Source organism: Rattus norvegicus, chromosome 10, assembly GCF_036323735.1.
Source record: "Rattus norvegicus strain BN/NHsdMcwi chromosome 10, GRCr8, whole genome shotgun sequence".
Taxonomy (NCBI): domain Eukaryota; kingdom Metazoa; phylum Chordata; class Mammalia; order Rodentia; family Muridae; genus Rattus; species Rattus norvegicus.
Window position 1 is genome coordinate 91,472,227 of NC_086028.1, and position 122,073 is coordinate 91,594,299.

At 44.3% G+C, this 122,073-nt stretch overlaps 4 protein-coding genes across 8 annotated transcripts; 3 read left to right on the forward strand and 1 right to left on the reverse strand.

The window, feature by feature from the left end:
- The first annotated feature begins 1,673 nt into the window (after window positions 1–1,673).
- On the forward strand, window positions 1,674–23,854 carry Dcaf7 (DDB1 and CUL4 associated factor 7). The gene is made up of 7 exons (NM_001107057.3): window positions 1,674–2,039; window positions 11,762–11,920; window positions 12,613–12,724; window positions 13,170–13,288; window positions 16,559–16,768; window positions 18,428–18,545; window positions 19,376–23,854. The coding sequence occupies exons 1-7, from the start codon at window positions 1,902–1,904 to the stop codon at window positions 19,546–19,548; spliced, it is 1,029 nt and encodes a 342-aa protein (NP_001100527.1). The 5' UTR covers window positions 1,674–1,901; the 3' UTR covers window positions 19,549–23,854.
- Window positions 23,855–30,168: 6,314 nt separating this feature from the next.
- On the forward strand, window positions 30,169–38,073 carry Taco1 (translational activator of cytochrome c oxidase I). Its single transcript, NM_001108302.1, has 5 exons — window positions 30,169–30,643; window positions 33,269–33,375; window positions 35,551–35,678; window positions 37,037–37,217; window positions 37,579–38,073. Exons 1-5 carry the CDS (start codon window positions 30,373–30,375, stop codon window positions 37,777–37,779), a joined length of 888 nt encoding a protein of 295 aa, NP_001101772.1. The 5' UTR covers window positions 30,169–30,372; the 3' UTR covers window positions 37,780–38,073.
- Window positions 38,074–47,749: 9,676 nt separating this feature from the next.
- Map3k3 (mitogen activated protein kinase kinase kinase 3) lies at window positions 47,750–116,425 on the forward strand. Of its 2 annotated transcripts, XM_063269201.1 has the most exons (17): window positions 48,108–49,417; window positions 49,961–50,015; window positions 59,746–59,867; window positions 74,869–74,909; window positions 78,626–78,725; window positions 81,524–81,637; window positions 87,796–87,916; window positions 103,095–103,228; window positions 105,547–105,620; window positions 107,869–107,936; window positions 108,144–108,236; window positions 108,869–109,060; window positions 110,290–110,438; window positions 110,974–111,105; window positions 111,591–111,720; window positions 112,164–112,341; window positions 113,753–116,425. In XM_063269201.1, exons 3-17 carry the CDS (start codon window positions 59,772–59,774, stop codon window positions 113,979–113,981), a joined length of 1,851 nt encoding a protein of 616 aa, XP_063125271.1. In that variant the 5' UTR covers window positions 48,108–49,417; window positions 49,961–50,015; window positions 59,746–59,771; the 3' UTR covers window positions 113,982–116,425. The 2 variants fall into 2 exon arrangements, with proteins under 2 accessions (NP_001100528.1, XP_063125271.1); NM_001107058.3 differs by lacking the exons at window positions 48,108–49,417; window positions 49,961–50,015 and adding an exon at window positions 47,750–48,042.
- Window positions 116,426–117,852: 1,427 nt separating this feature from the next.
- On the reverse strand, window positions 117,853–120,521 carry Limd2 (LIM domain containing 2). 4 transcript variants are annotated; one of them, XM_006247622.5, is made up of 5 exons: window positions 120,175–120,521; window positions 119,151–119,245; window positions 118,967–119,011; window positions 118,743–118,882; window positions 117,853–118,654 (listed from the first exon to the last, which is right to left on the reverse strand). In XM_006247622.5, exons 2-5 carry the CDS (start codon window positions 119,190–119,192, stop codon window positions 118,495–118,497), a joined length of 387 nt encoding a protein of 128 aa, XP_006247684.1. In that variant the 5' UTR covers window positions 119,193–119,245; window positions 120,175–120,521; the 3' UTR covers window positions 117,853–118,494. The 4 variants fall into 4 exon arrangements, with proteins under 4 accessions (XP_006247684.1, NP_001020886.1, XP_006247683.1 ...); NM_001025715.1 differs by lacking the exon at window positions 120,175–120,521 and adding an exon at window positions 119,854–119,933; XM_006247621.5 differs by lacking the exon at window positions 120,175–120,521 and adding an exon at window positions 119,616–119,859.
- Window positions 120,522–122,073: the final 1,552 nt, after the last annotated feature.

Sequence of the window (122,073 nt, forward strand, 5' to 3'; positions counted from 1 at the left end):
AGTCTAGAAAAAAGCGGGTGAATTCCTATACATATATAACCTACAAAATTAAATCAAGAGCATGCTAGCAGTTTAATCAGATCCATAGCAAGCAACAAGTGAAGCAGCACTGAGCCAGGAAATGCCCAGGACTGGATGGATTCATTGCCAAAGTCTACCCACCTCTAAAAAAGACCTGTTGCATAAAATACAAAGACCTCTACTAAGACCGTTCTGCAAAGTCATTATTAGCCCACTGAGAAATCAGAAATGGTGTAACCAATAGAAAATCATGGACCAACTTTCCTGATAAGCACAGAAACAAACTTTTCAATAAAATACATACCTAGACATCCAGTTACTTTTTAATTTTTTTCTTTTTACTATTTTGAAACATTCTCAACTTGCTCAGACTGCCTCTAACTGGCTCTGTAGCCCAGAATGACAGTGACTTTCTGATCCTCCTAACTCTACTTCCCAAGAGCTGGGTTAGAGGTCTGCAACACCAGGGGTAGGCTCTTTGTATTAAAAAAAAAAAAAGAAAGAAAGAAAAAAAAAGTGCAGAGTAGACTTGCTCCTACGGGTGGCCGTTACTAAAAGATGATTGATAAGTGTATACCCTGTCCCTCGAGGCTCCCAGTGTTTGTTTCTGTTAAAATCACATGCATTACAAGTTGTATTTTATGGGCTGGAGAGATATAGTATAGACCTCAAGAGCACTGGATGCTCGTGCAGAGCACGTGGCTTGGAGCCCTGGCTCTCAGATGGTATCTCACAGCCATCTGTAACTCCAGTTCCAAGGGATCAGATGCCTCTTCCGACCTCCGTGGACACTTGTCCACATGTGGTACACTTCCACTCAGGCACATACAAATACCCATAAAATTAAATAACGTATCTTAAAAATTGTGTTTTATAATGCTGCCTAAGCATTCAATATCGTTAAAAGCATTTACATTTATAATGGTGTACCTAGATCCAGGCTTTTCTGCATTTCAAACTCATGGCATATAGATATTTAAGGTTGGATTAGCATTTGGGTTCTGAACACCCCAGGAGAGGAAGGTAAGTTACTAAAAGCCAGGTCCATTGCAAATCAATCCTAGAAGTCAGGAGTCTTTTTAGTATGTATTTGAAAGCCTTAATCAAACTAGCCTGTCCCTGAAGGTCTCTATCAGGCCTGTAAGGGAACAGTTAAAAAGGGGGCATTGGAGCTAGAAAGAGTTCTCGGCTGGCAAAGGCTGAGGGACCGCTGGACTTAGGGCGATGAAATAAAGGCAGGAGGTCATCTATGAAAGTGGATTTGACCGTTACTCTCAGTGGATAGAGGCGATCAGAACAGCAGCAGCAATGGAGAAGTGGCAGGCTTTACTCTTGGCCTAGAATGTGGATCAGTAGCGGGGCACACTTGCCCCTATGTCACCCACGCCCCCATTCACCCGCACTGCGCCGTTATCCGTCTGACTGACATCTTGGGTAGCCAATGATCTTTGGGACTTCAAAAGAGCCCGCCTCCAGGAGCTGGGCGGGGCGAATAAGTAGAATGACAAACATTTTGACCAATTGTGTGGAGGGTGCGGGCGCTACCACTGTGTCGACCAATGAAAAGAAGGAACAGTTTAGAAAGGACGTGCCCGGTAGCCAACGCTCGTCGCCGCTGTGGGGTCGCGTGGCTTCCGTTCCGAGAGGGCGGGCCGACATCCCAAACGGAAGGTGGTAGTCGCTGCCCGAGCTGGTTTGAAACTGGTGGTCCGGCCCGGCCGAGTGTGTGTGTGTAGCTGAGGACCTGCTGGAGGGCTAGGCCGTTCTTGACCGCCCGGGCCCCGCCTCCCCTCGGACCCGCGGACCCAAGCCCCGCTCCCCGCCCGTCTTGTGCCTCAGCCCGCTGCCTCTCCGGCCGTCTCTGCGGCCCAGCCGCCACCATGTCCCTGCACGGCAAACGGAAGGAGATCTACAAATATGAAGCGCCCTGGACTGTGTACGCCATGAACTGGAGCGTGCGGCCGGACAAGCGCTTTCGCCTGGCGCTGGGCAGCTTCGTGGAGGAGTACAACAACAAGGTAAGTTGTGAGGGGGCTCAGCTTGTAGCTGGCGAGGAACGCTCGAGGTGGGCGGCAGCCCCAGATCTCACAAGTCTCCTGCGAACTCGCCTTTACAAGGGGGTGGGTCCTCTGAGGTCCTGTTGCTGAGGGTGTCACACTCGTTGCCTCTTATTTAGTTTTGACAGCCGGGGAAACCGAGGCACGGTGTTGTGACATGCCTGAGGCAGATAAGATTTTTGATGGTAGTAGCAGGTTTCAGACCGGAGTTACACCCCCCAAAGCCATGTCTTCCTCCGTCCCTCTCATTTCCCCCACTTCTGTCGCAGTGCTTCTGTTGCTAGGTGGGGGGCGGGAGAGAGGCAGTGGAGGAAGATGCGGGCGCTTGGATTGGTGGTCGTGCATTCCTGGCCACGCGAGATTTCTGTTGGGGCTATTTATTGCAAGATCTTCCCCATCTCAGGTGTTTCTCATGGATACAGAGCCCTAGTGCTAGGTTGTCATTGGTCACTGGTTTTGCTCCTCGATGTTCACCCTCCCCCAAACAGTCTATCCTTGGAAACCTTAGTCTGTGGCATTATCCCGCCATTATTTCTGAATAGAGAAAGATGACGTTTGACCTATTCTTCTCGTTGTTCCTTACACGTTGATTTGCAACATTGCTGGACATCATCACTCCAACAAAATGCTGGTAGAAGGAGAGTTTTTATATGCAGGATATAGGTTTGAAAGTATTAGGAAGAATTTTCTTTCCCTAATCTCTTACCTTCATTCTTTTGTTGTAATTTGGGTGAAAACAAATACGAACGACAGTAATCAGAGCTACAGAAAGCTGTGGCCAGTGGTGTTTAGAGCCAGTACTCTGGCTTACTCCTATGAACATCAGACTGGAGACAAATGACAAGATGGGGGGGAGGAGTGGAAGAAGTAGATGGTCTAGGATTTAACTATAAGGCATTGCACAGACCGAATTTTTATTTTTTCTGAGAGGGCTTACATGTTTTACATGTGAAGGTCCAGGTGAAAACATTTGAATATTTAGGTTCATTTATAGTATTTCAGGAGCACACATGTTTCTCTGGGTAAAGGTCCCCGTTTCTTTGGAGTCTTCTTTGAGAAATGGATGAAAAGAATGGACTTTGATTGCCCAGACACCACACATATACAGTCCCAGGGAGTGTGTACTGAGCTGCCCTTTCCTAAGGAAGAGCCTTATTTCTTTTCTCCTCTCTAGTGGCTTTTGTCCCCCTCCCCCCCGCCCTCCACCCACAGTGGCAATAACCCTGTAGCTGTGTTTCAGGGTTCTGGTGTCTGTAGTGTTTGTAAGGTTAAGACCACTAGAAATATTATTTAAGGATTCTTGTTAGAAGTAAAAGTAAAATATTCTCAAAGGACTGTGGGGTTTTTTTCACACAAATTAATTTTTTCCCCTTTTAAGTTCTTCCAGAGTTTTTTATCTAAAAAAGGAGAAGTTGAGTGCCTGCAGAGGCCAGAAGAGGGTGTCCCTGAGCTGGAGTTGCAGGCTGTTGTAAGCTACCCAGTGTGAGTGCTAGGAACCGAATGACCACAGGTCTTCTGCAATAGCAGCAAGTGCTCTTGTCAGCTGAGCCATCTCTCCAGTGCCTCATTTAAAACTATGAACATATCCAGTGCCTCCTGAGGAGCAAGTATGTAATATAAAATAACCCTCGAGCTGGGCCTGGTGGCTGTCACCTGTAATCCCAGCCTTTGAAAGGGTGAGGCAGGAGGATTATTATAAGTTTGAGGCTAGCCTGGGCTACATAGTGAGCTCCCAACCAATCAGAGTTACAAAGTAAGACCTTGTTTCAAACAAAAACCCTAGAAGCATGCATCTTTCCTTTGATTTCTGTGGATAATAAACATATACCATTCCTATCTTAAGAGGTTATTATGTTTTGGGACAGTCTCATGTAGCCCAGGTGGGATTTGAACTCCTTATCCACCTGCCTCCACCTCCCAAGGGCAGGGATTACCAACATATGTCGCCCTGTTCCACTACCTTGTGGGTTTTGTCTTTCTAAAATAAAAGTGCCATATCTCCTTCTTTGTTTGTTGTCATAAGCTCTGTGAAGAGAGAGAATTTATTCCACTTTAGGATACACAGTGCTGATGTGGAACTCCATAGTGGTCATTTAAGTGTGGGATAAATGTCTGTGTTATTCAAATCAACCAACACTTGGAGTCATTAATCACTTTCCCAAGCTGTTGGTGTAACCAAACCATGCACGAGGTCCTTGGTTAAATCCGCAGAACAAGAACAAAAACCTTTCTAACTAAGTTATCTGACTCTACCTCATCTTAACACAGAAAGAAACTGAGACGAAGCAGACAACTCATCCAAAGCCACACGAACTGGGGAAGGCATGGCTGTGACTATCATGTGCTAGAGGGAGGACTTTTACAGAGAACCAGGGCTAACTCCTACCACCCACATGGTGGCTCATAACCCAGTTCCAGGGGAACCAACAGGCATTGGTGAAATACACATACACACGTAACAAAATCTAATAAAAATTTAAAGGATTTCCACATGACTGTCAAACATTCTGTACATAAACAAAATTTTAAAAAGCAATCTTTCAAAAAATAAAAACGAGGAAAAAAATAGGCCAAGGGTGGTAATGTGCCTTAAATCTCAGTAGGTCCCAGCTTCAAGGCCAGTCTGGGAGAGACAGCAAGACTGTTTTTTTTAAAGCACCAACATATTTTTTTTTCAATGAGTAAACATGATTCTGCTTCATAGCTCTCCTCTCTAGGGCTTTGTCTCACATGTTGGAGAAAGTTGTGAAGAGTGGCCGCACAAGGCACTGAAGGTAGGAGTCAGACGAGACCCAGCAGAGCAGGGGGAGACTGGAGGGAAAGACTGACCGTCGCAGGATGACAGCTGTCAGGGCTAATTTCCAGCCCTCCCTCAATGTGTAAGGAAGAGTGGTAGGATGCTGGACCTAAGAAGGCTATAGTGCAGAACTGCACTTCTCCACAACAGGAGTTTGTTGGACAAAGGGAAAAGTCTTTTGGGACAAGAAGGAGGAGGACAGGTTGCCAATTACTTGGGAGCCTAAAGAAGGGGAGCATGAAGTCAAGGCTAGCCTGGGCTATAGAGCGAAGTTAAGGCTAGCCAGGTTGACTTTGTGAGAACCTGTCTTAAAAAGTGAAAACAAAGCTGAGGAGAGAGCTGAGTGGGTAGGATTCTTGACTAGTGTGTGCGATGTCCTGGATTCAATCCCTGTGCTGGGAGTGGGGAAAACAGAAATTACACTGAGAAAGAAAGAGTAGGTGTGGGAAGGGAGGCCTGAGTGTAGGCATTGTTGGAGAGGAGCTCCCACCAGAGCAATGAGACAAGAAAACCCTCAGCTATGAGGCTAACAGATGGAGGGAAGAGCTGACATGATGAGTTCTTATGCTCAACCTCAGTAATAAACGGGTGTAAAACATGCCATCTTTTCCTGTTAGATTAGCAGAAAGCTTATTTTTAATTTTTATGTTTTCAGAGATATGGGAGGATTGGCACTTATTTACTGTCAATAAAGGTATAAATGGAAGCAATTTGTACATTCCCCTTTTTTAAAATTAATTTTCTGTTATTTTAAAGAAGAATGTCTTGTGGTATTTTCATACATCCCATTCATTATATTTTGTTCTGATCCTTCCTCCTTCCCAACCCTGTTTCCCTGTCTTTCTCTCTTCCTGTCCCCTCTTCTCCTAAGCAGCTCTCCCACTTGCCTTCCTGCCAAATATGTTCCGTTCCCATCTCTGTCCTCCTTTCTCCCTTTAGACCTCCTCCTCTCCACTCACAGTCCCCTTTCTCCTTTTGTGTATATATGCACAGGGGTGTGTGTGTGTGTGTGTGTGTGTGTGTGTGTGTGTGTGTGTGTGTGTATGAGAGAAAACACTATTTGTCATTCTGAGTCTGTTTCTCCTAACATCATGATGACTCCCAGTTCCACCTATTTTCTTGCAAACCTCCTTTTCTCTTACAGCGGAATAGGATTCCCTTGTGTTTGTGCTCCCTTCGCTTTGTCCACTCACCTGCTGATGGACCTGTGGGTGGAGAGTTTGTCTTTGCTGTCGTGAACAGTGCAGTAGCAGTTTTGGATGTGTAAGTGTCTGGTGTGCTGACCGAGGACGCTGGTACACAGCAGGAGTGGATAATATGGCTCTGTTCTTAGGGCTTTATTCCTCCCTGTCGTCACTGTAGTCCAGGGTGGCCTTGGATTAGCAGTGATTCTCCTGCCTCAGTTTCCCAAGTGCAAGAGTTATGGGTATGAGCCACCACGCCCAGGTTACTCTTTAGCTTTTTAAATCCATGCTGATTTTCACAGTGGCGGCACCAGCTCTCGTTCTCAGCAGCAGCGTGTAATGGCTCCTCTCTCCACTCTCTAGCCAGTAGTTGTCGCCATTTATTTTTTAATGATAACCATTCCGACTGGGGCGAGATGGAATCTGTAAGTAGTTTTCATTTGTATGTCCAAGTATTTATGGGCCTTTTGTTATTTTTTCTTTGAAAATTGCCACTTGAATTAATTTTCCCATTTGTTAATACGATTTATGGGTTTGGGTTTTTAATTTTCCCAATTCTTTATAAATCTACATCTTAATCTCCTGTCGATGTGGTTGGCAGAGATTTCACCCGTTCTGTGGGCCGCCTCTTGGTGCTGCTGTCCTTCGCTGTGCATAAGCTTTGTAATGCCATGCAGTCTCACTTCTCAAGCCTAGGATTATTGTCTGTGTTATTGACTTTTCAGAAAGTTCCTATTTATCTATGCCTGCATCTTAAAGTACTTTGCCTTGTTTTCCTCTCAGTATTCCATAACTTTTTCACTTTTATGTACAAGGTTTCATGAAGCTTAGACTGGCTTTGAATTTCTGATTCTCCTGCCTCCAACTCTCAGTACTGGGGTCACCACCATGCTCAGCATCCCCTTTTCTTGGCAAGGTCTTAGCTGTACGGAGGCTTGTCTTAAACTCTTCTTCCTCCTGCCTTAGCCTCATCCTCCCTCCCATCCCCAGTGCTGGAGTTATGGGCACGTCCTGCTTCTCCAGCCTGAAGCAACCCTTTAGAAGAGGGTAGAATTGAAAATAGGAGCCTGGGGAGATGGCTTAGCTGGTAAGGTGTTTGCTGCACCAACATGAAGATTTGAGTTCAAATCTCTAATGTCCATGTAAAAAGTCCCAAAGCCCAACAAAAATAGGATCCTTGGAACTTGCCGACCAGACGGTTGAGTCAAATTGATGATCTCCAGGTTTAATGAGAGATACTGTCTCAGAAAGCAAGATGGAGAGAGATTGAGGAAGGTACTTGATGTTGACATCTGGCCTGTGCATGTATGCACACATATACATGAACATGTACACACATATACAAAAAATAAATTAAAATGTGTTAGAGCAATTGCACCTCTAGGAATCTATCCAATAAAAGCCTTTAACACATAAATACAAAAAATTAAATAAGGGTATTCATTGTAGCACTGTTGGTAGCAGTAAGACAATGGACTAACCAAAATAAATGAACAGTTGAATAAATTGAGGTGTGCTTACCATAGTCTGCTGTAGAAGAACAAAGTGGAACCATTCATACTGACTTGAGAAGACATTCTTATTCAAAGTAAGTTGTGGAATAAATTATATGGAACAAGTCTGTTTTGGTTTGTTTGTTTGTTTGTTTGTTTGTTTGTTTATAAAGAACCCACCATACATATATACCTCTGCCCAGAGAGAAATACAGGAAAAACTAATTTGGAAAGATACCCAGTCATTGTAGAACTTAGTAAGAATTAGTAAGCACGGTCAGGAGTGGCGCTAATGTGTACTGTGAACTGTGAACATTCACTGACTACTTAACAGTCTCTTTCTATCATAAAATGTACATGTCTGGCTATCCAAACGTAAGCTTTGAGCATGTCAGAGTCAGTGACAAGTTCCACAGAGACATTTGGAAGGTGAAAGTAGGTTTCTTGAGTCACCTGAGTGGCAGAATTGTGAACTGTTGAAGATACAACCTGCTGGAAGGTGGAGCTCAGGGCACAGCTACTCCTGTTCTAAGGAACGCTGGTGTTCTGTTTAAGTCACGATTCGTCTGGCGCTCTCTCTGATGCAGTGTCTGCTCTGGAGCATCCCCTCCTCATCCTTTGTCAGGACTGGAGTACAGACAGACCACAGGATGGGAGCCCAGCTTAAGGTGCTCCAGAAAAACTGTTTCCTTTAAAGTATGGCAGTAGACAGTTCTTACAGTACTTTGATTATTAGTTCTCTACTCCAAAGTGCTTTAATTTGTTTTTTAAAGAAACATTCCGTGTGTGCATGTATGTCCATGCATTCATTGCATTGGGGCCAAAGGTTAGTAACAGGTGTCTTTCTCAGTTGCTCTTCATCTGATTTTTTGGGCCTAGAGCTTGGATTCAGTGAGACTGACTGGCTGGCACACCCTAGGGATCCTCCTGTTCCCACCTCCCCAGAGCTGAGATTACAATGTACCCACACTGGGCTTTTTAACTTGGTTTCCGGTGGAATTATACTCAGATTCTCATGCTGGTGAGACAAGTATTTTACTGAATGAGCCATTTCTCCTACCCATAAATTTTTATCTTAAAACACATGAAAGCTAGTTGGGTTTGACTATGTCCTCACAGAGACTGTCACTATTAGAAACAGGAACCTACTCAAGATAGTTTTAAGGGGTGGGAGCTGGAGAGATGGCTCAGTGCCTAAAAGCACTGGCTGTTTTTGTGGAGGACCCAGGTTTAGTTCCAAGCACCCTCATGGCAGCAGGGGACTATCTAACTCCAGGGCTCTGATGTCCTCTTCTGGCCTCCTCAGGCAGCAGACACACAAATGGTGCACAGACACACAAGCAGGTAAAACAGCCATACACATGAGATGAAGAGAACATGATTTCTGATAAGAGAAGGATTCATGCTGACAGGGTAGACAAATGAGCAAGATGAAACTCAGGCCTCAGGGATAAACCAGGCAGTGGAGAGCTGTCCTCACACCCTGCAAGTCTCAAGGCTTGCTTATACCCTCTTCCTGTTGCAGCTTTTCCTGAATCTCCATGCAGCAGTGGGTCTGGCCTTTCCCGTTTTTCCCTTCTGAACAAAGACCTGAGACTAAGTAGGATTAAGGTCTTAAATTCCCAGAAGTGGATTTGGTTGGCTCAGTCATCCAGCCTGATGTGGCAAAGCTAGCACAGTGCTCTCAACTCTGGCTGTGCTTGGACCACTGGGTGCTCTCACAGATAGGACGCCTGTTTCTTACCACAGATGCTCACTTCACTGCTCTAGATAGTGCTTGGGCGTTAGGATGTCCTTAAAGTTCTCAGGAGATTGTAATATGGAGCCACCATTGCAAACAGCTGATCTAAGGAGAGCTTGGGGTCAAGCTATAGGCTTGGGGTGCTTGCTAATTGGAGTCCTGGGTGGGCAGATTACTCTCCCAGTGGGGTCTCTATTTGGAGCCTCCATCATTCCAGTTGTCTAGATATGCACTTTGCTAGAATTAAAGTTTAAGGCTGAGGATCTAGCTCAAAGGCAGGACACTCATGTGACTTTGCATTCAAACACCATTACCACACATCTTTCTAATACAGAAATCCTGCTCTTGGGGCTTGGGTATCGGAAATAATGACAGCAGTATCCAAACCCAGGGAATGTGAGAAATAGGCACAAGAAAGCTGAATTTGGAAAAGTAGCCAACTGTATAAAAAGAAAAACAATAACCCCGTCATTAAGACACTTACTAAGTAAAACTACACAAAACAGTAATATCAGCGTCTCATGAGGCACTATGAGATTAACTGTCAAATGCATGATACTGAGAATTACTGAAGACACAGGAAAACTGCCAGTGCTTTGTGGGAGAACTAAGATAGAATGTTGAGGCAAATACATTGGGAAAGACAGTTTGCACACAACTATTAAGAGTAGGTGTCATGAACATCTCAACTCTGCAGGTTGGGAAGCAGGGTTAACAACAGTGATATGGCTAAGTCCCTGCAGCCAGTGACGGGAGAGTCCTGGAAGCCTGATGTCCCTGACATATTGATACTAATCAGGGCTGGGGTTGATGGAAAGGGTGTAGGCGTAATTTACAAGTCTGGAAAGACGTGTAAGGAAAGGGAAGGTGGGAAATGGTGATTAGAAGTGGGAATGGAGGATAAGGTAGGTTAGCATGCATTGGGTGGCAGTCAGCCTTGACTGTTGGGTCCAGAGGACCTTAAGTAGGAGATGTTCACAGGATCTGATATTGGGGGTTTGGAAGAAATGTCTTAAGATGACAGGCGACTTTTTAGAAGTGAGTGTAAACCCCTTTTTTCCAGTTTTACTTTGAAGTTATCTGCCTACCTGTGTCCTTCCACTTACACCTGGATGGAAGACTGTCAAGATCCTAAGGTCACTTCCTCACCCGTTCAGATCGCATTTGAGGACTAGAGAATTGCTCTGAAGTGTTATCAGTGATGGTGTTAAGAATAAGCATCTTACAGGGCAGTGGTGATGGACACATTTAATCCCAGCCCTCAGGAGACAGAGGCAGGTGGATCTCTACGAGTTTGAGGCCAACCTTGTCTACAGAGCAAGTTCCAGGACAGCCAAAACTACCCAGTGAGACCCTGTCTCAAAAAACCAAAAGGAGGAGGAAGAGGAAAGAAGGAGGAAGAAAAGGAGGAGAAGCAGCAGCAGCAGCAGCAGCATAGCATTATGTTACACCCTTTGCTCTGCTTTTATTGCTCTGAAGTGTTTCAGAGCACAGGGCTCTGTCTCCTTCACACCCATAATCCTTATCTCTCCTACACATTTATAGACCTTACACATCTATGCCTGATAACGAAGTGTATAGATTCATACAGAAAATTCCTTATAAATGTCTAATGAGTATTGTACCAAAGTTAAAGATCTAGAATTAATATATAAAATAATAGCCATAAACAGTAGAAAATGGAATTTAAAAATCATGCTAGGTAGTGTAGGGAAAAATACAACTAAAGCCCTAAAAAACATATATTTGTAGTAGCATACAATTACATAGAAACAAAGTTAGTGAAAGAGTTGATCTGTACACGCAAAACTTTAAATCATTGCTGGAACAAGCGAAAGGTGACCTAAATAACTGAATTCAGTGTAACTAAGTTAGCAGTTCTTCCCAAACTGACCCATAGATTCAGGACAGTTGGAGTCATACGTCAACAGCTTTCTGTATGTTTTAAAGAGATGCTCTTAAAATTCACACATGAAGCCAGTAGTATAGGCGAGCAAAGGTTTACAGAGAACTGAAGCTCAACAGGAAAACCACTGGACCCAGTAAACCGAGCAAACCCTTGGAAGGCGGAGACAAGCCCTATATGCTGTGCGCTGCGGGGTGGCATAGACTCCATGAGGTTCAGTTCCTAGCATTTCATTAAATAGGCTGTGTTTGCACATTCCTGTCCTCCCAGAACTTCAGAGGAGAGGAGGGGCAGAATGACCAGATGGTCTCAGAGAGTGGGACAGGGAGGAGGAGGTTCATGAGTCAGGAAACCTGAATTCAGATCTCTTTCATCTTTTAGATAGAGTTGACTGGACCCTGTGAGTGTTGAGTTATGTAGTGCTGGGATCAGAAGTCTAGGGATCCTAATAGCTTGCCTGTGCACTCAGTGTAGTGAAATGTTAAGGCTGACCAGAGGTCTGGTGTGTCTGGTACTTCTCAAGAGAAACAGACTCATGTGGTCCAATTGTGCTGTTCTGCAGGTTCAACTTGTTGGTTTAGATGAGGAGAGTTCAGAGTTTATTTGCCGAAACACCTTTGACCACCCATACCCTACCACAAAGCTCATGTGGATTCCTGACACAAAAGGCGTCTATCCGGACCTTCTGGCAACAAGTGGCGACTATCTCCGTGTGTGGAGGGTAAGCAGATGCTTTCTTGGCAGGTAGCCAGACATGCTTTCTTGGGGTCAGGTGTCAACAGTGTGCAGTCCTGAAGAGCAGACAGCTAGTGTCATTGCTGCAGGAGGAAGGACAGGAAGGGCCTGTGGACTGACCTTGTTTCAGCCCTGTGGGTTTTCTAGGAAATGCAGCCCAGGTGCCATAGAGTCTTGCTGCTGATGGGGACACGCCTTCTGCGAGGCAGAGAACACTTGGGACCTCCTACTCCAGTAATAGTCAAGATAGTTTTGAGTAAATAAATCCAAGGATGTTGATTCTGATGCATCATCTGTGTGGATCTTCCCTTTTCAGCCAAGCTCAGCTCAGGAGCGTCCCTTCCTTGTGCTTGGGCGTCTGTGACCCTCTCAGAAGACAGGCTCGGGTGAAAGCCTTGAGAGCAAAGCTGGGAAAGGGGGGAGTTGTAAAGGAAGTCCACATGCCCGAGTGGGTTTTATTACCCTTTATCATCAAAATACTTCCTCCTCTCTCCTTTTTTTTTTTTTTTTTTCCGGAGCTGGGGACCGAACCCAGGGCCTTGCACCTGCTAGGCAAGTGCTCTACCACTGAGCTAAATCCCCAACCCCTCCTCCTCTCTTCTTAATTTACTAACTAGGACATTAAGTAGGGGGTGGTACATGTAGGCTGGCTAATGTTTTAAATCGTTGTTTCCTCAGGTTGGCGAAACAGAGACCAGGCTGGAGTGCTTGCTAAACAATAACAAGAATTCAGACTTCTGTGCTCCCCTGACCTCCTTTGACTGGAATGAGGTGGATCCTTACCTTCTAGGTGAGGGCTTTGAATTCCAGCTTGAGGAAAATGAAGATACATTTCCTCAGATTCGGCCGTGTGGGTTTTTATCCAGGCGTTTAAGGCATGCGTCGCATCCTAAAAACAGGCCATGGTGAAATGGACTAAATATGAAAGTAGTTATTACTTCTCACAGGGAACTTAGCTTCCCTTGTGTGTCTATCATGTCTCTTCGGCTAAAAGTTAAGGTTTTGCAGGTGTGGTGGTACACACTCACACCAGCACGTGGGAGTGCAGGCTGGAGGATCTTGAGCTTAAGGTCAGCCTGAACTACACCAGGGTCCCAAGGAATTCTCCTCCCCACCACACAAAAGACAGAAGTGAGTGTTCAGGAAGTAGTTGTGGCCTGTTGTCCTTGGGCCCAGCAGAGCAGAGGGTGTCTGTATGGAGCCCCATCGGCACTGACTTTCCCTGGTGTCCGCAGGAACCTCAAGCATTGACACGACCTGCACCATCTGGGGCCTGGAGACCGGGCAGGTGCTAGGACGAGTGAACCTTGTGTCTGGCCATGTGAAGACCCAGCTCATTGCCCATGACAAAGAGGTAATGATGTTTTTCCTTTTCTCCTTGCTCTCTGTACCTGCAGGTGAGAGGACATGCTATTCTCACACTGTGTTGTAGGCCATGTAGATCATAATGTTTGCATGTAAATTATAATGTGTTAAAACAGAAAACACACTTATCATTGAATGCACTTCTCTCTAAATGTAATGGTGTCTCCATGGTGGGAGGAAACAGGAAGGAGGAAAAATTCATGACAATCCTAATTAACCACTTTCCTCTGAAACCAGTCTGTGAACTCTGGTATGTTTACTTAATCTTTCTACTTTCAGTCCTGTTAGGAGGCAAATGTGTCTTATTGGTGCCGTTTCTTCTGTTTAGCAGAAGAGCTGAGGGGAGCATTCCTCTGGTGATGGGGAAGCTGGTATATCTCTGCTTCCACAGTGTCCCTGTCTTAGTTCCTTTGCTGCCCCTTTACCTGCACATCGAGGAGCATCAGTGTTTGTATAAAAAAAAAAAAAAAAAGGTGCCTTAAGGTCATCAACAGAGTATTATGGTGCCAGGTAGCCAGTCTGAGGGCTTGATCGAGAGCAAGCTCTTGTGCAAGACTATGGGACCTGACTCCTCCTCAACCAAGGGTCAAATGAAGAGTGTGTGTGCAGAGATGACCACTAAAGGACCTTGTGCAGATGTCAAGTAGAGACAGCCTCTGTTCTCTGCTAGAACCAACTCAAAGCTGGGAACAACTCGGTGTCTGGAATACAGCTCTATGACTGAGTGCTTGCCTAGCATCCATGAGGTCCCAGGTTCAGCCCCCATTATGGGGGAGGGGGGCCTTGCAAGAATAAGCCTAAGGGATTTAAACCAAGAGAATGCTTACAGGGTGAAGGACTGGAGAGGAAAGCAGTGGGGGTGGGGGGGTGGGGGGTGGAGAGGTCCACTACCCCCAGGCTGAAGGCTACTGGAGCCCAGAGTCTGGCTTTACCTGGCAGACATGCTTCTGAACAGAGGCAGAATAATATTGAGCTCTTGCTTCCCAGAATCCAATTTCCCTCCTCAGATTCCTTTGTCTGAACCATCCAGAGGCAGACAGCAAATCTGGGGCCCAGCCAAACTTTGGCTTGTAGCATCAGGTCTCTGTGACACAGAGAAGAGCAGGAGGAGCAGGAATGGATCAAACTAATGGCAGACTGGAAAGAAGGAACCTGTGATGGCAGATCTGTCTGAGGAAATGCCGTGTGTGTGTGTGTGTGTGTGTGTGTGTGTGTGTGTGTGTGTGTGTGTGTGTGTCTGTCTGTCTGTCTGTCTGTGTGTCTGTGTGTGTGTGTCTGTGTATGAGTATGTGTGTGTGTATGAGTGTGTGTGTGTTAGGGCAGGGAAGGTTTGCTGCCTGGCAGATGTAGTAGAGGAGCGTTTAGTACATTGGGAGCTGCTACCTGCCCTCTTTCGTGCTGAACCCCATAGGTAGAGCGCGGGTAACAGCAGTTACCTAAGCTGGGAGAGCTCTGTGCTCTGAACCACACTGCGGGAATCCCCAGTGTTTCCGCAGGAGGATTACCTACAGCCAACAGGAAAGCAGGTGCTGAACACAGAGCACACTTGAGAATCTTGGTAATGATGACAGCAGATGTCAGGGTGGAGGATGAGAAGAATATCTCACTAAAAATATATGATCTGAAGCCAGGTGGGGTGGCACATGCCTTTGATCCCAGCACTCAGGAGGCAGAGACAAATGGTTCTCTGAGTTTGAGACCAGCCTGATCTAAAAATCAAGTTCCAGGACAGCCAGTGCCACACAGAAATGCTGTCTCAAAAAACAAAAAACAAACAAATATAAAGTAAGGTCTGTGTTGAAAGGATGGTTCAGTGGTTAAGAGCCTCGGCTGTTCTTCCTGAGAACCCAGATTCACTTCCAGCACCTACATGGCAGCTCACAGCCATCTATAACTCTAGTTCCAGGGAATCCTATGCCCTTTTCTGACCTCAGCTATTCATGAAGTACACATTCATACAAGGAGCCAAAACGTTCATACAGATAAAATACAAATCTTAGGGAAAAAAAGGTCCTCTGGCTGCCCTGGATACTAAGGGACAAATACTGCTAGTAGATACCCATCTATCTGTGATCAGTGTGCTCACCCCTTTCCTCTAGTAGATACCCTTCTATCTGTGTTCAGTGTGCTCACCCTTTCCTCTAGTAGATACCCACCTATTGTGATCAGTGTGCTCACCCTTTCCTCTAGCCATAAAGAAGCTCTCTGTGTAAGATTGACTGATTCAAAAGGGCCATGTATAGTCACACATGTCTGTGCTCCTATCACTTGAGTGGCAGATGCTAGAGGATCAAGAGTTCTGGCTTATCTCCCGCTATATCATAGCAAGTTTAAGGCTAACCTGGGCTGTATGAGACCCTGTCTTAAAACAACAGGAAAAGGAAAGAGTGATTAAAAGGGGATCCTGGATGCCTATAATTCTAGTGCATAGGTGGTAAAGATAGAACAGTCTAAAGTTTGCTAGCCTGGGCTACATGACAAGACCCTGTCTTCTTAGGCCTGACACACCAGGTAGACAAAGGCTTTGTCTAGTGCTGTTCTGCTACATAAGGACACACACACACACACACACATTCATTCTCTCTCTCTCACTCTCACTCACTCTCTTTCCCCACAGCCCTTACCACATAGCAAGTTTGAGGTCAACCTGGGCCACATGAGAATTTATTTTTTTCAGATTTACTTATTTTTATTTTATGTGTATGGGTGTTTTGCCTGCATTATGTCCTTGTACCACATGTGTACATAGTATGAGAAGGCAGAAGTGGGTGTCAGATCCTCCGGTCCAGAGTTACAGATCATTTGTAGCTGAACCTGGGTATTCTGTAACAGCAACAAGTACTTTTTGCCACCAAGCCATACCTCCAGCTTCTAGTTGTCCTCTTAAAAAACACAAAACCAAAAGCATGTTACCTTTTTCATACAAATGGATCTCACGTCTAGGTTTTATAGCTGAACAGCTTGGTAGAGCCAATGTGGTTTTATCATGACTCTGCATCTGACTGCACGTAAGTGAAACCACTGGCAGCCAGAAAATGTCGTTTCTGTTTTATCTCAGGGTTGAAAGAGGAAAAGTAGAAGGCAGGAATGGGAAGAAGTCAGCCAGTGTCTATGGTAGAATGATCTTTATTCTCTGAGAAGCCACAAACTTAACCTGCCTTTGTGTCATGAGCTGGGGATCAGATGATCTGGAAGTGACTGATGTCCATGCTGTGGGAAAGGAGAAGACTGGGCTGAGTCTGAAGCTTCTTACCAACAGGTCTATGACATTGCGTTCAGCCGAGCTGGAGGTGGCAGGGACATGTTTGCCTCTGTGGGTGCTGACGGCTCTGTGAGAATGTTCGACCTCCGCCATCTGGAACACAGCACCATCATTTATGAAGACCCACAGCACCACCCCCTGCTTCGCCTCTGCTGGAACAAGCAGGACCCCAACTACCTGGCCACCATGGCCATGGATGGAATGGAGGTAAGGCCTGAAGCCTTGTCCCTTGACTCCAGTGTACTTACAAGAGTAGCTCTCAGATGTTAGCAGCCAGTACCCAGGATAGCTCATGGAGATGTTTTTGATTGTCACAAGTTAGAGCATGGAGTCTTCCTGGCATCCCATGAGTAATGACTAAGGAGGCTGCTACTCATCCTGCAGTACACAAAACAGCCCCAACAGTGCCAGTGGGCACTAGACTGAGGGTCCCATCCACAAAAGGACTGTGTTCAGAACCTGCTCCCTGCTTGTTCGGTGAGACAGTCTCTGTAGCCAGATGAGCTTGGAACTTACTGAGCATCGTAGGTGAGCCGTAAGCTCAGTGCAGTCACACGGCCTTCTGTGCAAGGGTCTGATGTGGTGGGATGTGGCTTAGTGGCAGAGTGCTTGTCTAGCATGCTCAAGGCCCTGAGTTCCATCCCTAGTCCAAAAAAAAAAAGCAACACCGAACAAAAACAAAATGCATACACACCCATGCTAACACACACCCATGCTAACACACACCCATGCTAACACACACCTTTAATCCCAGCACTTGGGAGACAGAGGCAGGCAGATCTCTGTGACTTTGAGTCCAGTCTACAGAGTGAGTTCCGGGACAACAAGGCCACATAGAGCTATCCTGTCTCAAAAATAATAAGTAAGCAAGTAAATAAATTTCTGGTAAAGTGATGCTAAGACCGGTAGAAGAGTGGTGATGGGTCTGCAGCTTGGGACTCGGTACAAATACCACAGAGTCACCATGATTCTGGAGGCTCTTCAAGCTTGGTCTTGTCCTTGGTTCAGCAGTCTCTGTTTGGGAAAGTGGTGTTTATTAAGGAAGCTGGTCCTAGACAGAAACTTCATGGATGAGATAAGAGTACAAGTCAGAGTAGCAGGCGTACGGGAGGACTTGCTGTTCCTGGCCCAGAGTGTGCAAGAGCCTTTTACACCTAAACACATGCATGCCTATGCTTCCTAGCTTCAAGTGTAAAAACTCTGGTCCTGAAGAAATAATATAAAATCCATCTGGTAATTTGTCATGAATTAGTTGTATTAACTAATTTTTAAAAATGCAAATAAACAATTCACAGTAAAGAAAAAAGGGTTAGACAAGTAATAGCTAGATGATATTTAAACCAAGTCACGGTTACTGGGACTGATAGAAAGGAGGCCTTCCCACTCGGTGTTCTAGGCAGACTCTGCAGCTGTTGCAGGCAGATGTATAGGCAGAGGCTCTGTGGTCTGCCAGTTCTCAGGAGAGGGGTGGGTTGTTGGTTGAGAGGGTAGGTAGTTAGCCTCGGTTTGGGTGCGGCTGATGTCTCAGACTTCTTACATCCTGGGTTCTGCATTGGTAAGACACATTCCACCTAACTGAGATGCACAAATTTTTTTGTAGGCTCTTAGCAAAGATGCTTGTGGATCATCAAACTCATATTGCCTGTTCCTTCTTCCCCTTCCCCTTCAGTCTCTTTAGTGTCCAGTCTCTCAGCATGGAGAGTACAGGGTCTATGTTTGCTCATTTGTATTGTTCGTTTCTGCCTCAGGAAATGCTACCTCTAGCGTTCTTAGATCCGTAAATGAAGAGACCATTCTTACAATTGGGTGTGTGGGTGTTCCCTGCTGCACTCTGCAGTTATGGGCCTTTCTCTTGTATTTCTGCAGGTGGTGATTCTGGATGTCCGAGTTCCCTGCACACCGGTTGCCAGGCTAAACAACCACCGAGCATGCGTCAATGGCATTGCCTGGGCCCCACACTCGTCCTGCCACATCTGCACTGCAGGTAACCATGGTGGGAGGCAGCATCAGGGTCAGGTGACCGTGGTGGGGGAGGCATCGGGTCTTAAGTTTGTTTTATTTTGTTATTTATTTTGTTGAGTCAGGGTCTTGCTGTATAATTAATGCTGGCAGGCGGTGACTTGCTGTATTTATCAGGCTGAGCTCCAAATGGCAGCAGTCCGCCTCCTCTGCCTCCAAAATGCTCTCATCACAGTCATGTGTCACCACACCTAGCGAAACACATCAGTTGGCAACAATTCAGGTTTTTTGTTTATTTTCTGATGGTACCGGGGATTGGACCTAGGACTTTGAACACGATAAGAGGCACTCTGTCACTCAGCTGTGTTTCCTGCTCCTGTTACTGGGATTACAGGCATGGATGGAATTTTTTAATGTTTATGTCTGTATAGCACTTTATGTCAGTCATCTGTACAATTCATTGAAATATAAATGTACATAAATGGGAAACAGTCGTCAGAGAAGCATCTTTATCCACTCAAGTATTTTTAGTGGCTGAAGTGACATCGTATTTTGGGATCATTGTATCTTGTGTCCTTTCTTGATTCCTCAGCCCAGTGTCCTGATCTAATTCTCTAGCCTGGTGCAGGAAATGGAGCTTAAGGACACCAGGGATGTGGAGTCAGGACCTAGATTTGGTCCTCACTGGCTACATGGCATTAGGGAGCAAGTCCGAGGACATCAGTAAATCTTGGGCTCCTCTTTTCTGAAATAAAGCTCCTTTTACAAAGTTTTGCAAATTGTGACTGCCTCTCCAAATACAAGACTGTCACCTCATCACCTGAGCTCTGGCCTTCTTACTTGCTTTTTCCCCAGCGGATGATCATCAGGCCCTCATCTGGGACATCCAGCAGATGCCTCGGGCCATCGAGGACCCTATCTTGGCCTACACAGCTGAAGGGGAGATCAACAATGTGCAGTGGGCCTCGACCCAGCCTGACTGGATCGCCATCTGCTACAACAACTGCCTGGAGATCCTCCGCGTGTAGTGTTGGCACCTCACCGACTAGGCAGGGGCTGTGTGCTTCAGCCTCTGCCCCCTTCCTTCCCACGTAAGAAGAGTTCCCAGTGGCCAGTATGTCTACTGTTGCTTTAACCCACTGTGTCCAGAAGCTGCTGTAGAAGTCCAGGCCAGTTACCCCGCTGTCTGTGTTGGACTGTGCTGTGTGGCACCACCGCGGCCCAGGGCTGGGTTTTAAGTTTTCACTCCTTTCCTCCTCTTTGCTTCTTCAATTAAACGTCTCTGTGTATTTGTTTGTCAGCTGTTGGTTCATGAACAGTACAAGCACTGGCTCTGTCTGTCTGTCTGCTGCTGAGGCAGTCGTCTGTCCCCTGTCCCTATGTGTTGTGCTAGCACTTAAGTGGGAACAAAGACCAACTTCAGACTGTCTTTCCTCCTGGCACCAGTTCTTTAACAAACCTCAACTTTGTATGTTTTTATCTGTCAGGCTAGGTTTTTATGAAAAGAATTTAACCTTCCTGGTTTCTTGATTTCACAGGTTTCCCTCTTTGTACCGTCCTCTCTTCCCTCAGTGCCTGCAGTGGGTACTGGACCCTAGACCCCACGAGCAGTTTGCTCTCCTGCCTACAGGGCACACCCCTGACCAGGAGTTGGCAGCTGCGCTGGTGCTCTGAAGTCTGTTGACTCACCAACCTTTCCTCAGCCTGTTCCACCCTCAGGTTCCTTTCTCTGGCTTCACTAATTGAGTACCCAGTGGGGTTGACATAAGGGCCATGCTGAGGGAGAATCGTTTTCAGGAAAGCTGAACTTACATTGTGTTTCCAGTATGGTTTCAGAATCTATTTTTCCAGTTTAGAACTTGAATGATAGGCAAAAGAGATCTCTAAGCTAAGCTGTGTTTCTGTTTGTTGAGTTTCCTCTCCCTGGTTGGATACTGTCCCATCTTTGGATTAAGTGCTCTAAATAAGAGACTTCCTGAGAGGTATTGTCTGTGCTTGACCCTAAACAAGATTTTTAGACTGAGATAGACAGGCAGTTCTCGTAAGTGAGGAGCTCATCAGTTGTGGTGATCCCAGGGTAGCCGTCTAATTGTCCACACCTGTGCACTTGCCCTCTCCTCAGTTAAGGTTCTGAGCAGTATTCAACTTTGTAGGCTGCAGTTGGCCAAGCTGACTTACAGGCCTTGTGTGTCTTGTTTCCGTTACACGAATGGGTTCCACAGAGGGGACTTGTATGTAGTTCTGACTTTAGATGAGTCCCTGGCAGAGTCTGCAGCATGGCCTGGGAGAATGTGCCGGGCTTGTATTCTGCTAAGCTGCTTGCAGATTTCTTAGATGTGCTGGTATGAGGAGAGTAGCAGGCCTGAAAGCTGATAGATGGTTTTGGCTATTCACACTGCCATTGTTGGAGAAGTAAATGCTGATCCAGTCTTCTGAGAACATGGGCTCTCTGGCTGGTCAAATGCTTGAGGTTAATGTTCCTGCACTAACCTGTGACTCGCCCGTATCGGTGTGGTTACCTCGTCTCTTAGTGACCTTTCCTAGCGAGGCGCAGACACCTCAAGGGTAGCAGGCTTGCTGCTGTAGGAGCCCTCGGTTTCTTCTTGGGCTGAGTCTCAGTAGAAGTCAGGGTGGTTGCAGGGCTTGTGGAGAAGACCTATGCTGGGCAACACCTCTGTTCTGGATGGACTTTAACTTGGCCTGAGTGAACAAAGCTTTAAAAGGCTAGCAGCAGTTACTAGAATACATTTATATGAGGTAGCTATGTGCTTTGGAAACCAACCACTTGTGATGGTGTGTCCCTTGATCTGTGGACACTTAGCAACTTTGTTCAGTCTTCCTCTCGCCTGCCATCTGGTTTAGGTAAGACTCTTGCTATCTCTGTCTCCAAGTACACATGTACCCACGGTTGCAGGGTCGCTGGCATTTTAAGTGCCAGCTTTCTCACTCTCTCTCTATAGAATGCACAGGTGGCCCCTGTGGCTGAGGAAGAGATTTTTGTAGCCATGAGAGGCAGAAAGTTCTTAAGTCTGTTCCCTTCCCTGAAACACAGCTATGTTAAAGTTTCAAAGCCAGACTCTGTTAATATTTGCCAGGTCTTAGACTGACAGTGAGGTGGGTCAGGATCTCCAGATCTGTTCTCTGGACTCCAGGCCCTGGTGTGGCTGCAGTGCTGTTTTGACATTTGGCAGGCTAAGCTAGAGGCTCTGGCCCGTGCTTTCTTTGTCTGCTGTATGGGAGGCTGCATGATCAATCAGACTAGCAGAGAGCTGAACTGGTAAATGGGTCTGAGGCTTTTGTGGGCTTGAGCTTTTCTTACTGGAGATTGATATCTTTCCTGGACCTGCAAGGCTAGGGCTTGAGGAGGCGACACATGACAAGTAGGTGGTGACTTTCTCTCCAAATCAGAATTAGGTCGCAGATAACTGGCAACAGCTCAGGAAGAATATGAGAAAAGACAGAGTCCTATAGTGTTTTGATGATTGTTACAACTAAAATTTGGTATTTTAAGGTAAAGGAGAAGGAAATACTAGAGAACACAGAGAGTCTGAGGGGAGAAACATTGAGATTGTCTCTCATAGCTGTGGAGTGAACTTGTGTCTCAGCCTGGGTTGGCCTTTCTGCACCATTAAGGGAGCTTATGTGTCACTGGGTACCAGGAGGGTGACAGCTGGGGGCAGAGAGCCCTTCTTGCTATAGGTGATATCTGGAGGTTAAATTCTAGGTATTGGGTATCCTGTGACAGTACATGATGACATTGTTTTAATTTGTTTAAGACCAGGCTGTCTTTGAACTGAGGACCTTCTTTCTCTAGTCTCCCTAAGTGCTGGGGTCACAGACATGTGCCACTGCCCCAGCATCCATGAATCTTCTTGAAGATCCATTTCTCCCTTTATCTTCCCTAACCTTTTCATTTTTCTACTTTGTGTGTGTGTGGTGATGGGGATCAGACGTCGGCCCTCACATGCTGGGCGAGTGTTCTACCACTGAACCACACCCTCCAGCCCCTTCCTTGTCTTTCCTCTTCCCCTTTCTTATTGCATTTCTACTATAGAATGATCTCCCTGATACATCCTGGGCCATAAGGAAATGTAGGACTCTGGGGTTTACTAAACATGGTGGGCAGTCCAAAGCTGTGCCCTATTTCCCCATTGTGAAAATATGGCAGTTCCTTTGATTACCTGGCTTAGGCCAGAGTACCATTGCAGGAGAGGCCTCAGGGCCTGCACTCGGGATGAGGAAGGTGGGGTATATTCAGCATTGGGTTTCTGAGAGGAGAGCTGATCTGAGCAGTTACCATGAACCCTGAGGCAGGGTTCCCAGAGTTGTCCTCTCTGCTCCGGTGAGGCAGCAACTGAGGGTCTCATGTCTCCAGTCTTGTTCACCTCAAGCCATCTACATTCTCTCTTTCTGCCATACTGTCATTGCTGCTAATGGTCAGAGTCAAGCATGTGGCATTACAGAATGAGCAGGTGGTCTTGGGCTGCTATCCGGACATCACTTTTTAAATGTGGAAACATGCAGATGACTTCTCCAAGAGGCTTAGGCTAATGTGTCAGCCAGAAACAGTAGGCTAAGAGAAGCTTGAACTCCAGAAGAAAGCTGTTGACATTCTGTGTGACAGCTGGAAAATGTATAAGCACCCGCCCTTGAGACAACTCAGTGAAGCCGAACTGTGCTATCCGCCATTTGATAGAAATGTTCTCACCTTGGGCTGACTGTGATGTACAATGTGTTATGAAAATTGTCGAGCTGAAGCTTTAGTCAAATACGAGTCACTTGCTTTGATCCCGTGTATTTTATGATTCCTCTGTCAGTGACTTTCCCTCGCCTTACCCTGAGTGTGAATTGTAGCATGATTGTATAAACCTCTATGTAGAAAATGGAGATTTCATGTTCTACAAAATGTTAAGCTCTAACTGATCCATTTCTGTGTTCTCTATAGCCTCATGTGTATGACCTCACTTTCTTATCTATTTAAACTTTCCTTCTGTTCTAAAGCTTTCGTAGCACCCCTGTTCAGGTGGAGAGGAAGCTGTCTCTTTGCAGAACCGTACTGTAACCATTTCTCCTTTATAAATATTATTTTCACAGGGCTGATTGTATACAGGGCTTGTAATAAAATTTTAACACTGTGTTGTGAATGAGCTGCGGTTTCTCCGCTGGAGGTGACTTCAAAAGCACCTGAGGGTGGAGCGTTCTTTCTGTGACCTTACTTCCTAGTACGTGAAGTCTAATCTCACAGTCTTGTTCTGTTTCAGTCTCCTGTATAAGAAGTACCATATTTTCTGCCCATCATACTTTGTAATAAAACTTGAACATGTATAGATTGAATTTCTTCTAGTGGTGAATTCAGTTCTTCCGTTAGACCCCACTCCTGTTCAGCACAGGATCTGCTAGTTCAACTTGTTACCTTGTATCTCCTGTTTGCTCACTCTCTTAGTTCAGAGAACATGGACACCTACTCCATGCCAAAGGCCATACATAACCCTCAGGCTGCTTATGCTTTGTCGGAGGGACATCTACAGACTTGTAGTGTTCTGGGGGCATGGGGCTGTGTCCAGGAACCCTGAGGCCATTTCTGTCTGAGTGAGAACCAGAGTGGGTCAGGAAAATGTCACAAGATGAAAGATGTCTGCTTTGGGTTTTGAAGACTTGGAGTTCTCTGGGATTGGGAATGCCACCTAAGGCAAGGAGAACGGTCCTACACAGATTTATGGAAACAAGAAAATGTGGGCATTCAGAGAATTGTAAGTCAGCTTGTACGTGTGAAGAATGGCAGGAAGTGTGACGAGAGGAAAACAGCAACCAGGTCAGGGAGTCTTATTCTTCAAAAACTTTTAGATGTTAGCTTGAGTGAAACTTTAGAAAACACAGAGGTTCACCAGGATCTAACTCGCTCTTTATGTTCTCGAGACAGGGTCTCTGTAACTGGGTCTAGCCTTGAACTTACTGTGTAGCTAAGGATGACCTAGCATTTTTTATATCCTCTTGCCTCTCTACTGACAAGATGCTGGGATAACGGATGTGCACCACCACATCCAGTTTATGGCATGCTGGAGATGAACCCCGGGGACTTGTATGTGGTAGGTACATTAGGGCTGAAAGAACTGAAAGAATGAATATGTGTTACCCTGCTCACACGATAGGGGCCGGGTAGTCCAATAATAGCCATCTGCACACTAGAGACGTCAAAAACCCAGGACCACCTTAGTTCACAGGCTGCTAGCTTGAGCAGTCTTGCATTCTGGCCTTGAAAGCCTGAGGATTCCTGGACAGCTCCTGGTCTTTAGTTGGGGCAGGATAGCAGCAGCAACAGTAGGGTAGATTTATTTGCCAGCCAGGAGGGAAGGACAGCAGGCAAAGCAACACTGCTACCCACAGCCCCCAGGCCTCTGTATCAGGGCTGCTTGAGAGAAGGTCTTTCCTTCTGCAGTTATCCTTTCTTAGAAATGCCCTCACAGGAACATGTCTGTTAGATGATTCTAGACTAAATCAAATGTATAACCATCACAGTAGGCAAGCACTCTACTAACTGAACTATTTCCCCAGTGTCCCCTCTTTTTTTTTTTTTTTTTTTGAGACAGGGTCTTGCTATGTACACCTGTCTGGGTCTGGTACTCAGTATGTAGCCCAGGCTGACCTTGATCTGTCTCAGCCTCTGTGGTTATGTTTTGTACCACTATGCTTGACTTGCATATTAGAAAGATAAGCATGCATGTATGGATACACACACACACACTCACACACATCTAAAGTGGGAAGAAGGTTGACTCAGCACAAGATGTTCAACTTCAGTAGTCATGAAGTACAATTAAAACCTCTATGGGATGCTGGATATCATGGTGACACGTACCTTTAATCCCAGCACTTTGAAGGTAAACACAGGCAGATTTCTGTGAGTTTGAAGTCAGCTTGGTCTACATTGTAAGTCCTGGACTAGCCAGAACTACATAGGTAGAGCCTGTTTCAAAATAACAAGGGATGGAGAAATGGTTCAGCTGTTAAAGGTTAGGCTTACAACCAAAAACACTGAAGTAACAACCAAAACTAACAAAATGAAACTCCACCATGAGACAACACTTGACATTCCTAGAATAGGAATAGAGAAAAAGACATTCAGTGATTATGTAGAGAAATGGAACCCTTTTAATAATGAGAATCAGAATGTAAATTGATACAACTCTTCATCTGCCTCCCCCTTAAAAGGTTAAGCATGGTTATGGTATGACAGAAATTCTACCCCACAGCATAGAAGCAAGAGAAATTAAAAAACAGGGTTCTTAGGTATCACGAGTCTTTAATACCAGCACTCAGGAGGCAGAGGCAGACTGATCTACAGCGTAAGTTCCAGGAGAGCCAAGGCTATTACAGAAAACCTTGTCAGGGGAGAGGGGGTGGCAAGCAGGGTTTATGGCATTATTATTCATGGTGTAAAACACATGCTTCTCACCTGAGGAATGCTTAAGTAAAATGAGTGGAGTATTGTTTGGCAGTAGAAGGTAATACTGATACACGATGCAGTTGACTGAACCCTGAAAACATGCTGTTCTAGTCTCCTTTCTGTTGCTATCACAAACACCATGAGAGACATGGTTTATACTTCTGGGTCATGGTTCATCATTAAGGGAAAGAACCAAATAGGAGCTTGAAACAATCCATAGATGGATGGTATACCATGCATGTGCTCTCTGTCTCTGTCTCCTTTACCCCCTTTGTGTGTGTGTGTGTGTGTGTGTGTGTGTGTGTGTGTGTGTGTGAGAGAGAGAGAGAGAGAGAGAGAGAGACAGACAGACAGACAGACAGACAGACAGACAAACACTTAGGTGTGTCAGACTTGTGCTTAGCTATCTTTGTTTTTTTTCTTTCATTTAAAAAAAAATGTGAGTATTTTTGCCTGCATGTGTGTCTGCACCACTCACATGCTCTGTGAAGGCCAGAAGAGGGTTATCAGATCTCCTGAGATTGGAGTCACAAAGTTAGTGAGCCATCTAGTTGGGTGCTGAAAATCAAACCTAGGTACCAGATAGTGCTTTTAAGCCTCGGGTTCCGCGTAGGTCCTTGGTGCGTCTCCCAGCATGAAAACTCCAGCTGGGCAATGAGCTATCTCACCAGCACCTTAGCTACTAACTTTCCTACGTAGTGCAGGGCCACCTGCCTAGGGACAGTGCTGCTCACAGTGGTCTGAACTGTCCTGTAAGATCATCCGCGCATGGAGACATGCCCATATACCACTCTCAGTTGTTGAGACTGTCCTCTCATAGGACTCTAGGCTGTGTCAGGTTAAGAAAGGGAAGTAGGTGTTTTAGTTACTTTTCCTGTGAAGACTGTGACCAAGGTAACTTAAATGTTTACTGATACTTGTGGACCCAGAGGGTAATGGTCCATGCTCATCATGGAGGGGATCATGGCAGCACGCAGGTAGGCACTGGAACGTTAGTGAAGAGCTTACATCCTGATCTGCAAGTCGGAGGCCAAGACCCAACCGGAATGGTATGGGCTTTTGGAGCTCCAAAGTCCACCCTTAGTGATACAGCTCTCCCAACAAGGCCACACCAACTAATCCTTTCCAAATAGTCGCACTAACAGAGGACCAGCATTCAAACATAGGGACTTAAGGGGGCCATTCCCATTCAAGCCACCACACTAGGATGTTTGCTAAATGAAAGAAATAACTCACAAAAACACACATTACATGCTTCCATTAATATGAAATGTTCAACAGAAGCACACCCATGGAGGCAGAAGTCAGCTGTCCAGAGACTGTGCAGATTGAGAAGAGAGACTGCTACTGAATGCAGTTTCCTTTAGAGTGACAAAGAGGCTAAGTCATGGTGATAACTACATACCAAAAATCATTGTACACTTTACATGGATGCCCTGTATTATTTGTAGAGTATCAATAAAGCTTAAGATCAAAACAATTACCGAGTATGGGAATAGCAGTATTGTGGTAACAAATATTTTGAGATGAAGAAGGTAAGTGCTAGGCCAGCAAGATGTCCTAGCATATAAAGGCTCCTACCACCAAGCCTGACAGCCTGAGTTTGAACCCACTAAACAGGATCCACATTGATAGAAGGAGAGAACTGACTGCCACAAGTTGCACACATATGATCAACTTAAGAAAACCTAGCTGGGCAGTGGTTCTGCATGTCTTTAAACATGCCTCCAATACTAGGGAAACAAAGGCAGATGAATCTCTGTGAGTTTGGGTCAGCCTGGTCTATAGAACGAGTCCCAGGATAGTCAGGACAACACAGAGAAACACTGTCTTAAAAACAAAACAAGGGGTTGGGGATTTAGCTCAGTGGTAGAGCGCTTGCCTAGCAAGTGCAAGGCCCTGGGTTCGGTCCCCAGCTCCAAAAAAAAAAAAAAAAAAAAAAGCAAAAATAGAATTGGAAGGAGTGGAAGGATGGAGAAATGGCTCGGCGGTTAAGAGCACTCATGAGACACCCACACACATAAAAAATAATCATTGAAGTTTTTTTATGAGTGTTTGTCTGCAGCATGTGTGTGCAGTGCCTACAGAAGTGAGAGGAGGATATTGGATCCTCTAGGACTGGAGTTAGAGGCTGTGAGCCATGGTATTGGTGCTGGGAATCATACCTGGTGCTTCTGCAAGAACAGCAAGTGCCCTTAAATACTGAGCCATCTCTCCAGCTCCATTGAGCTGAGTTTTGAAAAATGATTCCGTCAGAAGAACTGAAGCATGTCCTTCCCAATGAAGGACACTCAAGAGAAACAAAAGTGGTAAAGAATTTGTACCCAGACAGGGTGGCGCTAGTGCAGGCCTTTAGTCCTAGCACTTGGCAGACAGAGGTGTGGGAATCTCTGAATCAGAATCCAGTATGGTCTACACAGTGAGTTCCAGGCAGTCAAGGCTCCAAAAGAGATTCTGTCTTGAAAAAACAAAACAAAAAAGAATATGTACTCAGGTTGTGCTTGGTGGCTTTCAGCTATTCTGGAACTAGGAAGAAGACAAAAGAAGGATGAACTAACAGCCAACATAATGCCCTCCCATAGAAACATAGAGGCAGAACTCGAGAATGATTAATTTTGAACATACTTTGGTAAGAATATAAAATCTGTGCCTGTGCCCTTCTCCTCATCCTGCTTGTTCAAGGCCATTGTATGTAGAAGGAAACAGAAAGTGAAGCCCTTGGCCAAGGTTCTAAATGGCAAAAACACACTTTAAATCCATCCAGTTTAATTTTAGAGAACAAGACTTCAAACTGCCCTCACGTTGTCCTGCCTTTTTAATGTGTTAAGCTCTTGAGACTTACTTCGCCCTGGAGACCTCTTAGAGAGACTTTCAGCTGCGACCTTCTTCTTCTTTTCTTCTTTCTTTCTCCTCCTCCTCCCCCTCCTCCTCCTCCTCCTCCTCCCCCTCCTCCTCCCCCTTCTCCTCCTCCTTCCTTCCCCTCCCCCTCCTCCCTCCTCCTCCCTCTCCCTCTCTCCCCCTCCTCCCTTCCCTTCCCTCCTCTTCCTCCTCCTCCTCCCTCTCCCTCACTCCCCCTCCTCTATTCCCCTCCCTCCTCCTCCTCCTCCTCTTCCTCCTCCTCCTCCTCCTCCTTCTCCTCCTCCTCTTCCTCCTCTTCTTCTTTATTTTCCCATGTGTCCTTTTCCTCTCATTTTCTCTGTGAAGAGAACAGATGGAAGAGGCTGGAAGAATAGCTCAGCAGTTAAGGGTATTGGTCCCCCTTCCAGAGGACCCAGGTTCAATTCCCATTTCCAACATGACCATCTAGAACTTCAGTTCCAGGCTATCTTGATGTCCTCTTCTTGTCTCTGCAGACGCCAGGCACACAAGTAGTGCACAGACATACATGCAGTCAAAACAATCATACGCATACACTAAAAATACCTAAACTAATTTTTAAACAGCAGGTGGAAAACTAAAACAGCAGTTTGACTCAAAGACTGGCCTCATCTTTCGTCCTCTCCCCCAAATCCTGTGATCCATCAGACTGTCCCCAAGCTATCTTCTTGGGTTTAGAAGACAATTCTGATTACAGCTGCTACTTACATTCTGATTTTACTCAAATTCTAGGGGTTTATGCTGTATTTTCAACTCTCCCGTATGGGTTGGCAAAACAGACAAAGCCATCCTTGTTTACAGAAAATAAACCTAAATCCGAAAATCTTAAATGGCTGGACAAATCACTTATCTGGCTGGTGGCATAGTGGTTTATTTCATTTGCTTGCTTGCTTTTTGTCGTTGTTTGTTTTAATTAAAGTTTTTGCTTTTTTGTTTTGAGACAAGGTCTTGATGTCAAGACCCATTCCCTCCCAAGTGCTGGAGTTATGAACATGGCCTGCCACGCCCGACATTTAGGACTTTTTTGTTTGTTGTTTTCTTTTTTTTTTTTTTTTTTTTTTTAAACAGGCAACCTTGGTGGCGGTTTCTTTACCTGTAAAATGAACCGATTGAACTACATATTTCTTTTTCAACAAAACAATTATTATTCTGAACTTGCTCAGTTAGGAAGGAAAATCTGTCACATGAATCTCTACTGGAACAAAATCTGTCGTTTCCAAGCAACCGGGAGCAATTAAGGTTTGCGTCACCCTGGCAGGGGAGGGGTTGGAGCTAGTACGGCGAGGCCCCGGAACCGACTTTGCAGGATCCGGGGACGTGTTTTTGCGACGGACCAGAGAAAGGAAGTGTACTGCACCATTTAGGGTCTCCGCTTCCGGCTACTGCCGGGTCACTCAAGGCTGTGTAGCTTCAGGTTTCTGGAGAGTTGTAGAAGCTGTCTGAACATCCAGACCGGTTTATTGCGGTGCCAGACTAGACAGGCTGATTTTGGCTGCTCCTGTTTGCACCTTGCAGCCCCTTGTCGAAGCAGATGATGTCTTGGGCTGCCGCCCGCCTGACAGAGACTGCTGCCCGATGCTTTCGTGCGCGATGCCTCGGTTTCCGCGTGGGTCCTTGGTGCGTCTCCCAGCATGAAAACTCCAGCTATGGTGCAGCTCCACACAGGACGCTGCGTGTCAGCGCTGTGGCCTTCGCGGGACACAATAAATGGTCTAAAGTCCGGCACATCAAAGGCCCCAAGGACATGGAAAGGAGTCGAATCTTCTCTAAACTCACTCTCAGTATCCGCCTGGCGGTTAAAGGTGAGAGCCTGAAAGTCCTCACTGCTGGTCACTGAAGCCTTTTCGGTGCCGAAGGCTTCACTTAGGGCCGTTTTTTCTCCCCAGTTGTCATCGTTGTCTTACCCATAAAACCCTCAAAGCACTTACTTATACTGGATATTCCTATTTTCCTTCCAAAGACCATTCAGAGACCTGCCCTTAGAAAGATAGAAATGACTCCATCTAAGTCTATGGTTAAAAAGTACTTCACAGAAATAAACCTTAAGAAAGTGTGGCAGAAGCCAGAGACCTCGAACCAGACCAAATGACTCATTGCAATGTCCATTTGCAAGTGAAGCTGTTTGGACAAGAGGACATCCAGTGTGACAACACAACACACCACAACTTCTGCTTCTACATCAGAAATGGGTTTTGTTTCGTTTAGGGGAGGGAGATTGCAAGGGTGGTTTTTGGAGGGATGGCAAGATCAGTGGGACTGGGGTGCATGATGTGAAATTCACAGAGAATCTATTTAAAAAGGTAAATATATTTACCAAATAAAATGACTGAAAGGAAAAAAAGAAAGAATAAACTGTAAGAATCAAGTCAGGGCTTGGAGAGAGAGAGAGCTCAGCGGTTAAAAGCACCTGCTGCTCTTGCAGAGGGCCTGTGTTTGGTTCCCAACACCCATGTGACAACCAACAATCACCTTAAACTTCAGTTCCAAGGTACTCAACGTCCCCTTCTGGCCTCCACAGGCACTGCATGCATCACGTATGCAGGCAAACACAAACACATCTTGTAAGAAAGAGAAAGAAAGTGCCTTTTCTTGGAACAAACCATGCCCTCTGCAGCTGCTTCTAACCGTTGAAGGTGGTGACGAGCATGCTGGGTCAAGTCATTTCTTGCTTCCTTTACCCTCTTCAGAGTTCCCAAGACATTTCCTTGGAAGGTCAGTTTGGAACCTCGTGTCTCTTCGGTGATTCTCATTTTAGTGTCAGGCTAGTAGAAATAGAGAAAAAAAAATCCTATGAAAAGTGTTGATCTGGATTAGGAAGATGTCATTGGCTAGGTTGGTTCAATGACCTTCAGCAAGTCACTTAACTACTGAATTTTAATTTTCTGTAAAACAAGGACAATACCTGCCTTTAGGGGGCTTGCAGCAAGCAAAAGGCATTAAGCTAATGTAACTCATCCCTAATCTTGTGCCTGAGCCTGATGTTTCTCTCTGCTTCCTTTTCTAACGAAGTTTTGATTTAACCAACATATTATTTTGACCCAGGAAGGGGATACTACAAAGAATATCCAGTATAGCCCCCACACCCCCAGAGGCTGAGCATGAGGCCAATGCTGTGTGAGCCTTTTCAGTGATTATGCATTAACTAAGACAGTAAGAGCAAAGATGTTAAGATTCAACCATTTGGTCTAAGTGCAGTTTGCTGAGACCTAACAACATAACTATCCCTAAAGACAGGGTGAATTAGGAACTTCTTACCTAGACTGGGTTTACTGTACCCCCCAATAAAGAAACTTCTTTCCCAAAATAATTCTCCTTGTTCCCATAGCATCACTAAATTATTTTTTGTTTGTTTGTGACAGAGTCTCTCTCTCTCTCTCTCTCTCTCTCTCTCTCTCTCTCTCTCTCTCTCTCTCTCTTTTGGAGCTGGGGACCAAACCCAGGACCACTGAGTTAAATCCCCAACCCCCACTCTTTTTTTTTTGAATCATGGTTTCCCAGTGTAGCCCTGGCTGACCTGGAACCTGCCCCTGCCTCCTAAGTGCTGGGATTGAAGGTGTTCCCCACTATGTCCCTCCAGAATCTCACTCTTCACTGACACTGACCCAGAATTCATTATGTAGTTCTGGCTCCTGCTTAAGCTTCTGGGGTGGTGGGATTGCAGGTGTGCACCAATATGCTTATCTAGATGAAATACTGTGTGTGTGTATGTGGGCGTGTGCGTGTGTGCGTGTGTGTGCGCGCGCACACACACACAGGGAAGTCAGAGGACAACTTTTTTTAAAAATAAAATCCTAGGCTTATTTATTAATTCTGTATATATGATGAGTACACTGTAGCTGTCTTCAGGCACACCATAAGAGGACCTTGAGTCCCATTACAGATGGTTGTGAGCCACCATGTGGTTGCTGGGATTTGAACTCAGGACCTCTGGAAGAGCAGTCAGTGCTCTTAACTGCTGAGTCATCTCTCCAGCCCAGAGGGCAACTTTCTGGAACTGATTCTCTCCTTTCTCCTATGAGTAAATTGCAGGGATAGACCTTAGGTCTCTAGGCTTGTATATTAGGCATTTTTACCACCATCTCTCTGGCTTTATTTATTTATTGATTTATTTTTTATTCAGATCTTCTACTAGCCTAGAGTTTACCAAATAGACCGCCTCGCTGGCCAGTGGTCTCAGGATCTCTTTCGCCTGCCTGGTTCTGAATATAACCTGGTGCTGGTATTTTATATGTGGGGTCCAGGGATCAAATTCAGATACTTTTGCTTGCAAGGCAAGCCCTTCACACACCGAGCTGTCTTCATTAAATAATGTTAACATTCTGACAAAGAATAATTTCACATTGTTTCGGTGTCAGAGAAGCTGGAAACCACTTATTTCTCCCATGCTGTGTTGAGATGTCTTTGATCTTTCTTTTCTCCTTATCCAGAGGGAGGTCCTAACCCTGAGAACAACAGCAGCCTGGCCAACATCTTAGAGGTGTGTCGCAGCAAGAATATGCCCAAGTCAACCATTGAGTCAGCACTGAAGTCAGAGGTGTGTTACTCTTCAACACAGCCCCGCAGGGTGTATGTTTGGAAAGCCACCACAAACTCCTTAAATCGTCAGGCGGGAAGGGTTGGAACATGTCTGGGTTGACAAATTCAACCCGGAGACCATTGGGGATGCTCTATTCTTGGCCTTTGGTTAGCGTAGTGGTTCTCAACCTTGCTAATTCTGTGACCCTATCATACAGTTCCTCATATTGTGGGGAACCCCCCCACCCCAACCATAAACTTATCTCATTACTACTTTATAAACTGTAATTTTGCTACATTATGAATTGTAATGTAAATATCTGTATTTTCTGATGTTCTTAGGCAACCCCAGTGAAAGGGTCATTTGCAACCCCCTCCCCCCCAACACACACAAGGGAGTTGAGACCCACAGGTTGAGAACTGGTGGGCTAGGGGAACATGACTGGGAATAGGCTAGGGAGACAGTATGGAGACCTGTAAAGTGAAGAGCTGATTTGTCGAGCTTGGAGAAGATAGAGTAGAAAGAACAGGAAGACGGGGAAAGCCCTTACATCAGGTTGGAGAAGGGATTGTTTTTCTTTTTAAATATTTATGTCTAAAGAAGAAAAGCCAGTGAGAAGAGAGGTTAAGGGCAATGATAACAGTGGGAGTGGAGAGGTGTTGGCCTCCAACACTTCTCCGGAATAGGTAAGAATTTGAAGAGTTAATAAGTATCTTTTTGTTGTTTTAATTTGAAACAGGGTGTGTATGTGTGTGTGTGTGTGTAGCGCCCAGGCTAGCAAGGAACTCATGATCCTCCTACCTCAACCTTCACAAAGTGCTGAGCCTATAGAGATAGTCATCATTCTCCAGAGTAATTGTCGTGAGAGCTGCCAGTTACTGGGTTCTTGTTTCAGACCAAGTCCTTTAATAAAAACTCTGCATGCCAGATCTCAGTGACTCCTGCAAGTGACCTAAAGTGGAAACTAAGGCACAGAAAGGTTTGGTGACTTTCTTTAGGCCATGTAGAAAATGACAGACCCAAATCCAAGCATCCAGACCCCAGAGCTCAGCAGAGAACTTGAATTTCATTTGTGAAAGTGGAAGGGAAGGTCATCAGTTGAAAGGCCCTTGGGAGATTCAGGCCAAGGCACTTAGAAAGAGTAGTGGCGTGGACAGGGAAGGGAGGTCTAGGGAGTCCAGAGGAATTGGTAACTAGTTGGGGAGTGTTTGAACTTAAGTACAGAGCTGAATTCAGTGGCTCCCATGACAAGTTCTACATATGTGATGTTTCTATAGCAGCATTTAGAAGCCCAGGGCTAGGGCCATTGAGATTTCCTAAGTAGGTTACACATGGAATGGACTATAGAAAGATGAACAGAGATAGGAGTGACCAGGGACTACAGAGATGGCTCAGTGGTTAAGAGTGCTTGTTGTTCTTCCAGAGGACCAAAGTTCAATTCCCAGAGCCCACATCAGGTGACTCACAAACACCTGTAACTTTAGCTTCAAGGGCTGACTCTTCTGGTCTCCATAGGCACTACCATTCAAATGTACATACACATACAAACATAGTTAAAAATAAACAATTTTTAAAAAGTCTTTAATTCCAGCATTTGGGAGGCAGAGGCAGGTGGATCTTTGAGTTCAAGGCCAACCTAGTCTATAGAGCGAGTTCCAGGACAGCCAGGGCTACTCAGAGATACCCTGTCTCAAAAAAAAGAAAGAAAGAAAGGAAGGAAGGAAGGAAGGAAGGAAGGAAGGAAGGAAGGAAGGAAGGAAGGACAGACAGAGTGACTACTGTGGGGTGGATGGATTGGATGTGAGATCTGCTTAGAGAGTCATGGAAGCAGAGCTGGGAAGGGCTATTCAGGACCCAGGGAAACAGACTCCCTTTCAGAAGGGATGGTATTTCCAGTGACCTCAGAAGTTGATACCATTGGGCTCCCCTCAGAAGAGACAGAGAAAAAAAATAGAAAAGGGCCCAAGCTTAAGTCTTGAGAAGTCATACACGAAGCCACCTTTTTTTTTTTTTTTTCTTTTTTCGGAGCTGGGGACCGAACCCAGGGCCTTGCGCTTCCTAGGCAAGTGCTCTCCCACTGAGCTAAATCCCCAACCCATGAAGCCACCTTTTAGTACCTGTGATTTGGAGCTGGCAGGAAGGGTACTGGGACATTAGGAAACAGGATGACCACTTATTTATTTATTTTTGCAGAAAAACAAGGGCATTTATTTGCTGTATGAGGGTCGTGGCCCTGGTGGCTCTTCTCTGCTCATTGAGGCATTATCGAACAGTGGTCCCAAGTGCCATCTGGAAATTAAATATATCCTGAACAAGAATGGGTAAGCGTGTGTATATGGAGAAAGGGGAAGAAGGAAGGGGACAGCACCGTTAGGCTCCAATTCGATATATTGCAAATGCCATTGGTTCTCAGCAGTATTTGAGGTCCTAAGCACACTTCTTCCTTAGTGGAATCCAGTATAATAACTGATTTTTCCTTCATGTCTTTTGAATGAGATAGGATCCCAAAGATATAGTCATTGGGTATAAGGGAGATCTTTCCCCATTATCCCACCTGTCACTTTATAATGGCCTGGTCTTAAACCGTTCCACCAGGACAGGAATCTTAATGGGACAGGAAACAATGAGAAAGTTGTATCCTACAGACACCAATGAGGCAGGAAATAGGAGGTCACCTTACCCAGCACCGGCTGCATCGTCTTCATGAAGAGGGCCGCTGGGTGTCTCCGTGTATCCAGGGCCCTGAGGGTGTCTCCGGGTACTGCAGGGGCCGCTGGGTGTCTCTGGGTACTGCAGCGGCCTAAGGGTGTCTCCGGGTACTCCAGGGGTCTGAGGGTATCTCCGTGTACTCCAGGGGCCTGAGGGTGTCTCCGGGTACTCCAGGGGCCTGAGGGTGTCTCCGGGTACTGCAGCGGCCTGAGGGTGTCTCCGGGTTCTCCAGGGGCCGCTGGGTGTCTCCGGGTACTCCAGGGGCCTGAGGGTGTCTCCATGTACTCCAGGGACCTGAGGGTGTCTCCGGGTACTCCAGGGGCCTGAGGGTGTCTCCGGGTACTGCAGGGGCCGCTGGGTATCTCCGTGTACTCCAGGGGCCTGAGGGTGTCTCCGGGTTCTCCAGGGGCCTGAGGGTGTCTCTGGGTACTGCAGGGGCCGCTGGGTATCTCCGTGTACTCCAGGGGCCTGAGGGTGTCTCCGGGTTCTCCAGGGGCCTGAGGGTGTCTCCGGGTTCTCCAGGGGCCTGAGGGTGTCTCCAGGTACTCCAGGGGCCGCTGGGTGTCTCCGAGTACTGCAGCGGCCTAAGGGTGTCTCCGGGTTCTCCAGGGGCCGCTGGGTGTCTCCGGGTACTCCAGGGGTCTGAGGGTGTCTCCGGGTACTCCAGGGGCCGCTGGGTGTCTCCGGGTACTGCAGGGGCCGCTGGATATCTCCGTGTACTCCAGGGGCCTGAGGGTGTCTCCGGGTACTCCAGGGGCCTGAGGGTGTCTCCGGGTACTGCAGCGGCCTAAGGGTGTCTCCGGGTTCTCCAGGGGCCGCTGGGTGTCTCCGGGTACTGCAGGGGCCGCTGGGTGTCTCCGGGTACTGCAGGGGCCTGAGGGGTTAGGGGATAGTGTTAGGATGCAGCACAGTGTAAAGACCGGGCTTCTAGAATCACCAGCGCATCCTTGCCTGTTCCCTCTCCTGTCAGGGGAATGATGACTGAAGGAGCACGTCACTTCTTTGACAAAAAAGGAGTGGTTGTGGTTGGAGTAGAGGATAGAGAGAAGAAAGCTGTGAACCTAGAGCGCGCCCTAGAACTGGCCATCGAAGCAGGAGCTGAGGATGTGAGGGAAGCTGAAGATGAAGAGGAAGAAAAGAACCTTTTCAAAGTGAGTATGGGGCTGGTGAGATGGCTTAGCGAGGAAAGGGACTTGCTTCCAAGATGGCAACCCGAAGCATTTGTGTTTGATGGAATCCAAGGGGTCCCTAATAGAAACCTAAAGTTATGCTTCTCTGTGAGTCAGGATACAGGTAAAGCAAAGAATTGACAGATTCCACAGTGCCGTTGAGGGAGTCCTGGAGGATAGGGCCTATTCCTGAGTTGGTAAGAAGAGTCTGAGCACGGGGGACTGCGAGCTTAAAGCCAATGATAACACAGTACAGGGTGCTCCACTCCGGATTTTGCGAAGTTCTGTCTGGGTTTGTGGCATTACTCCTGGCTTCTCACCTGCTCGCTTCTTTTATCTCTAGTTTATTTGTGATGCTTCTTCACTACATCAAGTGAGGAAAAAACTGGACTCCCTGGGCCTGTGTTCTGTATCCTGTTCACTGGAGTTTATCCCCCACTCAAAGGTGCAGCTGTCTGAACCTGAGCTGGAGCAGGCTGTCCACCTCATCCAGGCTCTTAGCAACCATGAGGACGTGATTCACGTTTATGACAATATCGAATAACCAGACCTGACTACATGTGTCTCCAGGCTCTTTTCCTAGGCCAGCACGAGCGTCTACAGCCATCTCAGAGACTGGACAGGTGGGATCCTGTCAGAGACCTGTGCAATGGCTTATGGCCTTGGGAAAAAGGGACTCTTAGCTCTTGGTATCACAGGGTCATCTGGAATACAAGGTGAGAGTGGCAGGCTAGTCTGACTGCGATCCCAGGTGACTGGCTCTTGTGAAGAATCTTAAGCGTCCTGTGGTACCGTGGAGTGGAAAATGACTTCAGTAATAATTGTAGTGGTTTTTGGATGCTGTATGACTCTTGAGTTGTCCTGATTTGTGTCTAGTTTTTGAACCTCTGGACTACTATTCAAGCCCACATGCTTACTTCTCTACTTTCATACTAAGATTGTCTTTCCTTTTTTTTTTTTTTTTTTTTCTATTTTGGAATAGAGACATGGCTGTTCTTGTGGTTGGATGTTGGTCTAGCCTTTCATTCATTCATGCAGCTAATATTTCTTGAACACCTAACTTTACAGGAATTGTGCTTTTCTAGAGAGCAGGCAGCTCAGCTGATGCTTATGTCCTGCTCTAAGGCATAAGACCTCAAAGGGAAGACACAGGGTACCCATGGCGCTGTCCCAGGGTATCGTGGATTGTGTTCATTTTCTTTATTCTCTTCATATGGTTTCTGTTCCCTTTTCTGAGAGCTTAGCTTTACTGACACTCAGGTGTCAAGGAAAAAGGCCTTCTCAGGACCTACTTTGATTAACCCCTGTGTTCTGATACTGATAACAGCAGATGTGGTTGCTTTCCTCAAAGGCTTATACTAACCTCAGTTTGAAAGCTTGAGGGCCTCAGAAGGCCAGGTTTAGCAGGAACAACGGTAACTAGAGCAGAAGCAGGCAAAAGGAAGACTGACAGGCTGGGCCTGAGCCTGGCTTTTTTTACCACAGCTCCTAACCAAAGAAAGTCTAGCAGTGTTGGCTGCCTGTGCTGTAGTATGTCAGACACAGTGGGGTGGAATGGCGCTTGCATTCAGGTCATTGATCATTGCATGAGTTATTCAAGCCAGTTGCCCTTATGCCTCATATCAAAGCTATATACTAGCCAGGGCTTTTTAGATTTCTTGGGCTAAGTCATGTAAATATGGACTAGCACATCATCTGAATGGGGCAACTTCATTTTGATTAGCTGCTTTATAATAGATAATTTATATATAAAATAACTCTTGTGTTATTTGATTTTACCAACAAACCTGTAAAACTGAACAAGGGGTTGGGAAATGGCTTGGCAAGTAGCATGCCTCACACAAATGTGAGGACCTGAGTTCAAATCCACAGAAGTCACATAAAGGCTAGATACGGTAGTTTGTATCTGTAACCCCAGTGTTCCTGTGGGAAGGTGAGAAACTAGGACAGGAGAGTCCCCTGAAGCTTGGAAGGCAGCTTGACCTTCTTAGCAGCAAAACAAAAGAGACCCTGTCTCTAACAAGGTGGAAGGTGGATACTCACACCCGAGTCCTCTGCCCTCCACACATACGCCACGGCACATATGTGTCCACACTTACACATTCAAACATACTGTCATATCATCAACACCTGTGTACACACATACATGCACAAAAAGATTAAAATAAAATAGTTATTTTACATATAAATTATCTTATACCTAGGACTGCAGAGATGGATCTCCCTTGTTTTTCTTCAGATCTCCTAGAGCACTCACATATACACACAAATACTTGCACACACATAAATAATAAGAAAATCTACTACTCAGTGGTAGAGCGCTTACCTAGGAAGCACAAGGCCCTGGGTTCGTTCCCCAGCCCAGAAAAAAAGAACCAAAAAAAAAAAAAAAAAGAAAATGAAAATAAACAAACAAACCTCAAATTATCTCCTTCCAAACAAAGGAGAATGGGTCTAATAGGCATCTTATGCTGGGGACCTTGTTTATAATATAGCCCCACTTTAGAAATGTTGAGCATAAACTAGTGGAAGGAATATGATCGTTTTTAACCTGAGAACCTTAAAGGACCTTGGCTGCTCATGTGGACAGGCCCCTTCCAGTCCAGAAGAGTTCCTTACTGTGAGTTGTGTGGAGTCAGTTTCCGTACCCCACCTGCCTGCTAAGGCGCCGTGAGGATGACTCTGCACTGACCCCTGGTGGCGCCCAGCATGCTCCTGCTGACACACACTTGTAACCCTGGCCTTGGCGGCAGGGGTAGCAGGCCTATTGAGAGTTTGAGGCTAGTCTGGTCTACAGAGTTCCAGGTCAGCCAAGGCTACACAGTAAGACCTTGCCTCAACAAAACAAAATCAGACAGAAATATTTTATGTCATAAAATGTTTACAATATAGTATTATGTAAAGATTCAAAATTACATATATGTTGGGCTAGGGTGTAGCTCTGTGGAAGCTCAGGAGCAGAGCTTGTGGTTAGCATGTGTGAGGTCCCCTGAGTGCAGGCTGAGCATGTGTGAGGTCCCCTGAGTGCAGGCTCTGGTATACATTCTAGATATACTACAGCTCAAGTTTTTGAAATATTTATCCAACAATACTATCTTCATTCGCTCTTTTCTTTTTTTTTTTGCCCCCTTTGAAACAAGGTCTCATGTAATCTAGGTTAGCTTCAAATATGTTATGTGGCCAACCTGGCTTTGAACTTCTGGTCCTCTTCCCTTTACCTTCCAAGAGCTTACATTGCATTTGGTTTTGCTTGTTTGTTTGTTTGTTTGTTTTTATGGCTAGGAGGGAATTTGTCAGAATTTCAGAAATAGCAATTGTAGAGTGGTGATTTCACTGATTTTCTGTTTTGTTTTGGAGTTTTATTTTATTTTATTTAGTGAGATCATCTTATTCCATAGCCCAGGCTGGTCTTAAGCTTGCCGTAGGCCTTGAACTCATAGCCATTCTCCTGCTTTACCCTCTCCAGTACTGAGACTGCTGTAGCCGTGGCTCACCATACCTGCTAGTATTACTGAGTTTTTCTTTCTAGACCATGCTATTTCTATCAGGGGAAGTTTTTGTTCACTTTTTTTTTTCAGTGGTAGAGATCCGACTCACGCACTAGGTTCTGCTAATAAACTACAACCTTGGCCCTAGCAGAAATATAAGAAACAAAGTAACAAATACATGCTGGGTGTGGCCCTGTAGGCCAGTTACTCCAACACTAGGGAGGCTAAGACACTCCTGTTTTGATTTTGAGGTTAAAAAACAAATCCATAAACCAAAGCTAAAGTAAAAAACTAAAAAATTTTACTCATTGCCCAACAGAAGACCAACAACATTTGGAAGTCTGGGTATAGTGTGTGTGTGTGTGTGTGTGTGTGTGTGTGTGTGTGTGTGTGTGTGTGTGTGTGTGTGAGTGTGAGTGTGTGTGTGTTCAAACAAATAAACAAACAAACCAGGGTCTCATTGTATAGCCCTAGTTATGTAGAATATGCTGGGCTTAAATCTCCTCCTGCCTCTGTGTCTGGAGTGCTGCTTGCAGGTGTGAGCCACCACGACTGGCTCTGATGAACCTTTAAGTCAGAAAAACGGGGCTTGGATGACTTAACCATCTTATCTTTGATCACTGTCTTAGTAATACAGTTAGTCACTGCCTCGAAGCCATACTAGGGTTATGTTCAAGTATCCTTCTGGTAAGATGGAAATGTTTGTGACAGGCTCTGTCACAACTTTGACTAACATGGGTGTACATGTTAGGATCAAGCCTCACCTAAGGTCTTGCCAAGCAAAGGCCATAAATGCACTGAGTAATATCTCCAGCTTCATTACCTTTTGAGCCAGGGCATCACTAAGTGCTACAGGGCATCACTAAATGCTACAGGGCATCACTAAATGCCAGCCTTGAATTTGTGCTCCTGCTATCCCAGCCTCCGGAGTGGATAGGATTTTTGCCTGTACTAGCAAACCTGATTTGCACTGACTCTTACAGAAGTGCTGCTGCGGGGCTGTGGGTGTGGTTCAGACAATGCCCAAAGCCTCGTGATCCCCAGCATGGTGTAAACTGGACATGGTAAAGCATACCTATGATCTTAGCACTTGGGAGGGGGAAAGTGCAAAGCAGCATTCTTACGTGCCCCGGTGCACTCAGAAGAACAGTGAAGTCTCTGCTCCCAGTCAACTACAGAAATACTACAATGCTGTTGGGTTACTTAAAAAAAAAAGTGTGTGTGTGTATGTGTGTGTGTGTGTGTGTGTGTGTGTGTGTGTGTGTGTGTGTGTGTGTGTGTGTGTGGTGTGTCACCAATCAGCCAGTGGACAGTTTTTTTAAGGAACACCATCCACCTTTGAAACAGAATCTCTCATTTTTCTGGAGTTGAACAGTTAGTTTAGACCGACTGATAAGTGAACTCCAGGGTCCTCTTGTTTCAGCCTCCCCAGGGCTCAGGCTACAAGAGCACGCTACCCTGCCTGGCATTTCTGCATGGGTTCTAGCGATTAAACTCAGGGTCCTGTGCTTGCAAGGCAAGCCCTGACTGACTGACCTTCCTCCCCAGCCCAAGTTATTCTTCTTTGAATTTTATAGCAAAGCATAAAATAAAGCTTCAAACTCCAAGAGGCTCTGACTCCTAGGTATTCTTTTGAATTTTTATGGGCTCCTCTGTAAATGTTCTAGGAGAAGAAAGAGTCCGTGGGTCTGGCAGAGGTGAGTGCTGTGATAGATACCTGACTAGTTTTGACTTCATTCTGTGCAGCCACCGAATGATTAGCTATCACTTTTAACTGTATTCTTTTTTGTATTTTCTGCTTGTGACAAAAACATTACCTTTATTTTAAAATCTTATTTTACTTTATGTGGGGGGAGGGGGCAGAAGAACGTACGAGACTCCCTTGGAGAAAGAGGTACAGGTAGTTGTGAACCATGCCCAGTGTGGATTCAGGGAACCAAACTCTGGTCCTCTACAAAGACTGCAAATACTCTCACTGGAAACATCTCTCTTTCCACCTACTTATTTTTTAAAGTTAGTAACTGGGAACTGTGGTCTATGCCCACAGTCTGATCACTGGGAAGACTGGGGCAGGAGCATCTATGTCTGGGTTAGGGAACAAATTCTGGCTCTGCCAGTCTTGAACAGGAATTTAACCTCTTTTTTTTTTTTTTTTTTTTTTTTGGTTCTTTTAATTTCGGAGCTGGGGACCGAACCCAGGGCCTTGCGCTTCCTAGGCAAGTGCTCTACCACTGAGCTAAATCCCCAGCCCCGGAATTTAACCTCTTTAATACTCAACTCTTGCTCTGTAAAGTGGAGGTGTTAATAGTATCCAACTTGTAGGGCACTTAAACTGCTGTTCGGCAATAGGAAGTGTTCAGGGCAGGAGAGGTGGGTGCAGTGCCAATGCAAGGACCTGAGTTTGAATCTCCAGAGCCAGATGAAACCCTAAGTGGCAGCACCCACTCTGTAATCCCAGTGCTCCTATGGAGAGATGGAGAGAGAGAGGAGAATCCCTAGAAGCTGTGGCCAGCTAGTCTGGAGTATACATACAGTATACATACAGCAATACACAACGGAAAGATCCTGTCTTAGCCAAGGTGGAACCCAAGGTAATCTTATATCTCTACACAAATGCATTTGTACACACAAACTGCCCCCCTATACATGCAGGTAAAACACCCCTGACTTCCTCAGACTCCTGAATTCATACATATATTCCCCTCACCCCTACGTACATACAAATAATTAAAAATAATAAAAATAAATCAAATTATAAGTCATCCTTTATCATCTGGCTTCACTACAAACAAGCGTGCATGTGCGTGAGTGCGTGCGTGCATGCGTGTGTGTACGTGTGTGTGTGTGTGTGTGTGTGTGTGTGTACACATCACAGGATATCTTGGATCCTTTTGGTATTCGTAGATGAAGGGTCTTTATTCTTGTTTGTGGGTACATAATATTCTATTACATTTCTATATCATAATTTATCTAACTGTTCTGTCAGTGACTGTTTGGATGTCTACTTAGAAAAGAGGCTACAATGAATTTCTTAACCTTTGCTTACTTAGAAAGTACTCTTTGGGATAATTTATACCATTGTGACTTTAAAATGATACTTTTTTTTTAGAAGAAAATACCAATAATTTTTAAGAAATCAAGTTTGAAAGACTCTTCTGTGAGATATGCATATTATTCCTTGATAACACAGTAAATTAATTAGTTAAGTAGGTAATCTAAAATGTGCCCTGCTTTATCTGTGAATTAAAAGAATTTTCATGAAAAGGTGATAGGTTTACTGGTATTTTCTTTTGTAAACCAAACCTATTGATCTCTTCCCTAAGAGAATTTGTCCATTGTTTTTATTGTTCCTTCTGTGTCCCATTGGCACTATGTTATTGAGAGATAAGAATGAAAGTGTGCAGCTAGTATGTAATGGGGCTGCCAGATGGGGCCAGAACTTTCTTAGGCCCTGGCACCGGGAGGGTGGCTCAGATACCCATAGGCTTGCTGCAGTGTAAAACTGAGACAGCCGTTAGAAGGCATGGCCCAGCAAGGAAGCTTCAGTGTTAGGAGAGGAGAGAAAGCAACCCACAAGTATATACTTATGGATTTTACATCACACACATACACACACACACACACACACACACACACACACACACACACACACACACACGAGCTTTGTTATTTTGAGTCGGAGTATCATGCTATGCAACACACTCCTAAGGAGTGGGCTTTGTAAGACAGTCTAGGGGCTGGCCTTTGCTTCCTGAGGACTAGGATTACAGGCGTGTGTGGACCACCACACCCAGCAGGTATTTCAGATGTGCTGTTAAAGATGGTTGGCATGCCGATTTGAAGGGCAGCTTCTCTCTTTCTCACTTGTTACCCCCAGACCCCGTGCTAAGGGAGCAAAACCAGGTTCTCGCACGTTCTGGGTGAGTTCTTTACCACTGAGCTACATCCCCTACCCGACAGCTTCTGTTTCTCTGCTTACTTTGCAAAATGCTCTTATATTAGAGCAGAATAAGTGTTTGGATGAAGAAGGCCTCAGGTGCTCTTGGAGCATAGCGAAGAGCTTTCCTTAACCCAGCTTGAGAGGGAGGGAAGACTTCTCAGGGAGTGATGGGGAACTAAGAGGACTTAATTCTCCCCAGAAGACAACTGGGGCCAGAAATGGAGAACATTCACCACAGAGAGCATGGTCCACATAGGACTGTGTGGGGAGGGAGACAGGGAAAAATTGGAAAACTTGAGATCAGTTTGAGGAATTTCCAGTGTGACTGCAGCATGGACTTGGGGTGGGAATAGTGGGAGTGGGAAGTGGAAGACAGATTGAGCGAAAGAGATGCTAGGGTCCTGGAGGGACTGCCTTACTACATTCACGTTTGATTCTTTTTTTTTTTTAAATATTTTTTTTTTTTTTGTTCTTTTTTCGGAGCTGGGGACCGAACCCAGGGCCTTGCGCTTCCTAGGTAAGCGCTCTACCACTGAGCTAAATCCCCAGCCCCTTTTTTTAAATATTTTATTGGTACATGTGTGTGCCTGGCTTATCGATGTGTATGACAGTGTGCGTGCATGGTGCCTGTGCAGGTGAGATGAGGCCCCATCCCCCGGAGCTGGATTTATAGGCAGTTGTGAGCTGACCAATGTGGGTGCTGGGAACTGAACCTGGGCTCTCTTCAAGAGCAGCAAGCACTGTTTACTGCTGAGCTCTCTCCAGCCCCTATCTGATTCACCTTAAAACTGATGGGTTATAATATTCGTAAATAGGGTTTTCTCAGATCCTGTGTCCGATAGAAAGTCTATGCTGTGCATACACTTTAAGTAAACGAACTAAGAGATTCTGATGGTTTGAATTGAGCTAGTGGAGCTAGGGTGAAAGAGAGGCGGAAGGATTGGGTAAGATTGGTGGTTAGAGGTGAACAGAGAGGAAGAGTTCACCGATAGCTTGGTGTCTTCCTCGGGGAACTGACGACAATGAACAGAGGAAACGTGAACAGTGGAGGGAGGTGATGGGTTCAGGTTGGACCCGTAGAATTTGAGGTGCCCCGTGGAGTGCTCAGGAGTGGTGCCTCTGAAGCTTAGAACAAAGATCTGCCTGAGCTGGGATCCTCAGCACACAGGGCAACGGCAGCATGGAAATGCTTGACTAGTGGCGGAGGGACAATCAGTGGAAATGGAATTCACAAAGAAGGCATCTGAAGGAAAGGTAGAAGGAAGCAGCTTGCTTAGCCATTCACTGGAGAGGTTAAGTGAGATTACATGCCTGGCATCTAGTAAATGGCTGGTGTTCTTCTCCATTTTCCCTCACCAGACAAAAGGATTATTCTATTTCAGTAAATTAGGGATGCAATCAAGTGAGAATGTGAGACTTGAGAATTTGAAGAAAAAGGAGTTTGGTACAGTGACACAGGTCTTTTATTCCCAGCACTCAGGGGGCAGAGGCAGACAGATCTGTGAATTTCAGACCAGCCAGATTACAAAGAAGTTCCAGGACAGCCTAGGTTAGAGACTCTGTCTCAAACAACAAAAAAACAACTCCATAAACACCACCACCACCACCACACCACCACCCGCCCCCCCCCCACACACAAATAAAAGAAAAAAATACAGGACAAGAGAGAGATAATTAAATAGTATGGGGTTGAGAGAGAGGATGAAGAAAATGGATTGTGTAAGATACTCTTTAAGAGATCTGACACCCCAAAGTCACCCCCTAAGGTGTTTCTAAATGACAACTGAAAATGGCATCCGAAGATTTTTCTGGAATCTGAAATATGTCACTGGAACAGTTCCAGAGAAAGAGAACCCACACTAATTCTGGTAGAGTTGGAATCTAAAGACTGGGTGTATAAATTGTTGAAACAATGGAGGTTGAAGAAGTTAATCACAATGCCCTTTTGAAAGATCGCACAGCCAGTACAATTGTTTTGAGACAATATTTCGTGGCACAGGAAACACAAATGTGTAAGCACACTACAAAACAATACGAAGTGGTTTTTTTTGTTTTTTTTTTTTTGTTTTTTTGTCAAACGTTGCATATCTAGGTAAGAAATAGATAAAACTATCTCTAGGGTTGGGATTTTCCTGCACTTTTAACTTTTCTTTTAAAAACGTGTCTCGATTTTATAACTCTGAGCAAAATTTGTCCAAGAACAACTTTAGCAGAACCCCGAATGTGGGGACCCACATTCCAGCACTACCCTAGCCTTTGGAGACGGAGGAATTAGATGTGCCCTCGGAGGTCTGAGACCCAGGGGAATGAGAAGTAACGAGATCGAGACCGTCCTCCTTCTAGTAAAATCCGCACGTAGAGCCGTGGGCTGCTTAGGGGATCGCGCGGCACAAGTGGCCTGGAAGCTCCGAGCCAAATCTTCTCCGCCCATTCCAGGCCAGACACTTCGCACCAGCAGGGGCCGAACACCTCAGCACCTCGAGGTCGCCGACAACCATAGGGCCGAAGGTTGTCGTATTCTGAGGGCCTCTACGCTTTTTCAAGGAGCCAGCCAGTGTAGCCGCTGAGGGGAACAGCGCCAGCCCGCGCGCCAGCCGAGGGTTCCGCAACTGAGTAGAGGGTTGTGGGCGGGGCTTCAAGCCGGAGCTGTGATTGGAGCAGATTGGCCAGAGAAGCCGAGAGCGCCAGCTAGTGATGCTCCGCGGCGGGTGCTCAGCGCTCTCTCTGTGATTGGCTAGGCGCGAGAGGACGGGCGCTGTCTGGGTGATTGGCAGGCTCTAGACAGCCCTCGGAAATCGCCTTGACTTCGCCCATTGGCATCCTGTAAGAGTAGGCGGGATTGGTCCGTCGTGATTAGCTGGCGGATGAGAGTGAGGGCGTTGGGAGAGAACGGGAGGAGGGGCGGGAGTATCTGACTTCCTCCTGGTTATTGGCTGGCAATGGGCATGGGGGTAGCGCCAAGGCCCAGCGGCTGTCTGCGATTGGCAGATGCTGGCATGAGTGACAGATTGCAAGGCTTGCTGCGCGCCCAGCGGTTTGTTTTTCGGAGCGTTCCTGAGGTGGAGAACAGTGGCCGGTCGGAGCTACTTCTGGACTTCAAGACTGGCAGGCGGGCCAGCCGAGTGGCGCCGCCGAGGCCGGGTTGGGCCGAGCCTGGGAGCGCCGGGGATGTAGCGGGCCACCCTGCTCATGCCACAGCGCCCGGCCCGGGCCGGAGCCGGAGCCTGGGGAGGCGGCGGGGGCCCCGAGCGCAGCCCACGGCCCCCGCGCGGAGCCAGGCCTGCCGCCGTCCCCGCCGCCTGCTCCCCCGGCATGCAGCCCCGGCTGCGGAGGTGACACTTCTGGGCTGATACCGCTGCCGCCGCCATCGCCACCATGGGTGAGTACCGCCACCGCCCCGGCCTGTGCCCGCGCTGCTTCGCGACGCTCCGCCCTGGGCTGAGGGGAGGAGGACCCTGGGCCGCTGCCTGACAGGCATGGACAGTTCGCCGGGCCCGGGACTGAGGACCGCGAACCGCTCGCCTCTTCGCGGCGCCGCGACCAGGGCTGTGATTCTGGCTACCAGGACCTTCCGGGGGTGCCCTACCGGCCAAACCCACTCGGCAGCTCTCTTTTCGGGCATGCGGCGGGCGCATCCCGGGGAGGGGTCTGCGGGACGGAGGCCCGTGCTCGGTCGGGCCGCCCACTCCGGTCCCCAGCGAGCTGGCGCGCGAGCTTGAGGGTGGGGGAGCCGGAGCTCAGTGTGGGGCCGGGGCTGGAGCCTGGTGCAGGCCCAGCTGCTGTTGTGTCTTTTCCTTGATTTGCTTTTTTTTTTTTTTTTTTTTTTTCCTGCCTGTGTCATTTCCTTCCCTTTGCTCACACTGTGAGTTCCCGGGGCTTTGCTCTGGAGCTCGGTGCGCTCCCCTGCGCAGGGGGGAGGGTATGCGGGGGATCCACTGCGACGCTATTCGACGCGGATCCCTGTTAGCAATAGCAGGCTTGAGAAATGCGAGCTGCGCTCCTCACAGATTACTGAAGTTAAGAATCGTTAAACGCTGTGGGTTATAACTCAGACCCTACTTTTGGAAAAAAATCCGGCTCTTATCCAGTGCTATCCCTGAAACTATGTAACTTTTGAAGGAGGCATTCGCTACATAAAAGAATCACTATGAAATCATTTCCTTTTTGTCAGTATTTGTAATTCTGCTGTGAAGATATAATCTAAGAAAAGTTTTTTAATGTCTTCTACACAGTATTTGAGCTGAATAAAATATATATTTCGCATAATTTTGGTATTTTACCAAAAGACTTGGACTTAGCTAAGGAATGTGTGACACTTTAAATATATTTTGCTTCTCCACTTGGGGAAGGTATTGTGATGCTCTTGTTCCTGGTCTCAATCAAGTTTTGCAAAAATATTTAGTATTATCTTAAATCAGAAAGGGATAAAATTCTCCTTCGCAGAAGCACTCATTGCTTGTTTGAGTGCGCCATATGAAGATGGAATGTTAATGCTTGTTTTGCCCTATAGTAAGCTCAAGTCATTTTTATAAGGGTTTAGTGGATGCAGTCGCACATTAGCCAGATACTCGATTGGAGCTCCTTACTCTGGCTTTAAATTAATTGCTTTATTCTTGCTTTGTTCTTTTTCACTCTGCCCCTCATACAGTATGGAGAGAATTTGTTCATTTGGTGGGTTTTCTGTTCCCTTTCCATGCTGTATTTCAGAGTTTTTTTCTACAGAGCTCTCATCTGAGACACACAAACGGAACCTAGTAAGGACTCACATTTCAATATTTATTTATTTATATTTATAATACAATAAATGTTTATGGAATGCTTATTATATGGGGCACATATTTCTTTATATATTAATGGGGAACAGAATTCTTTTTATCCTCCCCCAGTTTTCCCACATTTATCTACTGCTACAGAATTTAAGTTAAATCTTTGAATTATGGACCTATGTTATAAAAGTTTAGTAAGCTTTCCTTCTTCCCCGGTGTGTGAGCCTTAAGTTCCAAAGGGGAGTATGAGATCCTTCAGAATGTACAGAATTCACATGTAACACTTTGATTGTAAAACCAGTGTGTGAGTATCCAGTGATGAAGGCAACATCTCATTATCTAATATGAAAAGAGATGAGAGCCTGTTTTCAAATTTGAAGAGGTTTTCAGCCAATGTATGAATATGTGGAAAGGCCATGTTGGGAGGAAAGAAACTATGTTGGTAAAGTTCCAAAGTGGGAGGAAAAACAGGGAACATGGTATCTTCTTATTTGACCCCATGTCACTTTTTAAATGTATTTTTGTTTCCAGTGCTGGACATCAAACCTAAGCCTTATGAATGCTAGGCAAGCACTTTGCCATTGAGGTACATCCCTGGCATTCTCTTGAATACCTTTTCTTTTCTCTCTCTGTCTTTCTTTTTGGTTCTTTTTTTTTTTTTTTTTTTTTATTTTTTCGGAGCTGGGGACCGAACCCAGGGCCTTGCGCTTTCTAGGCAGGCACTTTACCACTGAGCTAAATCCCCAACTCCCTCTGTCTTTCATATTTAAAGGTGTTTTTCCTGCATGTATGTCTGTGTGAGGATGTGAACTACAGACAGTTTTGAGCTGCCATGTATGTGCTGGGAATTGAACCCAGGTCTTCTGGAAGAGCACCCTGTATGTACTCTTAACTGCTGAGCCATCTCTCTAGCTCTTTCTTTCCTTTTGTTATTGTTGTTATTATTGTTCTGAGATAGAGTCTCCCTGTGTAGTCCTAGCTACCCTGGAACTTGCTATGTAGACCAGGCAGTCCTTAAATTTATAGTAATTTCTGCTTCCCCAGAACCTAATAAACAAACATTTAGTAAAAAAGAATCTGATTTTTTATATTTTCATTGCATTTAAACTCCAGCTCAGTGACTAAAGGACTAAAACTAATTTGTATCTCTGCTCTGCAGGTTCTTTGGTTCATAGTCATATTTTTCTGAGCAGTTCTATGCTCTAGACTCAAGCCTGTTTGACAACTTGACTTGTTAGTAAAAACAGGTCAGATTTTATATTGTCTGTTAGCCTCAGCAAAAGTCTAGTGGAAACTGTAACTTACCCTTGTAAAGAGTGGGAAATCTTTGTTTAGTTTTTTGGCTTCCAAACTGTGTGACTATTGAAATTTTTTTCTTGGACATAGTAGAATTTCTTCCAATAATTATTATAATGCTGTTAATAATTCCTGGGACTTATTTGCTAGTGTTTATTTGTTCTTTTTCTAAATATAACTTGAAGCTTAGGGGAATATATTAAAAATGGGTAAGGATGCACAAGGCCCTGGGTTCGGTCCCCAGCTCCGGAAAAAAAAGAACCAAAAAAAAAAAAAAAAATGGGTAAGGACTTGGAAATATTACAGGAACCTAGGGAACTGAATACAGAATTAAAGATGGTTCTGGGTTGACAACTTGGTTTGAGTTGTAATTATTAGAACTTAACAGAACTAGGTCTGTGATTCCAAGGCTTTTGGAAGCACCTAGGAACACTCTCAATTTGTCTAGACCACTCCTGTAGTAAGCTCAGCATGATTAACAACTGTTTTGAGGGACTCTTGAATCACAGTTTAATAAATTAACATTCTTATATCATGAGTAGATTTTGATTTTCTTTTTTTTTAATATTTATTTTTATTTGTGTGTATGTGTTTGTGTGAATGTCTAGAGAGAGATCTCCTGAAGCTGGAGTTTCAGGAAGTTGTGAGCAGCCTGATGAGCATGAGGGTGCTAGGAGCTGAGCTCAGGTCCTTTAGAAAAGCAGGACAAGCTCTTTCTTACCACTGAATGACCTCACCTGCTCCTGATACTTGTTTTTTGAGACAGAGTCTCAAGGCATCCATACAAGTCTCATGTATAGAATTTTGATGTAGTTTTAAATTATGTCTTTTAATGTGCAATGTGTTTATCTGCAAGTAACTGTGTGTGTGTGTGTGTGTGTGTGTGTGTGTGTGTGTGTGTGTGTGTGTATACAAACCACATATGTGTCTGGTGCCCACAGTCTGGAAGGGGATGTCAGATCCCATGGAACTGGAGTAACACGGTTGTGAGTGCCATGTAGGTGCTGGAAATTGAGCCTCTGTCCTCTGGAAGAACAGCCAAAGCTCTTAACTACTGAGCCATCTCTCTAACCCTGAGTTTTGATATTTTTTTAAAATGACAGTTGGGGGTGGGAAAGATAGTTTAGTGAGTAAGAGTGCTTGCCCTGCAAGCATGAGGACCTGAGTTTGAATCTCTAGCATCTACATTAAAAGCTAGGAATGGCTTTAACCTGTAATAATCCCAGCATTGGGGGAGAAGGCAGGTAGATCTTGAGAGCTCTCTACTTGGCTAACCAGCTTAGCTGAAATGGTGTACTTTGAGTTCAGTGAGAGACCCCCATTTTAAGGCAGAAAGGTAAAGAGCACAAGAGACATCTGAAGTCTTGCTCTGTTCTCCACATTGTATATATGAACAGGTGTGCTCCTCCACAGACACACTCATGTTCACACCCACAGATATACACACAAAATTAAAGATAAATAAATGAAGAAAAGTAAAAAATGATAGTGTGCAGTTGTTCACAAGAAGAGACCATTCTGTATTTTAAGAGTTGGGACACACAAACACAAAACACATGTAATGTAAGTCTCTAGTCTTTTAAGTTAATTTCACGAAGTATTAAAATATAATGATGAGGGGCTGGCAGTTAGCTTAGTAAGGTGCTTGCTATGCAAGTGTGAAAACTGGAGTTTAAATCCCTATTCCCTATGTGAAAAGCCAGGTGTGGTGACTTGTGCCTGGGCAGGTCTAGAAGAGGATTCCTGGTGCCTGCTGGCTAGTCAACCTAGATGAGTTTCAGGTTCAGTGGAAGATCATGTTCCCCAAAATTTGGAGAGATGTTCAGGAAGATATCTGATATCAACCTTTGACTTCCACAGGCGCATGCACAAGATTTGCAAATGCATACACACACGGTGTAAAATGGTGATTCTGTTGATTTTTTTTTACTAGGAAGCAGTACTTTACTTTGTAATATGCATTTAAAATTTTTGAGCCATTAGTTAATTTTGGTAGATTGATACATCTAGTAATATAGCAATATATAGTATTTAGCTTTCAAATAAAAGAATCAAACATTGTTCTTTAAAATTTTTATTATCTTTAAATTTTTGAGAAGTTGAGACAGGGTCTCAACCTATAGCTCTGGCTGACCTACAACTCACTGTGTAGACCAGCCTAGCCTGGAATTCTCAAGATCTGCCTGCTTCTGCTTCCTAATTGGTAGGATTACATACGTGAGTCACCACTCTTGGCTTCAATCATTGTCTATGTTTTTGGTTTTGTTTTGTTTTTTTTGTTTGTTTGTTTTTTTTGGAAACTGGGTCTCACTGGGCTCAAACTAAACTTGCCCATGAATTCTTGATTCTGCCTCCATTTCCTCAGTGCTGAGATCAATAGGTGTGTGCGTGGAGGTCAAAGGACAGCTTTTGTGAGTCAATTCTTTTCTTTCACTGGATCTAAGCATCAGGCTTGCCTGGCAAGAGCTTTTACAGGCTGAGCCATTGCCCTAGCCCTTCACCCTTGTTCTTGAAGGAGCAAATATTTCTTGGATTGAAGATGGGTTTTGGTTGTGTGTACTTACTGTAAATTATTTTTGCCATGAGGAGGCCAGACATGGAAGGACTGGGAAGTAAATGTGATGGGTCACATGATGTGAAATTCCCAAACAATCAATAAAAATGGAATTTTTTTTTCTGGTCAGCAGAAATACATGAAATGGGGTTGGGGGTTTGGCTCAGTGGTAGAGCGCTTAGGCAAACGCAAGGCCCTGGGTTCGGCCCCCAGCTCCGGAAAAAAAAAAAGAATAGAAAAAAAGAAAAAAGAAATACATGAAATGTCATGAAGATAAAGTAAAGTCTGACTCAGGAACTCTGAAGCACAGACTCGAGTTGAGCAGTATGATCAGATGACCTGGCAGAGCTAAGAGAGCCTTGGCAAGATGAAGAAATAACATCATTAGTTAAGTGAAGACAAAGAGTAGAACATTACTTTAGACTGGGTGTGGCAGAGCACTCCTTTAATTCCAGCACTTGGGAGAAAGGCAGGTGGAATACAGAGTTTAAGGTAAACCTGGTCTAAATAGCAAGTTCTAGGACAGCCAGGGCTACATAGAGCAACCTTGTCTTTTTTTTTTTTTTTTTAAGATGTATTTATTTTATGTGAGTGCACTGTAGCTGTCCTCAGACACACCAGAAGAGGGCATCAGATCCCATTACAGATGGTTGTGAGCCACCATGTGGTTGCTGGGAATTGAACTCAGGACCTCTGGAAGAGCAGTCGGTGCTCTTAACCACTGAGCCATCTCTCCAGCCCAATACACCTTGTCTTAAAAATCTGTGACCAACAAAATATTACTTTGGTGGATTTGAAATGTGGAAAAGAAATCATGTGGCATAGTAAGTAGATATCTTGTAGGATGACAGTGTTTACTCCAAGACATGGTGCTTCCTGTAACTTCTGGGTTAACCAAGAAAACTCGTAAAAGGGAAGTACCTTAAAAACCCTTCAGATAAAGTTCAGTGTGGACGAGTAACTTCCTACTGGAGCTAGAAAGGAGGGCATATTGCCCCACACCGTAAGTCAGAAATAAGAGAAGAAAAAAGTACAAGTGTAAGGTACCTGCTTGTTTATGGTTTCCTAGGAGCCTGTTTCCCTCCTCTCCCCTCACCCTCTCATTTTGTGTGTGCACCATGTATATGCTCAGGAGTGCCACAGTGTATCTGTGGAAGTCAGAGGATTATTTGTATGGGGGTCACTTCTTGCCTACTACCATGTGGGTGTCAGGAATCAAACTCAGTTTATCAGGTTTGATGGCAAAACACCTTTTCCTGTCGTGCCAACCTGTGCTTCCATTTTAAAGCCTGACCTCTGATCCATGTTTCATGGGTTTCTTGTTTACTGTGAATATGCATCATACCCTTCCTAGACTACCAAATTTCTTTATAAATAAATAACATGTATTTATTTTGTGTGTGTGTTTTTGTGGGGGGCAGGACACATATGACAATGGTGGCATGTATGTAGAGGTTTAGAGCTCTGGCACTTGGCTCACCTTCCTCTGTGTGGTTCTTAGAGCTCCAACTCAAGTGGTCAGTCTTGGCAGCAAATTAGCATCTCCAATCCCATGTTTGTGTGTTTGTCTGAAACACATTCTCAGTTACTCATTGCTGGCCTGGATCTCTCCATACAGCTAAGAACATCCTCACACTCCTGTCTCTACCTCTCAAACTAGGGTACCACAGCAAATGACCCTCACTTTTAAATTTTCAGGATTTTCTTCCTCTTTATGTTTTTTTTTTCTGGTAGCATATTGATCAAACTCTGATTCTCTTTAATCTTTTATCCCTTATTTGATAATTCCTTCTTTACTTTTTTTCTTCTGCTCACTTTGTGAGCTTTCCAGCATAACTGAAATAGCTTGCTGTTCTGAAAGAATCTTTATTATGTTAATTACTATTTATTCTGTTAATGATTATTTAAAACCATCTATATACAGATCTTAAAAATATTTTCATACATTTGTATTCATGTATGATGGTTTGTATATTGTCCAAATCAGCTTACCTTGGTTTTTTTTGTGAGACCAGGCCTTGAACTTGATGTGATCCTCCTGCTTCACACTCCCTACAGCTGAATTTGGAGGCATGTGCCATCATATCTGGTTTAGCTTTGTGTGTGTGTGTGTGTGTGTGTGTGTGTGTGTGTGTGTGTGTGTGTGTGAGAGAGAGAGAGAGAGAGAGAGAGAATGTATGTATGTATGTATGTATGTATGTATGTATGTATGTATTGACAGAGTCTCACCATATAGCCCAGGCTGGCCTCATTCTTGTGATAAGAATTCTTATAAACCCTTTAAAAAAGCTTTTTAATGTATAATGCATGATAAATATTGAGCAAATGGTTACTGTTAATCATTAATAAAAATTCAGAAATAAATTAAACCCTAGGGTAGATTAAATAGCCCTTCCTGTCTTTTTCCACTGACCTTTTCATATTGATGACAATAACAGCCAGCATTTTTTTTTCCATCTTTATTAAATTGGGTATTTCTTATTTACATTCCAAATGTTATTCCCTTTCCCGGTTTCCATGCCAACATCCCTCTAACCCCTCCCCCTCCCATTCTATATGGGTGTTCCCCTCCCAATCCTCCCCCATTACTGCCCTCCCCACAAGAACCCCGTTCACTGGGGGTCCAGCCTTGGCAGGACCAAGGGCTTCCCCTTCCACTGGTGCCCTTACTATGCTATTCATTGCTACCTATGCAGTTGGAGCTCAGGGTCAGTCCATGTATGGTCTTTGGGTAGTGTCTTAGTCCCTGGAAGCTCTGGTAACAGCCAGCATTTTTAAAGCATTACTAAGTACCATGAAAAGTAATTTGTAGGGGATGGGGATTTAGCTCAGTGGTAGAGCGCTTGCCTAGCAAGCTCGAGGCCCTCGGTTCGGTCCCCAGCTCCGAAAAAAAGAAAAAGAGAAAAAGAAAAAAGAAAAAAAGGAAAAGTAATTTGTAAGTTTTCTTCTATCGTCATGTCTCTCTATCTCAGTAATTCTCTAAAATGATGCTTTATTACCTCCATTTTGCAAATGAGGAAATTGAAATTTAAGGAAAATATGTGATTTAGGGATTCCTTAAACTCAGATGTTTCTGACTAAAAGTTCATATTTTTGACTGCTGTTTTCTAAGAAAGTTATTGTTTTTAAGAGTTGATTTTATGGGATTCCATGCTAAGGGAATGCTATTGAGTTAAAAATCTCAGTCCAGGGGCTGGGGATTTAGCTCAGTGGTAGAGCGCTTACCTAGGAAGCGCAAGGCCCCGGGTTCGGTCCCCAGCTCCGAAAAAAAGAACCAAAAAAAAAAAAAAAAAAAAAAATCTCAGTCCAGGAAGCAGTGCCAAAAAGAGCCACTCAGTTCAATTCTTGTCTTCATCTATGTCTGTAGTTGGAAGCATCATTGAAAAACATCACTGCTTCTAGTTTTATGCTTGTCCTCATAAAATTCAACTCATAACCCTACTGCACTTATATCAGCTGTCCTAGATTTCAGGCAAGAATGTCAAACTAGTCTCCTAGTATTTTGTTAGTACTAGGAACACCAAATAACACTGAGAGTTAGTTATCTTCCTGGAAGAAAACATTGTCAACTTGATAAACCAGCCCTAGTTTACTAAATGAGAATTAGTAAATTCTAATAATCCATTCCTCTCTCTCCTAGAGATTGAAAGTAGGGCCTTATACATGCTGGATAAGTACTGAAATACTTCCTACCACTGAATACTTAATACTGATATTCCTAATACTTCCAATGGTAATGTGATACTAAAAACTTCATGCATGTTGGACATGATATATGGAGACAAATGGACCAGTGTGAAGCCAGCCTGGTCTACATAGCAAGTTCTAGTCCACTCAGGGCTACACGGTCTCCAAAGTGAAACAAAATCATCCCCCCTAGCCCCCCAAAAACCCATATAAGTGTTAAGCTTTTAATATTTTTACTGGATGCCTCTCAGACATCATTATCTTATTATCTTATATTGATCCTGAATAATTGTTATAGTTAATACAATTATATATCATATTTTATAGGGCAATTTATGTCTCACATTTAAACCAATTTAGTTACTATGCTTTAGAGGGAGGGGTGTGTGTGTGTGTGTGTGTGTGTGTGTGTGTGTGTGTGTTGTTTTTGTTGTTGTTGTTGTTGCTAGGGATTGAATCTAAAGCCCCGCGCATGTATGCACCAGCCTCTTTGTTTTTGTTTTGTTTTTAATTTTATTTTATGTGTATTGGTGTTTATAGGCATAAATTTTTTTCAACCTACTTTATTAAGGGTTCGACCTCTCCTCTAGTCCACCACACATCCTTTCACCTGTGTGCTCCAGCAAAACATTATTTAATATAACTAACTGACTTTCCAAAGAGACTAGAAGTTTTCATTTCAGTGGTTTGCTTTCATGTATGCCTGTGCATCTCTTGCTTGACTTGCTCCTGAAGGAGGCCAGTAGAGGTTACTGACTTTCCTGGAGGGTTGTAGGCTATATGTAGGTGCTGGGAATCAAACCCAAGCCCTTATGAGAACAGCCATTGTTCTTAACACTGAGCCATCTCTCCAGCCCTTAAAAACATTTTTTTTTTTTGAGACAGGGTCTTACTATGTTGTGGTGGATAGCCTACAACTATGTAGACCAGGCTGGTCTTGAAGTCATAAAGATCCACCTGTCTCTCCTGCTGAGTGATGGGATTAAAGGTGTATGCCACCGTGCCTGGCTTTTTTTCTTTTTCTTTTTCTTTTCTTTTTTTTTTTTGGTTATTGGATTAAAATCAATAAAACAAGCAAATTGTCTATAGGCCCCAACTGAGCTAATTTTCCAATAACATATTCTCTTTCTTTAAAGAGCCAGTAGAGGAAATTGCTAGAAAAAAAATATAAAATAGTCGATGAAGAGCCTACTACTTTCTCACTTGTTATTTTATTGAAGGTTTCTAATCTTTTGAGTTTTAGAATTATGTGAGATACATCTTCCCCTCCACACTCCCCCCCTTTTTAAAGATGGAGTCTTGCTGTGTTGTCCAGGATGGTCTCCAAGTTAAGAACCTCCTGCTTGAAGCCGTTTTAGTACTTGGGTTAAAGAGCATGAGCCAGTGGAATTATGTGGGAAACTACTCCTTTTTTCCTTGCAGGTTTTAAATTTAATTTTACTTTTCTGAACAGTCAAAAATATGTTTATAGGTATCTTTCTCTGTGACTTTTCTATGTCTTTCCTATGTCTCTTCAGAGATGTTCTAGGAAGAGGTAAGAGGCAAGTGGAGTCAGAGAAGAGACCAGATTCATGCTGTTTTCCTTCCTGTGGAGTATTAATATTATAAGGACAAGAATAAAGGGCAGAAGATGGGCACTCTCTTTGGGTGGAAGTTTTTGTGGGTTTTTTGACTTGCTTTTTTACAAGGTGTGCCCTAAATTCCTAAGTGAGTCATTTGGGGAGTGTGACAATTTACCCTCATGATCTCTTCCAGATCAACCGATACACTTATTTTCAACCTTTAAATGTTAATTTGAATGGGCAAAGATCTCTGGGAGAATTTTAAAGCTTGAGGTTGGACTGGTTTGTGTTCTGGGTTTTGAACAGTTTATCTTCAGAGGGTGAGACCTCTAGTATTCCACAGTGTTTCAAGGAAAAGGAATTAAAATAAAGCCAGTGAGTTGAAGGTGACGAATTGTTCTGGTCAAGAGAGAGCTACTCTTTGACTTCCCTATCAGAAGTCAATCTGCCCGTAAAATTTGTAATTAAAGGCAGTGTTTAAAGGTTAGGCATGTAAAGACAACAGTGTTCCAAACAGCTCTCTGAGGTCCTTTAAGATTTCCTCTTTCACACATAGTGTTTTAAGAGTAAGTCTGGCTGAGTATATGATTGCCAATCCAGTAAAAATCCCACTTATGTTGCTAAGACAGGAGGATGTTGTGTTCTGGGCTAGCCTGAGCTACATTCATAGTGAGCTCCTGCCTCAACAAAAGGAAAGAAGGAAGGAAGGCAGGCAGGCAGGCAGGCTAGGTCTGGGACCAATCCTGCCCGATTAGCTTGCTGAATTTATATTTTCATTCAGTAGCCAACTATATTGTGCCATGGTGCTGTTCTTTACTCCAGCTTTTCAGGTTTCTCATGGTTGAATTCTTCTGGTATTGAATAAACTATTTCCTCAGACCTAATCAGTGCATTTCCAGAAGTCTAGAGTACTATTATGAAAATATTAAAATTCAGATTGCTACAGCTTGACCTTAATTATCTTTTTAACACAATGCGACTGTGGTTACAGTGTCTGTCTTGACATTTGACATGATCTTGCTGTACTCCCTGGCTGCACTGCTTGCATTGCTCCTCTGCCTCTGCCTCCGCCTCTTAAGTTTGGGCATTTAGCCACACCTGCCTCAGGGACTGTCATTCTACTCCCTAGAATATTTATTACTCGTATTATTTATGGAAATAGTGTTTTATTGGTCTGTTTTGAAGTATCTTAGCCCACATGCTCTCTCTAAATGCAGATGAACAAGAGGCATTAGACTCAATCATGAAGGACCTGGTGGCCCTCCAGATGAGCCGACGTCCCCGGGTGTCTGGATATGAGACCATGAAGAACAAGGACACAGGTCACCCAAACAGGCAGGTATGTGTGGCTCTGGTAGAGCTTGACTTAATTTATTGGGGAGGGTTTTTAAATGAGGAGTATATGAGAAGCTAAGGCTACTCTAATGCTAGGCTGGAATGCTGTTGGTCCCTTTCACACTTCCATTAAATAGTAGCAGCCAGGTATGGATGGGTTCAGTAGCTGGAGTTCTTGGCATAGCATTTCATCTATAAAGAATAAGGATAATTTTTCCTTTATTATAGAGTCTATATTCATGTAATTCTTTTGCTTTTATGATTATTTGGCAGATCAGATTCATGATCTGTAACTTGTGAGGTCTTCTGTATACACAGGAAAAAAGAATTAATTTCACATTAGTTTATGTAAAATATAATTAGGAAAGGAAATTTATTTATTAAGTATCACATAACATTTTAAGAGCGGTGCTGAATGTTTTTATTGTTGTTTCCCATCATTGGCTTGGGTATTTGAGGTTGTCTTTTTATTGAGAGCCACGTGCTGCTATGGGACAACTTTTCCTATTTTTGTTAACATTTAAATTTATGTGATGTTGAAATCATCTCATGTTTAGTATCACTTTTCATCCTGTTTCCTGGGTAAGTTGACCTTCAGAGAAGAGTGGATGGATAGGGCTCCACAAAGTCCAGTGGATGTCTAGTGCTCTGTGTAATGGCTGTAGTACCTAAGTATATATGCTTGATGACAATTTGTCCAGGACATTCTCCCTGTGAGTATTCCTGTTAGCTAACCTCGTCTCATTTAGCGTTGTCTATCACTTGTTCAGAGTTACAAAGAAATTATAAGACTTTAGAACTTTTGTTTTATCTGTGGTCTGCTAGATATACCTTTCCAGAGTATTTCCTGCCTTTAGGAATTCTAGTTCCCTGGGGGTTAGCGGAGTGTTTTTGTTCCATGTTAAAAAGATTAGTTTAGAAAACTGCCTCTTTTGTGATTATCTTACAGACCTGGGTGAAATAACAAATTAGAACTCATACTTTTCATACATTAATCTGTCTAATTGTGTGGTTTCCCCTGTGCTGTAACTTACTTGTATTCAAAGCCATTTTGGGAAGGAACATTTTACCAGAAGTGAGTCCCCTCCCCCATGACTTGAGTCTAATGACCTCACTTTCCTTCCTGTCTTCCTATGTGGAGTGTGCTTGCTAACACAGCTACAGTTAGCTGATCTTTTCCTAACGGACTGTTGGCATGGATAGCAGTTAATGGGTGAAGAGAAGGCCCTAAGGGACCACTCCAGGAAAAGGCCTAGAGAGTTTCATAGGAATTCTGCTTAGAGCTTAAAAGCTATTACCTAAAAGTCTTGCTTTACAGAACAAAAACTGCCTGCTGCTATAGAGAGAAGTCAGTGGCTCTGGAGATTGTAGAATGGATTAAGTGTCTGTTAGAAAGCAGTCATAACAAAAGCTAATGGCTCTTTGGCTCCACAGTGTTCTGAATAACACCAAACAGTTTTCTGTTGTGTGGAGGATACAAGTTATTAACCTCAGATTTTTTTTTTTATTTTTAAAGAAAAAGCATAACGACAGCAGCTCAGCCCTTCTGAACAGCCCCACAGTAACCACAAGCTCATGTGCAGGGGCCAGTGAGTAAAAGAAAGTTTTGGTAAGGACCCAGATTACCTATGAAAGCTGATATGTGCATTTAAACTTGCCCCTAGTGCTGGAAGAGGTCATTAGTTAGTGTGACTCAAATTTTGTCTTGTAGGGACCATTTCTCACAGTAGTATTTATTACTCCTCAGCAGCCTCCGTTAGTGCTGTCCAAAGGTTCTGTGCAGTCAGGAATGTTTCATTTCTGTGTTATCCCGTATGGTAGCCACTGACCACATGCAGCTGTTGAGCAACTGTATTTTCTCTTTTCTTTAATGTTAATTAAATTAAATTAAATAGCCATATGTGACTTGTAGCTATTGTATTGGACAAAACAACTTTACGACAGCATAAGACCCTTTTTCTGGGGCTGGGGTTAGGATGAGGGAAAGATAGATACTACATGCTTAGAAATGTATAGATTCATTGGCAATTCATGCCTTCCCCATACGTTATTAGTTTCTGCATTGTGATAAGCTTATTAATGAATCATCTTTAATATTGTATTCATGAGTGTGTGTGAGAAGCAGAAGAACTGACATGGCTGTTTAAAAATTTAAGCTTGGCCTGGAGGGAGATGGCTCACTAGTTAAGAGCCACTCTTCCAGGGGTCCTGAGTTCAATTCCCAGCAACCACATGGTGGCTCACAACCATCTGTAATGGGATCTGATGCCCTCTTCTGCTGTGTCTGAAGACAGCTACAGTGTACTCACATACATGAGATAGATAGGTACGTAGGTAGGTAGGTAGATAGATAGATACATAGATAATTTAAAATAAAATAAAAATGTAAGCTCAAGGATCAGAGATAGCTCAGTTGGTAGGGAGGGTCAGTTCCTAGCACAAAGGGGTGTTGTCAGTGTTTGATAGAAATCCAAGGTTTTATGCTAAATAAAATGGCAATAAAAATATCAAGATACTTTTTTTTTAATAAACTCAAGATTGTAGAATGGTTTCTTTTAGGAAATGTAGACATTTCTGGAAAGTATTTAGCAAAATCTTGAAGACAACAAGTGTATTTCTAAAAAACCGAGTGAGATGGGGGTACAGAGGATGCACAGGAAGATGTGTTTATAGGTTAAGTGATGAAAAGAGCCTGACAATGTGAGTCATTTCACTTCTTAATACAGATCTTTACAATTTATGGAGTGAATCATCATTTATTATGATTCTTTTTGTTATAATAACTTAGGTTTGAGATAGTATAAAATGGTGTTTGGGTGTTTTGTTTGTGCGTTTTTATTATGTTTACTAGTGTGTTACTTGCATGTATGTCTGTGTACCACATGTTTACCTAGTATACATTGCTGTTGGAACAGAAGGTGGGTCCTCTGGAAGCAGAGGTACAGATGCTTGTGAACCACTAGATGGTTGCTGGGAATTGAACCCTGGGTCCTCTGAAAGAGTAACCAGTGCTCTTAACTGCTGAGCCATCTCTCCAGCCCATAAAATAGTTTGTTCATTACCATTTTGTTTTCTTCCAGAGGTCTGTGTTTAAGAAAAGAGGGGCTGAAAATTAAAAACCTAATTTAAATAGCTGAAATACTAAATTGGACTAAGAAATGTTAAATTAGGATAAAGATTCAAAAACCAGAGTTGAAGCTAAAGGTAATCAAATATTTTGGCTGGTGGGAGAAATTGTTTATTCAAGGATAGAACAGTGTTGGGAGAGCCCTTCAGTGTGAGAATGGCGGTACCAAGTTGGGATTTTGACAGATTTTTTTATGTGTGAGGCCTGGAAGAACTAGAAAACCTAATTCAAATATCTGCTTGGCAGGACTTTAGACATCGGCTTCCCTAAATAAACAAGCTTCCTAACCAACTGAAAGAGAAGTAAATATGCATTCTAAGTAGTTATGGGAATTCATGGGCAGTGGTCTCAGCCATAAACATTTGTTAGGAGATAAGTTTGTTTTATTTTGTAATTTTCCTTCTATATGTTAGGTCTCTGGAAGCCAAGAGCATAGGCAGAGGTGGCTGACATCTTGGATGCATGACACATCCTGTGCATGGCTTTACAGTCTTTGCTACAGAGCCTCTCTTCAGCACTCATCAACTCACAGTTCACTATTAATGGTTGGTTGCTAGTTCTTCATGGAGCCAGCAGCTTACTGTAGTGAAAAGTACACCACCCAGCAGTCACAGGCTGTTTGTTAACCACCTGTTGACACAGAGTTTTATGACAGCAGTTAACAATGTTAGCGACTATAAATACATATATAAGCAACACTTTACGGTTTGTGTAGCTTTCACACAAAGATTTGGAGTACAGCCAGGAAATAAACAGACCTGTTGATTTCTAGTCACAAAAATTGTACTGAATGTAATTCAGATAGCTTTTGTGAACCTCAGTTTTTCCATTTGAATTAGAGACCTATTTAATGTGCATTGTTTCTACTTAAGAATTTTGCAAGATCAGAGAATGTATTTTTCACATCATAAAATACATAAATGTAAAGTTGTAATAATTATATAATTTCTTCTATTTTTTAGCACTATGGATTTGAGCTTTGGAGAAAGTCAATTTCTAACCAGAACGGTGCATGTTGTTGTGGAGCTAAAAGTCTTAAGCTTTTGCTCTCTTTATTGGCTTGTTGTTACTATCTAATTGATGGTCTTTTGCAAACTTCTGAATCTAGCCGAATTTCGGAAGATCAATTTGGAGGGAAAAACATAATCCTTATTTCTAAGAATTCTGTTTCTTAAATCTTACTAATCTTCTCCGTGCTTGCATAGATTCCAAGGTCAGGATCTGATTCTTCAGTGTCTTAATCAGGGTTTCTATTCTGCACAAACATCATGACCAAGAAATCAGCTGGGAAGGAAAGGGTTTATTCAGCTTACACTTCCACATTGCTGTTCATCACCAAAGGAAGTCAGGACTGGAACTCAAGCAGGTCAGGAAGCAGGAGCTGATGCAGAGGCCATGGAGGGGTGTTACTTACTGGCTTGCTTCCCCTGGCTTGCTCAGCTTGCTCTCTTAAAGAACCCAGACTACCAGGCCAGGGATGGTGCCACCCACAATGGACTGGGTCCTTCCCCCTTGATCAACAGTTGAGAAAATGCCTTACGGCTGGGTCTCATGGAGGCATTTCCTCAACTGAGGCTCCTTTCTCTGTGATAACTCTAGCTTGTGTCAGGTTGACACACAAAATCAGCCAGTACATTTAGGTACTCACAGTGGTTATTTCTGGATGGGAAAGCTGTTTTCTTCATGATTGGCCCAAGCAGGGCAGAGCCTTAGTTTCCAGTTCCAGACTAGAGAATTCTAGGAGAGATAATCCTTACCAGGCCACATACAGAGCTATAGGGGAATTTTAATCCAGCACCATGGCTGCTCTGGCAAAGGTTCACATCCAAAGACCTTCTAGGTCTATGTGATCTGGCTAGAATGTAGACATTCCCTAATTACATACCTATGATCCCTAACAATGAAGGTAAGCTTAGTTTGTAGAAGGAAGCCACCATGTTTGGAATTGATGTCTAATTGAGGGGCAGATAAAATGACGAATCAGAGAAAGATTTGATGAAATGAGTCATAGATAGGATATGCCCAACACACATGAGAGTAGCATAGGAAAGGGAGGCTACTTAAGAACAGAGAGAGAAAGAAAGGAAGAGGGAGAAAGAAAGAAAGATGTGGTTTGGTGTGATGTGGATGTATGGCAGTTGAGCCCATACAGTTTTACAGAGATGTGTTTCAGAGAGAACAAGCTAGACACAGGTGAAGACAGAACCAGAGAATGAGAAGGAGCCAGAAGATTAGAACATATTGCCAAAGTTAGTATGAGGCCAAGCAGAAAAATTCACTCAGAAGCTAAGAGAGCATGGATTGAATCAGTCAGCTTGGAAGATTAGACTGTACAGTGGCTAGAAGCTTCCAGGCATAGGCCTGCAGATAGTTAGAACAGAGAAAGAAACATTCTTGGCTCAGCCAAAGCCACATATTCGCACAGCTTGGGTATGGCTCTCATTTCATCCCATCGTTTGAGTAAATAAAAGCATCATTTACACTGTGTAGCTGTTCCTGTGGTAGACACACTCATGACTCTTCAGAACTCCTTTTTTTTTGTTTTCAGATTGCTGATGAGGGCTGGCCAGCTTGAAGATAAGATACATGTGAGCCTAGAAGTGCTTCCATTAATTTCTTATGACTCACCACATTTATAAATAAAAAAATTATTTTTCTTTCCCTTTTCATTTAATTTATTTACTATCTCTGGCAAAAGGACCCTGGTTCCAAATGTGTAAGGAACCACCCAAAACACACAGGGAGAAGTTTGCTGTGATGGCATATGGCTTTAATTCCAGAACTAGAGAGGCAGAGGCAGTCAGATATCTGTGAGTTTCGGGTCAACCAGGGCTAAGTAGTAAGACCCTGGTGTAGACATGTATTTTCACAACTTACCTTAATAAGGTTTAACCTCCCCTCTAGCCCACCACCTACCAGAGGTAGTGGAAAAGAAAGGTTATTAGGATATGGGAGAAGTGGATCTGATTAAATAGTTCTTTGGGGCGATCCAATCTTCATTGTTCTCAGTTCAATCCACTAGCAAACACCAAACACAAATCAACAGCTGCAGTCTGGTCCACTCGGCAGAAGCCACACACAAATCAGTAAGGCCAGTTAATTCAGAAGAAAGCGTTGAGACTACCAGTGGGCCCGAGTGTGCGGGAGCACCAAGAAGCCACAGGGATCTCATGAGAAGTTCTTTGGTGAGTTTCTCTCTATGAAGTCACCATCATCGAAGATCAGCAACACAATATAAGGCAAACCAATGTATGCGAGTAGTCAGCCAAGACTAGCGAGGCAGAGCAAAGCAAACCAATGCTCAAACTTCCCTTGTCTGTGGGATCTTACTTATAGTCTCTCTAAACCTCACATGTCTGCTTTAGCAAACATTCTTTCACCTGTCTACCCTATCATTATAACCTAACTAACTCTCCAAAGAAACCAGAAATTTCCTCTATACCCTGGTTTTTTTGTTTGTTTGTTTGTTTTAAAGGGCAACTATAGGAAGAAGGGACAGTGTAGAATTAGAAGAATGGGTACAAGAGAGGATAACTGAGGGACAGTTGACGATGTTTACTTAATAAACTCTGAGTTTCTTCATTCTTAGAGCCCTTTTGGAGTTTCTGCATAAGTTTGGTCAGCTTTTTATATTGTCCTTGTTAGGTTTGAATCAACCTTGAGGCTTGCTCTGTCAACTCTACCTTTGGACCAAGGACTTGATTTACTTGAACCTGAATTATATTTTGTTGTTTGTTGCTTTTGTGGTTTTTTGTTTGCTTATGTCTTAGTTAGAGTTTTATTGCTGTGAAGAAAAATCATGGCACCTCTTATAAAGGAAAACATTTAACTGGGGCTGGCTTATAGTTCAGAGGTTTAGTTCATTACTGTAATAGTGAGAAGCATGGTGTTATGAAGGCAGACATGGTGCTGGAGAGATAGCTGAGAGTTCTACATCTGGATCCAAAGGCAGCAGGAAGAGACAGTGGACCACTGGGCCTGGCTTGAGCTTTTGAAACCTCAAAGCCCAGCCCCTAACCCCCATGCCAGTTATACACTTCCTCCAACAAGGCCTCATCTCCAATAGTACCACTTCTTACAAGTTCATAAGGGAGAGTTTTCATTCAGACCATCACAGCTTGTTTTTATTTTTTTGAAACAGAGCCTCATATAACCCAGGCTTGCTTTGAATTACTTCATAGCAGAGGACAACCTTGAACTTTAATCCTCCTGCCTGCATCTCCCACGTGGTAGGATTATAGGCAGGTGCCACAACACTCAGCTTCATGTACTGGAGATCCAGGCCAAAGCCTGTGTATGCTAGTCAGCGTTCTACCTACTGAGCTGTACCCCAAGCCTGAGTATTTGTGTTATATTTTTTCCCCCTAGTAGCTGTGGCACTTTTCCAGCCAGTTTAATATATGTCTGTAGTCAAGCTTCCTAAAGACACCCCCCTCAAAATGTGCCATGTTTTGTGTACCCCAGAACTCACATAGTCTTACTGGGAAATGAGAAATACCCGGGAAAGAGAGTGGGAAAGAAGAAAAGGAAGATGGGCATGGGTCACATGCTTATAACCCCAGCATTCGTTCAGGAGAGGTGGGAGGATCACTGCTTTATGCTAGTCTGATCTATATAGTGAGACCTTGTCTTGGGAAAAAAATGAGGGTTGGGGGTGAGAAAGCTGAGAGGGAGGATTTGAGAGAGAAATGGTAGCTGGACTTGGCCGTGTGTCATGATATAGTATAGAGAGTGAGAGTGAGTCCTGTCAGATGCTAGGAAAGTGAAAAGCATGAGCTTGGGGCTTAGCCTTTAGGATTTCAAGTAGAAGTGGCATTTGTACCAGATGTAAAGGATGTAAAAGTTTAGTTAACTGAAAATAAGGTGACAATTAGGAAAAGGGTGATTAAAGACCTAGGGGAAAGACTATGGCTTATTTGAGGAAACAAGGTACACTTTGGGCTGGCTGTAGAACAGAGTTCCTGGGGGAATGGGTTATATAGTATAGTTAGGTAAACTGAAGAAGCTTCAAATGATAGCAGAAAATTTAGAATTTCTTCTACAGGTCAGGGGCATCACTAATAATTTTTTTGTAACAGGAAGGAACATGGTAAGAGAGGTAATTAGATGGTTGGGAAAATGTAGAATGAGTAGGATAAATAGTAGGACATAAAAGAATAGAGAGGACCTGAGAAGTGTAGAAATGGCTTTTAAGAATCCAGAGTTAGGGCTGGAGAGATGGCTCAGCGGTTAAGAGCACTGACTGCTCTTCCAGAGGTCCTGAGTTCAATTCCCAGCAACCACATGGTGGCTCACAACCATCTGTAAAGAGATCTGATGCCCTCTTCTGGTGTGTCTGAAGACAGCTACAGTGTACTCATATGCATAAAATAAATTTAAAAATTAAAAAAAAGAATCTAGAGTTAGCAGGGCATGATGGCACTTATGTTAATGCAACACTCAAGGACAGCACAGGTGGATCTCTGTGAGTTCAGGGCCAGTCTGGTCTACAGAGTGAGATAGAGACAAAAACCAAAAATCTCCCAAAACAAAATGAACAATTAAAGAATGCAGGGCTAAGGGGAAAGGGTCTCAACAATGGGATACCAGGAAGAATGGGGAGCAGAGTTTCATGCTAAAGGCATTTAAGAGGAGAATAAGGGGGAAGGAAGGAAAGGTTCACGATCTTAGAGATCGATGTGTATGTAGGTGAGTATTCTTTTATCTCTTGGATTGATTTATTTTTATTTTATGTGTTTGTTTGTTTGTTTTAACTATGTGTATGAGCCAGATGCATGCCTGATACCAGAAGATATCAGGAAAGGCCATCAGGTCTTCTGGGATTGGAGTTCGTTATAGAAGGTTGTAAGGTACCATATGGGTATTGGGACCTGAACCTGAGTCTTCTAGAAGAGCAGCCAGCGCTCTTAACCACTGAACCATTTCTTCAGACTTTCTAAAACAGTTTTATTTATGAGCAGAAGAGGATGTCAGATTCCCTGGAGCTGGAATTAAGTGTAGTCAGGAGTCCCATGGGTGCTGGGAACTGATCTCTAGGCTTCTTGAAGAGCAACACATGCTCTTACCATTAAGCCATTTGCCCCTCACATCTTGATATAATGACACAGAAGAGCAATGTGGCTAGAGGTAACATGTGTGAAACCTGGGGTTTTACCCCTAGAAGAGAAACAAAAAGAAATAATGACACTGAGAAGGGAGACTAGTTTAAGAGAGTAGTTGATACAGACGCATAGGTAAGTTAACAGATTACAAGGGAGGGAAAGTGAGAATATGCACATTTGTACTGTGTGTGATTTGATTTTTGCAGGTTTTCACTTCCCCATCTGCAGTTTTGAAAAACCTAAAAATTCTGTAAAACTAAAAATTTTAGGGTGTTTTTATTGCTATTACTTAAATTTTATTTATTTTTATATGTAGGGGTATTTTGCCCACCTGTCTGTGTGCGATGTATGTGACTGATACCTGATATAATGAGGTTACTGATGGTTGTGAGTCACCATGTGGGTGCTGGGACTCACACCCAGGTCCTCTGGACGTGCAGCCAGTGCTCTTACCCACTGAGCTATCTCTTTAGTCCCAGTTTTTTGTTTTTTATTTGCAGCACCTCATTTGACAACAGAACAAACCATATACTGTATTAACAAATAAACCATGAATCTTTGTGGCTTAACCTGGTGTGTCCAGTATGAGGGGGAGGGTAGCTTTCTCCATAATCACTGCACTCGATGTTGAGCGGGGCAAGCACTGCCTTGAAACATCCAGCTGCCAGAGTATAGAATTCAGTTCTGTCCCAGCTGTCGATGAGAACCACATACAGCTAACTTCTGGAAATGACTTGAGAGCGCTCTGCCTCGGCTATAGGTTGCTTCCATAGCTGCTGCCCTCAGAGAGAAAGAAGCATCATATGATATACAGAGTATATACCATGCTACCTTTTTAAGTCGTAAATGTGCAGTCCAGATAATTTTGCTTTCAAGTATTTTGGCTAAAAGATAGTGGAGTTTTTGTAATCATTTATTGAGAATTTGCATGTCAAATATTTGAATCTCATTATGTGATTATATAATTTAAATTTTTGAAAAGTCTATTCAGTAAAGTACGATCACCAGTCTCACTTTACAGATGCGAAAATTGAGTCACAAAGAGGTTTAAATGACAAAGCAACATTGCACAACCAGGAAACTGTAGAATCAGAACTTAAGGAAAGTAGTTTGACTCCTGTGCTGACCTTTAAAAAATGTGTTTGAGTATTTTGCCTAAAGTATGTATGTGTAATATGCACAAATCTGGTGACCAGGGAGGTCAGAAGACGGCCTCAGATCCCCTGGAGTTGGAGTTACAGATAGTTGTGAGCCACTTTGTGGGTGCTAGGAACCAAATTCTGCTAGAGCAACACATGCTTTTAGCCTCCAAGCTGTTTCTTCAGTCCCCAAACACTATCCTAATTATTAATTTTTATTTTTTTAAAAACAGAGTCTCATTATGTAACCCTGGTTGTCCTGGAACTCACTATGTAGATGAGTCTATCCTTAAAATCATAGAGATCCACCTGCCTCTGCCTCTGCTTCTGCCTCTGCCTCTGCTTCCTGGGTTCTAGGACTAAAAGTGGCTGCTGTAGCTACTTCTAATGGAGAGAGGATGGGAGGAAAGGGAGGGGGAGAGAGAGAGAGAGAATGTGCCTCTGTGTGTATGCATCTGTGTCTGTTTATGTGCTTGTGTCTGTCTGTATACCTTGGAGGTCAGAGGGAGTTGGTTTTCTCCTACCATGTGAATACAGTGGTACTTGGACTTGGCAATAAGTGCTTCTATTGTCTCCGGTCTCTCTCTATTCTCCATTGCTGCCTTCTTAGCAAATTCATATCTGCTTCAGATACATGTCAGTCAGTTGAAGCTTTGCTTCGTCTTAGATTGGGGTGGGCCTAGGGATATGGGAATCCTCTGTTTAGAGGTTGACTGAAGAGAAGGTATTGAGAGGAGCAAAAAGCCAGAAGTCCATGGGTGATCACATGTTGGGGGAGGAGTTAGAGAGGGCATGAAGGAGGAACCAGCAAAGGAGCAGAAGTGGTTAGATTGCTGTTAATTTTGTTTTTTAGGCTGTAACCAAATCATAGAAGTCAGAGGAGACTAGGTTTTATTTAACTAAATCAAGGGGAATAGTGAAGGAGTTGAGCATAGTTGTCTTTATCTGAACTTTCCTTATTTGTGGCTGACAGGACAAACTCAGATTGGGAATTGGCTCAGATTAGTCTCTCTGGGCATAGGATGATAGCCATTGAAGTCTGCATTCTGTTCTGTCATAGCATCAGGGACGGCATCTTTTTATATGCTGTTTTACTAGTCATTTGGCTTGCTTAGACTTTGGTAGTAGTGATTTGGGGTTTGAAGTAAAATTTCAGTTCCCTTTACACTAATTTAACATAGGGCAATGCTTGAGTTAGGGTCCACTGTGGAATAGGGGCCAGTAAAGGGACTGGGTAAGGTTTTTATAGGTGTATCTGAATACAGTGTTGGTTTAGTTGAAGAGTGAGTACTTTTATGATGCTTTAAGCCATAATTTTAAGAAATTTTAATTATATTTTAGTTTATTCTGTGTGTATGTGTATGCCAGGTTATGTGTACTGAGATCAGAGGGCAACTTTGAGTTGGTTCTTTTTCTTCACCATTTTGGGTCTTGGGATTGACCTCAAGTTTGGCTGCAGGCACTTTTATCAGCTGAACCATCTCACTGGCCCCTGAATCACCTATCTGGCTCTGATATTCTTTTATTCTAGTTTAGCGATTCTTAAGGTATGGCCTTGAGACCCTGTAGGACCCTCCTTTGGTCCTTTGAAAGACATTGGCAGTATATGAAGTTAAGACTTTTCATAATAATACTGTGATGTTATGCCCTGTTTACCTCTTCCTCATAAGGATATATAGTGGGATTTTCCAGAGGCTTCATGATGTAGGTTATTACAATAGATTGAAAGCAGAAACAGGCATGAAAACCTGCTCTCTTAGGCCATGCATTAAAGAGATTTGCATTCAGTCACTATTTTTTGAAATAGTAATATTTTACATTAAAAGTAAACACATAATGAACTTAATTACTATTATTAAATGAAGTATACATTTTTACATATATGAAATGTCTTTGAGAGTGGCAGTAATTTTTAGAGTATGTATCAGAGCCAGTATTCCATTTCAAGGATTGGAAAGGAATCCTAGATGTATAATCCCCTGGGAAAAGGAAGCCCTTTTTGCATACTTCCTTTCTTACAAACTCCCTTCCTTTTCTGCAGTGTTGTTTCATTTCTGTGTGTTCCTTATGTTTAGATGCCTAAAACCCCCTCTTCCCAGCTATAGTCTATTAATTCGTCTTTTTCAGAATAATTTTCATTAATTGATTGTGAACTGTTTTTCTCTTTCATCTGTTATTTACTGATTTCCTGACAATATTACTTTCAAAACACTATGCCCGACTTTTTCTTTTCTGATAATCTCTTTCCTTTTCCTGTCATTTTCAGATTCCCTCAAGGTATTTGCAAGTAACTAGGACTATATAAGCCTACACCACCACACCCAGTTTACCTTTTTTTCTTTTTTTTTTTTCCGGAGGGCCTTGCGCTCGATAGGCAAGTGCTCTACCACTGAGCTAAATCCCTACCCACCCCCCCACCCCCAGTTTACCTTTTATTTCTAACATTTACACTTGGTTTTGTTCTTATATCCATTCATCCATTTAACAAATACTAACCACACATATAACATGCCATTTCTTTGTTTGGCAGGTGGTACAGACACTAGATAAGCAATCCTTGCCTTTCCAAAATTTATAGGCTGCCTGGATAGTTATTTTGGATTAAATTAAGTAGGAACAATATCTAAGGTTATTTGTCTAGTTTCCTACTTTACTTGGTTAACCCACTGATTATGGGAAATCAATGATAGAACAGCAGCAGATATAGAAGCAAAAACCATGTATTACATGTCTACTTCTTGTCAGATATTTTCCTAATATTATCTCATTTAGTTCTCATAGCAACTCTGCAAGGTAGAGTTAGCCCCATTCTGCAGTTGTAAACACTGAGGTATAGAAATGATAAGTGATTTCCATTATCTGTAACTAGAAGGATATGCAGCAAGATTTTTTGTTCTGTTTAGCTGAGTCAGCAAAAAAGGAATAGTATCTTATTACTTATTTGTTTGTTTGTACGTACATACATACATACGTATGTATGTATGTCTATGTGTATATGCCTGAGGTTAGAGGCATCTCCTGGGGCTAGAGTTACAAGCAGTTGTAAGCTACTTCATGTCAGTGCTGGTAATCTTCAGGAACAATACATGTTCTTAATCACTGAGCGTTTCTGCAACCCCAAGAAGTAAAGGTATCATGACCAGGTGGCAATAAGTAGAGAAATTCAGAGTCAGGCGTAGAAACAGTGACTGTGTAAAACTAGAAAGCTACTGTATCAGAGCAGAGCAAGCAACCAGTAGTGGCCACCTAGGAATTTTGTTAACATGTTTGGAAGCTGGAAAGATAGTTCAGTAGTTGAGAGCACTTGCTGTTATTTCAGAGGACCTGACTTTGATTCTCAGCACCCATATCAGGCAGTTCACAATCACCTATAACTCTAGCTGCAGGAGGATCCAGTGTCCCTGGCCTCCAAATATACTCACGTTTAAGTGCACATACCACATACAGATATGCACACAAAGTCATAATTAAAAATAAAACTTAGAGAGTGGGTTTTGTTGTCTCTGAACTGCATTGTTGTAGCACATCAGAATTGAAAGAATGTAACACATTAGAAAATAATGGTCTTTTGCCCTGAGAGGGGGATATGGACAGGGGTCCCACCCCTAACCAAGAAATTGTTTGCAACTGATACCTGTTGGCAAAGTAAAATCATTATTTTTCTAATGGAGTGCCACTGGGTATATCAACCTCACTCCAGGGTAGGCCCCAGGCCCAGGAGTAGTAGTTGTCCTGCAAAATGAACTCTTTCCTTGTTTGTTTGATTTGGTTTTATTTTGTTTTGGCATTTTTTTGTTTTATGAGTTGTTTTGTTTGTTTTAGTTTTGTGTTTTTGTTGGTGTCTTAGTATTCTATTCCTGTGAAGAGATCATATATCACCAAGGCAACTCTTACAGAGAAGCAATTGCTAGCTGGTGGTAGCACATGCCTTTAAGTCCAGCATTTGGGAGGTAGAGGAAGGCAGACCTCTGAGTTCAAGGTTATCCTGATCTACAGATCGAGTTTTAGGATAGCAAGGGCTACATAGAGGAATCCTATCTTGAGAAATAAAAACAAAACAAAGCAAAAAAATTTAAATGAAGAAAGTATTTAATTGGGTACAGTTTTGGAAGGTTAGTCCTTGATCGTCAATGGTGGGAAGCAGACAGCTGTGTGGGGAGAGGGGGGAGGAAGGGAGGGAGGGAGCAAGCCTGACATAGCCATTTGAAACCCCAAAAACCATCCTCCAGTGATATACCTCCTTCAACAAGGCCATACCTCCTAATCATCCCAAAATAGTTCCACTAAGTAGCATTTAAACATGAGTCTGATTTAAACCACCACAGTGGTTATGTTTGTTTTTGAAAGAGTGAGAAAAAACAAAAAGTTGGGTGGTGGGAAAGGTTCTGGGAGGAATTAGGGAAGGGAAAAACATGATCAAAATGTATTGTATGAAATTTTTTGAAGGAAAAAAAGAGGGGAAGAGAAAGTGGGATTTTTAAGTCTGAAGGAAAGAGTGTTCTTTCTGAGTGGAGAGCCTGGAACAGGCGCCATTAGGTGTTTTATTAATGGTAATGTTTGCCCAATGCCTAAAGGGCTATCCATGACTTACCAGAAACTTCAGAGAACTCTCTAACCTATTTGTTACTCCTTTGGCAGAGTGACGTCAGAATCAAGTTTGAACACAATGGGGAGAGACGGTGAGTTGCCTTCTGTGTTAATGTATGCTGAAGTCCTGGGAAAGCACTGAGCTCAGAAAACTACCTCTAGTTATATTATAAGACTTCCTTTCTCTCTTTTTTTTTTCTTTTTTCTTTTTTTTTCCGGAGCTGGGACTGAACCCAGGGCCTTGCGCTTGCTAGACAAGCGCTCTACCACTGAGCTAAATCCCCAACCCCTTCCTTTCTCTTTTTAATTCATGTTTCTTTTTAATGTTTTAGTCATAATTATTTTATAAAAAGCCAAGTAATTCTCAGTAGACAAAAATGTAATTCTACTTAATTCAAGGAGCATTTAGGGCCCTGTATTGTGGGTGTGGTCTCTGTTCACCCACATATGCTTTCAGTGTTGTCATACATGCCCTTCTGTAGCTCCCTCCCATACTTTTTCTCCTTTTCTTTGTGTGTTTCCTTATTTACTTGTCAACTGCTGTAATCGAACACCATGATGGAGACAGCTTACAAAAGTTTCAGAAGATTACAATCCTTGATAGGGAAGCAAAGGCATGGTTATAGCAGTCACTAATAGCTCACAGCAAGACTCAGAAGTAGGAGCGAAATGGTGGGAGTCCTCTAAAACCTCAAAGCCCACCCTCAGTGACACAGTTCCTCCAAGAAGGCCACACTTGCTAATTTTCCCCATATAATTCTACCAGTGGGGACCCAGTATTCAAACAGGAGCCTGTAGGGGGCATTCTCATTTGAACCACCACAGAGGGGTGAACTGCAGTCCCACAAGGTTACTGAAGTCTACTCCAAAGGAGATGGAGAGTTGCTGTTCTCCCTCAAAATGGCCCATTCTTAGAGAAATGTACAAGGTTGGAAGAGCTTCCTAGTGAAAGGACTGTGGGAATGGTAATTCTGCAGAGCCAGGGTCCTGCTGTTGCTTTGAGGTCTAGGGCTATTCTAAACCCAGAGGAGGGAAGAACAGAGCTCTGTCTGCAGTTCCATCCTGTCCTCCTGTGTCCTGACAGTAGCAAGGAAGTTAAGTGCCACTTCATCATTGGTACTTTTTAGTTTCTGGCCCGACAGTTTTTGAGGAGTGAACAAACTTAGAGCACCAGAGGCTTTTCAGAAATAGATATGGAATCAAAAGCTCAATTGTGTTGGAGCTTAATTATGCAGTTACGGTCTCCTGAGTGCCCTGTTCCCAAAGTGGTATGCAGTTTCAGTGAGTAGACTTAAACTGTGAAAGTGTATGTGTTTGATTTCAGAGAAGCTGCCAGAGGGAAACCACAGGTATTTAAGGTAGTCAGGCAGGAATGGCTTTCTGAAGCTGGAGCTGCAGAATGCTGCTGTCAAGGTTTTGAAAGTCTTTTTTTTTTTTTTTTTAAATGGAGTTGTTTTCAGGAACCATAGCATTTGCTGTTTGTGTAGTATGTGTAGAACTGAGAGCTTGAGAGAGTATGTGGTACTAAAGAGCCAACTTAAGCTGTTCTGTGCCAGACATCTCGAGTTTCATGTGTTTCATTTCTTAGGATTTTGTAAAGAGGGCCATGTGGACTTTCTTTAGTGTTTACAGGGAAGTAATATCTTTTCTCCTTTAGAAATCTTACATGTGTCCATGTTTTGCCTGTGTGTGTGCTCGCATCTCTGTGTACCAGGTGCCTGAGGGTCCCCTGGAACTGGAGCTAGGGTGTTAGCTGCCATGCGGGTCCTCTGGAAGAACAGCTGGTGCTCTCTTAACTATTGAGCCATCTGCCTCTCCAGCCCTAGTTTCTTCAGAAACGAAGGCCCCTGCTAATTTGGAATTTACAGAAAAAGACAAAGAAGTAGTGACTTGTCCGTTTGTCCAAGCACTCACTTTCATAGAATTCCATTTTAGGAGTAGAGGACCTTGACTATCCTGTAAGAGGGCAGAGAGGACAACTGGTTCCCTCCAAAAAACTTAGTAGGAAGACACAATTCAGCATTCCCTAAGATGTGTTAGTAAGTGGGATGGCAGCAGCCTGGCTCTTAACTAGTTCTGGGAAGCCACAGTTTCTTATCTTAACCAGACTTCGAGCAGTTTAGGGTGGCTGACTGTCTCACAGCCAGACTAGATGCATAGAAACTTATTATCTCTGAGCTTGGTTGCTTTCTAAAACTGTGGGAGGGACATTCCCTCATACCGAGGCTCAAGAGATAGTCTTTTTCTTACTGATTTTTCCCTTCCATTCTTTCTTTCTTCCAAGGGAGTGGGAGTTGACATAATTTTTCACTATAAAACTCAGGCAGGCATTGAACAAACTTTGTATCCCAGGCCAACCTAGGACTTGGGATCCTCCTGCCTCAGCCTCTTCCAGCTCCACAAACTCCCCAAGACTGCGTTTCTCTGTGTAGCCTTGACTGTCCTGGAACTTACTCTGTAAGCCAGGCTAGCTTTAACACAAAATGTGCCTGTCTCTGCCTTCCAGTACTGGGATTGAAGGTGAGCGCCTATTTTTTTAATTTGATATGTATTGCTGTTCTGCCTACATGTGTGTCTGTGTGAGGATGTCAGAATTCCTGGAACTGAACTTAAAGACAGTTGTGAGGTTCCTTGTGCTCTTAACCACTTAGCCAATGCATGTGCCATCAATCCCAAGTTTAAATTTTTTTTTTCTTTCTATTTTTCGGAGCTGAGGACCCAACCCAGGGCCTTGCACTTTCTAGGCAAGCGCTCTACCACTGAGCTAAATCCCCAACCCCGCCAAGTTTAAATTTTTTAAAAATTAAATTGTATTTTGTTTTATTTTAGTTGTATGAGTGTTTTGTCTGCATATATGCCTTTATACCATTTAGTACCTGGTGCATTAGAAATCAAACCTGGTTCCTCTGGAGATGTAGGTAGTGCCCTCAACTACAGAACCCTCTCTCTAGCCCTGCACCTTCTATTTTTTTTTTAATTTAATTTTCTTTATTTTTTTTTTTCTTTTTCTTTTTTTTCGGAGCTGGGGACCGAACCCAGGGCCTTGAGCTTCCTAGGCAAGCGCTCTACCACTGAGCTAAATCCCCAACCGCAATTTTCTTTATTTTTACCAACCCCAGGCTTTATTGGTTTTTCTTGACTTTTTATGGTTAATTTCATTGATGATTTTTTTTTTTTGTCATTAAAAGATTCGTGGTTTTGAGACAGGGTCAAACTGAACTTTTACATTTACCATTCGGTTCTGCCTGGCCTCTGTAGACCAGAGTGCTCTCAGATGTACAGAGATCTGCCTGCTACTGATTTCCAAGGGCTGGCTGGGGAGAGTTGGGCAAGAGTTTACATTTTTGTTGTCAGGCAAGTGCCTAATCACTTAGCTTTATTCTCAGTCCAAGAAGACAAATTTGACAGCAACATTATTTTCTGTGGTTATTTCTGCGAATATGTATGTTCCCCATACATAGACTTATATATTTGAATGTTTGATTTATGATTGGGCTGTTTAGGAAGGATTAGGAGGTACAGGTTGGAAGAGGTGTGCCACTGGGAGTGGACTTGAGGTTTCAAAAGCCCATGCCAGGCTCAGGGTCTGCCCACTGCTTGTGAATGAGATAAAATGTTCCAACATCATGCCCGTCTGCTTCCATGATGGTCATAGACTCATCCTCTGAAACTGTAAGCAAGCCCCCAGTTAAATGTTTTCTTTTGTAAGTTGCTTGGTTATAGTATCTCTTCCCAGCAATAGAACAGTAACTAAGATAGTTTCTAAATTTTAAATACATGGTTAACCAACATTCTTGTTCCCTTTTAGAATTATAGCATTCAGCCGGCCTGTGAGATATGAAGATGTGGAACACAAGGTGACAACGGTCTTTGGGCAGCCTCTTGATTTGCATTATATGAATAATGAGGTAAGAAAGATGGATGAGGAAGGGCCAAGAAGGACAGCCATGTGCATTTTCTTACTTTTTACCTGAAAATGTGTTAGTTTGTTTCTTTGATATCATCTGAGGGTTTTCTGTTTCTGGAGCCTCTTGTTAATTGCAACAACTGGGGTTTTATTTACTGCGTAAGGGACGGTTTGACTACCTTTATCCTCCCTGCTCAGTAACACGTAGGTCAAATATTCCATGGCGGGATAAGGTACAGTGCCAGAGCCAAGGCTTTTTCCTTTGTTTCTTTATATTTCTGTAATATGTCTTTGCTGATGTTGTTTTCCCTCAGCACAGCCTTGACAAAAGTGAAGACCTTAGCAGGGCTGGGATGGTGTCAAGCACTAAGGGATAGGGGCTGGGGATTTAGCTCAGTGGTAGAGCGCTTACCTAGGAAGTGCAAGGCCCTGGGTTCGGTCCCCAGCTCCGAAAAAAAAGAACCAAAAAAAAAAAAAAAAAAAAAAGAACTAAGGGATAGATCATCTATTACAGTCACAAACGGTAGATTCTTCTTTCAGAGTTTAATTCTGATTGTAGCTTGTTTCAAAAGTTAGCGTCTAAGTTAGCGTGGTGGTACACGCCCTTAATCCCAGCACTTGGGAGACAGACAGGCGGATCTCTGAGTTCGAGGCCAACCTGGTTTATAGTGAGTTCCACAACAACTAAGGATACACAGAGACACCCTGCCTCGAAAAAACAAACAAGTTAACATCTAATACATTGATTAACTATTTCATTCCTTTCCCCAACAGTCTTTATTTATTTCTGTCCCATATTTTACCTAGGAAGAAATTTTTTTGAAAATTATTTTTCCTGCTCTTAAGAAAGGGTACAATTGGTTTAGTCTAGTGGTTTCTATCACTTTGAAAGGCAATGTATTTATGCTTATGTAATAGAAAACATGTATGTTAAGGGGAATGTGTTGGGGACAGTTGGCGTGAGTCTGCCATCCAAGTGCTTCACCACTGAACCACATCATTAACCTCTTACTGTGTAGTTTTGTATTTCATAGCAAGTTAGAAAATATCTCTATAGTTTAGTCCCTAAATTGGTGGTTGCCGAGATGTGTGTGCATATATGTGTCACAGATTTATTTACTTTTTTAAAGACAGTCTCAGTATGAAGCCAAGGCTGCCTTGATCTTATGATCTTCCTGTTTCAGACGCCTCTGTGCTGTGTATACATCTGGGCTTAGTTGCTGAAGGTCTTTTTTTTTTTTTTTTTTTTTTTTTAATACAAAGTCTTGTTAAGTAGCCCATGCTGGCCTTAAAATTGTAGTCATTTTGCTTTTCCCTCTCAAGTCCTGGCATTAAAAGTGGCATGTGCCATTATACCATCCAATGATCTTTAGGTTTTTTTTTTTTAAATAAATTTTTAAAATATGTCAAAATTGGTAAGAAAATCACTAACTATAATATACAAAAATATAGATGCATCTGGGTGGCAGTGGCCAAGCTAAGTCAGTCAAAGTGACAAGTCTTTTTGTTAGTGTCATTGCTGTTGTACTGGGACAAGATCTCTATCTGTAGCCCAGGCTAGTCTGAAGCACACCCTGTTGGCAAGGCAAACTGGTCTCACACTTGTGTAATTCTCATACTTCAACCTTTTTAGTGACTGTAATAGGTGCGTGCCACTGTCTCTGGCCTAAGATTAAAGCTTTAAAAACTGAGCTGAGGGTCTGGACATGCGGTTAGTGTTAAGAGCACTCAGGGGATGCAGATTTGGTTTCTAGCACCACATGGAAACTCACTGCTGTTCACGATTCTACTTTCAGGAGATGTAACACCTTTTTCTGGTCTTTACAAGCACAAGGCACACACATGATACACCTTCATTTATGCGGGCAAAACATGCATCTACATTAAAAAAATAAGTATACTCTTTAAAACAACAAAGAATTGAACCAAAGGGCTATAGAGGTGGCTCAGCAGATAAAAGAGTACTTGCTTTTGCAGAGGACTCAGTTTTGATTCCCAGCACCCATATCAAGCAGCTCATAATGACCTATAATTCAATTTCTAAAGGATACGATGTACTCTCTGGTCTCTACAGACACCTGCATGCTTGTGGTACACATATACATACACTCAGACCCACATATAAAATAAACTTTTAAAACAAAGAGGTTCGGGGTTGGGGATTTGGCTCAGTGGTAGAGCGCTTGCCTAGCAAGCGAAAGGCCCTGGGTTCGGTCCCCAGCTCCGAAAAAAACAAAAGAAAAAAAGTGCAAAAAAAACCAAAGAGGTTCAGCAGTGCAGTGCATGGCTTTAATACCAGCACTCAGAAGACAGACAGAAAGCTCTCTGTGAGTTCAAGGCCAACCTGGTCTGCAAAGTGAGTTTCAAGATAGCCAGGGCTACATAGACCTTGTTTCAAAAAACAAACAAAAAGCAAGATATACATGCATGTAACACACACATGTATACACTGTATGATTCCACTTACATTAACAGTTTAGAAAATACAAATCTGTAGAGCTAGAAACTCTGTGGCTGGCTGCCTGGCCGTGGTGGTAGGAATGGGGAACAGCCTATAAATGGGCACAAGAGATCCCTTCGCAGTGATGGCACTATCTCAAGACTGAGAAGAACTGGCAGATGCACAACTTTAAATCTCTTTAGGAATTACTTCACACTGAGATGAAACAAAACCTTAGGATCCAAATGTAGCCAATGAGATTGTTTCCTCTCTAAACATATTTTAGCTTTTGTTTTTGCAAAGGAAAGCATTGACATAGATTTACATTTTGTATGATTTTTTTTTGTGTCCTATTGTAGCTCTCCATCCTGTTGAAAAACCAAGATGATCTCGATAAAGCAATTGACATTTTGGATAGAAGCGCGAGTATGAAAAGCCTTAGGATACTACTGTTATCCCAAGACAGAAACCATGTAAGTAGCCTCTCATGGCCCAGCAACTGAAGAGAGTTTACATTTCTTCATCTTGCTTAATTGATAGGAATATTGTGTTTCTTAGTGAAAGTAAGAGTATGGGATTCAGCCCCATCAGGAACCAGCAAGTTTTCTACATTTGATTTCATTGGGAGCCAGATTGTTAGAGTCAGTTACAACAAAGATTATTTGACTGACAGTATCGGGGTGGGGGGTATTTCATGATAAAGGAGAAAGCGTACACACACATACACACACACACACACACACACACACACACACACACACACACACACTCACTCACACACAGTCCTTCTATTAGATTTTGAACTTTATGAGAGATATTTATGCAGCATAGGAGTTACCAAAAGCTATAAGGGATTTGAGACTCAAACTTTTTGCACCTGACTTCCTCAACTCCAAGGTCTTGTCTTGTCTTGCCTTGCCTTGCCTTGCCTTGCCTTGCCTTGCCTTGCCTTGCCTTGCCTTGCCTTGCCTTGCCTTGCCTTGCCTTGCCTTGCCTTGGAAACACATTATAAAAAATATACTTTTACTTCTGTTTACTGGGGGGAAATGGCTGTAGAGTTTACCAGTTTAAAGTGGCTGCTTTACCAAATGTCTGGGAAATATCTCTTACATAATTTCCTGTACTGAATGGATCCTCTGGATGTACATTCTGTGAGTTCAGTATGCTTGCAATCTTGACCTGTCTGTCATCACTGTAGATGCATGTTCCTGAAGGTTTCTTGGCACTCTTCCCTTTTCTTAGACTTGAAGACAACAAACTGAGTATGGTTCTATGAGATGAGATCTGTGGACATAAGAGTACCACAATAGTTTAGGTGGACTAACCCGTATGCTGCCATTTTAGTTTACTTTGTTTTGTTTGTTTGTTTTGAGATAGAAGGAGAGAGGGGCTTTCGCTCTTGCTCCCTCTTATTCTTTCTTGCTCTTAACCTCTTCCCCCTTTGTCCCTTCCAGTACCCATACCTAGTGACACATTTTCTATAACATACCTCCTAATACCTCTAAGGCCATACCTCTTAATCCTTTTAATTTTCAGCCAGTCCCACTTCTTGGTGACTATGCTTTCAAAGCTATGAGCCTGTGGAGGCCATTTTCATTCAAACCACAATGATTGCCATCTGCCCTGCTTTAGTTTCCCACTCTTATCTTTTTCACCTTCTTCATCCTATTCCCCCCCTTATCTGCAGTCAGTCCATACATTCTTCTGGGGTGTTGCTTGCTTGTTTGTTTAGCAGCCAGTTTGATTTTTTATCTATTACAGTGTATCAGTATTGTTGGTTATTTTATTATTTTATTTCTTCTGTTTGGATGTGGTTTTCATACCAGTTCATTGTCTTCTCATTGCATATTTGTAGATTATATCACCAAAGACTATAAACTCTATAAGAACAGGAACCATGTCATTGTTTTAAGACATTTTTCCATCCTTTCTCTAAATAATACACAGAATGCTTTGGAAACTCTGTCTTAGTTAGAATTTTCAATTCTGCAATAAAACCCCATATCCAAAACACAAGGTAGGGAGGAAAGGCTTGGCTTACACTTCCATTTCACTGTTCATCATCGAAGGAAGTCAAGTTAGAAACTCAGAGCAAGAACCTGGAGGCAGGAGCTGATGCAGAGTCCATGGAGAGGTGCTGCTCACTGGCTTACTCCCCACGACTTGCTCAGCCTGCTTTCTTATAGAGCTCAGGACCTCTAGCCCAGCGACAGCCCCACCCACAACAGATGAAGCCCTCCCCCATCAATCACTAATTAAGAAAATGCCTTATGGGGCCAGCTGTAGTGGCCACGACTGTGATCCCAGCTCTCAGGAGGTAAAGACTGATGGCTCTCTGAGAGTTCAAGGCTACCCCCCTGGTCTACAAAGGGAGTCCAGGACAGCCAGGGCTCTGTTATACAAAGAAACCCTGCCTTGAAAAACTTAGAGGAGTAAGAGGGGAAAGGGAAAAAAAAAGAGAGAAAAATGCCTACAGCTGGATCTTATAGAGGCATTTTCTTAATTGAGGTTCCCTCCATTCTTGTGTTGACATAAGACCAGCCAGCACAAACTCTTAGCAAAAGTTGATCATTTTAACAAACTTTCCTTCCCTATAAAAGAGGCTGCATTGGCACTTTAGTAGAACTATCACTTCTGACTGACTGTGATGCCTGTACTCCTCTGATCCCCTGATGAGAAGTTAAAGACAGCTAATTATTTACATCCATTTCCCAGTTACCAAGAGGCGCATAAGGTGACAGATATAGCTGTGGTACAGAATTACTGAAAAGATGATTGACCATCTGAGCTCTGACCCTCATGGTCTTACATACGACAAACACTACATAAATGTCTCAGGTCCTATAATTTAAAGCAGTGGTTCTCAACCTGTGGGTCACAACCCCTTTGGGAGTCAAACAACTTTTTAACAAGGGTCACTTAAGACCACTGGAAAACACAGATGTTTACATTATGGTTCATAACAGTAGCAATGAAAACAATTTTATGGTTGGAGGGGTCACCACAACATGAACTGTATTAAAGGATTAAAGCATTAGGAAAATTGAAAACCACTGATTTAAAGTTATACACTTAAAAAAGCAAAGCTGGTGTACATGGTCCTCTCGCCATAATACATTTATTGGTTTATTTTTGCACATAACTTTTGAATTTCTAACTTAGGTGTACAGACTTTATGTACTATTTTCAGTGCTATTTCTGCAAGTTTCTTAAGTTATGCTTTTACTCAATATTATCATGAACATTGTGCCAGTATTTCTCCTTAATAATTATAACTTACAATGACACATAATTTCCTTGACAAGATATACCATAATTACATAAAGTTTTTGGTGGGTTACTAAATTTGGTGGGCAAATTTAAGCTGCTTCTATTTTTAGCATTAATAAATACCTATATTTAACAATAACAGTTGAGGTTAAATGGGGTGGGGAATGCCTTTAACCATGGCACTTGGGAGGAAGAGGCAGGCAGATTTTTTGTGATTTGGGACCACCAGCAGTGAGACCCTATCTCAAAAGCAGCAAAATAATAATAATAATAATAATAATAATAATAATAATAATAGAAAGATGGGGTCACAAGTCTCTCAGTGGGTGAAGGCTCTTGTCTCTAAGCCTAACCACCTGAGTTCTAGTCTGATGACCCACATGGTGGAAAGAAAACCAACTCTCAGAAGTTGTCTTCATATATATGCTATGGCATATATGCATCTTCACACATACATGTATACACAGAGTAAAATTTAAAAGTAAAAATGGGGGCTGGAGAAATGGCTCAGGGGTTAAGAGCACTAACTGCTCTTCCAGAGGTCCTGAGTTCAAATCCCAGTAACCACATGGTGACTCACAACCATCTGTAATGGGATCAGATCCCCTATTCTGGTGTTTGTGAAGACAGTGACAGTGTACTTATATATATTAAATAAATAAATCAATCTTTAAAAAAAAAGTAAAAATGGTCAGCAACATGATGAGACTCTACCTCCAATAAATAAATAAATTAATTAATTAAAAATATTGTTAAAAGAAATAAAAATAGATGACAGTGGGATGACTCAGAAAATAAAGGCACTTACTGCCAACCTTGATGACCTGAGTTTGGTCTCTGGAGCCTACATGGTGGAAGGAAAGAACTGACTCACATGAACTATCCTCTGGCTTCTACATATGCACACACAGAAGTAAGTATAAATACATAAATAGTTATTTTTAAGTAAATAATTGTTTTAAAAGGTGGTGATCAAGGAAAAATACCAATCATTAATCCATATCATCTACATGTATGTATACATGCACATGAAATATCCATTTTTGTGCTTTTAATTTCTATTTTTTCATTAACCATATATTTATTTTTTAATTTGAAAAGTGAAATAGGGCTGGGGTTGGTGGTATACACCTTTAATCACAGCACTTAGGAGACAGAAAAAGCCAGAATATCTCTCTGGTAGTTCAAAGTTAGACTGGTCTACACAGTGAGCTCCAGAACAGCCAGAGCTGTATAGTAGAGAGACCCTGTCTCAAAAAGAAAGAAGAAAAGTGAAATACAAAATGTAAAGTAGATAGACTGGGGTTTATAGCTAGTTCAGTGGTAGAATGCTTGCCTAGAAAGTGCAAAGCTCTGGTCCTGGATTTAACCCTCATTCACAGAAACAAAGAAAAAACAGATACTTATAACCTATAAGCCCATAGTTTTTAGTTGTTATGTTCAGTCACTGTAAAGTTGCTCTGTGAAATTGCTGTGAAGTGTTTCCAGGATTGCTGTGCATTCATTACTGGTTGCCAGTGTACTGGTAGTTCATAGACTGGAACCAGAGATTACACTGAGGTGCCTGCTCCAGCATGCTGTATCCGTGGTCTTCAGTTCCTATCACTGATAAATGTTGACCCTTTTATTTCTCTTCTGTGAATCTTTGTTCCTGTGCATTTAAATGTTTGTTTGTTTGTTTGTTTGTCTGTTTGTTTGGGACAGTCTCTAGCCCAAGCTTATGTTGACCTTACCATGTAGCTTGTACTTCTTGATCCTCCTACCTCCACCCCAGAGTACTGGAGTTACAGGTGTGCATCACCACAGCTAGTTTTACTCAGTGCTGGAGATGAAACCCAATTGTGTGTTGGTGTTTTACCTGCACTACATGTGTGCCTGATGTTCATAGAGACCAGTAAAGGGTGTTGGATCCCTAGAATTGGAGTTGTATACAGTTGTGAGCTGGGAATCAAACCTGGGCCCTCTAGAAGAGCATCTAGTGCTCTTCTGAACTCTCTCTCCAGCCCCTACTACTCCCAGTTTACAGATTTTTAAAACCGAAGGTTAGAGTATATGTTCTTTGATACATTTTAAATCCATGCTGCCAAGATTGAGTCAATCCCCACTTTGTGAAAGGCTTCATGTCTAAGCAGAGAACTTTGGATACGCATCATAGAGCTCTTCCCCTAACTTCAGGGCTGTGGGGCCCCTCCTTGCCCTTTTCCCCCCAGTATGTGGTTGGAGCTGTTTTTTCCTTTCTGACTCTCAGCAGAGAGCTATTGCACATCGGAGGCTTCAGCAAGAACATTCACTTCCCCTTAGTTCTGACTTCCTGTTAAAGCAAGACAGTTTGTCAAGACAACCCTACATGCGATAAAGTCTGGCATGGGAAGGCTGGAGAAGGCTGCTTGGCAACTGAACTTGCCCCTGGAAGCGGGAAGCCTTTTTCCTGAAGGACAGGATATAGAGATTGTTTATGTGGTACTTCCCCCCGCCCCCTGTTGGGAGGTAGAAGAGATACAGAGAAGCAAGCAAAAAACTTCAGCCCAAATTGTAGCTCTTATTTTTACTTTCGGTAATCTTTTTTTTTTTTTTTTTAAATTATGTCCCAGTGTCACTTGCTCATCCTCAATATTCAGTTTCAGGCTTTTTCAGTGTAAAGCCCCATCCATTGTTTTAATGTCTTGCCTGGTGGCTTAACTGGACTAGCAGAAGTTAAGGATGAAGGCAGGAGCCAGTGTGGGTGTTGAGTTCCCCTGGAACGAGTAAGATAGTTTTGAGCTGGCATGTAGGTACAGGGAGCTGAGCCTGGGTCCTCTGTAAGAGCAGCAAGTGCTCTTAACAGCTAAGCCACCTCTTCATCCTCTTAATAGATGACTTAATGAGAATAGGGCATTTACAGCTCTTTCCTGTTCAGTAGATTGTTACATGGATACCTGCCACTCTTTTGAATCTGGGTCGTCACCCCTTGAATTGGGACACCAGGTTTTTTTTAAGATTTATTTATATAAAATTTATTTATAAATTTATTTATATATGAGGACACTGTCACTGTCTTCAGACACACCAAAAGAGGGCATCGGATCTCATTACAGATGGTTGTGAGCTACCATGTGGTTGCTGGAAATTGAACTCAGGACCTCTAGAAGAGCAGTCAGTGCTCTTAACCGCTGAGCCATCTCTCCAGCCTGGGGCACCAGATTTTAGTGCTTATGTATCACTAAAACTGTGAAAATACATCAAGGATAGTGATTTGCCAAGATAGATGAGGATTGAGATTTCGTGAAAAACCTGGTAGCTCATATATTAAAAGGTGCCTGAGGAGTGTGAGGAGAGACAAAGATCCTCCATAGATCTGATTATACCTTTGCCTCTTTCACAGACTAGTTCCTCTCCCCACTCTGGAGTGTCCAGGCAGGTTCGGGTCAAGCCTTCCCAGTCTGCAGGGGATATAAATACCATCTACCAAGCTCCTGAGCCCAGAAGCAGGCACCTCTCTGTCAGTAAGTATTTTACTCTTTTCTTCACTGTCCTTGTAAGTTTGATGTGTTCACATTTAAAATATTTAACTATTCAACAATCACCAAATGCTCATTGACTATCACGGTGCAAAGTAGTGCTCTGTTTTTATTTGGGGTACAGGGGACATGAAATTACTCAGACTCTCAAGGATCTTAGAATATAATAATAGGATGCCATGATCAAATTTATTTTAAACATCCCTGAGAAAGCGATCTCAGACATTTGTTTGAAGACTTCCAGGGGACCTGTTAAATTAGGGGTCAGATCCTTGTGCTTCATGGAAGACGCCAGCCAATCAGCTGAGTTATCCTGGAAGCTCAGAGCATTAACAGTGTATACAACTGAGTAGCAAAGAAGTTGTGTAGTTCCTCCTGAGGAAAGAATTCTGAATCAGGCTTGTGCACTATATAACATAATGTAGTGTTCCTCTGGATACTTCTCAAGGTCTCTCTTAGTTAGGGTTATTACTGCTGTGATGAAACACAGTGAGCAAAAGTTGAGGAGGGAAGGGTTTTTCTTTTTATATAATAGTTGGTCATTGAAGGCAGTCATGGAAGGAACTAAAACAGGGCAAGAACCTGGAAGCGGGGGCTGATGCAGAAGCTGTAGAAAAGTGCTGCTTTTTTTCTTTATTTTTTTTTTTTTTAAGATTTATTTACTTTATTTATATGAGTACACTGTAGCTATCTTTAGATGTATCAGAAGAGGGCATCAGATCCCATTACAGATGGTTGTGAGCCACCATGTGGTTGCTGGGACCATGTTGAACTCAGGACCTCTGGAAAAGCAGTCAGTGCTCTTAACCGCTGAGCCATCTCTCCAGCCCCAAAAGTGCTGCTTTCTTATGGCACTCTGGACCATCAGACCAGGGGCCTGGACCACCAGATCAGCCACAGTGGGCTGGGCCCTCCCACAGCAGTGAGTAAGTAAATGATCTAAGGCTTGTCTTCAGACCTGTCTTAATGGAGGCATTTTCTCAGGTGAGGTTTTCTCCTAGATGACTCTTAGCTTGTGTCAAGTTAACATTAAACTAGCCAGCAAAGTATTTGGGGAGAAAACCCATTTCTTGAACTGTGGAATTTTTATCAAGATAGAAATCTTGAAACTGGAGAGGTGGCTCAGTGGTTTAGAGGAGGTACTACTCTTTCAGAGGACCAAAGTTCAGTTCCTGGCACCCATGTCAAGTGGCTCTAAATTGCCTGTCACTCCAGCTCTAAGGGGTCCAGTTCCTTTTGCAGACCTTGGTGGTCATCTGCTCTCACATGCACACATGTTTACGTGTAAAAATATATAAAGAAATCTTTTTAAAAATCCAAAGGAGGGGTTAGGGATTTAGCTCAGTGGTAGAGCGCTTGCCTAGCAAGCGCAAGGCCCTGGGTTCTGTCCCCAGCTCCGAAAAAAAGAAAAGAAAAAAAAAATCCAAAGGAAATCTGACTTTCTCAAACATTTGCATGTGTCTACTGCCTTAATGATCTGAGATACCTGCTGCTGCCACTAGGAAGCCAAGTTTTCCTTTTCACATAAGACAGAATTCTGTCAAACTTCACTGCTCTCTGCAGATCCTGAGCTGAGTCTGGGGGATGTCAGCTTTGTTCTGCTTCTGAGCCTGTCTGTGAGTGATGTTCTTCCCAAGAGAGTAGCAAGGAAAAATGAGTTGCTGAGACACTGGCATTGCCTCACTGAGTAATTTCTGAACTCAGGCACTCATATTAAATGTTTTTAGCTGCATGCTTGAATGTAAATGAAGTGCAGATTTTTAAGTAATTGATGGGTGGGTTTTCATAAGCTGGTTGAAGAGAAAGAGGCAGGATCTCAGCAATTGCTGTGCAGAATATCCTAAAAATCCAATTGGCTGGAACCTGAGAAATATTAGCAACTTGACTTTTAAAATAATGTATATATCTGTTTTTCTGAATGTATGTACATCATGTGGATGCCAAATGTCTTTAGAAGCCAGGAAAAGGCACTGAATTTCCTGGAGATAGAGTTGCAGGTGGCTGTGAACTAATCACACAGATGATGGATATTAGAAAAGAAATACATAGCGACAACAGACTTATGATTTAAGAAATTTTAGACAGGATGAATAAATTCTCACAAAATTAACAACATTGCAAATCTGAATCAGTGTGAACAGATCTTGGAGGATTGGAGAGTTTTTACATTGTCAGGAACTGGAATGGGGCTTCTATGCTGTGCTCAAGGTGAGCCCTTGAGGCATGCTATCAAGCATGTGCCAGCCACTCACGAGGTTGAAATAGGAGAATTGTGAGTTTGAAGCCAATTTGGGCAAAGTTGGCAACATAGGGACATCTGTTTCTCCTGTTCTTTCACAAGAACCATAGAGTTAGTGAGTCTGGGTGGGTTTCAGGCATATCATAAGAGGGGAGAGTGGAGAAGCAGAGAAAAGCTTTCCTAAAGTCTTTGTAGAAATAGAAGAGGAAGGATGGGCAGCATCCTTCTTTGTAATTGCTGAAGACTGTCACAGGGCAGTAATTGGGTTTTCTGCCCCTAAAAATGACCCTGTGGTTCCCGTGTGGAGGTTAGGGCTAACTGCTGGGCCACTGAAGTCCTTTACCATGTTGTAGGAAACCATATGTGGGAATCATTTCCTTGAGTAGACATGTTAGATAAGATTTTCATATTGTTTCAGTTTATCTGGAAAATGGGTACCCATATCTCAGCATACCTACAGCCTGGCTTCTTTTTTTTTTTTTTTTTTTTTTTGGTTCTTTTTTTCGGAGCTGGGGACCGAACCCAGGACCTTGCGCTTCCTAGGTAAGCGCTCTACCACTGAGCTAAATCCCCAGCCCCAACCTGGCTTCTTTTATTCAGTGAGCACTATGTTGGGCTGGAATGAACAGGACAGTAAAACCCGTGGGAAGTCAAGGGTGGTAGGAACACAGATTCTCCCTAGAATAGAAACTTACAGCAGTGATAATATCAGAACTGATGGACAGAGGCAGAGTTAGGGCTAGCATTCCAGGCATGGGAAAGAGCATCCATCTCCTAGGCATCATTACAGAAGAACAAGGAGGGCTCCAAAAATGTGTGTTTGAGGTGCTATGAACTTGGATTTTTAAATGACAAAACCAAATCTGGGTGGTGGTGGCACATGCTTTGGAGACAGAGGTGGGTGGATCTCTCTGAGTTTGAGACCAACTGGGTCTAGAGTTTGAGTTCCAGGGTAGCCAAGACTACACAGAGAAACCCTGTCTGGAAAACAACAACAACAAAACCCTAAAGTCTCGTACAGCCCAAGTGCTCCTACACATCTGATCCTCCTGCCTGTACCTCCCGAGTGCTGGGATTGTAGGCATGCACTGCCTTACCTACCCAGCTGCTTCCATGCCTGGCCTAACGGGAATCGATCTCTACCAGAGTACCATGGAAAGTACGTTCTGTGGAGGAGCTGGACCTAACAGCCTTCTGGAGGATTCTCATAGGTATTGAAGAGAGAAGACTTTTAGGGTGAGCTATGGAAAATGTTCTATCATTCAGGTCTGGGTAGGCTGATACATTTAAAATAGTCATAAAGAAGGTCAAAGAATCTCAAGGCTACTTTCTAAGAACTGCTGACTGCACCTAGGGTTGTTTTTTTTTGTTTGTTTTTGTTTTTGTTTTTTTTTTTTTGTAATTGGTTAGAAGTCACAGTAAAATGTTTCACCATATACTCCTCTCCATTAGAATGCTAATCATGTTATCTTTTCTGCCAAACTGTGTCTTTGTTCATTCATTACCCAAAAAAGGGTATCATGGGCCAGAAACTTGGATACCAAACAGGACACGAGTTTTGTTCTGTGGACTGTGTAGACCTGTAAAAAATAATTTGCTTGTCATAATCCGATCAGTACATAGTTCCAAAGGGACTAGGAAGTTGTGTGGTGCTGTGTGATATGTAAAGAGGAGTAGGACCTGGTCTTGGGATCAGGAGACCATCAGGCTACCACCTAAAGCACACACGGAAGCTGTGCAAAGATTTGGACAGACATTTGTTGAGGACTAAGGCTGGAAAGAATGTGGACTGTTGAAGAGACGTGCTGGTGTCTGGAGTACTAAGAACCAGGAGCAAAGACAGCATGCCTCCTCCAAGAGAGGGGCCCGGCCTAATGGACCGTGACGAAGACTCATTTTAATCTTTGTTGAAAGCAGTGAAAAGTCACTAGGTTTTTAAGTAATGATGGGATGATATATTCAGATTTGCATTGGCAAAGACTGCTCTGGCTGAAGTGTGAAGGACAGACTGGAAGGGCAAGACTGGGCTTCCAGGAGCCATAGACTGCAATATGAGCAGTCTAGGTGAGAGAAGACCAGTGCTTGGGTTAGTCTGGTGGATCAGTGGATCTGAGACATCTAGAAATAACACTCACATGGCATTTCAGTGGTTTTCACAGTGTGCTACGGGGATCCAAGGGAGTTCTTAAGATCCATTTAGGGCTTCTGTAAGGGCAAGACTTTTTATAATCATTCTAAAACTTGATGCTCCTCCTATCACAAGCAGTAGATTTCTCCAGAGGTTGTCTTTGAGAGAGAGAGAGAGAGAGAGAGAGAGAGAGAGAGAGAGAGTGAGAGAGAGAGAGAGTGTGTGTGAGTGTGAGTACGAGCAGACAGAAAGGCAGGGACAGTATCTCATGTATCCCAGGCTAACCTCAAACTCATTATGTAGCAGAGGATGCATCTTACTTAGCCTTCTGATCCTTCTGCCTTTATTTCCTAGTTCCAGGATTATGATTACAGGCATGTGCCACCATACCTGGTTTATTTGGAGCTGGAAATAGAACCCAGAACTTTATGCATCTTGGCAATTATTCTCCCAACTGAACTACATCTTCAGCTTTATGTCTGAAGATACCTGAGCTTGGCTATAGAAGCAGTTCACAGTTAAGAGCTCTGGCTGCTCTTCCAGAGGACCTGGCTTCAGTTTTCAGTACCCCGTGGAAGCACACAGTTACTGAAAGCTCTAGACACAGGGAATGCAGTGCCCTTTTCTGGTCTCCACGGACACTACATGCACATGGAAAACAGATGAATATTCAAGCAAAGATCCATATCATAGAAAAAAAGAATTTTTAGAAAAGAAATAAGGAGTATGGAAAGATAAGTCAGTAGTTGAGAGAACATGTTGCTCTAGCAGAGGACCCACATGATGACTCACAACCGTCCATAAAGTCCAGTTCCAGGGGATCTGAGCCCCCAGCCCCTTTTCTGGTATCCACAGACACCAGGTATGCCCGTGATACATACACATCAGTGTAGAAAAAAAACGCATACATTTTAAATTTAAAAAGAAAATGCCCGAGCTTTATGCCAATGCAGGCCATATAATGAAATCTCTTTTCCTCTGTGAGTCATGGGAAGTTGAGAACCCTCTCTTGGAAAACTAGTTGTAAAACCTAGAAATATTACTCTAACCTAATCCCAGCTTTTGTGTAAGAGCTGGCTCTAAAGAAATTCTCTGACCTACTTTGTTTGAGAATTGGTGCTACAATATACCTTTGAGGGAAGACCCCATTTAATGAGGCCAAGAAGGATTTCAGTAGGCCTTACTGAGTTCCCTCAAGTCTGTTCTGTTAGGTATACCCTTTTTGTGTAAGCACATTTGCCTGTTACATTGAAGTATAAAAATGGAATTTTCCCTGGACCTTTTTGATTTTTATGCTGAAGGCTCTCTTGTGTTGTATGAAACAGTAAATGAATACATAAAACTTAAGGCTGTAGCTGCTATGGCATTGGATTGAATTTTCAGGTGTTGAGGATAAGAGCTAAATTACTGAATTGTGGAGCTAAGAAAATGTCTTACATTTTTATTGAGGAAGTTACTAGAAGAGAATCCGGTTTTGGGTACTGGTGGGAGAGAGACCTAACATTTTGTCATGTTGAATTTTATGTTTTAAAGATTTATTTATTTACTTAAACTTTATTTTTGCTATATCTATGCCTGTTTGAGGGTGTCAGATCCCCTAAAATTGGTGCTACAAACAGTTGTGAGCAGCCATGTGGGTGTTAGAAATAGAACCCGGGTCCACTGAAGAGCAGCCAGTGGAGCATCTTAGCCGTAGAGCATCTCACTAGCCACTGTCATGATGAATCTCAAATGCCTTTGAGACAGCTGGACTCATGGGGCTTGAGGCTGAAGATACAGCTCACTTGGTAAGTGCATACCTCATAAACCTGAAAGAAACACTGATTTGTAGCACTGCAAATATTTCATTCAGGTCTGTAGCTCAGAGAGAAGAAAGTCAAGCTAGGGGTAGTATAGGAGTAGTATAAAGGGTGGGAGCAAGGGTAAGGGTTACAATTGTTGTTTTCATTCACAAACATCCAGTGTAAAGCTTTCTAGAGGTAAAGGGAGATGGGAAGAAACAGAGAGTCAAAAGTGGTAAGGACTAAGAAAAATCCTCGTCATAGAAACGGAATCAACAGAGAAGCTAAAGTTAATAGGCTTTAGCAATTCAGCCTCCCTCCTGGTTCTTCCTTAGTCAGACCTGTGAGTAGTTAAAAACTACAGCCTGAAAGACATTCACTGCCATCACACATTTGTATAGCTGGAGAAGAAGTACAAGTGCCCCAGTGCAATTATAGAAGTCTTTACTGAAAATTTTCCTCCTACTGGGTTGAAAGACTGCGTTTTCTCAGTTTATCCTTAGAAGGTTGCCTGAAGCAACTCAGATAACAGAGTAAGTATTTTATATGACAGTTCTTGAAATATTTGAAAGCTGCTATGTTAACCTTTGTTTATTTCTATCATAATGAACATACCATTTTCAAACCAGGTAATTTGTTAAATTAGTTCATGTTAACAACAACAAGGAAAACCTGGGTATGTGTAGTGAGTCATACCTGTGTGGTCCAGTGTTCAGGACATTGCAGTAGGATTGTCATCAGTTCTAGTCCCAAAAGCTACAGTGCGAGGAGACAGTCTTAACAACCACAAAATTGTGTGATAATGAATTTACCTCAGAGAGTTAATAGCCTTGTGAAGAGATCATCAGAGAGACAGATGGAATTCCCCATGAGTTTACCTTTGCCTATGGAAATTCAAGCACTGTTCCTGGGTGATGTTTGCTGGGTGTTGCCCTGAAACTATATAGCCAAGTCACAACTAATATATTTAGATGGCACATTCTAATTCGGTATATATATAAATCACACACACATCATACCATATATACATATACATACATACATATATATATGACAGTAGAGATCTCAGCAAGTAATAAGGAGAAGGATAAGCTGAAAAAGAGAGGGAAGGCAAATAGACCATAGCTAGATATGTGGGCTTCAGCAGGGGATGCTTTGTGGAGTCTCGGACTGTGATGGTGAGAAAGGGAGAGAAACCTGGAATCTCTTGCAGGTAGAGGATGAATTCAGATGAAGGGAAAAGAGAAAAGCTGGAATTTTATTATAGCAATAGCTGGTAGTAGAAAGTCCAAACACTGTGTAGTATAAACTTCTAGTCCTGGGACAAGAATCCATGAGGTGGTTTCTGCTAATACATACTGAGAAAATAAAATTGTCTCCTTTCTTCACTCCAGAGGTTCTTTTTGCAGTAAATTTTGTGTACTAGGTAAGAATATAAAGTGTATGGTGATAGTAGCTGCTTTAAAATGGAAACATAGGTTGTTGCTAGTTTTCTATGGAATAAAAAGATCGAGAAGTATTTTTGCACAGCCTTATCCCATGTGAGCAGTTCAGGAAATGTTGCTTTCTACTGAAGAAGAAAAAGATTTGATTACTCTCCTATCTCATCTGTCCCCTAAAAGAGAAAAGGATTTGGAAATATCTCTTTGCATTTGCAGTGACCTGCACATTAACACTGACCCAAAGGCCTAGAAGTCCCTGTGGAGGCAACTTCCTGATTGTATCAGCTTCCTGATGAGGGTTCTCTGAGAAGAGTGAGAGGCTGCATTTCAGCCCTAAGTCAGAACACAAGTGAAAGAATCATCCACAGTCTAGGGAGACAGTTTGTTTCTGCTCAGCTTCTCTGGTTAAAGAAACTAACAGTAGATGTAGAGAGAGATCCTGTCTCAAAACAAAACAAAACAAAAAAACAAAAAAAAGAAACTGACAGTAACATAATCTGGGAAAAATTTTAACAGCTCACGCTTAAACCCTGGACTTTTCCATTTAGAATGCCTTCAGAGGAAGCTGCAGATAGGCTCTTCTGTGATGCTGGCCTGGGCCTCTTGATGTGGTTAGAGCAGCACAGTCAGCCCGGAGTATCAGGAAAGGCTATCCCATGGGAACTGCCTCCTCCCCCCCCTTCTCCTCCCACCAGTGAGTGCCCTCAAAGACTATGGAATCAGTGGTGCTTTGATAACAGAGCTTTGCACCTCCTGGCTTGCTCCTGGTCATTGCTGGTAAATATGTGACTGTCAAGTCTTGTAGCTCAGTGTCCAGCTATTTCTCTCACTTGCTCTCAACTGTTGATGCGCCTCCCATTGGCTCTCAGGTTTTGAAATGAAGATTAAAAACAAAACTGAAAATGCCCTGGAGCAGTCCTGCTGCCTCCTGCTGTTTCCATTTGCTTCCTCTGATAGCCACTGGTCTGGGGAGACTTCCCTTTCCTGCTCCAGGCAGTGGGCTGTGCACAATAGCCCCTGGCTCATCGCCCATCAGATAGCAAGGCTGGCTTTCTGTAGGCCGCAGTGTGGATTGGAAAAAGTGAAAGTCTCTGGCTGGAAATAAAAGCCCAGAAAACCTATGCTCTTACCACCCCCAACCAGGCCCTCCTGTGTCTGCAGCTGTGGCCCTGTGTGCTAGATTCATCCCAACTGCCAAAGCAAGGGGAAGCAGTATGCTAGTAGAGGAGGGAATGCTGTGGACAGTGTCAGATATTACCAACAAGAAAGGCTTTTTCCCTTCTAACTAATCGCTTGTAGGAGACCTTTTAAAAAATTTGTCCTAGGGGTTGGGGATTTAGCTCAGTGGTAGAGGAGCCCTGGGTTCGGTCCCCAGCTCCAAAAAAAAGAAAAAAATTGTTCTGAGTAAAATTATAGTATCTTTTTATTCTAGAGCACGCTAGAAAAGAACAATTGTAACTTGTTTCAGGAAAAGTAAAATTCTAGATTATGGAACCAGTGAGAGAGTGAGAGAAGCAGATTCTTATGCTCAAACACACAAGAGGCAAGGATCATCTAAGCATTTTTCAATGCAGCCCTGGCCATGCTGGAACTCACTTGTAGACCAGGCTGGCCTTGAACTCAGAGATCCAAGTGCCTCTGCCTCCTGAGTGCTGGGATTAAAGATGTGCACCACCGCCGCTTGGCATCTTAGCTGATTTTATTGCGCAGTGAGTTCACAGCAAAATATCCCTAAATTTATACTCAAAGCAGCTTCAGTTTCTATAGAGCTTTAAATACCTAGACAAACTGTCTCCTACAGGCTTCTGAGATCATTTCAATACCATGGCTCAGGTACTGACTTACTTCACTCTGCGATGGAGAGGTTGAGACAGTAAATATGCAAAATTCTTTGCCTATTTTCAATATAATATAGCTTTATGTCAGTCTTCTCATCTGAGACTATGTCCTTGGGTTGATGCTGTTGGGCTTCTGGAGTTGCCCCACAAACTACATGGACACCAGTCTCAATCAGACAGGGATAGTTTATTGAATGCACGTTCTAAGGCTGGTCGATCAGGGACATAGCTTGGACTTCAGGAACTGAGAGCTACTGCCTGGAGCATTTCTCTTTTTTTGTTTTTGTTTTTGTTTTTTTGTTTGTTTTTTGTTTTTTGTTGTTGTTGTTGTTGTTGTTGTTGTTGTTTTCCAGACCTGAGGACCGAACCCAGGGCCTTGCACTTGCTAGGCAAGCGCTCTACCACTGAGCTAAATCCCCAACCCCGAGCATTTCTTAGGGCGAGCTTATAAAGGCTGAAATTGCAAAACCCACAGTCAGCTCCTCCACAGGTGCAGGAAGTGCTGCCTGGTGGTTAGCCCTGACCCAAGCTATTTTAGACATAAAAGTTGATATAAACTTCAAGATGATGGGCCCTAAGCGAAGCTTATGGTTGTAGAATTTCTTGGTGTGTATGTTTAATAAACTATTCCTGTCTGACTGAGATTGGTCTTCATGTGGTTTGTGGGGTGGCTCCTGAGCCCCAACAGATACCTCCAAGAATCAATTGAAGTGTTCTTGGTGGTAATTCATCGAATGTCTTCAGTACAACCAAATGAGCCATATGTTGGAGCAACTGACTTCATGTGGAAGAATGTCTTGGTGAGAATCATCTAATCTCTCTAGAAGCTGTCCTTTAAGCACAAAATGTGAGACTTCTGTCATTCCAGCGCACAGGAGATAGAAACAAGAGGATGTGTTCAAATCTAGCCTAGAGTATATGGCTCTATCAAAAGCAAACAAAAACAAACCTGCTTTTCTCTAGGCATGGCGGTAGTGTATGCCTTTGATCCTAGAGCTCAAGAGACAGAAGCAAAGGGGTTGGGGATTTAGCTCAGTGGTAGAGCGCTTGCCTAGCAAGCGCAAGACCCTGGGTTCGGTCCCCAGCTCCGAAAAAAAGAAAAGAAAAAAAAAAAAAGAGAGAGAGAGAGAGAGACAGAAGCAGATGTATTTGAGTTCAAGGCTACCCTGGTCTTTCAGGCCAGCCAGAATTATATAGTGAAACCCTGTCTCAAAACAAAACAACAAAAACCCCACCCTTTTTCAAGCAGTAGTTTGCTGCACTTTTTTTTTTTTCTTCAAGTATTTTTCTTCCTTTTGTTGGTCCTTCTTGGTTTAGGAGGAGCCTCCCTAGCTCAGAAAGTTTTGTTGAGGCCAATTTATGTTCAATATATTTTCTCTGGGTATTAAAAGCATCTCAGCCAGACTCTTCAGCAGTCCTTACAGTATACATGGGCCTAACATCTCTCTGTCCTGGAGTGCAGGCTGAGTAAGCTGTGTACAAAATTAATACAGTACGAATACTAAATTTTCCTTCTAAAACTGGCATCTGTCAGGAAAGAGTGAAGTTGGGATGGCTGGTTACACCTTCCAGGGTAGAATGAGTCAAGTTCTTCCCCACACCTGCAGCTACTAAACTTGTTGTTCCCTTAGGCATTTCCACAGAACATCTTCCCTGCAGAGTTCTATCCCAGAAAACCCAATTTAATAGTTGTGAAATAATTTGTTTTTTTTTTTTTTTTTTTTTTGGTTCTTTTTTTCGGAGCTGGGGATTGAACCCAGGGCCTTGCGCTTCCTAGGCAAGCGCTCTACCACTGAGCTAAATCCCCAACCCCGTGAAATAATTTGTTAAGGGATGACACTTTGCTAGAAGGTATAAAAGAGAAGGGATTCTTTTTTTAAAAAAATATTTATTTATTTTATGTATATGAGTACACTGTAGCTGTCTTCAGACACACCAGAAGAGGGCGTCGGATCCCATTACAGATGGTTGTGAGCCACCATGTGGTTGCTGGGAATTGAACTCAGAACCTCTGGAAGAACAGTCACTGCTCTTAACCACTGAGCCATCTCTGCAGCCCAAGAGAAAGGATTCTTATGTTTTTGGCTTTCTTCATGATAGAATAAATATGTTCCCCCAAACAGGAAGCAGGCTAGGGGAGTACATCTGAAGGCCAGAAGACAGCATGGTAGACTGAGCTCCCTCTTTAGACTGTGTAGGTCCTGAGGATTGAACTCATTTTTGTGAGGCTTGGTGCTGAGCCAGCTCACTGGCCTTGTTGGTATTTTTCTTCAACTGTTTAAAGATTGCTTTTTTTTTTCCTCAAGTAACAAAAATACCTTGCAGGGTGCCTGCCATTTAGCAGTTAAGCAGAAAATCTTTGCCAAAGGTCTTTTGCAAATTGTTGAAAATCAAATGAAGTAATTACTATGAATGTCCAACAAAAAGGAAACTTGTAATTAAGGACAACATAATATCACTTGTAGTAATCAGGAAGTGTGAGAGTAAATGGTAATGAGAGGCAGCCTCTGGTCACTGGCCAGAATGCCCTCACTGAGGCTGGTACTGCCTTAGCTTCTGGAGCGCTGGGATTATAGCATGTGCCGCCAGCCTAGCTCAGAGTTAACTTATCTGATACAGGTAGAAAATGGGTTAGAGCAGGTGCTTTGAGGCGCTGAGCCCCAGGACATAAGCCTAGGTATATCCAGGTAATTTTTCCTGGACCCCAGCTTCAAAATGTTGTTGGGGCCAAAGCTCAAAAGAACTCAGCTGGTAAACTAATGTGCAGGACCTTTTACTTCTTTTCATAGTTTCAGTCATTACCAGTCAACTATTTAGAATTTATGTTTGTTTTATTCATGGTCTCTTATATCCCAGGCTGGCCTTGAACTCATTATGTAGCAGAAATGATCTTGATCTTCCTGCCTCTACTTCCTAGGTGCAAGGATTATGGGCACATGCCATCGGATCTGGCTCTATTTTTAAAAAATTTTTTTTAAATTTATACTTGTGCCTTGGTTGGCTTCAGACTCAAATGGTCTTCCTCCCTCAGTTCTGACTCAGTCAGAACATATTAAATGAAGACATTAGGATGGAGGGTGGGGGCGCACACCTCTAATCCCAGCACTCGGGAGGCAGAAGCAGGCAGCTCTCTGTGTCTACAGAGTGAGTTCCAGGATAGCCAGGGGCTACATAGTGACCCTCTTTCAAAAATACCAAAGGAAAAAGAAAAGAAATCAGAAGTACACAGTTTCTTGATTACTTTTCTATTGCTGTGAAGAGACATCGTGACCAAGGCAATTTGTAAAAAGAAGCATTTAATTGAGGACTTGCTTAAAATTTCAGAGGGTGAGTCCATAGCCATCAAGGTGATAGACAGGTATGGCACTGGAGCAGTAGCTGGGAGCCTACATTTGATCCATAAACACGAGGCAGAGAGAGACTAGACCTGGGTGAGCTTTGAAACCATTAAAAGGTTTGAAGCCTCAAAGCTCACCCCCATTAACAGACACGCCCCTTAGATCTTCCCAAACAGTTCCATTAACTAGGGACCAAGCATTCAAACTTCTGAGCCTATGGAAGCCTATTCTTACCCAAATCACCACACATAGAGAGCTATTTTTGAGATAGAATCTTACTATGACTGGCCTGGAACTTGATATGCAGACAAGGCCAACTTAGAACTCACAAGAGATCTGCCTGATGTTAAAGGGCTGCAATACCACACTCAGGCTGAGGTTTTTTGGTTTGGTTTGGTTTATTTTTCAAGAGAGGGTTCCTTGGCTGTCTTGGAACTCGCTCTGCAGACCAGACTAGCCTTGGACTCAGAGATCCACATGTCTCTGCCTCTATAGAGTCCAGGGATTAAAGACCTCAGACACCATTGCCTGTCTTTTGTTTTTAAGATAGGTTGCATTTAATTATATGGATATGTGTATGAGTGTGCCAGTGCCAGCTGAAGCTAGAAGCATCCGATTCCCCTGGTGTTGTAATTACAGGCAATTGCGAGCTACCCAACAGGATGCTGGGAATCCAGCTCTGATCCTCTGCAAGAGCAGTGTGAATTCTTAACTGCTGAGTTCTTAACATGTCTCTAGGCCCAACAATAAGTTTTAAATTGTGCTTTACTCTGAGTTTCATGATAAAATCTTACACCATTCTACCTGGAATGTGAGTCATGCCTTTGTCCAATGTATCCATGATGCATTTGCTACTGGTCCATTTGTCACTTAGTAGCTACCCCAGTTACTAGGTTGTATTGTATTATTAGTGCTTGCATTCAAGTAACCCATTTTTTATCTAATGGCTTTAAAGAGTAATGATTTGTGTTTTGTGTCCTGCTGTTAATTTTATTGAAATATTTTGTTATTGTTGTATTTTATTAGTTTGAGTTTTTGTTGTTTGTTTTGCAGTGTGTAGTGTTGGGGATCAAACCAATGGACTTCTTTCTCTGAGCTACATTCCTAGCCTTAGTGGGTTTTTTATGTTTGTTTGGTTTTGGTCTTTTTTGGTACATATCTTATGGTAGTCCTGAGCTCAGTTTCTGTGCTCCTATTTCCGAGTCCTGGAATTATAGGAATACACCCATATGCCAGCTAGTTAGTAATCTCTTATACATTAAACTTTTGTTCCCCCTCCATACACACAGGGTTTGGTATTATTTAGAGTTTCAAGGCTTGCAATGTATCTCCCAATTATATGTATAGAGAATTGAACTGATCATTTTCCTAGGTTCTTCCTTGGATAGGAGGGTGAGGCATTGGTGCCAAAAAGGGAGAAAGAGAAAGATGTAGCATTCAGTGAGAATTCTGGTTAGTTGATATGTTTCTGTTCTAATCCCAGGTTTGGGATAAGGGCTGCTCTTTCTCCACAGCCATTGACCATGGTTGTCTCCTGCTGTAGGAAGGTTACAGTTTCTGACAGGTGCAGACAGTTTATGTTTGGAAGTCTGGATACTCTTCAGAGGGTATTAGTGGGGAAGCTCCAAGAAAGCCTGGGCTGCTGCTGCTCCCGCATTGCTGATTGCTTGTTGGAGAGCCTGATGACCACGGAGACTGGACTTGCCCCAGGGAACCCAGCTCCCTTAATCAGCAGGAAGTAGTTTAAAGAGATGTGCGCCCCTTTCCCTTTAACCTTCTCTCCTACCTCGTGTGTGGGAGTTGGAAGGAACTAGGGTGGAGGCAGGATTTGGAAGGGTGGTAGATTTAAGAACCCAGTAAAGTAAATAAGAAAATAATTGTGCCTGCAGTGACATTATCAAGCGAATTGACATTATGAATAATATATAGGAACATTAAATTTTTTATTACATTTATTGTGTGTGTATACACACATGTACACCTGCATGCCACAGCATGTGTGGTTAGAAGACAACTTGTAGGAGTCATTTCTCCTTCTATCATGTAGATCCTGGAGATTGAACTCTAGGTGTCATGCTTAGTGACAGGTGCGCTCACCTGTTGAGCCATCTCAAGGTCCTAAGAGCATTTTTTAAAGCTGGCTGACATCTAGCTTGCGTCACAGAGTTAGTTTTGATTCATGTTGGAGTCATGGTTTTTGCTTATGTATATTCTAGTGCCACTCCATCTCTGAAAGTTAAGAAGGGGATGATGTTTGCTTCTTCAAGCTGAACATGCTGAATTGCAGGACCATCGAAATTACATCCCTGACCTCTTGGGATCAGTATTCTACCTGGCCCTGCTCTTCTGTGCTACATCTTGGCTCTGTTGTTAAAGGGACTTCTTTCTGTGCTCTAGGCTCCCAGAACCCTGGCCGAAGCTCTCCTCCCCCTGGTTATGTACCTGAGCGACAACAGCACATTGCCCGGCAGGGATCATATACGAGCATCAATAGTGAAGGTGAATTCATCCCAGAGACCAGCGAGCAGTGCGTGAGTATGGGGGTGTGGGGGTGGGGTGTGAGGGTGTACCATGACTTGTGTCAGTCCAAGATTCTGATGGGACTCTGAGTGATCCCATTACAGATCTGAGGAATTTGATGCCCATCCCATAGTGCTTTGAGGACCATTTCTGCCCCAAGATGGGTTATTCCTTTGAAGATGAGATCTAAATATCTTAACCTCACTCGTGGTAGGTGAGCACTCAGTAATAATCCAACTTTGGGGTCTCTCACTAGGCCCCTTGTGAACAGCACTGTGCTGTGCTGATTGTGTGCTTAGTTTATCAGCAGTTTTACTTATGAGCAGCCCTGACCTCTGACAGATTGTTTCTCATTGGCTATATGACGGTGGGGCAGGAAGTCCAAACACGACTAAACTGGTTTATTCTCTCACGGTCTCACCGGGCTACACTCAAGGTGCTACTTGAGCTTTCCTGAGCTTACGATTCTTAGCACAATTTAGTCCTTGTGTTTGGTAGCACTGTAGTCCTTTGTCTTTGCTAGAGGTTGTTCAGAGTTTCTCAGACTCTTTAGGAGGCTGCCTACAGGTCCTTATTATTGACCCCTCTCATAGCATGGCCTTCAAGGCTGCTCTAAGGTTGCAATCTACAAAGATGGAGTCTTCTACAACATAATGTAATCACGGGAATGAGTATTCCTATTCTCTTTGCCTTAGGTTATTGGCTAGAACTAAGTCCCAGTTCTACTTGCACTCAAGGGAAGAGTAACTCATTGGTCACTTATGAAGTGTCCTGCACAGTGGCTTAACCCATTCTGATGGCCAGTTTTTTAACCAGTAGCTTCCTTAATAAAAATTACCCTTTGGATTAATGAACTGAGTAAGGGCAAGAACTCTGCCTTTTTTTTTTTTTTTTTTCCTTCTTCCTACCTGTAATTCCAGCTGCAGGGGATCTGACACTGTCTTCTAACCTTTGTGGTTATTGCATACCCTCCCCCCACACAAATATATATATACACATAAACAAAAATAAAAAGTAAATACTTAAAAGGGAGGTGGGCTGAAAAGATGGTATAGCAGATAAGAGTTCTTGATGCTCTTGTAGAAAACCCAGATTTGGTTCCTGTGAGCGATACCGGCTGGATTACGATTGCCTGTATTCATCTCCCGGGCATCTGCCATCTCTTCTAGGCTCAGTGAGCTCCGGTACTCATGTGTGAGCGCCACACACACAATTTAATACCAGCATATGTGGGCTTTTTACAGAAAGCAGATTACTGTACCTTTAATTATTCAAGCTATAAGGGATGTGAGAAGCCTTTTAAATGTTCTTTCTTCTGTATGTACGCTTTCCAGGTAATTTTATGTTTAGAGCAGTAAGCTGGACTGCCTTTAGCTTCAGATTTCTTTCCTGGGTTTTTTACTGACTGTATTGAACCTGTACAGACTTTTCTTTGTCATTCCCTAAACAATATAATTGAACAACTTTCCACAGCATTTATGTTACATTATTATATAGAAGTAATCATGATGATGTACAGTATACAGGAAGATGTGTGTTACCTACAAATACTATATTCTGTTATATAAGGGACTAGAGCATATGTAATAAATCTTAATATAAGGGACTCTGATATCGCAGGAATCTGGAACCAGCCCCCATGGATATAAAGTAATGACCGTTTTCTGAGTTTGAAGGCTACAGTTTCATCCTTACCACTTCTATGTCCAGGAGAGGGGAAAAAAATGAAGCCTTTAGGAGATTGGTTAGAAAAAAATCTATTCTGTAGGTTCTTTGTTATTGCATTTGACTGGAAAAATATTTTAATTTATGTAGATACCTCTTACTTCTGCTTTAGAGCCAGGAGCTAGGGGTTTGTTTTTCTGGCACCAGCTGTGCACTAACCGTGTTTTATGTCTCTTCACCTTTCTTGGTCTGCAGTGTTCATTGTGAACTGAGGTAATGCTTGTCTGTACAAACTGTGATTTATAGAGTAGAAACAGAAGCATTAAGGTCCCACCCAAACTCCACTGGAAACCTATGCAGGGCAATTCCACATCAAGTGCCAGGCACCAATATTGATGGGCCAAGAGAGTGCCAACAAGAGAAACAGTGCCTGTGCTTGGCTCTGTTGGCAGAGCCCTAAGGAAGCCAGCCAGGTATTTTTTTCATCCTAGAAGCTTGCCTTCCAAACCAAGGGAGAATGGTACGCTATAACCCTTCCTCCACTACATGGGGAAACAAAGACACCTCCATATTCTGACAAAAAGGACCACATGCTGGCTCTACCTGAGTCAGCTGGCTGGGGTTTGAGTCAAACTTTGGTCTCATTGTGTGGCTTGCCTTACAGATGCTAGATCCCCTGAGCAGTGCCGAAAATTCCTTGTCAGGAAGCTGCCAATCCTTGGACAGGTCAGCAGACAGGTATGGAGCTGTGGTGGTTTGGCTTAATAAGTAGGCATTTTGGGGGCGGTTTTAAGAGTAGAATTGGCTAGTCTGTCTCTGATACAGCCACAGATCGAGGATGAAAACTGTTTCTAGAGAGTCCCTCGATTTCCCAGCACTCTAGGAGTGTTTAGAAACAGTAAAATAAGCTTGGTAATAGTTTGGAAGGACAGCTCATTTATTGCTGGCTGTATTGTTCCCATTGCTTTATGTGTTTGACTTCAGACATTCTACATTCGGCCTATTTTTTTACCTCGTTACTGTGATTTGGATGGAGAAGCAATGGTTTGTTGAAATTTGAAAGAAAAACAGGATTCTCATTGGTCTTTCCATTGTCTTTCTTTTTTCAAATGTTTCTGATTGAATCAGAAGCTAGAAATTAGAAAACAGAATATCCAGACTGCCTAACTTTTATCTCTTGGTGTAAAATACTTGTTCTAACATGCATAGTAAATGTTTTATATAGCCAAATGGCTCTATGGTTCACCCAGTGGTATCAAGGGTTTATTTTGTTATTTTGCTTTGTTGGGACAAGTTCTCACTAAATGGTTGGTCTGGAGCTCTCTTTTCCTACGTCATTGTCCTATGTGCCATAACCTGGCTTGAAAGGGTCTTTGGAGCAAGCTGTCACCTCTTTATGCTAAGAACTCGTTGATTGGGGATTGAGGAGTGGGAAACAGGAATACCTTCCTTCTTAATCATGTGATTAGTTGTCCATGAAGGCGCTGGTTTTGTGGACTAATCACTGTCCTCTAGATGTCACAGAATACACCCCATAGTCACTGGTATGTTGATGTCTTTGGAGCTTGCTCTCCAGTTAGGGAACAAAAGGCACAAATAACCATGGCAAGAGGCACTACCACAGGCAAGGTTGACTCAGCCAGGACAGGAACTGATCCTAAACTTTGGGAATCAAAGGAGAATGGTAGTCTAGTTGATTGAAAGTACAGGGCAGCCTTCTGAACTTCTGGAGAGTTTCTGACCTGTGACCCTTAAAAGATACTTGGAGGACTAGGAAGATGGCTTGGTTCCTAAAGTGCTTGATGTACAAGCCTGTGAACCTGAATCCAGTCTCCCAGATGTCAAGTGAACCAGCTGGGCTCAGCACTGCACATCTGTAAGCAGTGCTAGGGAGGCGGGGATGGGAGGGATAGCTGAGGCTCACTAGCCATCCAGTCCATCCGGGTCCAAAAGTTCAGGGCTCAGTGAGAGACCCTGCCTCTAAAAATAAGAGGGAGAGGGGCTGGGGATTTAGCTCAGTGGTAGAGCGCTTACCTAGGAAGCTCAAGGCCCTGGGTTCGGTCCCCAGCTCCGAAAAAAAGAACCCAAAAAAATAAATAAATAAATAAAAATAAGAGGGAGAACAATAGGGAGAGATACCAAATGCCAATCTCTTTACATGCACATCCACATCCACAAGGTCCATCCAGATTTAACTGGATGTTAGAAAAGATAGCTTAATTTACCCACTTTCCTCCTGGTTCTTGGTTTCTCCATCTCTAAAATGAGATGGTAGTCTAAAAAGAGAATGTCTGATACAGAAACAAACAAATTGGAGTAGCATACTAGGCCTTAAGATTGACTCTTGCTTCCTGGCTGTCTTTGAGCATATAGAGAGAAGTGTTATATTTAACCTATAAGTTATTGATTAGTAATAACACAGCAGTTACTCAATAACTGGTACCTGTATTACTTTTATTATTTGTCCTAATTTACAGAGGTATGAGGATTAAATGAGGGAAAGCTCAGTCTGTAAAATATAAAGCATACACCTTTAATTTCAGCACTTGGGGCAGAAGCAAGCAGATCTCTGTGAGTTCCAGAATAGCCAGGGCTAAAACCCTGCCTTAAACAAAACATTGTTTAAACTACAATGTTTTCATTATTACTGCCTAGGCCAAGTTGATTTGTTGCGGTGGTTTGGTTTGATTAGGTTATTGCCATTCCTCTCCTACTATAGAGATTAGAGAAAAGCCCAAGAATGAAAAGGGGTGAGCAGCTGAGGTGGAGTTCAGTAGAGTAGGTAGAAGTAGCCCTCCTGATTTTGGCCTCAGGCTACTGAGGTAGGGTGGTGAGCACTAGACACCAGCCTCAGGTAGAGCTGTTTTTTTCCACCTCTTTCTCTGAACATTTGGAAGGGGAAACCACTCAGATGCCCTTCCTTCTGCCCTCTTGGCTACTCTAGACAGGCACTGAAGTTTATTTTATAGTCTTTTATTTTTTCTAGCCCATCTTTCAGGAAATCACAAATGTCCCGAGCCCGGAGCTTCCCAGACAACAGAAAGGAATGCTCGGGTGAGTTTTACAGAATCTAGGTGGGCACTGCAGGGTTGCAGAAGTGTCTTGTTGGGATCATAGATGGCTCTAAATTGGAAAGCCAAAACTGTATAGTAATTTTCCTGGAAATTCTACTGTAATGTCTCAGGAGGCTTTAGGAGCTTAAGTGACTCATCCACTTTGATTCACCCTGGGTTTAGAAACTGACTGTTCTGTCTTCCTCAGATCGGGAGACCCAGCTCTATGATAAAGGAGTTAAAGGCGGAACCTATCCCAGGCGTTACCATGTATCTGTGCATCATAAAGACTACAATGATGGTAAGCGGCCATCTATACTGGCCCCTGCTGGATGGCTGATCCAAGGCCAAATTTTGCCTGGAAAAAACCACCACAAAATGAGGGTTTAGGGGTGGATGGAAAGGAAACCAAGTGCTCTAGCCTCTACATTTTCTCTTAACTCCTGAGGCATTTTGCTCTAGGCTTTAGGCAAAAAATACAAGGAACTAACCAGATATGGGGTTTGAGAGTGTTAGTACAAGAAAATGCTGCCACTGGAAATGTTGTCCTTTGAGTACACGTATGGTCCAGGGTACATCTCTTTAATGTCATCTTCTGTGGCAGTGACAAATAGACTAAAGCTGAGGCAGAGGGATCAGGAGTGGAATGCTGAACAGGTCACACATTTGAGCTGTGGTTTGGCTCTTTGTTGGGCCTGAGGATCAGTCTTATGCCTTCCCTATGTTGGAGACTTCTTGAACCAAGCAACTTCCGAAGTTCTACTTTTGTCTTGATCTTAGGGGGCTGGGACAGCCTTTCTGGCATGAATCAGGTGTGGTGGTGGGGGTGCAGGTGGGATGCACCTGAGCTGGTTGTCCCTGTCCTCTGCTTTTCACAACTGGGGTGTTGGCCAGGCTCTGACTTGTTCTGTCCTCACTCTTGTACCCTTTCAGGCAGAAGAACGTTTCCCCGAATACGACGGCACCAGGGCAACCTATTCACTCTGGTGCCCTCAAGTCGCTCCTTGAGCACAAATGGCGAGAACATGGGTGCCGCTGTGCAGTACTTGGACCCCCGCGGGCGCCTACGGAGTGCAGACAGTGAAAATGCCCTCACTGTGCAGGAAAGAAGTGTGCCAACCAAGTGTGAGCAGTGTCCCTAACTAGGAGGGGGCTATGGGTGCTGACTAGCTGCAGAGGCAAGAGCTCAGCTGCGGTACATTCTTCTGGCACACCCTTCCCACTCTTGAGAGAATTTTGTAAGAGATAACACACCCTAGAATATAGGCCCGATCCTGTGGGTGGATGGATGGTGAACCAGGAAAGAAGTGTGCCAACCAAGTGTGAGCAGTGTCCCTAACTAGGAGGGGGCTATGGGTGCTGACTAGCTGCAGAGGCAAGAGCTCAGCTGCGGTACATTCTTCTGGCACACCCTTCCCACTCTTGAGAGAATTTTGTAAGAGATAACACACCCTAGAATATAGGCCCGATCCTGTGGGTGGATGGATGGTGAACCATTTCTTCTTCGTCTTTAGTTTTCCCATGTTTAAGCTAGAGAGTATATATATATATATATTTTTTTTTTTTTCTTTTCTTTTTTTTGGAGCTGGGGACCGAGCTTGCTAGGCAAACACTCTACCACTGAGCTAAATCCCCAACCCCGAGAGTATATTTTTTTTAAAGATTTATTTATTTTATGTATGTGAGCACACTGTAGAGTGAGTACACTGTAGCTGTCCTCAGACACACCAGAAGAGGGCATCGGATCCCATTACAAATGGTTGTGAGCCACCATGTGGTTGTTGGGAATTAAACTCAGGACCTCTGGAAGAGCAGTCGGTGCTCTTAACCAGAGCCATCTCTCCAGCCCTAAATGTATATCCCAGGCTGACCTCAAACATCTGATCCTCCTGCGTCTGCTTCCTTCAGCGTCTGCTTCCTTCAGCAAATCCTACTGGAGTGCACCACCACAACTGGCAAAAGCATATTATTCTTCATCCTTGCCATATTCAGATATTTAGGAGCAAGCTACGCATGGTGGTGCCTGCCTATAATCTCAGGACCATGAGGCAGACAGATCTAAAGTTTGAGACCAGCTTGAGTTATATAGTGAGCTCAGGCCAATGTGTGTTATACACCAAGGCTTTATCTTAAAATCATAATGGACAGACAGAAAATATGCATAGGAGCTTTGAAAATAAGGTTAGTTGATCAGCACAGAATGCTATTTTACTAGTCTTCTATTTTTCAGGACTCTGTCCTTAACGTCCTGTTGACCAAGGGCTTGGGCCTGCAAGAGAAGGAAGGGATGGATGGTGCTGGGTCCAGATACAGAAAGTTCATGCTCTGATGCTCTCTCCTGCTGTTCTCCATAGCTCCTAGTGCTCCCATCAATTGGCGTCGGGGGAAGCTCCTGGGTCAAGGTGCCTTCGGCAGGGTCTACTTATGCTATGATGTGGACACAGGACGTGAACTTGCTTCTAAGCAGGTTCAGTTTGACCCAGATAGTCCTGAGACTAGCAAGGTATGGCCTTCACCTCGCACCGACCTCCAGCCAAAACACCTATTGAGTAACTTGCCTGAAGTGATACAAGTTACCTCCCCATAACTTCTTCTCAGGCTCCTTTGCTGTTCCTCTTAGCTCTAGCCAAGGGGTAAAGGGTCAGTGTTCCAAAGTGTCTGGAGCCCCTGGGAGGACGGCCTCCATGCTAAAGTCCCAAGGAACCCAAACTGAGATGTGATGACCAGGAGGAAGCTGTGGAACTCACTCGTTTATTCTTTTAGAAGTAGGAGTCTCATAGTCTATACCTCAGTTTGAATAGGCAAATACAGTAGTTACTGTAACTAGGCTTCCATAGCCCTCCCTCCCACCTTCCTCCGGGTAAGGAGTACTGCATCCCAAGGGCTGCTGAGCATTGTGGCCGAGGGCTGGACAGTTGAGTTTGCTGTTTCCCAACTGAAGTTCCCAAAGCAGATCCCTGTGACACAGCAAGATAAGCTGACCCTAGGTGGTCAGAACTGTACCCTGAGTGCCTAGGTGACCACTGGTTCCTCTCTAGGAGGTGAGTGCTCTGGAGTGCGAGATCCAGTTGCTGAAGAACTTGCAGCATGAGCGCATCGTGCAGTACTATGGCTGCCTGCGGGACCGTGCTGAGAAGATCCTCACCATCTTTATGGAGTATATGCCAGGGGTATGTACCCTTGGATCCATGTGAAATAATCACATAAGAGGGCTTGACCTAGGGCTAATAGCTGTGGGCATGAGTCACTCCTGACCTGGGTCTGATCCCATGAGCTAGGAAACTATGTGTAGTTACAGCAGGACTTGATGTCAGAAAGGCCCTTCCTATGGCTACAGAGAGGGTGTGAGGTGAGAAATGGCCCAGATTCCATCTGACTTGAGAGTCCTGAAGGGCTGGTCCATGTCAAGTAAACCTTTACCCAGAACAGGGGATCCCCTCACCCTGGACTTGCTACCACTTGCATGAGATAAGGACTGTTTGATACTTTTCCCCAAGCTTTCTTACAGCTCCTGACAGAAGTGGCTCATACATGCAAATGAGACTCATGCAAATGAAACCCTGCTCTACTACAGTACTGGGGACTGGAAATAACCTTGTCTCCTCTCACAAGCCAGCCATCAGGGGCACTCTCTTGACTCCTTGTGTTCTATTAGGGCTCTGTAAAAGACCAGTTGAAGGCCTACGGAGCTCTGACGGAGAGTGTGACCCGCAAGTATACACGGCAGATCCTGGAGGGCATGTCCTACCTGCACAGCAACATGATCGTGCATCGTGACATCAAGGGTGAGTAGAGAGGAAGCTGTAGCATAAACATCAAGTCCTAGGTCCAGCCAGACATGGTGGTGCAAACCTTTAATCCCAGGCAGAGCCCTGTGTTCTTTAAGGCCAGCCTGTCAGCATTGTGAGTTCTAGGTCAGTCAAGCCTACATAGTGTGAGACCTAAGTTCAAGACTACCATTAGTTACCAGTAGACCAATCACTACTAACCACTCTGAGCTTTCTGGAAAATAGGATCCCAATTATTTCCTTAATTGAAGATGAGTGTACAAATTGGTTAAACAGTATGGGGAAAATAGCCCAAAATGTAAGTAAATCTTGACTCTGGAGGCTTCCTGCAGCTCATGTCTAAGTCAGTGGTGGCTCTGGCCTTTCTGCACCTGGAAGGGGAGGTAATAGGGAAGTAAAAGAAAGGTGCAAAGTAGCAGCCTCTGCCCTTTGTGCCTTAGGAGCCAATATCCTCCGAGACTCGGCTGGGAATGTGAAGCTTGGGGATTTTGGGGCCAGCAAACGCCTGCAAACCATCTGCATGTCAGGGACAGGCATGCGCTCTGTCACTGGCACACCCTACTGGATGAGTCCTGAAGTCATCAGTGGCGAGGGCTATGGAAGAAAGGCAGATGTGTGGTGAGTAGTGGGTTATGCTATCTATCTCCCTGACTGAGCTGAAGGACCTCTGGATCAGACATGATTGGGGACTTGACCGTATGAGAAAGAGAGGCTGAGGACCGACTCTTGTTGGCTGGTGCACCCAGGGATCGATTCTATAGCAGGGTGAGGGGATAAATGCAGAGCTCACTGACAAATGGAACGAACTTTTACCCCAAGCAACTAAGGGCTATTGCTAAAGACTTAACCATGGGAGTCAAAATCTCTCATGTTTGATGGGTCTTTTTAAGAAGCAGGTTTGGGGTTGGGCCTAATGGTTAACCCTGTTAATCCCAGCACTGGGAAGGCAGAAGCAGTCAGATCTCTGTGAGTTCAAGGCCAGCCTGGTCTACATAGTGAGTTCCAAGCAAACCAGGAATAATGTAATGAGAACATGTCAGAAGGAAGGGAGGGAGGGAGGGAGGAAGGAAGGAAGGAAGGAAGGAAGGAAGGAAGGAAGGAAGGAAGGAAGGAAAGAAAGAAAGGCAGGTTCTGGGGCTAGGGAGGATGGCTTGATGGGTAATAATACTTGCTGTACAAAGTATGAGGACCTCAGTTAAAATCCCTAGCTCCCACATAAAGGCCAGGCATGCCTCTAACTCCAGCATTGGGAGGCAGGCATGTGGATCCAGAGAGCTCTCTAACCTTCCATTTTAGTGAGAGACACTTGTCCTGCCCGCTTCTGCACCCCCCCACACACAGCCACACACACACTCACTCTCTCACACTCACACAGCCACAGCACAGAATATATTCTGAAAGCTCTTAAACGAGTAAACCTAGCCCCTTCTTGTTCCCAAATGGCTTGCTTTTGACTTACTTAACTCTATAATGTAACCTACATGGATGGCAGCAGGGCTTATGGAACTGTGAGGCACTATCCTCGAGTATCTGGGTGGGCATGGGGTAATGATGAGGTCCTGTAAAAGAAGGGCAGGTCAGAGTGGGTAGTGGGAGGTGTGGCAGAGGGTACACAGGTTAGAGTGAGTTAGTGAAGGAGGAGTTAGGGAATCAGAAGCCAAGAAACAGAAATAGCTTGAGGTAGCTATTACTTACACAAGGCCTTGGGTTCAGTCTCTCACACAACAGAGACAGGAAGAAATGCAGACAGCCCCCTCCCCGAAACTCAAAAATCAAGGAAATAGGAACTATTTTTACCAACAGGAAACTAATATAGTTATGTTGGAGGCTGTCAGTCCCCTTTCATAGTCACAGTGAGTACCCGAGTGACATCTTTGCATGGCAGCATATGTCTGTAACCCTGTCAGCCTTTAGCTTGGCCCTTTTGTCTTCAGTGTGATGAGAGAAAGATGCCTCCTTCCATCACAGTGCATAGAGTGGCTGAGAGCCTGAAGCTGGCTGACAGGTGACATAAGGGTCTCTCTTCCAGGAGCCTGGGCTGTACCGTGGTGGAGATGCTGACAGAGAAACCACCTTGGGCAGAGTATGAAGCTATGGCTGCCATTTTCAAGATTGCCACCCAGCCTACCAATCCTCAGCTGCCCTCTCACATCTCAGAACACGGCAGGGACTTCCTGAGGCGCATATTTGTGGAAGCTCGTCAGAGACCCTCGGCTGAGGAGCTGCTCACACACCACTTTGCACAGCTAGTGTACTGAGCTCTCAAGGCTATGCTGCTGCCAGCTGCCACCTGCTGAGCAGGCGAGGGGCTGCTGTCCGGCGCAGTGAAGTTGCTGCTTCTCCCAGGCAAGGCTATGGACCAGTGGAGTGTCCCAGCCATTGTCTGTCTGTGCCCCATCTGCCGCTGGGACTCAAAGCCAGGATCTGGCATCAAGACTGGGAGCTCCAGCCTGTAAGACCCAAGAGCTTTGACATCCTAAGCTCAGTGTGGCAGGAAGGGCTGGGACCAGTATGTAAGACTGCCATGGGTCCTGCCTGCCCTCAGATGTGTCCTAACACTGCAGACAGCACTGAAGTCAAGAGGGACTAGGCACAGGACCTACTCAAGGGTATGAATAGTGTTACTTCATCCAGAGTGTTACTTTGTTTCTCTCCCAATGTTTGGAGACCACCAGAGAATCTCTGGGCTGCATGAGCCCACACAAGCCTGAGGTAAAGCCCAGCGTCCCCCAGCAACAGGAGGTAGAGGTTTGGGCTGCCCCACTAAGCTTCCAGGTATGCTGTGTCAGTCCTGTCTTACCAAAGATGAATGAAGCAAACGCTATGCTGCCTTATCCTGGGAAGGAGGAGCTACCCCAATAAGCAGGGCCTGAGAAGCGGGGCTGCCTCCAGTAACTGGGGAGACCCAGTCTTGTCAATGCAATTGTCTCTGTTTTACAGGTTGGAGTCACTCTTATGCTGTTCCCAGTTTTGAAACTGGAGACTTTGCCCTCTGAGCTCTGGAGACCCATGTGGGCTTAGGCCTTGGACTGGATGGGAAAGAGCTGATGGCCTCCACCCCTGGCCTGCCATCTGTTCCCTCACTGGAGCAGAGAAAGTAGACAACACAAGTTAGGGCACCTGGCTCTGGGCAACTCAGCAAAGTGCAGGGGGGTCTCTCAGGCTATCTACATCTCAAATCTGTCAGGCCTGAGCCCACTCCATGGGGCAGAAAGTCCTTGTGCTGCCACAACCATGTCCAAAACCACCAGCTGTGTTCCTTAGCCCTCCTTGTCCACTTGTCATCAGCCTCATTTCCTTGTTCCTCCCACAGGGGAGGATGCCAGCAGGGGTTAGGGAAAAAGTTATCTCCGAGCAGCTTAGAGTTGGCCATATTTACCTCAGCCTGGGTGCTGGTCCTTTCTTCCAGCCCCTTTCTTCCCCTCCAAATGTGCCTATTGCTAGAGCTCCTCCCTCCTGATTCCCAAGTTTCTTGGGAATTATCATTAAAGAAAAAAAAAAAAAGCCAGTGCCCAGGTGGGCATCTCCAGGGAGCTGGGGATCAGTGCCAGGCATCTCTTTGCCAGCCATGCCCACGTCCCCATGGGCACAGAACAAGCCAAAGCCTTCGTTGTCTGTTGACGATGCACTTTTATGAATGTAGTTCCTATCGCTGTTTTTAGCCTTTTCCCATCATGTAATGTGAGGCCTTGTACTTGTTAATTTATATCTCAGATCCATATTTGATGGTTTTTATATATATCAATTCTAGACTGTTACCGGTGATGGACTCCTGAAGAGAGAACAGAAATTGAAAGCAGCTGGTTTTGCAGATATGTGTGTTGCACGGTGCCAATTGGGCCTGGGCCCCTTTGTTTTATTTCCTTTCCCTTGGGGGTCTGTTAGGCCACTCTCTAACTGCTCTGAAGCCAGTGAGCAAAGTCCTGCTTCCACCTCAGCCTTTGCCCAAAGTAGGGACTGGCCCCCTCTTCTAGACCAAAGCTGCCAAAAGGCAGCTCGGCCTCTCCATGACCCCATCCTGCTGGCTATGTAGCACCCCTTAGCCTATCCCTATCCACACCCCCAAACCTAGAGGAAATAGAGCTTGGTGGGCTGACAAGATGTTAGATGAGACAACTCTGCTTGTCACAGGTTCAGGCTCTCACAGAGCTCCTCCCCCATTCCTCCCCTTGGGGGAGCTTATTACCTCATAGGGAATGTTTCTAAAGTGAACTTAAAAGTAAGTCAACAAATCCTGCACTCCAAAGGAAAAAAAAAAAGACCCTTTTTTTTTGTGCCAAAAACTGTGGACATGCTGGTTCAGCATCCTCAGGACCAAAGCTATTAATTTATTTTCTCTTATTAACAAATTTAAAAGAGAATTGTGGGCCTCCAGGATGGCCTGGACCCAAAGGTTATGAAGGACAGTTTCCTAGCAGCCCTTGGCTTGCTGTGCAAAGATTCTGTGCCACCATTTGTTCTTCATTCCATGGGGTTTATCTGCCTTTGCCAACCCCATATGGAAGGGCCAGGCCTGGGTCAGGTGCATGCCGCCCGCCACCCTCCTGCCCCTCCCACTCACCCAGCTCTGTGTGCGTCTGAATTGTGGATTGTGCAGAAGAACCTGCAGGCATAGTTATTGACTATATCGTGACTGAGGGCTTGCAGTGCAAAGCCAGGCCAGTGCATTACTTAACAATAAAAGGGATCATTTATATCAGAAGGTCCTGTGACCATGCTTTTGGTTGAAGGTGGTGGTGGGAATTTTTACAGGGATGGGTTGGATACAATGCCTAACACCAAGTTTAGGCCTCCTAAGTAGAACTTGAAATGGCTGCCAAAAGTGGGGTCCTGGAATGACTTGGCCAAGCATCACTGCTAACCCAGGTGGTTCCTCTCTCCTCTCCTTCCCTCTTATCCCAGTGCTTTACTGGGACAGCACTGCTAGTCCATCTGAACTGTGTATCAATAGCTGAGTTCCTAGGACATTCATGACATCTTTTATCTTCCTGGCCCAGAGGGGCTCCCTTGGTCCCGTTCCTACAGAACGTCAGTCAGAAGCAAGGTCTCCCTATGTTGCTCTGCTGCCCTGGAGCTCACTCTGTAGACCAGGCTGGACTTGAACTCAGAGATCCACCTGCCTCTGCCTCCTAAGTGCTGGGATTAAAAGCACGTGGTACCATGCATAGCCCAGCCACTGTATCTGGACTGTGGCAAGAGACCATCCTTGTCCCCATAAATCCAAGGCTTTGTCACTGCCTGCTTCCCAAATGCCCACCTGAAGGAACAATCCACAGTGATTCGCCCATCAGCAGAACCAGAGCCTGGACTGCCTAGCAGTCTTTGACTTCTTGCTCACCAATTCATCTGTCCCATAGGCGGTTTGCAGAAGTCAGGACAGTAGGGCCCGGGGCAGGACAACTCAGACTTCCACTGAGGGAGCATCTTCACACATGCCTTGTTCCTCTGCTGTGAGCTGTCATCCCTCAGTGTGCATGAACTCTGAGGGGCAGTTTGCCCCTGGAGATCCTGGCACAGTAGCTATGCCATCCCACTTCATAGAAGAGGCTCTAGGAAGATGACAGGAATGAGGAGAAAGGGTAGAAGCCACTGGACTTTAGCAGCACTTGCTAGTCTATGGACTCCCATCATTCCTTGCAAATTTCTGGGCAAAGGGCTAGGAGAAAACTGGACAGCTAGGATCAGCTAGCAGAAAGGCAGACAGACAAGGTCTTGGCCAAATCAGAAAGGTTCTGTTTTGCACTCCACTCTACTCAAGTGTAGTAAGTTAACCTCTGAAGAACTGAGGCACACGCCTTGAATCTCAGCACTTTGGAAGCAGAGGCAGGCAGATCTCCGAGTTCTAAGCCAATCACAGCTATGTACTCAGCAAAACCCTGTCTCAAAAACCAAAAACAGTTTGTGTGGATGCGAGTCAGTGTGCCTGGCTTCTCTGGGACAAGGGTACACAGTGGGATTTCAGGTTTGACAGCTTAACACCCCAAGGTGGCAGAGACCAGTTTTTCCAGGTAATACATCATCCAGCCCCTTCAACGCCAGGAGTATTATGGGCTGTTCCCATCCCTGTGATGAGTCGGCAGCATATCTGCCACAAAGCCCCCCATCAGGCCACATAATAGAGAGTCAAGATCTGTTTAAACATTTTTAAAACAGGGTTGATCACAACAGTCAACAGCACAACAGAGGGGGAGCATAGCTATTGCCAACCCTGTCAGCTGAGGCTCTAGCAAGAGTTTTAGCTTTGTGATGCAAGGGACCCCCAGTCCCCCAAGGCTGCAGGCTGTCTTGCCTCTCCCCCAGCCCTCCCCCCACCAGCGAGGTGGCATCTATGAGGCCCAGCAGATGGCACTCTCCCTCTTCCAGTCTTTGTGGCTCACAACCAGGCTACGGGGCAGAGGTAGATGGGGAGACAAGGGGGTACACAAGGCCCAGGTGGCAGTGAGGGAGCTTGGAACCCTGAGGAGGGCATGCTGACTCCTTGCTGGAGAAAAGGCACCTAAATAGGGAAGCTGGGCTTGTGGGCCTCCCAGGGAGCCATGGGGTGAGGTGAGATGGGCTAAAGGAAGCAGTATGGTGAAAACTCCAATTCTGGTTCCCAAGGCCAACCTCCTATGGGGAAAGTTAAGGAATCCTGGAGCAGAGCCTTATGCCTGAAACCTGTCTGAGGGAGCCTCATCCTTTCCCACCCCGCTCCCCCAAGCCCAGGTTAACCTCCTTCCCACTGCCCAGCTGTAGGCCATGTGCTGGGAGGGAATGGATGTTAAAGGGGTCTCAGGCTGTTTTGGTGCCTGAGTCCACCTCCTTGTGGGCCCAGAGCTCCTTGTGCTGTTTACGACCAAACCCCTCATCGTAGTTGCCTTTGCTCTTAAACAGCTGCTGAAAGTGAGGTTTGCAGTAAAATTCACCGTGCATTGCAGCGTAACTGCCCAGGCTGTGGAAGCAGAGAACAGCTGGGTCAGTCTGGGTCAGGGCAGGAAGGCAGGGTAGGGTGGGCAAGCCAGAACAGGGCGGGAGCGCACCTGAGTTTGGTGTGGCAGTGTTTGCAACAGAAACAAGAGTTGTGGAAAATGAGCTTGTCTGCCACCAGCCGCTCCATAGGGTACACAGTCTTCTGGCAGGCTGCACAGGTCTCCTTCACCTGAGCCCGCAAGCTAAAGGACTGGAGTGGAGCAGAGTACACTCAGCAAGAAGCTGGACCAGCACCGACCCTTACCTCCACCCGCACCAACCCTCGGGGCCCTACCTTAGACCGCTGCACCGTGCTGTTGCCACTGCTGCCTTTGGCTTCCTGGGGAAGAGGAGTAGTCAGAGGGGTCAGCTCTCCGGTGGCCCAACCCAGATCCCAGGGACACTCCAGGTGGCCGAAGGTGCTAAGCAAACAAGCTGCTCCTATCCCCTTTACCCCTCCCACCTGACTGGTCACCTACATGAGAGGGGGTGGCCTGGGCGGCTCCGGCAGCCTGGAACATGGCTCTTCAGAGGTGCTTGGCGGCCCTGGAGGAGACGCCGAGCCAAGAAGGTTCTGCAAGGGGAAGTCAGTCAGTGGGGCCCCATGAGCCCTCCCTCCACCCTGCAGGCTGGGGTGTTTTTAGGCAGGGGGTTGGGGGGCTGCGGTTGGGACTTTCCCTAAGTCATTTCCTGTTGCTCTGGGTCTTGCCACTTCCGCCCCTCACCCACCCCCAACAGTCTGTCTGCCCCTCATTCAGCCCCCAAGGGTTAGGGGGTCCCTGAGTGGAAACATATGTGGGGACAGAACAAAGTTGGCGAGAGCGGCCGGGGACAGGGGCTCCGGTCTCTGCGTGTGCCTTTCTACAGGCAGAGACCCCGCCTCGGGTGAAGGGAGGTCAGCAGAGGTCTGGGCCGGTTACCGCCTGACCCGCGCTCCCCCGCACCAGGCTTAGACGTCCAGCCCCTGGACAGCGCTGGGCCTGGCCTCCTGCCTGGCCGGACTGCGCTGCCTCCCGCGCCCGCTCTTCTGGACCCCAGACCCTGAATCTCCACCCCACCACGGGCCGGCCCTGCGGGACCGACGCGAGCCTCGGGGTCCTGGCGAGCGCAACGCGTGAACCGCCAGGCGGCGTCGGCCCCGCAACGCTCCGCACCCCTCCCCCCGGCCGCCGTGGGTCTCACCGGGCCGGCCTGCGCCGCGGGGCGGGGGTCGGTCGCTGGGGGACCGCCTCGGGTGCAAGAGGCGCGGGCGCGAGCTGCCGCCGCTGCCAGTGGTCCCCGAGCGGCAGCCGCCGCCTCACCGCGGCGCCGCCCCCGCCGGCCCCCGCCCCGCGCCCGCCCATTGGCTCCGCGCGCCCGGGGCCGCCTCCGGGAGAAGCCGCCGCCGACCCCCTTCTGTGCTTTGTCTTTCCCTTGCTCGCCGTCCCCCCGATCAACCCTCCCGCCTTTGTCTGCCCCCACACCGCTTTCACAGCCCGCGCTCGCCTGCCTCCCGGAACCAACCTCCTCTACGGCTCGTGGAGAAGGGACAAACGGCGGGGACCGAATCGCATATCTCGGGAGGAGATGAGTTCGGTCTACGGTCGCCACCCAAGGCTCTCCCGGCACGGACCTTCTGAAATGGTCTGGGCCTTTCACTGCCTCGGTTTACCCGTTAGCCATTGTGAACGCCGAGTCCCACTAGCTCCGCCCCGCTCCCGCCCCCCTTGCGCGCTCGGAAGACCCAGTAGCTTGAGTTACCCCACTGTGGGGACTCGACCACTGGCAGCCACGGAGTCCTACAGAGGAAGATGGGAGGCGGCTAGCAGTCCCTCCACGTATCCCGATGTTAGGCCAAGGGAGCCGGCTGTGGGCCAAAGCCACTACGTGAAGGGATGTGACAGGTCCGCTACCCGAGAACTCCTACAGCTGTGTGGTTTCCGAAATCACCAACCCCCTTAAGCCTGGCATCCGAAATGGTTTCTGTGACAGATTTTGTGGAATTAGTAACCTCTGGCCTTGCCATGACCCAGGTCAGGCCTTTATCTGAAAGGACCCGCTTCCTTGCATCAAGCACACCTTTGTTCCACCGAAGGGAGCCGAGAGCCATTTAGACTGGAGTTGTTTAGAGAACAAAGTGCAGCAAGAGCTGCTCTTGCCACTTCACCCTAGCCCACTGCTCAGCAGGCTCGAGGACAGCACTGGACCTCTAGGCAATAGCATCTAGGGCACGGACCTCTGCTGGAGGCTTTGCCTAAAGCCCAGCTGGAGACTTTCACAAAGCACACAGCCCTCAGCGACATATTTCCACACCCCTGTAACAGGAATAGAACCGGTGGCTCTAGCACGGACCCACGCGTGTCAGGGAACAGAACAACTTACCGCCTCCTGCCTGGCAGGGGAACAGGGAGGCAGCAGGCTGTATCACTCATCACCCCCCTCCCCCACTGTGGTGCTTTTGTGCCCACGCTGTGCTTCGCTTTTCTCCCTCAGCCTCAGGTCCGTGTTTAGCCGTGGACTTCCAGATGGTTGTTACTCCACATCTAGGGTAACTCTTCCTGGGGAAAATTGTCCACACCTGTCATCAGATTCTCCAAGAGAGGTGAAGCCCTTTGGGACACCAGGAGGCTACTCCTGGCACAGACTGGCAGCCCGCCCTGCTGGGACCATCTGTGGGCAGAGCTGCAGGGAGCTACCAGACAACAGTTGACGAGGATGAGGAAGGCATTGCAGAAGGATGGAAGGCAGCTAGCTGTGGGCCCATGCCAGCGTTCTGAGTTTGAGGCCACCCTGAGCTACAAGTCAATATCCTAGTACACACATCAAAAATTTTTAAATGTTTTTTTCTTTTTTTTTTCTTTTTTCTTTTTCCGGAGCTGGGGACCGAACCCAGGGCCTTGCGTTTGCTAGGCAAGCGCTCTACCACTGAGCTAAATCCCCAACCCCCCAGTAGAAGTTTTAAAAAAGTTTCTCTAAATGTTCTGTAGCCCAGGCTGGCCTCAAACCAACGGTGTAGCTGAGGGTGATGTTCAATGCCTCTCCTCTTGTCTCTGCCCCCAAGTGCTAGGTTTACAGATGTACCATGCACCATGCAGTGTATAACGTGCAGAGGGACAAGTGATCAAAACATGGCACTTCATGTATGCTATGCCAGCCAAGCTGGACTCCCAGACTCAACTGTAAAACTCTTCTTAGGTCTTTGATGGTCTGAGAAGCCTCAGAAAAAGGGGTGTAGGACCTCAGCCAGAGGAGGTGAGAGCCTCACCCAGGGGGCTGGGGGTGGAAACTGCTGAGCTGGGGTTGTACATGTGGGCATGCACAGAAACAAGGCTAGGACAGGTTCCCCATGCTCCTAGTCTCTGGCTGCCAGCCATGACGACAGGTCCTGGGGTTACGCTTGCTGGGTATTAAGGAGACACACAT

Excerpts from the sequence above, each read along its gene's own strand:
- Map3k3 (NM_001107058.3), top strand. Across the intron at positions 81,638-87,795 it reads TATCCCAAGACAGAAACCAT|ACTAGTTCCTCTCCCCACTC; the intron begins GTAAGTAGCCTC and ends CCTCTTTCACAG. Across the intron at positions 103,229-105,546 it reads CAGAGACCAGCGAGCAGTGC|ATGCTAGATCCCCTGAGCAG; the intron begins GTGAGTATGGGG and ends CTTGCCTTACAG.
- Taco1 (NM_001108302.1), top strand. The coding sequence starts at position 30,373 with ATGATGTCTTGGGCTGCCGCCCGCCTGACAGAGACTGCTGCCCGATGC. Across the intron at positions 33,376-35,550 it reads AGTCAGCACTGAAGTCAGAG|AAAAACAAGGGCATTTATTT; the intron begins GTGTGTTACTCT and ends TTATTTTTGCAG. Across the intron at positions 35,679-37,036 it reads TATATCCTGAACAAGAATGG|GGGAATGATGACTGAAGGAG; the intron begins GTAAGCGTGTGT and ends CTCTCCTGTCAG.
- Dcaf7 (NM_001107057.3), top strand. The coding sequence starts at position 1,902 with ATGTCCCTGCACGGCAAACGGAAGGAGATCTACAAATATGAAGCGCCC. Across the intron at positions 2,040-11,761 it reads TGGAGGAGTACAACAACAAG|GTTCAACTTGTTGGTTTAGA; the intron begins GTAAGTTGTGAG and ends GCTGTTCTGCAG. Across the intron at positions 18,546-19,375 it reads CTGCCACATCTGCACTGCAG|CGGATGATCATCAGGCCCTC; the intron begins GTAACCATGGTG and ends CTTTTTCCCCAG.
- Limd2 (XM_006247622.5), bottom strand. The coding sequence starts at position 119,192 with ATGTTCCAGGCTGCCGGAGCCGCCCAGGCCACCCCCTCTCAT. Across the intron at positions 119,012-119,150 it reads CCCAGGCCACCCCCTCTCAT|GAAGCCAAAGGCAGCAGTGG; the intron begins GTAGGTGACCAG and ends CCTCTTCCCCAG. Across the intron at positions 118,883-118,966 it reads GCACGGTGCAGCGGTCTAAG|TCCTTTAGCTTGCGGGCTCA; the intron begins GTAGGGCCCCGA and ends GCTCCACTCCAG.